General features: G+C 36.0%; 7 protein-coding genes and 1 non-coding gene across 10 annotated transcripts in view; 3 read left to right on the top strand and 5 right to left on the bottom strand.

The window, feature by feature from the left end:
* Positions 1–19,222: 19,222 nt before the first annotated feature.
* LOC146145427 (baculoviral IAP repeat-containing protein 7-like) lies at positions 19,223–30,126 on the bottom strand. Its single transcript, XM_083390563.1, has 8 exons — positions 29,455–30,126; positions 28,594–28,822; positions 27,904–27,977; positions 25,204–25,321; positions 24,136–24,270; positions 21,997–22,054; positions 21,391–21,480; positions 19,223–20,798 (listed from the first exon to the last, which is right to left on the bottom strand). Exons 1-8 carry the CDS (start codon positions 30,101–30,103, stop codon positions 20,658–20,660), a joined length of 1,494 nt encoding a protein of 497 aa, XP_083246689.1. The 5' UTR covers positions 30,104–30,126; the 3' UTR covers positions 19,223–20,657.
* Positions 30,127–30,260: 134 nt separating this feature from the next.
* On the bottom strand, positions 30,261–32,496 carry LOC146145428 (uncharacterized). Of its 2 annotated transcripts, XM_083389587.1 has the most exons (5): positions 31,434–32,496; positions 31,105–31,220; positions 30,840–31,026; positions 30,548–30,623; positions 30,261–30,481 (listed from the first exon to the last, which is right to left on the bottom strand). In XM_083389587.1, the coding sequence occupies exons 1-5, from the start codon at positions 31,949–31,951 to the stop codon at positions 30,383–30,385; spliced, it is 996 nt and encodes a 331-aa protein (XP_083245713.1). In that variant the 5' UTR covers positions 31,952–32,496; the 3' UTR covers positions 30,261–30,382. The 2 variants fall into 2 exon arrangements, with proteins under 2 accessions (XP_083245713.1, XP_083245714.1); XM_083389588.1 differs by lacking the exon at positions 31,434–32,496 and having other exon boundaries at positions 31,105–31,365.
* A 3,616-nt stretch (positions 32,497–36,112) lies between these two features.
* On the top strand, positions 36,113–43,341 carry LOC146145429 (uncharacterized). The gene is made up of 6 exons (XM_083390564.1): positions 36,113–36,197; positions 36,812–36,869; positions 41,346–41,458; positions 41,880–41,999; positions 42,676–42,741; positions 43,151–43,341. The coding sequence occupies exons 1-6, from the start codon at positions 36,113–36,115 to the stop codon at positions 43,339–43,341; spliced, it is 633 nt and encodes a 210-aa protein (XP_083246690.1).
* Positions 43,342–45,130: 1,789 nt separating this feature from the next.
* LOC146145430 (death-associated inhibitor of apoptosis 2-like) lies at positions 45,131–50,329 on the bottom strand. The gene is made up of 10 exons (XM_083389586.1): positions 50,129–50,329; positions 49,821–49,912; positions 49,220–49,682; positions 48,942–49,143; positions 48,579–48,804; positions 46,983–47,083; positions 46,794–46,905; positions 46,308–46,527; positions 45,875–45,916; positions 45,131–45,812 (listed from the first exon to the last, which is right to left on the bottom strand). The coding sequence occupies exons 1-10, from the start codon at positions 50,165–50,167 to the stop codon at positions 45,651–45,653; spliced, it is 1,659 nt and encodes a 552-aa protein (XP_083245712.1). The 5' UTR covers positions 50,168–50,329; the 3' UTR covers positions 45,131–45,650.
* Positions 50,330–54,701: 4,372 nt separating this feature from the next.
* LOC146145431 (baculoviral IAP repeat-containing protein 3-like) lies at positions 54,702–75,085 on the bottom strand. Its single transcript, XM_083390565.1, has 14 exons — positions 74,472–75,085; positions 74,282–74,305; positions 73,789–73,981; positions 72,306–72,399; positions 69,821–69,942; positions 66,841–67,285; positions 64,532–64,736; positions 63,434–63,659; positions 62,281–62,405; positions 60,618–60,732; positions 59,699–60,035; positions 56,759–56,944; positions 55,515–55,640; positions 54,702–54,963 (listed from the first exon to the last, which is right to left on the bottom strand). The coding sequence occupies exons 1-14, from the start codon at positions 75,013–75,015 to the stop codon at positions 54,823–54,825; spliced, it is 2,883 nt and encodes a 960-aa protein (XP_083246691.1). The 5' UTR covers positions 75,016–75,085; the 3' UTR covers positions 54,702–54,822.
* Positions 75,086–81,505: 6,420 nt separating this feature from the next.
* On the bottom strand, positions 81,506–92,914 carry LOC146145432 (baculoviral IAP repeat-containing protein 3-like). 2 transcript variants are annotated; one of them, XM_083389584.1, is made up of 16 exons: positions 90,241–92,914; positions 89,671–89,721; positions 89,293–89,491; positions 89,048–89,120; positions 88,835–88,971; positions 88,290–88,606; positions 87,768–87,934; positions 87,506–87,701; positions 87,213–87,435; positions 86,522–86,628; positions 85,689–85,803; positions 85,143–85,350; positions 84,648–84,716; positions 84,086–84,190; positions 83,448–83,543; positions 81,506–82,598 (listed from the first exon to the last, which is right to left on the bottom strand). In XM_083389584.1, exons 1-16 carry the CDS (start codon positions 91,238–91,240, stop codon positions 82,455–82,457), a joined length of 3,207 nt encoding a protein of 1,068 aa, XP_083245710.1. In that variant the 5' UTR covers positions 91,241–92,914; the 3' UTR covers positions 81,506–82,454. The 2 variants fall into 2 exon arrangements, with proteins under 2 accessions (XP_083245710.1, XP_083245711.1); XM_083389585.1 differs by lacking the exons at positions 81,506–82,598; positions 83,448–83,543; positions 84,086–84,190 and having other exon boundaries at positions 84,691–84,818.
* On the top strand, positions 83,724–83,797 carry Trnat-ggu (transfer RNA threonine (anticodon GGU)). The gene has a single exon. It is a non-coding gene; the product is annotated as a tRNA-Thr (tRNA).
* A 45,554-nt stretch (positions 92,915–138,468) lies between the features above and the next one.
* The window catches only part of LOC146145434 (uncharacterized), an 8,195-nt gene continuing 2,484 nt past the window's right edge, over positions 138,469–144,179 (top strand). Inside the window, exons 1-2 of the mRNA XM_083389826.1 lie at positions 138,469–138,744; positions 143,516–143,855. Of these exons, the coding sequence (XP_083245952.1) occupies positions 138,693–138,744; positions 143,516–143,855 (392 nt within the window). The 5' untranslated portion in view covers positions 138,469–138,692. The remainder of the gene's footprint in view (positions 138,745–143,515; positions 143,856–144,179) is intronic.

The following is a 144,179-nucleotide window of genomic DNA, read 5'->3' on the forward strand; positions in this document are numbered from 1 at the left end:
CTGCGTGCATTAAGAAAATCTAAAATTGAGGTTGCTAATACATATTTTATGCGTATTTTTGATTGTCATATATAGTTTTGATGAATCCAATAGTTTGTAATTATATTACGAGGGAAATACTTATATTGATAAACGATACAACAAAACAAACTATACAGTACTAATAAATTCTTGACCATAACATAATCGTGGTAAAGAGACTGGGTAAAAACGTAATAATACTAAACATAAGACAGCCTTGATAACGACAATTATAATTATAAAATTTTCACGCTTTTTTTTAAATCTAGGCTTTAGTAGTTCCAAGGTGAATCTTTAGTCAACGTTAAAACTTGCCTGTACTCATCAAGTCGACCTTTCTTTACAACAATTAAAAACCGTGCAGTTTGATTCACAACGTCTCCATTCCAAAAGAGACGCACCTTTTGACAGTAACGGATGCTGTTAACTTTTGACAGTAATGACAGTAAACGGATGCTGTTTATACCAATGTCACGCGTTTATTTCAATCTAATTGGTGTTAATAATGTTTATTTAACTTAACTTTTTTATAAAGTTGTATCTGGGTATAAAATAGAGGTGACATTTAAAAGTATGGTTTCGTTCGTCAAACATGTCTTTATAATAAACTTTTTAATAATATGTTAAAATTCCCACCTTGCTTTTCCGAGCAGCGCGGTTTACACTTGGCAATGGCAAGGCATGGAAATGTTGGTTCTCTCGCAAAAAATCTCGAGTCTCAGAAATGCGTTTAGCATTGACTTTGTTCCCCATTGCTTCCTTAAAATCCACTTTATTGATGTACCAAACCTAAATAAATGTCCCAAAATAAATACTTAACAAAAATCAAATAAATCGTCTGATTATTCAATATTATTTAGTGTGCTAGACTAATAGTATTTTAATTTCCTAGAAGTAGGTCTAATCTAATTATGTTTTGTTAAAGTATAATATTTGTTCCCAAGGGAACACCATATACGATTATGCTGACTATACAGCTTTTTAAATTTGAGACAATTATATTGTAGAATCAATTAAATAAATCCAAAGACTTTTTTTCTTAAATGCAAAGTTTTATAATCTTTTAATTTATGATGTCTGCTTTAGTGATGATATAAGGTAGACCTACATGTGTTTATAATAAAAAAACTAGGTAATATTATTGTAAGACAATTACCATTCCCGGGTCCTTGCAAATACAAGTGACTGGACGAACCGTTCCGTTATATACATCTGTGTCGCCAGTCGGTTTGCGCAGCGTTACATTGTACTCGGTCGATTTGTATTGTTCCATGTTTGACGAAGGTTCATTTTTAGTCTTTACGTATTTGCCAGATAAGGGTACGTAGACTACATCGCCTGGTTGTCCTTCTGCAAGCAACTTCTCCCCTTTTTAGAAACAACAATTTAACACGCAAACATTTGCCGACGACTTGTAGCATTGGAATTTTGGATAATAGTATGGCCTATATATGAGACTAACCCAAAAGTTCTTTGGCGGTCGGGTTTTAGTAACTTGTAGAAGAAATAAGTATTTTTGTATTCGACTGACTCAGAAAATAGTTACAATAGAACGCAAAAAACTTTTAAATTTTCCGGAGTTTTGAATAACCAATTATACAATATTTTCCCTGTAACAGATGTCAAGCTTAATGTTTTTTAATAAGCTGTGGGGGGTCGAGACAAGCTTAACCGCAGCCTCAAAACAAAATCTGTGCACGTTATTATCCAATTTATTTATGCAGCTGAAATAAGCCTTTATTTCTGAAGACAGCCAGTGAAATACTGCTTGCACAGAGTGACAAAACATAAAACTAATTAATATTCACGTCATAAGTGATGCTATACGTATCGTGACTTCATTAATCAACAAAACGGCAATAATATTGTTGCCATAACTTGCAAACAAAATAGCTTGCTTTGCAGGGGTTTTATTTAAGCAATTTTACAAAATATCTTTATAATATCTACGCCTTTAACCTTAAGAAAAATAAAACACTTTCATGGATATATGCTAAAAGACCTTTGTTGGCAAATAAAATATTCGTTTATCACGCGCATTTTTTACCAGGTACAAATAACTTTATAAGTTATTAACAAACATGTATTGCCGCAACAATTAGGGCACTTTTGTTGTGTTTTACCTTCCCTGAAGCGATGCGGTCTCATTTTCTTTGCGATGTCATAACCTTGCTTCCAAGTAAATTCGCAGCTACTTTTGAGCAAGGCTACTATGAGTATGACAAGGACTTCATTCGTCATTTCGGAATATTCTTCCGGTTTCCTAATATTTAAAGTAGATTTATTTTCGTTTGCATGTTTTAAAATTCTGATAATGATTTGTTTAAATGCTTCTGGTTATTGTCGGGTGGAACAGTCATGTCATCAGCCAAAATAGCATTATTTGCTTTTAATTACAAGCATGTATAGTCGAAGAAGAAAGTTCAACTCAAAATTTATTCGGATACTCTTTAAAAAGTTGTTGCAATACGACAAGAACAAAAGTCCTTCAAACGTAAACGCATTCACTCCACAATTTAATTGAAAAACCAAAACGTGCAAATCGTTACTTTGCAAGAATAATTTATAATACTTACATCACAACGGACGAATTCTTGTCCAACACTAGATTCAGTAGATTTTCGAACCATCTTCTATATTTTTCAGCATCCTTCAGCATCTGAGCATTTTTGGTTTCCCATTGACATTTCACAAAGTCATACATTGAATCCTTCATTTGAAGATCCTCGAATACAGAATTTAAACTAGATCGCAAGGCATCCATATCCAAGTCGCGTGTTTCTAGCTGAACAAGAAAAAATATCGTATTACTAGAATCTTCCGCAGATAGATACTTTATAAGTTGAACTTCAGAATATCTATCACCTAAATCGTGCACATTTTACAACATAATCAACACATCGATTTTGTTTGTAAGTTATTTTTGAATTGGTATTTAAATAAAAGATTTGTTTAGTAGATAATTTAGTCTAGTTTTATATGACATATCCTACCTCTAAATCCTTATCGTTGATTTTCTTTCGAAATTTCTCCAGCAACGCGAAAAAAGAAGGAAGTGCCACTGGAAACGATTTCGCCTTTTCATCAGCACTTATTGATGAACTAACCCTGACCAATCCAAGACCCTTGAGAATATCTTTTTGTTCATCGATTGTCAAATCTGGCTTGTATTTTTGTAACGCACTAAACATTGCATCCATATCGAAATTTTCAATGTTGAACCAATGCTGAAGGTAGCTGTCATCGGTCGCGATGCTTGAATTTTGGGAGCAGACCGAATGACTTTTACCGTCCCAAATGGTTGTCACGTTTTTCTCATTCTTTGCACTAAAATTTAGAAGGTTCTGTTAAAACACTATATACTATAGATTATCAGCAAACTAATCTAGCAAAGCTAGCAATTCAGGTCAGACACATTAACACATTAATTTGTTTATTCAGATATACTGACGATGCCTTAGTTGGCGAAATATATATATATCTTTTTAAGATCTGGTTAATGTGTCTGACCTGAATTGCTAGCTTTGCTAGATTATTTTGCTGTTACTGATCAGGAATTAAGGTCGACATTTATCTTGCAAGGGTCAAGGTGATTTCTATTATTCACATATTCAGTGCAACATACTATAGATTATTTCAATTTTATTCTTATAGCAAGTGTGTGTTCGAGCGAAACATTTAAAAGAGCTCAAGTCACATTAGTCAACAATAGCAAAACCAAGCTTTTACTGTAGAATATATGAAGTTCAATTTCTAATTTTGGTAAAAAAATTTAGAAGTTTGAGTTTAAGTGTGCAAGAATCAAGGTTATTTAACGACAATTAGAAACCATTCCTGCGTAGTTTTGTTCTTAATCTAAATAATTAGTTTTAGTACTTTCCCGGGTTTGTAATGATTTGGACAAAAAAAATGTTTATAGGTTGATCAAAGTTTGAATTACAATTTTTGCTAGCATAAACTGACTAGAAGAAATACTCGGCCAAGGCTAAATAAAGTATTCACCGATTTAATTCGATCTGGTACGGCGATGTATATCAATGACAACTGCAAGCGCGATAAAGAATCCTAATCACTATTGAATTTTACGTTTTATTGTCCATAAAATTTATCCTTGTGTTAAAGCCTATGATTATTTAAATACACGTAACGATTGTAATATTACCAAATAGTAATGTTAGAGATATCGTAACATCTCACAGGTCTAAATATAGAAAAAATAGTTATTTTAAATTCAAATGGAATAAAATATTTACATTTTCTTAAAGGAGTATGTGGTGTTTACCAATGTTAATCAAAGCCTTGAAGCTGTGGCCTCCTAATTACTACCATCCTTGTGTAAATTTGCTGAAGCCGGATGTCGTGTGTTGTTTCGAAAATGTAAAGACTATAAATACTCGGTTATACCCCTGAAAACTTGGCTCAGCATCACATCTTTTACGTAGCGAAATCCCGGGGCATTTGTCGATCGGAAAAATCGGAAAACCGTATATAGCAACAGTTGTTTGACTTGCGTAAAATGTTTGACCGACGTTTTTTAAAACGTTTGGCCAGCTTGACCTAGATTGTTATACTTTTCGGGTTAAGCGCAAATTCATATACCGTCTTTAATAAATAACTTAAACCAAATAAACGCATTTTTTCGTGATTGGCCTTCGATTCCCTGCGGCAACTTACTCTGATGGTTTTTATTTGCAAATTGCATACGAAATGGAATAGGCGCAGCAGCGATTTTCGTTATTATTTTAATAGCGGTATCACCTTAATTTGCATGAAAACGACGTCCCTTGATCATCATTTGGCTGTAGTTTGTTTTCAGCTCTGTAAATAAATCGACCTATAGTTCACACTTTGATCGAAACAAGGTAATTACATATTTTACCATGAAAGCGACACCAGAAAATCAAACAATATGAGCATTATAATGACATTACCTGATCATGTTTGCCGCTGATACCGGTAATATGTTTTCTGCTTGAGATTCCCCCTTTGTTTTGCAGAAGGACCTACAGGCGACACACGTATATGTGAAAGGGTGCGGTAAAACTTTTAGACTATTTTTTGAAGACATACCGGTATTACAAACAGTGTTAACAAACTACAACTGATGCACATGACTCAAGTTAAGTTACTGAAATTATAATAAATTTACGTTTCTTCTTCTGCGGGGGAAAGGAGAGCTGTTTTCTTTCTCTTTTCTACCAAAAATAAAAAATGTTACATTATATATTTTGACTTAACATTCACCCGGTCATGTAAACCTACGAGCGCCGCATTAGTAAGTTGAAAGTATAGTTGTGCGGACAATCGGCTTTTACCTCTTTTTGGTACACTATCTGATTTATTGGGTGGTCAAAGGTTGCGGGAAATAAAGTTTTCTACTAAGAAAGATTTAAAATGTCGCTCTACCAACTGAGCTATGCAGGCTCACAAGGGAACGAGTCGAGAAACAACCATACGCCAATGCTTGCTCAATCTGCTCGCAGATTGATCGACAGATTCGGTGTAGAGTCTGCAATGGCTTTCGGTATACTAATGATATGTAAGCCGTAATCGTTGGTCAAAAAGCAGATTCAGAAGGGCTAGATTTCAGTTGTAAACACACATGTGTGTTCATGTTTCATTACAAAAGACATATAAGTTTATGGCTATCAGAATATTAATTCTTATGATGGTAATTTGTTTAATCACAGATACACACGCAATTACACATATGTGTTCAACAAATGCGATCTAGCCCTTCTGATGCTGGTTTTGTTTTATGCGATTACTAACTTTTCAATTATTTAACTACATAGGTAAACTTGTCACAAAACAATCTGGAGAACCTAAAACAATTGCTAATACTCTCCTAACACAGGTAGGTCACCTAGTATCGGAAATGCAAAACTAGATTTTGAAATAAGGCTTGATTTCACCAAACCTTAAAATGTTTACTTAGTTTGCGCAAGTCTTGTGAGTTGCAACGGAAGTAGCATCAAGTGAATTACGCTATACAACAGCATGCAAACCACTAGTTTGTTTACCGTCAATATAATTACCCTTTTTATCCAAATCTTTAATTTTTTCCAAAGAAACCTGATGCTTTGCGCTGTATGGAAACGGTTTAAATTTGTAGCTCTTTATTACTTTTTCAATTTCTCTGCTGGTTTCTGCAGCATTTTGTATCTTTTGCAGATCTTCCAGTTCCTTAACAACTGTGGTAAAGCAGAAAATACAAGCGTGACATTCACAGTGCTAATAAGGAGAAAAATTGGTTCTCACATCAATCCGGATACCGCCTATGTTACATCATTCTTTGTCGCATTGGAAAATATTTTTTTCCTTTTGTCAAAGTTTGATCGGTATTAGAAATTTCAAAGCGTAAACAACGTTTTCACCTTGTTCACTTGAGCAACACTTTCCAGGAACTTTTCCAAATCCGGTAATCATGAGATCTTTCAACGCATCAGCAATTATGCGATTCTCGTCCCCGAAAGACAGCTTCCACACAATATTTTGGACCTCTTTAATTTTAGGGCCAATTACCTCATTCATGCTGACAGGCTTCCGTGTGAACATCTCACAGATTACCCAGGATAACCTAAAACAAAATACGTTATCTAACCCAAACTATTTGAAGTTTCGTTAAAATATAAACTAAACTTACTGACGGACTTAAAAAAAACTAAATGATCATTCTAATACTATACAAAAATCTGAGGTTGTCTTACTTAAGTATATCGTGTGCCGGTGATCTTGTGATGGTTTTACACGGACAGCTGTTCTCTCCTTCATTGAACCTGTGGCAAACGCCAAAGTATGCCAACTTTGGCCACAAACTACTGGTGAGCAAGATGCTGTCGCTGTCCAAGCCTCCATAGCTACATGCCTTTTCTTTATTGTAGTTATGCAGATAACTTAGCGCTTTAGCAACACCATGTAGGATGTAGACAAGCACAATATAAGGAATTTCCTTGACATCTTTGCTCTGCAAGAGTTGCCCTAAGGTGCCACCATCCACGTACTCGAGAAGAACACCCCCGTAGCCCGGCCAGTTGACGAAGCCAAGTATTGAAACTATGTTGGGGTGATAGACTTTGGCTAAATTCGATATCTCGCGCACGACGCTAGGAGAAAATTGGATTTTGTAAATGCTAATTAACACTAAAGCAACTGCGACTGATTACTAAGTGAATTTCAGGTGTTTTTGTCTACCCAGGAGTCTAGAAGCCTCTAAACAACACAATTAAGTAATTAAAAGAACAGTGACGCAAGCAGAAGAGGTAAATATACACATTCCGAAGTTGTTAGATCACGTTAAATCAGTTTCAATTTGTGTTCAGTTTTAGTTTTAAAGTTGGATTTTATACAAGGAGTTGGGCGATGCGGGTCGTAATATTCGACTCAAAACTTTGTTCACCAAAATACGCATACTTTGAATACTGTCGAAGAAATCGCTCATATTGCCAAAAACTAGTTTCACATAAATTTGACGTTGTCAATTTGTCTATGGATGTAGGCCAGGTTGATCTTTTTCCCCTTTTATTTTTGTGATACGTAATCGGAATGTTTTTATTAATATCATAATAAAACAAAAATAACTCACTCTTCTTTTCTGGATTCAGGTAAGAGAAACACTTTTGAAACAATTTTCTTTTGGAAATTCTTATTGGAACATATGTACAGCGCACTGAATTTTCCTTTGGCGATGCGATGGTTTTTGCGCGGTGTTTTGATATCCTTCGCCAAATACTTTCGAATAGTATCTAAAAAAATTCCACAAAACGTTTTCAGAGGCGTTTCTATTTTTGGAAACACAGTATTGGCAATCGGGCGACTAAGGGTCAAAACAAAAATTAAGTCAACCTGAGGCGCGGATCTACGATTTTTGTTTGGGACATGAGAATTTCTAAGACGTAAAGTCACAGAGTTACGTCATGACGTGAAGTCACGAGGTGCCTACCCCTAAACATCCCCTGCTCAATATCATATATTTCATTAATTATATTCAAGAAAGTAGTTTTTAAATATGTGAAACCTCTGACAGCCATGTTATAGGTCGTCTTAGGTCAATAATTAAAATGTTACCTGTATGCAGCGGTGTTAGTCGGTTTTGAGTAGTTTTCTGAATGTCTCCCTTTATATCTTGCCTTGCCGGTAAACCTGTAATGTCATATGTTCGTATGACCCTTATATTATATATAATAAGTATTTTAGCGTACCATTTATAAAGTATAAGATTTATAATTCAAAGTATATTTTTACGGTTTTTATGTCGTTCTGTTTGTTAAAAAAATATGGAAGTAAAAGCACGCACCACATCAACAATGGATTATAAACACGCGATTAGGATTTCTTAATTAAAAAATCAGCTTTATTCCCGATCGCAAACTTTTCTGGAAACCGCTCAGCTACAACGTTCAAAAGTTAAAGCCAAGTAACTCGGGTATGTTTAACGAACTAAAATCAGCTTCTCTCTTGAAACTATCTTCAGTAGCGAAGGCCACAAATAATTGTAAGTGGAACTTACATGAGTTTTGTTTTAAGATTATTTAATAAAAGTGTTGAGTTTTTTTGTTTTTTTGTTAAAATATTGATGTGCCACTATAATTTATTTAAAACAGAGGCTATAGCATTTAGCTTCATGAAACTTCCCCTGAGCAACGTAAAATTACATTGCTCGGAACGACCTATGAAAATGTTAACTCCAGTTCTTAGTTTAATGATACCAAAAAATGTATACTTGTGATGTTTAAAAATGATTACACACCGCATTCGTTACCGCCATCTGCTTCAACCACGTTTTGCCCGTTGATAGTGACTTCGGATTGTACAATGAGCTGGATATTATCGCCATTGATATTAAAGGTGTTCCTTTCATGCGTCTGCTCCTCATTGGCCTGGTTTGTTCGCACGTTTTCAGAACAAGAAAAATATAGGCTCGTTATATATAAAATATGTTGTTGTATTTTCACCGAAAAATCATTTACTTAAAATTAAGCACATAACCGCTAAAAGTGTAAAAATATTATTGAAAACGCATCTTACCAAATCTCTTTGTTGGCCATTCTGAGCCACTTCTTCTACTTCTTCAATTTCATTAACGTCAGCCATTTTGTTTCAATAATTTCTTGAAGTAAAAATTGATAATTGTATCGTGATATGTAAGGGTAAAATAAAGCATTGTTATCAATTAGAGTTGGTTGCAGTTTCGTAATGACTCAAGACAATGAGTTAACTTAAGTTACTGTTTTAAAATGACTTGACTTGAGCCTTTTGGCAAAATGATTTGAATTAACTTCAGTCTTTCGGACAAACGACTTGATTGACTTAAAACAAACAAATGGTGAAATAAAGTATTTTCTTCAGGCATTTTTTTAAACAAATTGTTTACTTATCCTATATTAAATGTTAAACAGTTTTCTTGTTGTACATTGCGTTTTTGGTATTTTTGGTAGAAGTATGCTCATAATCAGACAGACACGTATGTTTTTTATCACAAGGACTTGACTTGGAATTGCCTTGCGCTAATTATGACTTGACTAGTTATTTATTTAAAATGCCTTTTCTTGAGCTTGTTATTTTACAAATGACTTCAAATGGACTTAAGCCATTTCAAAATGACTTGTTTACAACACTGGTCGGCCCAACTTTAATGCGTGGCAATTCTAGCCTTGTAGCTCAAATAAGATCAAAAAGAAAATTTATTTTACCTAAACCAAAATGAATGGATTTTAACATTGACACGTTTAAGGTTAATCCATTTAATGTACTCACCAGTGGTTCCCAATGTTTGTTTTGCGACACCCTCGGAAAAGTTTTGTTGACTTGCGACGCACCCATGAAAGTATTTGGGGATGACGACACAAATTTAGGTTATAACCTGCTGACGTCATAATACAAGCATTGGCGAAACAACGTCACGAAACTGATCCAAAACCATAGCCTAATAGTTTTAGATTATTACAGCTTTTGCATTTGAATTGTCAAAATATCCATTAAGGACCATGGTCTTTTAAAATAACAAATTACACGCATTTCCCAACGATGCAAAACGTCAGGTCGTTTTTGTAAAATCAAGTTATGCTTTTCTTAAAATAATATATAACTGTTTGTTCGAGAAACTTTGTTCGTGTGTCTATATCTAGTTGATGTTTAAACCACTTGTTTTTATTTTGAACAATTCATTAAAACGTTTACCATAATCTATGGTCCCTTATCCGAGGTTTGTTTGGTTTGGTTATCTAAAATCGTTGAAGTGTCATTGTGGACTGAGCCATCAAGAATGTGGCGCAATGTATGTGAAAACACGCCTTCCGTGTTCAGCAATTATGTTTAAATTTAACTTTAAATAATGTTTTGCCTTTGGTAAGTTCTAAAACCAAACTCATGAAGATTTGAATATCATTAAATTATTTTAATTAACTCTACATTTAAAAGCAAAACAAAAAGGTAATTACAAAAGCTATAGCCTATAGCCACTCATTAACTTGAATAAAAAAACAAATATAAGCTGCTTAACAATATGTTGACTGTTTGGTAAAACATGTTATTTATATAAAGATGCTTTTTATAATCACTTCAATTTTTAAAAGCAACTTAGCTTACCTTAATTTCATTGCTAGACATTGCTTCTATACTCAACTCTGCGTCGTCATCCTACAAAGTGTCTCGGTAGATTCCGTTCTACCAGCTTTTGTTATATGGATGTTAATCATTAATTTTAACAAAAAAAATACAGAATATTGATTTTGTAATTAGTATTTTTTTACTTGCGCTTTGATTACGGACCGTTTAAATGTGTGATTTGAAAATCGTACATATTATATGCAAATCAAGGAAAGTATAGTCTCTTCCAATGAAAAACGTCTATATAGCTTCTAACTTGAAGTAAGAATAAGTTTTTTCTCTTAAAATTGCGCTTATTAGCCTAAAGGTGACAAAAATGGGAATATAACATAAATATGATCACAAATTATTCGGTACTAAAGAGCATTGCGATTGATATCTGGCAATTGGTCACCCATATTTATTTTTAGGGTGAAATGTAGCAATTGGTCACCCATAATTGTTTATGGGGTGATATCTAGCAATTGGTCGCCCATAATTGTTTTTAGGGTTATATCTAGCAATTGGTCACCCATGTTTGTTTTGTCAATTAGTGTTGTCTAGAAACTGCAGCTCAAAGAAACTCAAGTAAAAACTCTCCACTTTGGAACGATAGTCTTAAAGCTCCGGGACATTCTAATCGAGCAACGCAAACTGAAAAAAAGAAGCACAATGAACTACGAAGGCATTTTGCAATAATGGTAAATAATAGCGTTATTTACTTTATTTCAATAACGTTTTACTTCTTGCTCTTACACTAAAATTTATATTGATTAAGAGCCAAGAAATGTTGCTTTACTTCTTTTTGACAATTGATGCTAATTGATACATTTACATTTTTTAGATTTAAGAGCTGACTTGTCTTCGGCGGCTTTAGAGAAATCAGTATGTATACAGAGAAGATGGAATCGCCGAAACCATATTCATCGTACGAGATGACGGTATGTGTTTAATTATTTATTTAAATTTAGTTTTTTTTTTAGATAAAATAATTTGGCAGATTAAAAACAATAAAATGCCCAAGTTGTAATTAAATTAAGATTTAAATACATACTTCTGGTTGCTCTTATCATACAAGTGAAGTATCTTGATTATTTCATTAACATATAAACAAACGTTCCTAGCTTTTTTTGACCTTGCATGACTTAAACAGAAAATTACCAAATTTATACATTTTAGCAATCCCAAGAGAAGCAGCAGCAGACAACGACGACCAACAATTGGGAATAAACAATTGTGATGTCCGTAGTTATGGCGTCACACAACTGCTTTATACCTACTACATATACGTAACGAGTCCGCCCCGGAAAATGGAAGTTGTTGGCCGGCCGGATCCTAGTTACGCTTACCAAAAATGACCAGCTTCACGCAAAACAAGGTTAGTTAGTATTCCACTTATAACAAAACATAAAAAAACATATGCGTATAGGTGAGTTTTTTTATGCATTAACCCTAATTTCATTCTTGCACAGAAACGAATATCAAACAAAGAAACAAAAAACGTTTATAAGAAGCAAATTCGAAAGCGAATGCATTCAGTGACATAAGGTGGTGCATATTAAAGGCCTTTTTTATTAGTGCGCTTTTTGTTGGGACTTTTAAAAGCGCTTGTAATTTCGTTTTATCTCCAGAAACAGCAAACGCATTTTTTTGTTCTCAGATTTGCGTGCTGGCTTACCGCCTCCTGTTTGCCTTTAGTTAAAAAAATTGTTTTTACGCTTTTGGGTTCACGTCTGTATGTGAAGGATGGTGTCCACGATTTTAGTTAGGTCCTTTTGCGCGTGACAGGCGCCGTCGTTAAACGTCGTTGTAGCTTCTTGTTTCCCCAAATATTGTGAGCTCTAGGGTTTTTGTTCGACTCTTTTTGAACGCTATATGACTGGTCCCCGTAGACACTGGTTTTTAAGTTAGTATGTCAGGAAAATGTGCTGTGCAGGTTTCGCTTTGTTTTTGCCTAAAAGGCAAGATTTAAGGTCTTTTTCCTGGCATTTTCATTCTCACTTTCTCACCTCCCCGCCCCACTAGATCCAGAAAATGCCAGAAAAAGAGGATTCGCTTGGAAACCAGTTCGATCCGGTCGCGTTAAATCACAATGTGTAAAACTGCGCCTTCGTACAATTTTTAAAAACAAATTTACGGTGGAATCACCGAAGAGGCTTTACTCCGCTTTTTTTCACTGGCGAATTGCTTAGACTGTTGTTTGTAGCAGGTATTATTGTGCAAATTTACCCCACAGTCATCGCTCGCCTTGCTGTATTGCTTGTATCCAACTTCCCACGTATAACGCTAGAACGCTTTTCATGCTAACCAGCCCTCTTGTAATGCCCGTCAGCTCTAAACAGACAAGTTTTCAAGCAATCGGTAAGATTGCGCGGCCTACCTTCACCTTCTTATTTTTGCACCATTTTTGTGTTTTGATTTCTGTCGCTTAGCAGCGGTCAGTTGCGGTCTAGGGCGGTGAGTTTTTTCACCTAACTGCATGCACCCGTCTTTGGTTGATTCTACCGCTCTGGATCGCTAGATAGCGTCGGCGGCGACGAAAAAATTCGGCGTCCATTTTTTTGTCCAAAGTCGAACTTGCTTCTTTGCGTGAACCTGAACTTTGCGAATAACACGAAACGCCGGAAATTGCGTTTTCGAGTTTTTCGTGAAGTAAAGTTTTCGCTCAAAAACGAAATACCGAAACGGTCCCCCAAATTTTTCCAGCGGTTTCCCAAATTTTGGACTTGCAACTTTTTGGTATTTAAATGAAATACTTGCGGTCTCTTAAAACTACTTATCGGTCACCCAAACCAAACCTAAAATAAACCTGCCCTGGGGTATTATTTATAATGCTCCAAGGTGCCGTTATTGGTAAATATGTAAAAATATGATTTTTGCTTAATTAAAAAAGAAAACCTTTTACAACTTTACACGAAGTACAATAAATCAGATTAAATTTTCCTACATTCGGTAGAGTGTATCGTTTCAGTTCCGTTTATTTTGAAACTAATAATAACAACGAAAAGTCTAGTAAGCGGTGTCGCAGTCTGGTGCTGGTTGGGAACACAAGTGTTTCTTGGGAATTTAAGTGTGCTTACAGCAGGGTTAACTATGTTTTTCGTAAAGTATTTTTTTGGTTGCGTTAAGTTTCAACATAAAGTGTTTAGAGATGGCATCATAAAACAATAAACGTCATAAACCTGCGTTTTTCGGTCAAACCATTGTTAAAAGGATTGAAAAGAACCTTATGCTCCACGTATTGTTTCGAAGGGAATTTTGAATAAAGGTATTTTTACAGATTTTAGTAAAGTTTTTTTACAGACAGGATTCAAGGCCACCCTGCCAATGGAACGCAATACGGAGTGACGAGGAAAGCAATTTCCGTTGGCGAGATTTTTACTCAAGCAAAGTAAGCTTCTAAATTTTCTCTCTGATGTATTTTTAACCAAAAACCCATCAAAATAGGTAAATTAAAGGAAACTTACGATCACTGGTTCAACCATTTGTAGGGAAATAGCATTTACGTTCTACTTTTATTAACGATAGTTGGTTGTTTTATGGTTTCATAATACAGCAGATAAATTAAATCATACAGTTTCGAATTTTTTGTGAAAGTAAAGGTAATTATGGAATTGTTATCCCTCGTGTTGCTGTAGTATATAGCATATTTTATTTGTATTTTATCTATATTATACAGCATACAATACCATTTCAAGAATTCATCCAATGCACGAAGATTTTCCCGACTTTGGAATCAACAAGCAAACTGGGAATTACCGACTTTATTAATCCTACAACACAAAGTCTCATTGGATTGTATTTTTAAATTGGCCATTTTACATGCGATGCTGCTTAACAAATAAATTCATCTTTTATTGCCTCTCTGGTTGCAATTTGCTTGTGCGTGCCCAATAAAGTCGGATATAAAATATATTTTTTTTAAGCTTCCCATGCGCAGTTCGTTGTAGTAGCTTAGTTTTTTGTTTCTATGCAATTTTTTCGAAATATTACTGATTGGAGAACGTACTTTTTATTATTATAAAGCAATAGTTGTCCGAAGTTTGTTCATTTTTGAAATTTTCTTTTTGTGCTTTACAATGTTCAGCTTTTCATTGCTGTTAGTTATTCGATCCTTTTTTTTCGATATTTGCTTTCATTTTAAGCCAACCCTGTTTAACAAAACCCGACCTGTCATCTCTTCTCTAAAACCCCTTGTTGTAGAATAGAATAAAATGGAATAGCATAGGCTATCGTATTAACTTTTTTCTGTATGAAATGTTTATACGTATATGTGAAATGTTTTGCCGAATTGACCGCCATATCTACTTACGATTTGTTGTTTTAGTACTTACTTTCTTATTGCATTTATTCCTTTATTTCGTTCGCTAGCCCTAAAAAATATTTATACATTTTTATTCTAGGTCTACCCTTACACCGAAGGTATATTTTATTAATTATAGATTTGTAAACCTCCGTCAAGATAAATTTTAGGAACCAATAATTGGTATTTAAGAAAAATTAAAACCGATATTAAAATAAATAAAAGTGATTATCGCTTCAGGATTTTGATCTATTCTGAATACATTAATTTAAAGCAAAGCTTTGTTGAATACAGTACTGAATTAATGACTTCGCGTCGCTTTTCACTTGATTTTTTAATGTTTTACTGATTGGTGGAAAGTAAATATAAGTTTTTTTTCGAGTTTATGCAAAACTCGCGATTATATTTTAGGCATATCATAAAGATAACTACAGTAAAGCCTTTGGTAAAAAAACGCTGCCTATTTTAAAGGAATATTTGAATAAACAGTTTTATTGAAATAGGGAAATGGCATAATCGTAAATAACCACCGAAAAAAATACACAACAAATGTTGTTCAATTCTATTACCATAATCCGAGATACACAGCCATGTGAAGCAAAAGCGAAGCTCTAGCTAAACTTCATGCGATAATCTAGGTCAGGAGCCGGGAAACGATGGCTCGCGAGCCATTTATTGCTCTTTTGATAATGTAATCTTGCTCGCAAATAAATCTAAGTTATTATTTCTTATCATGACTTGAATACGTTCCACGCGACCATTAGCCCCTTCCAAACTATATTTGTTTATAAAGTATGATAGCAAAATTTTCGGCAGTTGCGAACTTAGCACAGTAATTTTTTGCGCTTACTCTAGAATTAGATGTGGAAAATATAATATGGCTCTCGTGGCAATATAACTAAAACTAATTGGCTTTTGGCTCCCTTAGTTGAAAAGGTTCTAGACCCCTGATCTAGGCGTAGCTGCGTGGGTAAATCTACCGGCTCGCGTACACCATGTAGGTTGCTCTAATTAAGATATTAAGCCGGAAATTTTCTTAAAACTAAACTTTGATCGTTTTTTACCTGACTGACAATTTAAAAATCTCTGGCTAAGCTGGCCGAGGCTTTTAAGTTAACATTTCTGACTTATACTGCAAACGTTCTGAATTAGACTACAAACATGCAAGCTTTTATTGTTAGGGTCACAAACAAGACCTCTACTTGAAAAAATATACAAATTACGTGTTAATTCCATGTAAAACTTTTCTACAAATACTATTATCCTTGGTTGGTAATTAATAAGCTTATTGAGACGATCCAATTTCAGTTTCAAAAATCAGGATTTCAATTAAAGTTAACATAGTCACGGCTAATCTTATTGTAGTTTTAATTTGTTTTCGACACATTTATTGTTTTTTAAATATTTTATTATATTTAGTTATTTTTAGATTAACAGGTGGCTCGCCAAGAATCTGAAATGGGTCTCTTTGTGGGTCAGTGGTTCGCGAATCCTGCTATAGTTTATAATTGCAATATTAGGTTCTTAAAAATTGCGGGTCACATTGGAGATTGTTTACTGAATCTAAACTATTTTGCATAGTCTTCTGCCATGTGTGGTATGGCCTAATGGTAGGTTTCCAACATGATGTTCCCTTGGTCTGGGGTTCGATTCCCTTCAATTTCTCATTCATTGCCTGGTAAATCTATCATAGTGTACTGCTATAGATGTTACATTCCCGCGTTCGATAGATGGTTAACTTACAAACTTGATTGTATAATTAGTGATAATTCACATCGCAAATACAACCTTCACTACACCAAATTGGTCTGCAACACTATAGGTCATCTGCTGTAACTTCGTCGCCAATACATGTAAATCACGTTAACCTACCTTAATCCTTCAAAAGACAATAATAAACCTTAACCACACCCAATTTAACTGTAACTCCATAGCTCACCTGCTGTAACTTCGTCGTCATTACGTTAACTCACCTTAACCGTTCAAAAGACGATAGTATAACCTTAATCACAGCAAACTTAACTGTAACTCCTTAGCTCACCTGTTGTACCTTCGTCACCCTCAAGTGTTAATCACGGTAACCCCCCTTCCACCGTTGTTGTACCTTCGTCACCCCCTTCCACCGTTGTTGTACCTTCGTCACCACCCTCAAGTGTTAATCACGGTAACCCCCCTTCCACCGTTCGTTCATTGCGTGTTAAAACCTTCGAGCTTAACAGTGAAACCTTACCACATAGCCCTAAATAATAAACTGTGTAACATTTTTATTTCAAAAATAAAATGCAAAAAAAGTCGCTGCCTATACTCCTCGTGCGCTGCTTCGGGCTGGTTCCCTATTGTGTGGCTCTGAGCCACGCCCTCTGAGGGCCTAAGTTTTTCGAACACTGTTGCCAGCCCGAAGCAGCGACTTCTTGCCTGACTAAGCTGACCTAGGAAACCTTGCGGCTACCTAACCAGTGTTCTGACCTGTGTGCATCGGGGATTTAACGTGACATACAAGAAACTTTACCGGGCTAACCGAATCCCGCTACAGGCTGGGACAGGATTCAGCGACTCCTTGTTCATTGTGAGGTTATTTATGGTTAATTCTATCATTAAACGAGATTGAGAAATTACAGTTAAGTTATCAGGTTCGAACCCATAGAATTCTATCGGCTACCGGGGAAAGATTTTACCTTTAACCGGGTTCGAACTCGGGCATAGCGGTTTCTAACCAGAGTGCGTTTCCGCTACGCCACAACAAGGAGCTGAAGAACTGAGTTTAAGATGTTTAGATAAAAGCAATTTAAATCCCCTAAAATTTTTTTTGTTTACCTTGGCACATAACCTTCAAAAAGATTTTAATAGCCTATGAAAGGTTTAGTTCGGGGTTACCGTGATTTACAATTAAAGGCGATGGAGTAACAACGGATGAGGTATAGACTTAAGTTAGCTTAGGTTTAGATCAGTATAAGGAACTTTTACGTGAGGTACAATGTAGCGCATATACTGTCACGCTGCGGTTAAGTACATCAGGTTTGATTATCCAGGCATTGGATTGGTGCTTGAAGGGAATCGAACCATAGACCGAGGATACATCATGTTGGAAACCTACCATTAGGCCATACCACACACGGTAGACGGCAGTGGAAAATATGTTAGAAAGAGTAAACAATCTCTAATAAAATGCGCAAATTTTCAACTTAAAAATGAACTTATAAGGTGTTTGTGGGGGCTACAACCACTGATAAAAGTACGGCTACCGTAAGTGACCAAGGGTAAAATCTAGGAAGTTAATAGTTTTTTTCAAACATGGTGGATTGGCCATTCCAAACGCAAATTATAAAAACAATCTTGACAATAGATGTACAATTGTACATAAATGGTCATTAAACTACAATATACTGTCATATTGGATTACCTTTCTTTTATTTTAACGTCCATAAAGCTCGGATGCCTATTTCAATATCGCACAGTTGAAACTTTAAAGTTTTGAATTATAATTCACTTGTGGCATTTTGTTACCAAGGAAACTCTGACACAAAAAGTCAGCCTAGGATTGTCACTTTGCGGAAACGCATTTGGTTAAAAATCGCTACGCCCGAGTTGGAATCTGGTTAAAGGTAGCCGAACTTTTTCCCCGGTAGCCGATAGCATTCCATCGGTTCGAACCTGATAAATTTTTAAATTCTTAATACCGTAGCCTATTTGCTAGAATGAGAATGTTCCAAATAAAATAATAATAAGCTTAGGATTAGGCTATTAAGAGGCGCTGAATCCAGTCACAGCTGTTATTCAAATCCTTTAGTGTGTTTTAATTAGATGTGAGTCTTTTTTTCCATTTTTGATTGACATAACATCGGCCTATGGTATAATGATAGGTTCGGCTGTAAATTTTCAATCAAATGGTAGAGTTGGGGATTAGGCTGGCAAGATCTTGTCAGCCCTCCGATGACAAGCATTTTCGGCACAAATTATTCGTTTTTTTTGCATTAAATATAAGTGAAAACTGTTTTTATTTCCTAGGTTTGTGTGTACGGCCGGCTGGCGTACTCAAAAAAACTTGTGCAGCTCTTAGTAAGAATTAAGTAAAAACCTGCTATAGACATTGTGGAACATAATTTAAAATTTTGCAACTACGCAATTATTAGGCAGTAAGATTTTTTTGCTTCATAATGTCTTTAAATACCTCCTTTAGTAATGTTTTGTCACGTATGTTATTTATACGTGAACGACTAAATGTTCAAAGCCACTGTTTTAAATCAGATCAAATTTTATAATTCCGATAAAAATCTGCGATAGGTGTTAGATGATTTTAAATTAAGACCTACTCGATTTGCGGTCAACAATTATATCGCGATAAACACGAAGACTACCGTTTTATTATTCGTTTTTACCAAGAGAAAAATTGCACGATGAACATATATACGAAGCAAAGTGACCAAATTATTCTTTGGCGTAATTTATCATTGCGGCAATACGTACGATATGGTGCTCTGAAAAAAAGAAAAAAACAAAGAAAAAAACAAACAAATAACGTTACACTTTTCGAAATGCGCTTGAATATAGCAGACTAGACAACTAAAAAAACATTTTAGGACAGGATGTCAAAAATGGTAAATTTAAAGAAGCGTTGCATCACAGTACGATTTCGAACTAATTCGACAAAATTTTAAGGCAGTCACTTGTTTTCAGCCGGATTTGGGCCCAATTTTCGATTCAAAATAGTAATGGCCACCGGTTTTTTATGTTTTGCCCTCTGCACTAAGGGAAAGGCGACGAATAAAAGTTTTTGTATTCTTTTGGTTTCATCGTAAAACTTTATTTTAATTCATTAATGGGGCGGTGATGTAAAAGTGATCGCATTTAAAAGACCTCAAGAATCTACCTATTTCACCAGCCCAAACAAGTTCACTAAGACGCAAAAAATAGAATGGGCTGCAGACTTGGTTGGCAAACCATAAAACTAACAAGACTCTCCGATCTTTTAAAGCTCTGCTTTTAGTAGGGAGATCTAGAGTCTGGAGAAGCATGATTTAATGGGATTTGTTCAGCTTGGTAGGGTCGATTTTTACATTATGCTAACTGCACAAAATCACATTTGCGATATAGCTTTCTCTGTGCGGCTATGCAAACACAGATTTGGGAATGAAGCTCGACAAGTTAACACGTCGACCGCTATTTCTTTTTTTTTTCGAAACTGAAATGCTTTTGGAGCATAATGGTTGGAGGTTGTAGTAAGACGTAATAAGAATATCAAAGCCCATACAGAAGTAGGTAACATTTTGAACGTTTCGAATAAGTCTTTATTCATTTTTAACATAGAGAGAAGCCACTGATAGTAAGTGTATATATACCGGTGAGGCAGACGTCTGAAGGAAGGAAACGAGTGATACACTATCTTAACCGGGTTGAGCGGCGATTAGAAGGTAGGTCGTCAATAGCAGATAAGGCCATCCACGTGATTCAGATGTTAAAAAGAAAGAGAGGTATGGAAGCTTGGTCTGCATTAATTTCCGGGTTGTGCCGTTTTATTTCTACGGTTTCCTTTATCAAAAGACGACGCCAACACCGACTTGTCGCAAGAATCTTGGGTTTTTTAAAATCTTCAAATGCTTTTAATGTTTCTTTGCTTTTACTTTTCGAGGTGGAGAACACTACAGGACAAACGTGTTGTTTTAACAGGAAAATCCGAAAGCCGTTTTCATTGCTTTTGACGACTCCGCTGCTAATCTTCGCTTGAAATACAATAAGCCCCGCGTAAGCACTACTGCGTGTAGGTGCGGACCGCTTTTTCGATCTTGATCCTACACACAGGACATTGCCTCAACGCCCGCGTGCATTCCATACAACAGCAGATGTGGCCGCAAGGTATGAAGACAACGTCCGCCTGACGATCCAGGCACACCTGTAAGACAAAATGTTTTTATTTTTTATTCAATTAGGCATTTCACCGATGTTTTTGTTGTAAAATAAACAGACAATAAAAACTAATGAAAATAATAAGAAGGCCAGTTTTACGATCATCTTTAGGTGCTTAGTCCATACTACACCAACGGGCCGTAGTTTTCAAAAACAAAAGATTTTTTAAAAAGCTTAGTTTACTTTTGAACAATAAAGTCTCGTTGGAAACCAAACTAGTGCAGACAACAAAATTCTAATTTTTGTATCGTGACAAAGATATGCTTGTATACTTTGCTATCGGAATTTGTCCGATGCTAGGGTTTTATGGCCACTTTATCACTGAATTTCGTGTAATATAATTTCAATAATTGGCATGTTAACGCAGTATTTTGCCTGAAAATAGTAAATCCAGCTCTGATGATTTTTCACCTGGTTAAAGCAAAATATGACCCATTAACATAGCATAGATAAGTTCCACCAATTTCGTCTATTGTGTATGGCCGTACTTTTGTCCCCCCAAAAATATAGATAATACAATATATACGAACTTCGGAAATCTATGTTTGATATCAACAATAGCTCAGAATCGGCTGTACCTTACAAAGACGCGAGTCGTTAAGTTCTTCCAGCGTTCTTTTGATTTCTTCGGCTGTGATTTCGGGTTCTGCAACCTTCATTGTGCTAGGCTACAAAAAAGTTAAGAACATGTTAGATTTGCGTCACATGTATTATAGGGAAACACACAATAAGACTTATATAAAGCGACAATTTGCAATTAGTATCATAGCATTGAGACCAACGACACAAAGAAGACAAATACACAGTAATATTCATGTCAGAATAAGGTCTAAATTCGTCGAATACGACACAAACCTAAGTGCTTAAAAGAGTATAAATCCATCGGAATACGGCCTAAATAAACAAAACTTATAAGAAAAATCTATAATACCATAGTACTACGACCAACGAAATAAAAATCTGCAATAGCAGTAACACGCACGGCGGAATAAGATCTAAATCGTTTGAATAAGACATAAACCCGCCGGAATAAGTCCTAAATTTATCGGAATGAGGCCCAAATGGCCAAAATAACGTCTGAAACTGCAGGGAGGGAGTTGTGTCGATCGGCCATCGGCCTGGCGTAGGCTTTTTTGGTACTACGTTTAGGCGCCCAAGTTTAAACGGCGCCGTTGGGGCGCCACCGATTTGGCATCGGATTGTTTGGTCATGCTTGGGGTTAGTGGTGGATAATGGGATGATCTAAAAATGGTTTAGGATTGAAATTTTTCAAAGAGTTAGTGATGTACCACGGCAGGGATGTTCAACCTGCGGCCCGCCTGATGTTTACGTACGGCCCACCACTTATTCTCACTTTCAGTAACAATTGTTTTCACTATCATCAAAACGTGTAGAACTCGCAGTGTTTGATGTAGGCCTGATCTTATATATTTTAAGACTATAAACGAGTCTAATGTCGCATTTCAACATCCGTCGAACACTTTTGTGCACCATTATTGCTAAGCAAAATTGGTGTTTTTCTGAATGTGTGTTTTTGCGGACCTTTTTAAGGAAAGATATCAGCCCAAAGGTGTTGTACCATGACTAGGGATGTTCAAAGTAGAATCCCAAGGTATTCTAGAACAATAGGTTTCGAATCTAGAATAACGAATCCAGAATAGCGAATCCTAGTATATTTTTATTAAATTATCTAACCTTGGTTTTGTTTGAGGAAGGGATTCATCTTAATCTACCTCACAGGGCCTACAATCACAGCAATAAATCGCCCGAACAATTTGCTAACATGTGTACATTATAATAAAAAAATCTCTCATATGTTTAACATTCTTAACAACTGTCATTTGAAGCAGTTCTGTAAACTGTATTATGCCAACTGTCCAGGTTGTTGCCAAAACTTATATTTTTGCCAATAGTAAGTACAATGAAACACTGCACACAGAAGTCTTAAGCAATTTGGTCCTGTTTAAAGCATTGTTGGGTTTTAGTGCTTCTTTTTTGACTAACATGATCTGTTATGCAGTCAAATAATGTACTGCAAAGAATACAAAGTTACTATTGACATAACGAATTCTTGACAATTTCGCTGTGCATAACTGCATAAGCTCGCGGAATATTGGCCTAAAGTTGACCTTAAGTAACCCTATAGCACATTTTGTAGACGGCCAGCACGTTTTACAACGTGATATTACTTTTGCAAATTAACGCATTTAGGGCAATTGCGAACTCCACACCAGACATTGCACGTTAGTCGCTCGCCCAATAATGCTTGATTGACACTTATTATTAGACGAACGTTATCGCGAGACGCGGTAATTGGTCTCCCGAAAAAACGCTGACACTGCACTACGAGGCTACGTTTAAAGCAAGCACTATAAATTGGTCACCGCAGCGACAGGCCAACTTACCACACGCGTTTGTACAATTAGGCGCAACAATCGGCGGTAAAACATTAAATTATATCGGTTCCAATTACCCGAAATAAACGGCAGAATTGGATTCGAATCCCATCTGGATTCGAATCCAAGTATTCGATATTCTACTTTGAACATCCCTAACCATGACATGATACGGCATGGCGATATTCGCTTGCATATTTACGCATGGGTTCACTCTAAAAGAGCGGGTGTTTATAAGTTAAGTTGTTTTATGACGTCAATATATGACGTCACCCATTTAATTTAATAGGTTTTGCCGCCTATCGAAATTTTTAAAGTGGCAATGCGACCCATTCGGCTAAAAGATTGGACATCCCTGTCCTAAGGGGTCGGGGTAAGGGTTAGGGAAAATGTTATATAGGCCTAATTGTGGCCATTTAGGTGTTATACCGACGAATTTAGGACTTCCGATTTATACGTTATTACGACTACTACGTATTAGTCCTATTTTGGTCTTATCTTGAACTGTGTTATATTCCGACGTCGATGTTGTTTTTATTTCGATTTTATGGCTGGAGCCCTTATCGCCTCGACCAGGGTTACAAAACTGTTTTAACTTTTTTGCGACCTTTTGACTATGGCAGGAGCATTTTTCTGTGTCTGGTTTTAAACGCATTTTCGCAGTAATTTACAAATTAGAATTGGGTTTTATGCTTTGTAATAGTTTTAACATTTGAATTTCGAAGGTCAGACAAAGTTAACTTCAATAAATAAAACACTAAGTGTAAAATTAATGATAACCTACTCGCGAAAAAACACTCATCACTCGAGGTTAAATTTTGCCATCTCCGGAATTTACATCTAGCTCTACAGACAGCAGTTGCTAATTGACGCGTCAAATAACAAAACAGTTGTTTTGACCTTTATTTATTATGAATCCAGCCTTACCTGAATAGCGGCCATAGAAGTGCCTGGTAAAGAAATATTGACATTTCCGTCGACTTTTTACTTTGACTAGGCGACGAGCTCAGGAATTGTGTAAGAGAGACATCTTCCGGTTTCGGTTCCGTTTCCATGTTGTTTCTATAAAATAAAATCGAACGTTTTTGTTGAAATAAAATTAACCGTTCTTTTGTTTCGTATTTTTGATTTTTTGTTTGTTTGTTTGTTTTTGTTTACAAAGTAAAACGTAAACGCTCGGAATAGTTTGGCAACACAAACTTTAGACAAAATATTACAGTGTCGTTGTCACCATAGAATCTATTCAGAGAATAACTATATCACGAGAGTACCCGAGACAGTTTAAAAATGTGTCACAATACCGCGATTGAAAAAAAAACGATATAGAAATTGAATTGTTTTAACTATATATCCGTTTGAAATAGTTTTGTTACTACTTTATACATTTAACATTAATTTGCAAAAAAATTTGGTTGACTGCTTGTACTTGATGTTAAGAGAATTAAAGGACAACACATTTAACCAGACGGTAATTAAATGGCGAGCATTTAAATGAGGCTTTTCAAGCAATGGGCCGCGACGCGAAATTGACCCGAAGTAAATGCCGACTTAATTTTGCTTAGTGTGTCTTAGTGTGTTTCCTTTAAGATTATAATAATATTAGGGAAAAAGGATCACGACACCAAAGCATATACATCATACTTAGTACTTATAATCGCCACTAAAAAAGGGTATAAAGTACCAATTAAACCAATGTTTCTCAAACTATGAGACGCACCCGAAATTGGATCGCCGCCAACTGGAGTTCAGATAGTGAGATTTATTACGATTAAATCTGAGCTATATTGCCCCAAAATCCAAGAACAGCGGGAGAAATACCAAAAACAGTACCAGTAGTAATTAACCTTAAATTTATATAGGCTTTTCACTCAGAATTTTGGTCGCCGTAAAAAGAAAGGTTAAGAAATACCGAATTAAACGAACTTAGCCTCGCAAAACCACGAACTAACAAGTGGCGAGTGTTTCTTGAGACACTTTAAATCGAGCGAAGCCTACCGTTTTTCCATTGCCGCAACAGCATCCAAAAGCTCGCTGGCTGATTCGTATGGCTTTCCATTATCTCTGATCCTTTCTTGTTGCACGAACCGTACCAAGTGCTCTTCGTAGCCGATACCTGAAGGCATTCAAGTTAAATTTGGTGGCGTAGTTCGTTTTCTTAGAGATTCGTTTTTTTTTAGAGATTAGCGAATGCCGTGATAAAGAGGTATAAGTTGCATGGCTTTAAACAACACAGTTTGGAGCGCCTAGCAAATTAACTTTGATATGTGTTACATATTCAGAACTTCTTGCAATTTTTTCTGTTGTTAGTTAGCGATCTAAACGTTAATACACTTATTCGAGTTCGAGTGACTATAACGATCAAATAAACAAAAAATAATTTTAAAACATATTTATTTTTAGTCCAGTGGATGATTTAACTCAGAGGTCACTAAACTACGGTCCGCGGGCCAAATCCAGCCCACCAGTTTAAGTAATTATTCGGGGCACATTTTCTCAGTGAACTCAAAGTACGGTTATACAACGAAAAACTCAGTCGATTGCAAGTTCATGCTAAATTTTTTATGAAAATCTTGATAAAACATCAGTTTTATAAATCTTATTATGTATTTCAGTACAAAAAAAATTTTAGTTACCTTCTTTAAATAAAATGCAATTCAGGTTAGTTCAAAACTAAATTTTATATCTGCCACAAGTCGTTACAGTTATCCGTTCCTTCATGAAAAGAACGATTGGTGACTCTGATTTAACGCCTTAAATATATAAGACGAAAAACATTTGAAGTCGTATATTCCAAGATTATGCGTTTTAAATATGTAAATTGCATATTATTTTTCCCCTATTAGAGACATTCTTAAGATAGTATAAATAAGCACGTGGTCCGTATACTACGTCACGCTACAACCTTCAAAGTGATCAAAAAATTGTACTTATATGGCCAAAAAATTAAGTAACAAAATTCGCGCCATTTACGTTTGGCTTTGAAAATTACACAATAGTGATGTAAAAGTTCGGCCTAATGCCCCAATCTAGTGGCTCCCAAAAAAAAAAAAAAAATCCTAATTATTTCGCGTCAAACTTTTAACAGAACAACGATAAAGTAATTTTACAATTGCCCTGAACACACGACAAACTAGATGTAAATGTCTCAAAATTACTAATTTGCAATTATAGTGCGTGTTTAAGTCTAAATTTCTTGCGTGTATGCCTATTGGTAATACAAAAACTCTCTTTTCCGAAATTACAAAAAGGTTCGCGGCACACAGTTTGGGAATAACTGCCCTAATCGATCAAGTTAATTTTTGTTACGTTAAAGATATGCAAGAACCTGAGTGTATTTACAAATTAGAAGTAGCCAATTTTTTAGCCTATAGGATAGGGATGTTCAAAGTAGAATATCGAATCCTTAGATTCGAATCCAGATGGGATTTATTTCGGGTAATTGGAACCGATATAATTTAATGTTTTACCGCCGATTGTCGCGCCTAATTGCACAAACGCGTGTGGTAAGTTGGCCTCTCGCTGCGGCGACCAATTTACAGTGCTTGCTTTAAATGTAACCTGGTAGTGCAATGTCAGCGTTTTTTCGGGCGACCAATTACCGCGTCTCGCGATAACGTTTGTGTAATAATTAAGTGTCAATCAAGCGTTATTGGGCGAGCGATCAACGAGTAATGTCTGGTGTGGAGTTCGCAATTGCCCTAAATGCGTTAAGTTGCAAAAGTAACATTACGTTGTAAAACGTGCTCGCCGTCCACAAAATGCGCTATAGGGTTACTTACGGTCAACTTTAGGCCAATATTCAGCGAGGTTATGCAGTTATGCGCAGTTTAATTGTCAAAAATTCGTTAAGTCAATAGTAACTTTGTATTCTTTGCAGTGCATTATTTGACTGCATAACAGATCACGTTAGTAAAAAATAAGCCCCAAGACCCAACAATGCTTGAAAAAACAGGACCGAATTGCTTAAGACTTCTGTGTGCAGTGTTGCATTGTACTCACTATTGGCAAAAATATAAGTTTAGGCAACAACCTGGACAGTTGACATATTTACAGTTTACACAACTGCTTCAAATGACAGAACTTAGTTAAGAATGTTGAACATATGGGAGATTTTTTTTATTATAATGTACACATGTTAGAAAATTGTTTGGGCGATTTATTGCTGTGATTGTGGGTCCTGTAGGGTAGATTAAGATTAATCCCTACCCCAAACAAAATCGAGGTTAAATAATTTAATAAAAATATACTAGGATTCGCTATTCTGGATTCGTTATTCTAGATTCGAAACCTATTATTCTAGAATACCTTGGGATTCTACTTTGAGCATCCCTACTATAGGATATTTATGACGTCATTATGATGTGTTAATACGTTATTTTTTAGGGAAATTTCTTTGAGGAGTTTCTGACACCGTCCCGTGATAAATCAACTTCAGTAAGTGTTTTGTTGGCTGTAAGCTAATTGAGCAGACAGAGTGAGATTAGAGGGGGATTACCCTACGGGTTCTTTCCCCGGTGTTTTTGTAAGGGAAAAGGTAGCTGAAATTGCGCCATATTGCATGACACATCCGGACTTTCCACTGACGTTGAATAAAATGTTATTTTCCTTATTTAACATACTGAATGGCGCAACAGAGAATCAATTGCCCCGGAAGTTGGTGCAATAGCGGTATTTTGTTTATTTGTGGTGACTTACCTATTACTGCTTGTGTGGTTTCACATCGCATTGCGCGGTCAATCGCTGATTCCTGCGGCTGAGGAACTTGCATGCTAAAACAAACAAATTTAATAAATATATATTCTATATCAGAGCCACGATTTTAAATTAAGTAAATAGTGTAAATAATGCGAGGTGAATAGTGAAAAAGACATATACTAGGACCTTAAATAAAATATATAGTTTAATGCAGCAATAAAAATATGTCAAACCAAAAGTTAAATAATTAATGTATCCTTAAAATCCAAATGTTACACTGTTGATAACATTAAACTCATTACATACAGCACAACACCCCCAAAAAACCTTACACAAAACAGGTTAACTGTTTAGATGTACAAAGTTAGGTAAAATAAACCACCTTATTAAAATCTATTCAATAAAAAGTGTTAAGGCTTTTGCCCAAATTACTCAAGTCCAACCTCATTGGTTCAAATGGTTGCGGTCATGTCAAGTCATTTTGTACCAAACACTTACCAAGCCAAGTTATTTATAATGCTGAATTGAATACACCTATGTTTAGTGATGAAGACGTTAACTTAAATTATTCAAACACCGCTGTGACCATTAGCTTGGCAGGGTAAACTTATTTTCACCAAACATGTACCCAACCTTTTCGGAAAAAAAAAGTTGTAAAAAACAAGCTAAAGTTATAATTAAGAAAGCAATTACCTTGCTTGAGAAGTAGGAGCAACATCCAAGCCTCGCGCCGGTAAAACAGGTCTATTTAAGTCGGGAAACTGTGCCACGATGGAATGAACGAAAGCGGGGCCTTTCTGTTGTAGGACATACTCGCATGTCGGATACCATTTGGCATGCTCTACCATTGGAAGATCATTTCCTTGGAAATTTTGGAGCCCACCTCCACAGTAAAAGCACTTTACTCTGTCACGCACTCCTAAAAGAGGTACATCGGAAAAAACGTTAACACCTTGTTGCCATTGCAGCAAGAATGATCTGATTTATTTTTTTTTAATCATTTTTGTAGGCAAAATTTAATCATTTTAATTAGGGATTCTTAACCTGGGGTTCATTAGCCCATGTTGAGTTTATGGACTTGGGACTAGTTATTGAGGATCAATGAATATCTAAATAAAATCATAGTCTGTAATTTTTGAACACTAATTTTTTTAATAACTTTACCTATGACACAATCTCTAAAATTTATGCCGACTATGATTCATCCTAACCAACATATTTTGTTGGGGTTAACTTAAAAAAGTTTATACATGGAAGATACTTGAGTAATGTACTGACTTAACTATGATTTATGGAAATATTTAGTACTTTTACTGTTTATAGACAAGAGAAGTAACATGAAGAAATCCTATTTTATAGGCAAATAACTGAGAAATAGTGCTAAACCTTATTTTGTTTTGCAAATTTAATTCAATTTTATGAACAAGTACCCTACATCACATTTATAGTATTTTAGTATCGGGCAATATATGAAATTCTTATTACAATTGAGGGTTAGGGACAAGCCAATTAATATTTTCATTAGCCATAAAAAGTGATAAAATGCCTTACCAAGAGAAAACAATCCTGCTTCAGCAAACATCTGCGGCGTCGCTCTAGTGTAGAGCCATGCACTGAAAGTTGAAATTCGAACTTCGGCCCTACTCATATTAGGAGTGGCGGGATACTCACATGGAAACATAATCCTAAGGTCACGTTTCTCCTCATCTGTAATGGTTGTTACTAAATTTTGAGATCTCCTTGGTGCGTTAGAAGCTGGAACGTTCATCGTCTCCCTTCCCTGCACCATTGGACAGTGCGCAAAATGGCTCAAATGTTCCATACGCGGATTATCCGATCTTCGCCAATTACGGAGGACTCCACCACAGCTGAAACATTGTGTACGGTCGAGGTTTCCTAAGTAAAACCACCCGGACGCTGCCATTTCTGTCGGGTCCGGAGCATTTGCCGTTGGCCAGTTGGCAAACGTTTGAAGCCGCTCCTGTTCACGGCAAAGGTCGAGACTGCGCACCAAAGTTTCGTGAGCAGGATTTATGATGTTGGCAAGCAGCCGCGTTAGCGGATAATCGTAAATAGGAGGAGGTGGCACGCTGGGTGCTGAAGTTCTTGATCCAGAAGTTACTGTGTTGTACAGAGGTGGGGCTACCGAAGGGTATGTTGGATTTGGGAGTGACAAATTCGCAGACTGTGATGAAATCATTTCCGCACTTGAAATGCTAAAGATTAAAAACTATATATATATAATATATTCTTTAAAGAGGCTTGTGTAGATCCACAGTTTTATAAACAGCATTACAAACAACAAACCTTAAAAAACTTTAACAATAATTGATGAAAAAAAAACAGGCTGTTGAAAAACATACAAGATATATATGTTGAAAAACATACAAAATATATCTGATAAAATCAACTGTTAAACTCATATTGAATGTGGTGTTAAAAAAATATACCGGTATGCATGAATGACTATTAAACGATTTTACCTGGGGGAAGAGTTTCTAAAACCAAAACTTTCAGAGTTTGAAGAACTGACTTCAGATGAAGAATAAGGCATTTGACTCTGACTAGGTCTTGCAATCTAAACAGAATGTTTTTATATTGACTAACAAGTAAAACGTATTTGAAATATTGTTCACAAACTTACATTCAGTGCATTGCTGGATGTTTCAAATCTAATGTTTCCACAAGAGTCTGTGTTACGTGCAAACTTGCAGGTGGTCCTGCAATAAATAAGTAAAGAATTTACAACCAATAGCAAAGACAGAAAAATAATTTTAAATTGATTACTTTATTTTAATAGTAAAAACCTGAATGTAGATTCTGCCACTAAATAATTTATGCCAACAGCTTTTCTTCCACTTTAGTTTATGTTAAAAAATATTTCTATGTAAACTAGGTCGATAAGGAAAAACACACAAACTAAAAATGCTAGTTACCTATGCATGCTCAAATTGAATGGGTCCATTTCAGGAGTAAGGTGTCTCACTACATTTGAACATGCAAAGCATTCTACTACATCATCTTGGCCAGTGTAATAAAAGCCAGCTGACGCATAATTGCTGGCATTTATATGAACTCGCTGTGAAAGATTTCGAAAAGTTGAGATTCTATAGAGTTCCCGTTCTGAGTCATGAAAAAAAGTTTTAGTTTTACACAATAGCAATGAATGTAAATCTCACAAATTATCTCTAGAGTGCTTACTAGTTTCAGGGCTTTCGTTCTTTTCTTCATCAGGTTCTCCCTCTATAAGAGCAGTTAATGTAAATGAAGAAGTGCTATCTGTTTTTGTTTCTTTTGTTGATAAACTTGTTTCTGACCTGCCAAGTATTTCAAAAAGTGTTCTTTTCGTACTGTTAAACCTTGATTTTTCAACAATTTTAAATATTTTTCATTGAATGCATAAAAACAAAAAGCTGTGCAGTAATTAAAAAATGGATGTAAAATGGCATTACTAGACAAACTCTTTCTAAATTTTTAGAGTAACATTTTTACATTTTTTAACTTGTCAATATGTAAAATGAAATAATTACCTAAGTTTCTGACTGGTTGTATCATCATTGTCGTGAACAGTTATTGGTAAGTGTTTTACATAGAGAAGGCATACTGCAAAACACATTACTGGCTTCATAGTGATCAACAGAATAAACTTTTTCAAGTGATTAATGCTGCCACCATGGGTGTTTTCATCATAAAGCACAACTATTACCAAAGATTGGTGGAAAGAAGTGCATGAAGAGTAAATGCCAAAGTTGGATATAAACCCAGTTCCATGTCCAGAAAATTGTACCCCTTTGAATAGATTGTAATAAAGTCTATACAACAGCTTAGTTGCAATAAACGCTACCACAGCATATATAGTAATCAATAAACACAAGAATAATGTCTTCTTAATTGCATGGGCTATGTTTATGTTGTTTCTGCACTGATTTGGTGAAGCACAGCACATACTGACAGCCAAAATCCAACAATAAACACTTTGTCTAAGGTGCAATAAATCGCTGCAACAAAAAATAAAATATTTAAAACCCGATGCATTAAACAAAAACATTATGAACTGTGCATATGTTTTTCTTATTCAAAGCTCCATTATACATAAATTATTAGAATGTCTCCTTTAAAAAATCAATGGAAGAGCATACTACCTAAATCATTTGTTCTTTAAATTATAATCGATTGGGAATATTTAGTGTTAGCCTCCCTGCATAACAACTAGTGGTTCAAGGTTGCTACTTTTACTAATCTGTAAACATTATGTATTTATACTTTGCAGTTCTATTGCATTGACCAACAGATTGAAAAAATACATTTAAAACTTAAACTAGTTAAAAAAATCAAACAAATCAGTTCAATTTTATGCAGAGTTTTAGCAAAACCAGTAGCCCAAACAACTGAATAAAACCAAACAATGTTAATTTATTAAAAATGAACCTAAATCCCTAAAGAGTTAAAGACATCAAAAAAACATCATTTTTGGCGGAACTTATCTAACTAGGCTGACTTTTCAGATTTTTATATATGTCACTGAAGTTTTATTAGGGTTTTTAACTATTGGCACATTAGAGTTAGTTTTTTATCTGCATTTTTCCTTGCAGCTTATCGTCGGCACTCTTTAATATTTGCAATGAAACTAACGACAATAGTGAGTTATTTATTAATGGTATAGGCCCATAGACCCGAGGGGATTTACCTTATGGTAAAACTATAGTGGTGATTCATCAAGTGATTCACCAGCGTAAAATGACGAGCTATTAGCCAAACCTGTAAACAAGCATTTGGTAAGTGTCTATATATTTTTTGAAACATGAGTAGAGGTTTGACTTTGACACTACAGATGTGAGACCGCATCCAGATAAATTTTTGGGGCAAAGTAAAATTACCGTAAATTTAGGTGTCACCGAACTACACCAAAAGCTAGTCAGCAAATAATTTCTGGCAGATTATTTCAACGTCAAAATAAACTTAATTACGTATATTTTTTTCGAAAAAAAATTTTACCACCGTCTTGAGAATGGACTATGTTTCTTAGATTTTGAAAAAAAAAATTAATATTCGAAAAAATATTAATATTTAATATTAATATTCGCCATAAAAAATAAATTAAAAATTTCATCCCAGGTTGAAACTCATTTTTTTTAAGTAGCGCAGGAGTAAACCTTTCCAATGATGCCTCGCTTGCTATAAATTTGTTGGGGTGTAAGGGTTTAATTCGGCAAAAACCGATATTAATATTCATGACATATCGCGATAATTTTTGAAAGTCTCTAGTACCCTTATTAAAAATCACAATCGAACGAAACTTTCACACGTTCATTTTTAGAGGCGTAGTTTGCCAAAGAACAAAAAAATTTAAAAAATTTCAAAGTTTTAAAAATTTCATATTAATCTATTAATAGTCCCGATATCGCGATTTTTCACCCAAAAAACATCCGACCACAATAGGCACAAATAATTTTCATCCCACCATAAAATCAAACACATTGCATAGACATTGATCTCACCTTTCCAATGATGCCTCGCTTGCTATAAATTTGTTGGGGAGTAAGGGTTTAATTCGGCAAAAACCGATATTAATATTCATGACATATCGCGATAATTTTTGAAAGTCTCTAGTACCCTTATTGAAAATCACAATCGAACGAAACTTTCACACGTTCATTTTCAAAGGCGTAGTTTGCCAAAGAACAAAAAAATTTAAAAAATTTCAAAGTTTTAAAAATTTCATATTAATCTATTAATAGTCCCGATATCGCGATTTTTTAGTTCGAGAGTTCAGAGACAATATAAGGCTGGCGCAAAAGTCCAAACGTAAAAGAGCAGTCGTCCAGCCACAGGAAGAGGAAAGCTGGGCTAAGAAGCCAAGAACCACAGGGCCAGATAGGACTATTGGGAAGTATCTTCAAGCTCCTTCAAAGGGTTTGAGAAGCTCTAGTCCGAACAAACGCGGAAAATCGACAATCAAAAACACGAATAAGGGCCACGATTGTAATTCCAATTTGCCTGTTAGTTCCTGGGGACGCCGTTGTTGTGGTGTAAAATATCAAACCAGTTTTAGAATCAAAGTGATCACCTTGAATTATTGTCAAAAGACACATGGCTAAGCGATAAGCATATTGATTCGGTAATGTATATAATGGCAACACAATTTCCTCAAATTGGAGGGTTACAAAGCATTCATGCTTATGAAACACCGTTTCATTTTCCTTCAGTAAATTGTTCTGTCGGAAAATTTGTTCAAATTATAAATGTTCATTCAAACCATTGGGTAACGGCGTCCAACATTTTTTCAACGGAGAGTAATTCCATACAATTATACGACAGTTATTATAGCGAATATAACTCGGACGATCTATTCAAGTTGTCCAAACTTGTCTACTTAAAAAATTTTAAAAACATTAAATTCGAATTTCCCAAGGTATGCCAACAGAAGGGAAGCTCCAATTGTGGTCCTTTTGCAATAGCTTTTGCAGTTGCAATGCTATCCGGCATCAAACCAGAGCAGGTAATATTTAAAGAGGCAACATTGCGCAGCGACATTCAGAAAATAGTTTTAAATCGTTCTGTTGCTCCATTTTTTACGCGTAGGAATTAGACCAGGTTTATCAAGAAAACCTTTAGCTATACACACTAGCATTTACTGTAATTGTAGATTAGCCGATAACAAAGCGCTTTTCTTAATAGAATGCAGCAGTTGTAAGGAATGGTTCCACAGGGGATGTGTTCAAACACACGTTCCTCAAGGGGCAATTGATAACAACGACGAACCCTGGTTTTGCAAACAATGTTAAAAAAACAACAACACATGATGAACAAATATTTGGTAAGAATATTTTTTGTAAACTTTTAAATTGGTAAAAAATGAACAACAAAAAATAACCCAAATTTAAAAGTATGTTTGCTTATTTCTGTTGTTGCGTGGAAATAAGTGTAATATATCTTTTATATTTGTGGAAACTATCTTCAATAAGTAGCATTTGTTCTTTGACAAACTACCCCTTTTGGGGTAAAAAATCGCGATATCGCGACTATCACCGGTAATAGATTAATATGAAATTTTTAAAACTTTAAAATTTTTTAAATTTTTTTGTTCTTTGGCAAACTACGCCTCTAAAAATGAACGGGTGAAAGTTTCGTTCGATTGTGATTTTCAATAAGGGTACTAGAGACTTTCAAAAATTATCGCGATATGTCATGAATATTAATATCGGTTTTTGCCGAATTAAACCCTTACTCCCCAACAAATTTATAGCAAGCGAGGCATCATTGGAAAGGTGAGATCAATGTCTATGCAATGTGTTTGGTTTTATGGTGGGATGAAAGTTATTTGTGCCTATTGTGGTCGGATGTTTTTTGGGTGAAAAATCGCGATATCGGGACTATTAATAGATTAATATGAAATTTTTAAAACTTTGAAATTTTTTAAATTTTTTTGTTCTTTGGCAAACTACGCCTCTAAAAATGAACGTGTGAAAGTTTCGTTCGATTGTGATTTTTAATAAGGGTACTAGAGACTTTCAAAAATTATCGCGATATGTCATGAATATTAATATCGGTTTTTGCCGAATTAAACCCTTACTCCCCAACAAATTTATAGCAAGCGAGGCATCATTGCAAAGGTTTACTCCTGCGCTACTTAAAAAAATGAGTTTCAACCTGGGATGAAATTTTTAATTTATTTTTATGGCGAATATTAATATTGAATATTAATATTTTTTCGAATATTAATTTTTTTTTTCAAAATCTAAGAAACATAGTCCATTCTCAAGACGGTGGTAAAATTTTTTTTCGAAAAAAATATACGTAATTAAGTTTATTTTGACGTTGAAATAATCTGCCAGAAATTATTTGCTGACTAGCTTTTGGTCCGAACTACGGCTCGCAAGCTGGATCGAGCCCGTCTGTTTAATTATTTCGGCCCGCAGCAAATTTCCCAAAATTATCCTACAGACGGGTTAATCATACTACTTCATTAACCGAAATGTTTGTACATTTATTTTAAGGAGGTACTCCATATAAGAAAAACTTGAGAACCACTTGATAATGGTATTTATCTTAGGTAACTGTATCGCTATCATAGCTTTTCAAGTACAACAAACCTATTTATGACGTCAAAAAGTAGTCTTGTTTCAATGCTAAACAAGCTACATACACTTACAAAGCACACTGCTTTAAGCTATAGCTCCTAAACAATTAATACATTTTACGATAAAGCATGTTTGAAAGAGCTAGAAGAGATTCTTTGGCTGTCAGTGTTGATTACGAATACGAAGCCACATTTATTATTATAAAGTATGGAGGTAAGGTAGTGTTGTAAATTTGTAAAGTGTCCTAACATCATTACCCTCTGTAGTTAAAAATGATTTCTAAAAATGCCAATTGGCTTGACTTTAGTCTTTCGTCAAATTACTTTTTGGAAAACAATTTAAAACAATTAACTTTCAATACGTTTCGTCACAAGTTACGTCATAATAGAAATAATCTTACGAAACGTGCTGGTTCTCGAAATAACTGGTAATATGCAATTAGGCAACTGAATCTGAGTTAAAGCGAGAGACGCGAAGAAAATTGGGCTTAAGATGGTAAAACGTTCTCCTTACTTTTTCTGTCGCGCGACCCAATTTTCTATTTTCAAACACCTATAGGCGACCCTTTAATTTTGTTTTATTACACATAAACCAAATGATAATGACAATCACGTACGATTTGGAAAAATGTTCCAGGCAGATTGTAAAGTTACCCTTTAAGTTTTATTTGCGTATTTGTGACTTTTTTAGCTAAAAGAAAAAAGTAACAATTTAGAAAATTTAAAATTTATCAAAAACTAATTGCCATTAATCGAAAAAAACGTGACATTTACCAATCTTTTAAGATGGTCACGTTACTATACGTACTAACACTTTAATATGTTTAGACAAAGAAGTTCTTGTCAACACAGACTGTTCCATTCGACATTTGATGCTTCACATTCGGTAACGTTTTCCATATAATAACTAATTTATAAGTATGGTCATATTAAGTTTACGCATTTATAGACACGAACACCAATGCATTTTCTAAAAGCTTCATTTTATACTTCAAATGTGGTTGTAAACGAAATAATTTAAATTTATTTTTTTAAATGCTAATCTTGATATATCAATTTCCACCAGAAAAGACAGCGAGTGGTCAGATTCATTTAAATCAGTGGTCGGCAAACTTTTTTTGATGCAGCCCAAAGTTTTTTTTTTCAGAGCCAATAAAGGCCCACTACGAAAACAGTGGTGGATTTAGGATATCTGTGTATAAGGTGAAGTATTGTACGGCGCCTCGATGGCCCAAACAGTGTCATGCCGTAATGTAATTGTAAAACATAGTATGAAACGAAATCATACATGCGCGAAGCGCGAAAAATGTTGCGTTTACATCTAGTTAAAGTTGCAAAAATATAGTTCGACAGGTGAAGGCTGCTCAGGACCACATTTGGCACGATTGGTCCTGAACTACGCTGAGACAATATAAAAGTTCTAGGGCGGTCATGTGGATCTTTTCAGCGTTTTGTGCGGATCTTCTAATGTAGTCTTGAAAAAATAAACTTTCTACAGTGTTTTTATGTGAATACCAATTGTCAGTGTTAATGAATTTTTGTAAAAAATCAAGCATAGAACGAGACTCCCAAATGCTAATCCTTGTGAGCGTTTGAGGATATCAGTCATCGACAGAAAGCCCTAATTCGATGCTATTGTAAGACCTAAAGTCAAAAACAGGGGTCGGCAACCTACGGCCCGCGGGCCGGATGCGCCCCGCCAATGTAATTCATTCGGCCCGCCGCCTCTTTGACAAACTAGATACGAGTCCATTTTAAATACTTTTCGACTATTTTAACTACGTAAGCGCGAAAAATTTTCCTGCTTCGCGAGAATCATCTTTCTACGTCCGACTTTTTTGATGCGGTCTTTTGAACTAGATCAGCGCTTCGTTACTGTTAATGGTAAACTTATTCAAAAATGTTGGAGATATATTTTTTAACATTTTGTATTGTCGGCAATGTAATAAAAACTTGCAAGAAATTTAAAAGAACTGCCGGTATACCTAAAAAATCGCGCTCGCTTCGCTCGCCACGTCCGCCCTCACTTAGAAAGGTTAACAAACACTGATTAACTATTAAAATTATCGCGTTACATAAATAAAGCACCATACAAAATAAAAGCGTGTCCAGTATGTTTACTATTCGTATTTGGGGATCATCATTTTGTCAGGTTTGGCCATGATGGATCATGGCAGAAATCATTTGAACACCCCTGTTCTAGGGCATCTAGGCCATATGTACTTTTAAAACAAATAAAATGCAAATGAATCTACGGCTAAGTGCAATGAATGTACAGCTATCACACGGCCCACAACTCCATGATAACACTAAAATATTCAAAAGTAACTCGCGGCCCACTAAAAAAGGTTCTGCGGCCCATATTTGGGCCGCGGCATACAGTTTGCCGACCACTGATTTAGATAGACGCTATTCGTGTCTTGCTGGGTAAAAGTTACTAAAACAAAGAAAAAAAACTAAAAAAAAACAGGAATCTATGCGGAAATGTTTGGACTTTTTGCAAACCACAATTCGGAAAAGCCATTTAGTCATTGTCGTTTAGTTGGAATTTCGTAACGTCTACATGCTGGGATTTTATTTTCAAATCAGCTTAAAATGGTATTAGATAATTGAAGTCCTGATGCTATTTAAACCAGACAATAAAGCACTTCACTACAATTAATATTTGCGTGTTATACCAAAATTCTGAATGGTGAAATGATTAGTAATGTGTTTTATTTGCGTTAAGGTAAATAATATCAGTAGCTGTTAGCGCATTTGCTAGTTGAGTATGAATAGGCAATAAAAAGGTGTGTATTATGCAATGTAATTTTTGCCATGATAGTGTAGATCAGGGAGGTCCAACCTTTCAGCAGAATAGGCCGCATTGCCACTTTCAAAATGTCGATGGGCCGCAAAACCTATCAAATTAAAAGGGTGACGTCTTAAGTTACGCCATATCGTGACGTCATAAAACAACTTAACTTACGAACACCTGCTCTTCGAGAGTTAACTTGCGCGCAAACATGCAAGTAAATGAAATAAGCTATTGCTGCCAGGCATAATATATAACGGAGTGTTGCTCTTCCAGCAGTATATAAAATAGATCGACGTTTCGACGTTCTGTATAGCACGTCGAAACGTCGATCTATTATATATACTGCTGGTGCTGGAAGAGCAACACTCGTTATATGCAAGTAAATCTCGGCCTTATATATGCAAGCAGCCTAAATCTTGGCCTTATATGCAAGTAGCCTATTCTTGGCCCTATATTTTTTTGGCGAAGGGCGAAAAATTAAGTGTACATCCCGTATCATGCCATGGTACGCACCTTTGGGCTGATATATTTCCTTGAAACGCTCCGCAAAAACAAAAATTAGGAAAAACACACATCTTGCTAATGATGGGTGCACAAGTGCTCGATGGATGTTGAAATGCGACATTAGATTCGATTATAGTTTCAGAAAAAGCAGAAAAAAAGAAGATTAGGCCTACATTAAATACTGAGGGTTCTACACGTTTTGATGATAGTTGAAACAAATATTTTAAAATAAGGCTACTGAAACTAAGAATAGGTGGTGGGCCGCACGTTAACATCAGATGGGCCGCAATGCGGCCCGCGGGCCACAGGTCGGATATCCCTGGTGTAGATCTACCGAAAACCTTATATTGCTGTTCGTAAATCTTATTCGTGTTAACAGGGAATCAGTAAAGCAAAAAAGAAATATTCCTTGGACAAAAAGTTCACACTAGCGCCTGTGTTTGATTAACAAACGTAGAATTTTTTGAAGACACGCTATGACGCGATGCAGAATAAAATAAATGATTCTGTGCAAGATTTCAAATGTTTGTTGTAAACATAAAAAAAGAAAAGTACATTCACCGCAAACGTAAATGCTGTATCGTTGCGTTTTTTGACGAGACGCTATGACCAGGGGCGCCCGCAGAAAATTTCCCAGGGGGGGGCAATCAGGGGCGTAACCAGAAAATCAAAAAGAGTGGGGGTCCTGAATTTTCAACTTAGGGAATTCTCCTATTTTTCGTCTGACGTTATTGAATAATGACGCCATAAAACAGTGACAGTATGACATCAAAGAATGGTGATTGCAAGACGTGAGAAAAAAACTAATCAGAAACAGCCAAATACGTCCAGCAAAAGCGACCACGTGCGTCATCGACAATCCTGTCAGGTGCCAGCTGCGAAATCGCAGCGTGCAATCGTTAACTTCAGGCAAAAAACAAACCAAGACCGTGAAATATGTGTGATTAATTGTGGTAGAATCACACATAATTCGACTATCAGCAGCACAGTTTTCAAGTTCCATGAACGAAACGAGCGCTAAATTACAATCACGTCTTTCACCACCTGCAATACTAAACCAAGATCGTTTTTTCCGGGTGTTATTATGCCACGATTAGCGCAACATCTGCGCCGAGCTGTTTGCCAAGTCAGCTAAATTACATGCTGCCGTTGAGGGGAAATAAGTTGTGTCCATTGCACACTTAGCACGTGGTCTTAGAGTATGCTTAAAGAGCATAATTTTGCGTTAACCATCATTACTTAAAAATGAAGACTTTAAAACGCGCACGACAGTCACCATTATACCTCCTTTTAAGAATCTGCTTCAGTTAAGCAAATGTCGATTGTACACCAACATCGGATATTAGCGCAGAAACCGAATAGCGAGGAACATACTGCGTATAACTCGACGTTTTTTAGCGACAAAAAAATAAGGTTTGACTTAGCGTTGTCAATTGTCGAATACACACTTGCTAATCAGTCAACCTAAACAAATAACGAAAGAGAAAAACTTCCAGCGTTTACGGTCGACCAAACAAAAGACGAAAAACGGCGTTTTGCGCTCGATTTTGGTTTCGCATTAGATTAAAACGCGTGACCAAATTACTTAAAAAGCACGCCCCTTCGAACAGTTTGTTACGATGACAACTAACAAAAAATGATAATATCACTCACAAAAAGGGGGTAAGAACTCCCGCCTCCCTGGATACGCCACTGGGGGCAATAATGTATAACATTTTTAAACTTCATAAGTAATACATATTACACTTATAAATAATACTAATAATCGCATTTTGAAATTCCAGGGGGGGGGGGGGCAAGTGCCCCCCTTGCCCCCCCCCCCGTGCGGGCGCCATGGCTATCCTATAAAACACGATACTAAACGACGGAGTTCGAAAATTGTGCTAAAGTGATACAGAATAAAATGAATGATTCGCCGCAATCGTATAAATGCTTGTGGTAAACAGAAAACTTTCACGTCGGCTTGGCAGAAAAAGTGTATTCACCGCATACGGCAAACGTAACTGATCGAATTATATGTAGCCATCAGCGTTTTTTAATCCAAGCGAGTTTTCATTTAAGGGAAAGATATATCGCGGATGGATACAAACTGGACGACGATGTTTTAGTCATTGCTCCACCTGCTCCGAAGTCGACAACTAAAGAGGACAAACTTGCCAAGCCCATTTTTACCAGTAGGGATAGGCTTCAGCTGTGTATAAAGCTAATTTGTTTGTTGTTATTTTTTTCAAAAAAAACAAAACAAATAAAATCCAGCTTTGGTTGCCTTTTCCTTTCGCTTTCTCCTGTACATCACAGTGTATAATTCTTACTCTTACGCTAAACACGAAAGTACTGTACAGCAAACGTCTTGCTTCAATAATGACCCCGACGTGATCGATATGTCTCGCTTTTATGTGTCTTTTTATTAAGCCTATAAATTGTTACAAGTATAATTATCTTTGTCACAACACAAGAATTTAATGGTTCACTCGCCTACGAAGTGCTTCACGATCAGCAATTATTTAGGCATTAGGGTACGACTTTTGCCAAAAAATAGCACTTGTCAGAGGTCACAGTGCATATAATCAACACTTCTACTGAATGTTTTCGAAGAAAGCTTGGACCTCTTGGACGACGGAGCGGTGCCAGTTGAATTTTGCAACAAGGATCCAGACTGGAAGGTCCGCGACTACGTGCAAAACAAAGGACTGTACATTCTTTGCGCTGTGAAAAGTACGTATCTCGCGCTGTGGCAACCTTATAGGGAAAGTTTTTTAGAAGTTCGCTGCTGGCGATATTTAGTTTTTTGTACTCTACATTAAAGGCGGTTGTATATGGCGGCGATGGTAATTCTCTCCCTATGTTATACAAGGCTAACATATTGGCCTTTCGGGCATTTTTTTGTATATTTTGTGCCGTGTAACTGTATTGTTGTGCGGGTTTTAAAACATGCCGTCGGGCCGGAAAGTTAAAAACAAACGTTTCACCACTGTATTACTGTCACAGTGTACTGTAGACTACATACAGTTTACGGTGGCGATCGAGTTAGTCTTTAACGTAGTGGATTCAGAAACTGAAGTAAACCTATCAGAATCGTGATCTGCTTGGTTAAGCGTTTAACATGAAAAATTAAACGTTTTTCCTGTGTCATTTAATTATTCGCGTTGATTTATATCCAATATGTGCAACCTAATTTACAAAATTGCTGTTTTCAGCCATTGATTTACTTACGTGCAGGCGCAAACATAGGAGTTTTATTTTATTATTTTTTTTTTTTGGGGGGGGGCGTCACTTAAGTCATAACGTAACGTTACAACGTTGCGTCAGCAAAAAATACCGTTTTGAGGGGATGCTCCCCTTCCTTCGGATCGGCCCTGCTTACGTGGCTTATGTTTGGGTTTTCTTACAGGAACAAACTTCGGGATTATCAGGGAAGCGAACCCCCTCATCTGCTCGCCTTCTTCTGAATTCAAAAGTTTGTGTTTTATAGATTTTTATTACTCTGATATAATTCTAAAGAACATGAGTTTTACAAGTTAGCAATAGCATAGGTCAAAATATTATAAAATAGTATAGGTCAAAATATTATAAACGTCCAAAGTGCAATGCTATTGGTTGAAACCCTGTACCAAATTAAGTCATGACAAGCGACCCAAAATCAACAAATTATACTTGGAAAATAATTTTAATAAAAAATTGACCTGATTTAACAAATTTATCATAATAAAATCAATTACTGCCAACATAAACGATTGTCATAATATTTTAACGTATATAGGCCCATAGGCTACATTCAACTATAGTTCTTTACTATGTTTTATTTCGCATATTACAATTGCTGTGTCTCCGCACAATGATATACCCATCTAAATCGCTTCCAACAGAACGCATTCTCACCATGCTGCGCACCATCGAAAAAATGAAGCGCCGTGGCGGGCTTCGAACCCCCGAACGCATCAACCCTGGGAAAGTGCCTTCCGATCACCGCAAGAAAGAAGTTCCCAACCGAAAACTGAGCAACCGGTCGCCGAGTCCCAGCCGCGTGTTTGCTGGAGTTGCAAAGCCGTTGCGATGAAGAGTTTTTTTTCGGACATAACTGCAAAGCGCAGCGCTATCGCGTCCGAGCCTTAACGACAATTTTTTTTAGTCGTTTTATGTCTTGTTTTAGAATTAATCGCAACTCCTTTGTTGTTTCCGTGTGTTTCGGTTTGAGTTCAGCAGTCATTCGTTTGTTTTGGTTAAAATGACTCTTCCAGGACAGTGTTTCGTTTCCTAGGAGTGTTTCTCATACTGACTTTTCCAAGTAGTGTTTTTCACACTGTGCGCCGCGGCATATCACCTATGCGTATTACCACCAAGCGTGTAGGTATGTGTGGCTTAATACACAGTATCCTCCATTAATAATATGGTATTCACCTATTGTCTTGACTTGTTTTTTACTTTCAGGCAGTGTGTTGCAAAATACTCATTTCTTTGTCAATTTGCAACAAGATGAGAATTTTGAGAACCACTAATTTATACATGATATGTCAAAAGTAACACACCACTTAGAACTTGGATGAACACCTTTTAGCTGGGCGGTCTTCCCGAATCATAATTATGTATAATATAATATGAGTCCATGCTTCACCTGTTTTAACTGTAGCAATACAAACTTAATTGTATTGCGCAACACGGAAACTTTTTAAATACCTCCGGATTAGGGGCGTATCCAGGGTTGGGACTTTTTGCTTTTTTAAACTCCTACAAATATTTTACTATTTTTATATCAACATAACATTAACTGTTTATAAGGCCGAATTAAAAAACACTATTTTTAATTAGACTATTCGAAGAATAAAAGTTGTCACGTCCTGTAAATTCTGCTAAATTAATCTATTTGTTGCATTTTTTGGCGTTTCCGTAATATCTAATATGGAGGTGGAAAATTTTAACAAATAAAAGACAGGGTCTTAAAATTTTGGAAAGCCCCAATGCACGATGTGAACCTCATTTTGTTTTTAGAGGATGTATTTTTATAATCATTTTGGTCCAATGGATGTAAGATATCCGTTTTTATGGACGGTTTCACCAACAATTGCATCACGATAATTATTCACCACAACAGAAAACGCATAGTTTCTGTACCAGCTTTATTGTATTTGAAAAAGTTAAAACCGTTTTTATTGAAAAAAAAAACTTGATAAAATCCGCTTTGTGTAATGTTTAAACAGACACTAAAGTATTGAAGATTAAGAAAGATAGTAAAGCAGCGTCACAGCAGTAAACCTTGTTACAGTATAGCGTTTCTAGATATTAGCTTGAATACTGAAAACAGCATTTTGTAATGGAATAGAATTTTTCCAAGTAAAACAATGTATTGTAATTCAGACAAACAAGATGCAATGACGTAACGTTTTCAGGACAGTTTGACCACATTTGGAATAGTGATGGATCCAGGGGGTACGAGGCTATACTCTCACCACAGTAGCCTAACCATTTGTTATTATTGTCAGAGGGCCACACAAGAATAAGAAAATGCATTAGAGGGCCTGGTCTTAAACAGGATCTATAATCCATATAATATGAAAAGTGCTTAAAAAAAATAATATGAAAAGTGCTTAAAAAAAATGTAAGCATTGTTTACTGGTAAGGAGTAGGAAAAGCTAGGTTGCCTTTCAAGTTTAATTTATTGAATAAAAATATAAATTTTAACAGAATAAATCAAGTTAAAAAAGTAGAAGGGAATTTTTTAGCTCAAAAAGTTTTATGGAAAAATAGCCGCGGGTCGTATTTTGCCAAAGTCTGACTGCGAGGGGGGAAGCTTTAGCCCAAATCGATATCGTGCGTACCGTGGTCTCAGTGTAACACATACTGGGGTCCGCAAAATATACTTTAAATATATCGTTTCACAGTTCATAAATATTGTACCATGATTTTTTTACTTGTTTTAAAATTATCAAGGTTCGCCAGAATTCGAAAGAAGCAAAATGATTCCACAAGGCAAAAAAATTAAGAAAAAAACACTTTTCTAAAGTTGTACTTACTTCATTTACGTAAACACTTTGGCAGGAATGTTTCGTCATCGGAATTACAACATGGCATTGAGAGTGTCATATTCATACTTAACCAGATTATCGACAATCTATCTAAATTAGAAGTTTTGCTAATTCAAACCAAAAAATCTGTACTCGGGTCATCCATGCAAAAAATCTTTTTACAGGTAAGTCGTTTTATGACGTAACGTTATGGCGAAAATTTGGGACGTCATTTTTGAAAATTGCCAGGCTTCAGTAACACAAACCCTGGATTTTTGCCCTCGAAAAATAAGACGGAAATTTTTCGCGCGAAGAGCATTTTACAAAACATCTTTTTCAGGGTGTTTTTTTCCCGTGTCCTCTGATTTCACCTCTGTTTGCAGCAACTATTCGGATCACGAGTCTGAATCTTTTTGTCGATTTTAGCCTTGCACATCAGACAGAGTTTTAAAGCACTTGAGCATGACAAGCAACAGCACATGTGACCACAGGGTATGAACACTATATCGGCTTCATGTGTCCGGCAGATCTAAAGACAAACAAATTAAAATACATGTAGTGCCACGAATACAAGTTATGCCACGACTTTACCTTGCACATGCGATCATGACGCAATTGATCCAGTAGTTCGCGCTGAAACATAGTAACAAAGTTTAATTCAAACCAATGTTATATATCATGTGGTGGTATCGCTGCAACATAGAAAAGTACAGGTTGGCGTACTGACTCACTGCTATTACTACACGAGGGCAATTGTTTCAGTACAGTATCCGCACAATTTCATTGAGATTCATATTATCAGTATGAATAATAGTAAAGGACAGGACAGTATTTAAATTATAAACATAATATAAAAATTTCACTTGAAACTGAGATACAAATGTGCATATCATTTAACTGGGATAATCCATTTTGAAAGTCGAACTGATAAACGGTAGTGTATCATAGAATCTGTTGTGCAATATATAAAAGATTTATTTTAAACGTACGTTAAGTAGTTGTTTAAGTATAACTTTACAGCTACCTGTGACGGCAGTGTTTGCAACGAAGATCTACTAGCGTTGTTATTGGTCTCAAGTTCAGTTTCCGACGAAATTCCAGAAATTTCTTCCAACTGATTACCCATGTTATGAGGGGGGTCTATCGCCGTCACGAAAACGGACGCGGTGACCGTCATTTGGCCAGATGTACCTAATTCAGATTGAGAATTTTCTTCTGGATCATCATCAACAATCGTGGCAGAGCTATATGAGATAAAACCACAACAACATTAAAAATACGTCTGGATCACAAAATCTCCCAATTATTAGGGCTAGCTTTAACATTAAACGTTGGATTAATTATTTTTAACATATATTTGATAAGTTAATGCTTATAATTTTAGATAAAAATAGTAAATAAATATATTTTGTAACATACTTAATACCCTACAAAAAATTGATACTGATAACAATAAACGGACATGTTAAGCATAAATAAGTAGTCAACTTGAAACCAGATTTGCACTTACTCTGCCTCTTGTACTGCATAAAGTAGTTCAGTAGCACTTTGGAATGTTCTTCTGTTGTTTTGCATATTAGCATCCATTACTTCACGAACAAGTTGAAAGCCAAAGCCAAGGCCTGCGTAGGACATTGTTAGTTAGCAAAAGGTACAAGCCAACTATTGTAAATTTAATGCAATTGTAAAAGTCTTTTACCGATTACAGTTTGTGCGATTTCAGACTGCATAGCATCGTTGAGGTTTTGTATATGATTGGAAAGCGAAGGTGATGGTGGCTGCGTGGATGATGGAAAGGCACTGTAAAGGTGGAATTATTCAAGAAACAAATAGAAAGGTCTGATGCAACATTTAAACAAAGCTTGATTAGAGAGTAGATGTTTTTCAAATAAAGTAAAGATCATATACTTGGATAGTTTTATTTATACAAATATAATCACTGGTTCGGTTGGAGTGTGGTTGTATTGATTTTTTTAAAAAGATGGTTTAACATTTTAAATCAGCCCTGCCCAATGTTTTCTCTTAACAGACATTGACTAATTATAGAAGACTTTTTTTTCTAAATATCTCAATTGGCCACTACTGATTAATGGCCAGTTAATAGTGTTTCACAATAATGTTATTATCCAGTAAAATTATAATAGTCCAGCTCAATTATACTTTAGAAATTAGGTTTATTGTGCTGTAATTAATATATTTTCTGTTCATGGCGTTCAGTCTAAAATTTATTGTATAAAGCGATTTTCAATATAATAAACTGACTGTGACTTGTTGCACTGAATATGTGATAATAGAAATCACATTGAACCTTGCAAGATAAATATTTACTTTAATTCCTAATCAGTAACAACAGAATACTCTAGCAAAGTTAGCCATTTAAGACAGACACAGTTAAAAGTTATATTTTACCAACAAAGGCATCTTCAGTATAGAAAAAAGATATGCCTTTGTTGGCGAAATATATATATATATATATCTATTAAGATATTTTAATAGTGTCGGACCTGTACTGCTATCGTTGCCAAAACATCCGACTGTGACTTGCAAACTAATGCTAAAATGAATAGCATACAAGTTTAAAACCTGTTTCCCCTATTTATTTGCTGTTTTCTCTTTGAAGTTTAATAAAAGAACTTGTTGGACTCTGGTTGAAAAGTTTAACAGGGAGCACTAACTTTTTTTCATTAAGGGCAGATAACTGTAAGGATCTTGCTGATAACCAGCCAGATAAATTAAATTAATAAGAATCATGGGCGGGATAAAAAAATATGTATTGACCTTATTTGATTTGATTATTATTTGAAGTTGGCTAAAAAAAATAATTTTTACCATGAATACTAGCTTAACAAATTGAGTACACCGAAAGCCATCCCAGATGCCCCACATCTGTTGATCAATGATGCAAGCAGGGCAGGCTAGAAAAACAAGTAGCCTGCAGTGAGGTTCGAACTCACGACCTCCGGTCAAGCCGGGACCGTCGCTCTACCAACTGAGCTACACAGGCTCAGAAAGGAGCGATTCAACAAACAACCATACACCAATGCATGCTACATGCCGTTAGTACAAGCAACTTAATATTGAAAGGGATCTACAGTACCATATCATTAAATAACTTTAAAAATTTGATTTAAAATTTCATAAAAAAATTTAGTTAAATTTGCATTTTTAACCTTTCTTTGGGAAATAACTTGTGGAAAAAAAGAATTAAACCGGCTGGCAGGATTTGATCTGTGGGTCATACTTTGGTGACCCCTGTCTTACACAAAAGATAGTAACAACGCCATCTATTCTCTACCTTGCAGTAACTTCAACCGGTCTAGATGATTCCATCTGTCTCAAAATAGGACGATCGATGTGTGGGAGACAAGCCACAATGCCATGGATGAACTCTGGACCTTTTTGCTGCAGGAGGAACTCGCAGGTGGGATACCACTTGGCATGCTCCTCCCAAGGATCATCGTTCCTTCTCCAGTTCTGGAGTCCTCCGTTGCAGTAAAAGCACTTGACGCGGTCATGATCACCTAAATGGCAATATTGTTATGATACAGAACCTTCAAACCGATATATCGCTGTCAGCAAGTTGTAAACAGTTTAATGTAAGGACAGTAATGCTCACCCAAGAAAAAGAAACCCGCCTCTGCCAACCCCTAATGCTCACCCAAGAAAAAGAAACCCGCTTCTGCCAACACCTCTGGTCTTGGCTTTGTTCTAGACGCGGTCCAATTCGAAAAAGTTGCAATTCGACTTTCAAATGATTGAAAGCTTGGCTGGGATGGATTGGCACAGGGGTAGGTGGCAAAGTCTTGCCATTCTTGGTCCCTCTGACTTGCTTCTCTATTAACTCTGTGCGTCGCGCTTACCTAAACCAGTAAAGACAAATGTGCAAACTTTGTAAGTGATACAGTAAAATTATATACCGGTTATGAAAACATTTACCTGATTTTGAGGTCTATTGGAAGTGTTAAGGTTATTTCTAGGCCTGTGTAGCACATTGTCTTGACTTCTTGACCGCCTCTCACCCTCTGCATTTGCAACATTTAATAATTGGTTAGTTTGCCTTCCAGGTAAGACATCAACGACCAAGGGAGAAGTTGGCGATGCAACATCCGAAACAGGTCCCATTACTAACTGAACATTGTCATTAAAATTTTGAGGGACAGTTTGTGAGACAGAAGGATCTGCAGGTGCAGAATAATTTATGATTTCGGATTGATTTGCTAAATGCTGATGAATGTTATTTTCCGATGTGCTTGAAAGTGTAGATGCATTGGAAGCTGAAACCTCGATTTGTCGCCTGTCTACACCAGTTTCCATATTCCGATTTGTCACAGATTCCCTATTTTGTACATATGGGTGATATCTGTGCTCATTTCGCAGAGCATTAGCTGTTGATGTGTTCCTAAAAAAAAAAAAAATTTTTGCAGATACTTTCAGTACAATATTTTTAAGATATATACCTGAGCTGAGCCATAATATTACTACTTATTAACTATTTTACAATATAAATTTTCTATGCAACTTTCGAAAAAATATATACCTTGTAGGTGTTAGGGGCAAGGATGTATTAGTTGCAAGATTTCTTTGTGGATCTGCAGCAACATCATTTGAAGAAGCCTGATTAATGTTAACCTACAACCATAATTAAATATTGTAGGTACCCTGTTTGAAAACAGGAATTTATCTAGTTTTTTTATTCTTAATATTTGTATATAGTTAGGGGTAGGTAAAAACAAAATTATGTGTTTGCCATTAAAGGAAGTAAAATAAAATATTAGTATAGTTATAAGCTATATATTAATGGCAAAAATTTCGGTATATCCGTTAGGTCAATGTGAGTGCAATTACCTGGCAAAAGGAACCTGCTTGAAAGTTCAGAGTGGTCATATTTCACAAAGGCGAATAGTGACGCTACAAAGAAGTCGATGTCAAATTGATGGCCCACACCAGGATGAATTCCATGTGTGGTCAGACAAACAGGAATTGACTTAACCTACATTTAGTGTTAAATCATGTTTTCTATTGGCACCTGTCCAGAATCAATGTGCAACATTCAATCTAAACAGCAAACAAATTACATTTATGTTAATTTTACAACAACACGCTTTGGAACGTTTATCTTCGTCATATTAATAAAAATAGTAAATCCATTCAAGTCGCAACCGCAATATTTTTCTGACTAATTTTTATTAATTTTTAGATTAGAACTAGAATTAATAGCCCACAAGTCTAATTGGGTGTAATTCGTTGAATTAGAAAACAAGAATTATCTAGTTCAGTGCTTCTTAAACTTTTTCAGTTTCATTCACCCCTAGCATCTATCTCCAGATTTCATTCACCCTTGTCCCATGATACGATAAAACTATTTTGTCTATATATAACAGCACAAAATGACTTAGATTATTTCGATTTTTGTTAAGATCAGCTCAAGATAAGTTTTACCATTGCAAATGTTCAATTTCTTGAGTCCAGAAATATAATGCAACAAAAGTACAAAACAAAGTCACCAAATTGTTGTACTTATACTAGGGCTACCATATTTTTAGCACCCAAAAAGAGGACAATTTTTGCCTGCATGTAAAACAAAAATTGAATTGTTACGTTTGAGAAATACGTGCCATATCCACAACTTTTTTTAGCAGCGGCACCCTTTGAAATTTCCTATGACTTGCACCCCTACAAACAGCAATTCGAAATTTTTAATTAAATATCACAGAGACTACTTGAAAATAGTGAAGTTTGTTGTCGTTCGCGCGAGCGTAAAAAAAATAGGATTAAATTGGTTGAATTGACGCTAAACTGTAAAATCAGGAGTCTTTTCGCAAAACATTTCATCCCCCTGTGGCTAGCCTGTTATCCAATTATATCAAATATGGATAAAAAATAGTTCAAACGGTGGATGACTTTTATCATTTATCTATAAGTTAGCAAAATGTTAATTAAATAGGGCCGTTATACCTTCGATGATATGAAAACATGCAATGGCCCTCAAAGAGAATTTGTGCTCAAAAAAGTAAACAAAATTAGATAACAGAAGATTCGCAAATTTTTCAATGGAAGTTGGCAAAAACAGAGTTTGTACAGCGCTGTAGGAGTGGTGTACAACCAAAACGAAAACGATACCGTTAGAATCATAGCAAAAAATTTAAATATTAACTTAGAGCTCGCCTAACCCCCTACGAATTGTTTGGAGCCCCCCTAGAAACCCATTTCCCCCTAGAATTTTTTTTCTCCCCTAGAAACCTTAAACCAGCAATTCAGCATCTTTCATGGCTTAAGTATTTTTTGAAATAAATATCTCGCCTAAAAGTCTTGTTAAAAGTATAAGCAACAAACTCGAAATGCGAAATAAAAGGGCATTTGGACATTTTTGAGCCTAACTTATACACTCAGTGCAAACCAACTTAAGTATTACAATAAGCAAAAAAACACCAAAAAACAACAGTTTAGGAGTTGATTTACAGAAAGTTGTTTACTAGTGACTATAGGATGCTCCTGAACTTTCGTTCACACTTGTTCACCCCTTTCGGTTGGTTCACCCCTGCAAAAACTTTATTCACCCTGGGGTGAACCATTCACCATTTTAAGAAACACTGGTCTAGTTGTCCAAGACTCCTGGCAATCCCTAGCTTGGCAATCGCAATGCCTCGGAAAGAAACAGTCGCGAAAAATTCCCACAGAAAATCACCTGGGAAATCACCTAACGGTACAACTATTGTGAAAATACATCCTTTGCAATTACACTCATTTGATAACAGAATAAAAAAACTACCAGTGTTATAATGACGTGACTTGTGACTTGACTTAAGTGCTCTTAAAACACTTTTTTTAAATGACTTGACTTAAGCTTAAATTTTTTTCAAATTTCTTGCCTTCACCAACGACATATAAAGAGTTGTTTCCATGTCGTTGACTTGCCTTAGGTCTTTTGGACACTGTCTTGAGTTGAAATACAGTGCGTTTCATTATAAAATTGAGTTATTCATCTTATGTTTTGTACATAGAACAATTTGCTTGCTAGTCTATATGTTGCGTTTTGTGTTATTTCTTATTTAAGATACTTCTCATCTAATTAATCGGACTAGTTCACAAACGTTTAATTTTTATAACAAGGACTTGAATTGACATTGACTTGCTCCACCTATGACTTGGACTTGAGTTTGTACATTTATTATGCAATAGACTGCCAAGCTAGAAGTTAGTTCGAGCAAAACAACTTAGTAACAAAATACTATATAATAGTCCCAGTGTGTAAAAGTCTATGGATAAGCGTCGCAAATTCTTTTGGAACAAAACCAATCCATGTTAGTTCTATCATCGCACAAAGCGCCAAAAGTTTACCAGCTACATTTTATGATTTGGCAAAAAATAGTTTAGGGGGATAACATGGCCTGTTGCCTATAATCCTGGTGCGCAACTTAGATATAAAAAATGTTTGTAATATACCGTACAACCCTTTAATTTCGGTTGGCGCCCTATTGTTGCATGTGTTCGGAAGAGTAAAAGTTATGGTTTAAGACTGTTTCTACCAGGCAAAGAAAACCATACAGCGCACAGGTTGATCATTTTCTCTGTTGTAGCGAATCAAATTGTAATACCGGGGGATCGAGGGACACCAGGTGATGGCTTTCCCAGCATTTTATCTTATTGCCAACTTTTCTTAGTTAATATAAAATATATCGTGCTTTTAAAGATTTTTTTTAATTTTCAGTAGTTTTTTGCCGTGTTTTTTTTTTCAATTTGATTCGCTACTACTATGTTACGTCTACAAAATGCACTTTATGTCAAGTAATATGGTCATTTGGCTATCTTGAGCAATATGCGAATATGTTTATGAGCCAAATATGTAATGTCCCCCCCAAAAAGTTGGCCTATTTATTCCAACTAAATGCATTATTTTAGCGATTAGTGAGATTATAGATTTCTGAGTTGCAAATTTTTGCATGGAATTAACCGAGAACAGTAGGCTTCTTACCTATTTTACGTCGTCGCTTAAAATTGTCATTTATGCAATTAACGCCAGATACAGAATTAGTCACAATATTTTCCAAATTTGTTTGAGCACTCTATGGCCAAATAAAAAGACAAGGTCTTTTGAAGCCTTTCGGTTACATAAAGATAGGCCCTCGTATAAAAACGCATATATTTGCAAAGCATACACTTTATCTTTCATCCAAATTTCTCGAAAAATACGTTGCTAAAATACGATAAACACTCACATACCCCCGCACAATATAATTAAATCCCCGACCATCAATATCAGCTATTGCGCAAAGCAGGGTTGACAATACCAATTTATATGTTATACTGTTTGAATAATCATGTTCTTGCAGGCAAAATAAAACTAACACCAACGATTTTGTGTGTGCCACTCATATAAGCGCAAACAACCCGCCAACGTTCTTTTGTATTTTTAGGGAAGATACAAAGTGACGTGTTCAGGTTTAAGTAAGAATTACAATGACTGTACAGTAGGGTTGTTCAAAATAACACTTTTTTGTCAAATTTCAGTGTGGACCCCCTGGAATTGTTAGGTTGCGTCTAAAAACCCCACAAACCGAATCTGAGCACGTTTGGTTCAGTATTGACCGTGCTACGTCAATTTGAGAATTCCGATTTGGGCTAAAATTTTGAAAAAATTAGCCATAAATAAACCTGTTTGGCAGTAAAAAAGTGAGTAGTTATGGTACAAATGTCACATTTCAACAATATTTGTTAGGCTGTTACGTATGAAAAATGGCTTAAAATTTGAAAATAAAGTAGATGCAGCAAACATGACATCAAATTAATATAATAGTGCATTTAGTAATTCACACAATCATATCAATTACTTATCTAAAGTTCCATTTTTCATACATAACAGCTTAACAAATGTTGTTGAAATGTGACATTTGTACCATGACTACTCACTTTTTTACTGCAAAACAGGTTAATTTATGGCTAATTTTTTCAAAATTTTAGCCCAAATCGGAATTTTCAAATTGACGTAGCACGGTCAATACTGAACCAAACGTGCTCAGATTTGTTTTGTGGGTTATTTCGACGCAACCTAACAATTCCAGGGGGTCCCCACTGAAATTTGACAAAAAAGTGTTTTTTTGAACAACCCTACTGCACAGTGTACAGCTTTACAGCTTGTAAACGAAAACACGGGACTCATTTTACAAATGCCACATACTTAATTATGATTACATTGGTATATAATATTATTTGACGCTGTTAATAGGCCCACAGCGCTACAAAGTTACTACGCCATGGTCACAAATACAGAAAATATGGGTATATATTGGTATCTAAACTTAAAAGGTATACCTAAACATAAAGGTATATGGTAATGGACAACAGAGATAGTAGAATAAAAAAAATATGTTATTTATACTTGAAAATCAGCTAGTTACATGATAACTAAGAATTACACGTAACTGATGTAAGCAAAATCAATGTTTAACTACAAACCAAAAAATATATTACATATAGAAAAATTCAAGAACACACTTCTAAAATTAAAGAAAAATAAACAAATCTAAATATAAGTTTATTCCTTATTGCGTATAGGTTCGCACAGCCTTGTCGATTTTCACCCGACACACAGGACAGTGCCGCAAGGCAGCCGTGCATTCCAGACAACAGCAGATGTGGCCGCAAGGTATGAAGACCACGTCCGCCTGACGATCCAAGCACACCTGTACAGCAACAAGGTTTACTGTGGCTACCCAGGGCTGCCGAGTCAGACTCGGGATTAGGGCCTCGACGGAGTCGGTTTGTTTTGCCGGAGTCGGCCTCGAGTTAGACCACGGAAAACTACCCGAGTCCCGAGTCCAACGTGCCAAATGGTGGATATTTTAAAACTATGTATTGCGTGGGTGGACCAAATATGAAAGCCATATGCGTGGATTGCTGAATATCTATACCTTAATTTAGTTATGTAAACGGGTGAAATACAGGCTGTAGAGTCTGTGCCGGATTTGGGACTCGGCGAAATCGCACATTGGGCCGGAGACGGACACGGGTTATTTTCAAATGACTCTATAGCCCTGGTGCTAGCATTAAGGTCCAAAATAGGGTTGAAGGAGCCAGCTAAGAACCCCTTGCCGATCTTCAGACAATAATGAAATTTTAATCTTGCATAATACTTTGAAAGACAAATATAATTTTATGGAAATAACAGAACGGTTTGGACAACTTCCTTAATCCGCTGGAAAATGGATACACTATTCATCCCAAGTTCGCTTACTTTGCAGCGTCTCTCGTCTCTTAGCTCTTCCAGCTGACGTTTCAAATCTTCCTTGGCCATGGGTTGAAGAGCGGAAGAATGTCTTCCGATTCCCGAGGAAGACTCTTCGAGTTGCTCCTGCATTCTCTTTAAGAAGCAAGTTACAAAAAAACAAGCTTATACATCGACCATTCAGTACAAGTAAAAATATAAATGTGAATATTGGGACAATTTGGAGTTTTCGAAAAGGGACGTTTTACACCCTAATTATAAAATGTTCGGTCTATAGGAGGGGTTCCTAACCTCTTTTACAACGTAGCCCCCTTTCAAAATTTTAAAGAAATTAATAGCCCGCTATTTTAAAATCTAAATTAATAAATCTAAAAAGTAAAACAAAAAAAGTAAACTCAAGATCAAGAAGTAGCTTATTGCTGCAAGTATTTTTTCCTAAATTTTAATCTATGTAACAGCGTTAAAATTAGAAAAGCAGACATTTGCGCCCCAAGTCCCCGCTGTACTTCAGCATATCCCATATGTATTTCTTTGTCACAAAAAATTTTGCGCCTACGGCGAAACTTTTGGCTAATTCAATTACTTGTTAATAGTCTTGTTTATCGCCTAAACATAGCAAGGTTGATACATTCCTTAAACGAACATATTATTTAAGTTTAGGGGCTCGACCAAAAAACCGAAGAATTTAGCCAAAAAATGCTCGTCACCAGAAGGCTGGCAAGATTCTGCCAGCCTGGTTATATGCAACACAGGGCATTGTTTTCTTTAGGATAAACATTTTCATGATGAAAGACAGAAAACTTACCATACACCCAATAAAGCAGTGTTCCAACCTATGTGTCGCGACCCCACGTGGTGTCGCCTAGACCTTTTATGAGGTCGCTGACACTCACCAATTCCTGCAGTTTTAGTGATTTCATTGCGCTCGTGGGTTTAAACGAGTGTAATAAAATGTTAAAACAAATAAAAAAAAATCTGGACTTGCGTATAATCATAATTCAAGCACAAAAATAATCGCTTGTGTTATTTAGTAGAAACATTAGTTATCTGAAAACAAACTGGGGTCGCAGGTAAATGCTGATTTTAATTCAATTAAATTTGGATCATGTAAAAAAAAAAAGTTTGAGACCATTGCAGTAAAGAATACTTGACGAAAAATAGACGTAACCTATTCGCGACACCTGAAACTTGTTTCGCGATTCTAATTGGAAAGCTCTGGTCTAACCGTCTGACTGATACAAAGCTTTACTTACATTGTTCTGCTCGGCCAAGAATCGTCCCGAATTTCCACTGCCGCCAGTGGGCGTGGCGGAGCGTTGGTTCGAAGAAGGTGGGGTCTTCGGCTGGTAAGGGGGCGGAGGGTGAGGTGGGTAAGCCGGTTGGGAAGAGTGGGGCACTAGGACCTCGCTAAAGCCAGACGGGAAGAACATGGAGCTTGGCTGTAAACAAAGCGTTACATTTATGCTAAAACAAACTTAAAATTAATGATTGGGCGTGGAATGATTAGGAAAACTCATTAGTAAAAAATCGAGTAAAATATAGGATGAGATGTTTCAGCTCTAATTTTATGCCTAACCCTTCTCAAAATATTGACAATCGCCCCTAACAAAAAGACAAAATCACAAAATAAGTCTGCTACACACTTACATTCATTCTACCGTGGCACACAGAATGAGAATCACTGGTTTAAAACGAAAGGGTAACTCAATGGTAGATGTCGAGTGGTTCGGAACGTTTCAACAGAATATTAACTGTAATCTAAATTTTATAAACCAGGGATGTCCAACCTTTTAGCAGAATGGGCCGCATTGCCACTTTAAAAATTTCGATAGGCGACAAAACTATTAAACTAAATGGGTGTCGTCATAAGTTACGTCATATCTTGACGTCATAAACAATCTAACTTATAAACACCCGCTCTTTGAGAGTAAACCTGTGCGTAAATATGCAAGTAAATATCGCTATGCCCTATCATGTCATGGTACGACACCTTTGGGCTGATGTATTTCCTTAAAAATGTCGGCAATAAAACACACATTTAGAAAAACACCAATCTTGCTTAGCAATAATGGTGCACAAAAGTGTTCGACGGATGTTGAAATGCTACATTAAACTCGATAAGATTAGGTCTACATCAAACACTGCGAGTTCTACACATTTTTAAGAAAACAATTGTTTTTAATAAAGGCTACTGAAAGTGAGAATAAGTGGTTGGCCGCACGTAAACATCAGGTGGAATGTTGATACAACTAGTTGAATCACGAGACACAGGCTAATACATAAATGGAATGCTTTACATCAGGGATATCATCCGGCCCGCCATTTCTCATTTATTTTGGCTATTTCAACTAAGTAAATGTGAAAATTTTGACAATTTCGCTAACTCATTGTATCTGAACGCATAATTTTCAGTTAAATTGTATTAGGCCTACGGCCCGCAAAGACCTTAATGAGGTTAGTTTTGCTCGCGACGAGAAAAAGGTTGCCCACCTCTGCTTTATATAATTTGTGAACGAACACGGAATTACAAAACGTGGTTACACTTTGCTCAACAATATGCTCGACGCATGTTGTATATGTAGGGCTGTAGACTAAACCTAGAAAAAACACAGATGTCAGCGTTCCCACCAAAAATGGCTGTATACGACATGATAACATTGACGTAGACTGAATAAACATATTATTGGAGTCACAATTTACGTGCATTGAAACCGTACGATACCATTGTATGCTTTTACATCTATTTTGATCCGTGATCGATTTACGTCGTAACCTTGGTAAATACGTTGGTATAAAATCAATAGTCTATAAAAGGATTTCAATTCGGTTTGGAAAGTAATCGTATCGCTTATTGCGAAAAACAGGTTGATTTTTCGGTTCATCACTAGAAAATTTTTTAGAATACAGTATTCGTGTTGTATTAGGTTGGTACTTCTTTAATGGCGCTGTTTTTAATTAAACTACTCTGTTTGCATAAACCTCCAAGTTTAAGGACAACATTTTAGCGCAAATGAGTCGGCAGTATGTCTGAGTACATTACTTCATGGACCTTGTTGTTGTTGTTGTAACCATGGCGCAACCAGGGGAATTACCACTCAAGTTTATCGTATGTTGAACTGACTCAGACTGATAAATAGTACCACAGTGCCACCAATGTTAAGAGCTCGAAACGAAAACGACAGTACTTATTGGAAAATAACTTTCACTTTGAAGTATTTTGGTCGTGTTTTTATAGAGGATGTTTTTTCGTATTCGAAAATGCCAAATACCCAGTTTGATAATCAAATGTTATTTAAACAAACATTTCGAGGAACTACGTTCTGCGACCTTAATGGTGTTTGAGTAAAGTCCAAAGCACCAGGTTATCAGGTTTACTTACTGTCGCAATATTGAATAACGTTAAGCTGAAGGGCAAACATTCCTATTCGTTATATGAGTTTGCGACTTGTTGTTTGCGATCCTTTTAAGAGCAGTTTGCCTAGCTACGGCAAATTCCAATAGAATTCTCACAGCAACCTTAACTGAATGAGTTCTCGTTTGCAAAACAACCATTTGCGTCGTATGCTGTCCGTTTGAGAAAAATCGTAAAATAAAAAATCGTGACCCGAATCTTTAGTTGGTCGACGAAACACGATTTTCTTTGATTTGTTTCCAAATAAGACTGCACTATTATTAAGGATATTCGATAAAACGGGTCCGAGCCGATACACAGCGCCAAGTGTTTCGTAAAATCGTTCTGTACTAATGTTGTAATGTATAGAAACTGGTCCGATGAGAAATTTATGTAGGAATTTTGCAAGCTTTTGTAATAAAAGAATAATTTTAAATGTTATGTAAAGTCAGAAACGAAATCAATCTTAGTTTTTGCCACTTGTTCTTGAGTTGTATCACTTGCTGTATAGTTGACAAATTTTTTTTTTGGTGTATTAAGCATTTTTTACATTTGGATGCTGGATTCTACAACAGCGATTTCTACTTTAAATGATAAATTTATCAAAAACTGGTAAGTTAACTTCCAAAATAACTAAACGTTTTAACCCTAAAAACTACCCCAGCATGTTTATTGTTTATTTTTTGATCGTTTGGCCATAGTAATGGCAACCTGCAATACTGTTATCGAAAATATCGGGTACCGGTATCAAAATTAAAAATATTGGACACACTAAACACTAGGTGTCCTTCGTATAACTTACCTCGGTGGCTGAGGGCGACATCGGCTCTTCCAAGTCGACCAGTGACCGAGTTGGAACGCTGGGTTGAAGTCCGCTGTGGGAAGGCTCGTGGCTGGCGTAAATATCTTCGTCGTTCTCCTCTGTTTCGTCCAAGCCCCTTGCCAGAAATCGCGGCTGCTGGTTCTGCTGGTGGTGATGGTTCTGCTCGTTGTGTTGGTTAAGGTGGTGGTGTTGCTGGCTTTGGTGCTGCTGGTGATGTTGGCTTTGGTATTGCTGTTCTTGTTGTTCGGGCTGTTGTCGTTGTTGAAAAAATGGTAGCTGGGGAACAGTCTCGTCCATTGGTGAGGTGGGCGGCGACCTTTGTAGAAAGGATCAAGCGTTAGATTGTTGACTATATGATCCATTCCGCGGGCCAGATCCGGCCCGCCGGGTCAATTAATTTCGCCCGCGGCATGTTTCCTAAAATACGATAAAGTACAGTTATAAACTTGAAATGTTGTCCAATGAAATTTAAAACTAAATTTTGATGGAATTTTAATGTGAACGACAATTTATTAAGTCTCACTACAGTTTTTACTGAAGAGTTACTTAGATTTCCTTCGTATAAAAAAATGTATTCGGCCTGCGATGGTCAGCACTGACTTCAGCTATCCGACGTTCGACCCTTTATGAAAAAAAGTTGGGTGACCCCTGGCCTAGAGGCTCTTGGCAAATACTTTGCGAAGAAAATGGGAAAAAGCATATTGTTACCCACCAATGTCCAATTTTTTATACTTTTTTACCCGAATTAAACTAAAAGCCGACATAAAATTATATTAGGGGTCGCTTTGACTGGCCGTTGTTAAAATACGCCCAAATTATCGTATTTTTGCATCGAAATAAAACGCGTATAAGACGATTTAAAAAACACTTAGCTGCTAATGTAAATTATAAGTTTTACTCTTGGTGTTGAAGAACAGCGTCGAGAAGAGCCGATGCGCTCAGAAAAGCGACTCCGTTTAAATCGATGTTCCTCTGTATCACTCTTTGCACAATCTCACGTTCGAAGCCCATGCCTGTCAAAATCGCAAATAAAAGGTAATACAATAATAATGGAAAAGTGGTTGGTCCTTACTACTTATTAGTCTGGGAATTTATACCTAATAACTGCCACATCGGGCACACAAAAAGTGAAATTAAATTGGTATTTTTCTATAGCTGACCGAAAACAGCAGCTTTCTAAATACTATTTGTCTAGTGACGTAAATTTGTGACGTCATCTCTTAAAATTTCTTGCCTACACTGGTCCATGCGAAGCAAAACATTTTTTAAGGGGTCCGCGGTAAAAAAAGTTTAAAAACCCCCGATTTGAAGCAAACAGCACTCTTATAAAACCGTATGAACATCGAGTAAATAGTGTGCAACATTTTAAAAGATGTTGTGTAATCGTAAAGTTTTATTCTCGAATAGGCAAAATTTCCGTGTTTTTTTGAGGAAGTGAATTTTTTACTAACTACAATCGTTGTGGTTAAACTTGTTGTTTTTCGCTTTTAAAGAAAATCTAAGTCGATATTAGAAGAACCTCGGAAGCTTGTCAAAACCCCCCAAGCATATACAGAATGGGGCGCAACTTCGATAGGTAAAAAATATGTTTTATATTTTGCCTTCCCACGCCATACACAACTGTGTCGGAGATACAACAGCCTATACGCTAATGCGCTCAAAACGACCTCTGTTGCAATATAAGCCATTGTAAAACCGCGCGCGCATTTCCTGTTATGCAATCATGCAGTTGCAGATCAGTGCAGGCCCGGGATTTCCCTTGGCAATATTTACCAGTGTGTCGTGCACTCAAATTAGATGATAATGCTCTATAATTATCTCACTGGCCTTACAATAGCCCGTACAACTTAAAACTCGTGGGTGTGATATACGCACGTCTATTGTGGTTTACGTTGGCCGTTGCTACATTGCAAAATATGTGCGGAACTAAAACGGAGCCTCTATTGAAATTCCAGTGACACATTGCGACGATATTTTTTAATGTAACATACGACATTTCGTCAAAATCAATAAGTCACATGACGCGTGACTATTATATCAAAATTTAGAACAGCAAACGACGTTGAAGCTAATGTTCCTAATAAAATAGCTTATTTATAAGGGTGACAAAAGTGTTTAACGCATTTGTATTTATTTTCTCAACTTCCCGTCTTTTCCACCGAGAATTCAAAAACTAATCTACACTAATCTACAAAACTCGAACTTATTTGTCGAAATAGACTAGTCTCGGAAAATAAAATGTCCTTTAAAATGCTGTTTACTGCCCAAATTACGTCCCCACAGTGCATTCAGGGCTACCACAAACGTATTTGAAAAAAATCATAAACACATTATCATGACTTTAAACAGGAAAAAAGTGTCGGTGACCCAACCCATGGTTTTAAAAGATAAATCTTTTAAAGATTAAAAAACTCTGTACATTTCTTAGAAATAATTTACAAAAATCTGCACACTTTTTGATATAATTACTTTATTTTTATCGACGACATTCTTAACCGTAACCTGTATAACAGCATGGCAAAATTTGGAATACAACGTACAAAAATAAAGAATCTTCTTACCGATAACGGTCGTGGCCACCTCCGAGTCCATCGCCTCCTCCAGAACGCTTCGAGTCTCCTCGACGCTGATTGGCTGATTCTTCGTCGGTGGAGGAGTTGGAAGTCTTTCCGGACCGCTTTGGACGCTAAAGAAAAAAAAACATCATTTTCGCGCCGCATTTTAAAGCAAAACCTATCGCTATGACGAACGCATAATTCCAGCGAACGTGGATCAAGTGTGTCGGTAATTGTAACAGTTTTATCACATTAAACTGCATAAAGCTGAAGTTCGTGGAGTTTGTTTTAGTCAGCAAGTATTCTTTTAGAAAGATAATAATTGCTTTCGCAAACAAAATAAAACATAAATAGTGGGCTAATTTTGTGGGTAACTAAGTTAAAAGCCCGGCTTGGTCTTCGACTGGTTTGCCACCCGCTGCTTTACCGCAGGGTTTGTTAAATGGGGAATAGTTCAACGCATGGTGAATAAAATATTTGCAAGAATGAAGCAACAGAAATCTGTAATTTAGGATTAAATGATTTAATCTTTCTTACCAAAGGTAGTACGCATTATTGCAGAAAACGCAGAAAAAAGCAGAAAAGTTTTGCAAGACTTCCGCAACAACAATGCTAAGCCCACAAAAAACTTGTGCCTATAGCAACCGCGTATAGTCGTAAATAGTAATAATTACGGCCATATGGGTTTGCATTTGAGTGGCATTACGGTCATATAGGTTTTGCATATTACGGTTATTTATTTTGTTATTACGGCCATATGGGTTTTGCATATTACGGTTTTATATGTTGTTAATACGGTCGTGTAGGTCATGGCGAACCATTGTCCCACCACAGATTTTTAATGACCCATTTGTCTCTTTAGAGAAATACCAAAATGTTATCAATCATTTTCATGAAAGGATAAATGTAAAAAAACAACTCTTCGTTAGATAGCATTATACTGTTTAAAACAGGACTGTCCATCTGTGGGTTGTGCAAAAGTGTTTTAGAGGTGACGATTAGGCCTAAATTAACTGCACTTCAACAAATGCGTGCAAAAAAGCAGACAACTAAAAGTATTTTTGTTATATCATTTTTTTAATTCGGTCATATAGGTAACATTCTGTAGATTGGGTGAATCATACTTAACAAGCTTAAGAAGCCCTAATCTGCAACATACCTCGGCAGCGATGGTGGAGGCACGTCACGTCCTCCTTGTCTCATGATGGGACGCTCGAGGTCCGGAAACCTGGCAACGATGCGGTGGATGAATTCCGGACCTTTTTGCTGCAGGAGGAACTCGCAGGTGGGATACCACTTGGCGTGCTCCTCCCAAGGATCATCGTTCCTCCTCCAATTCTGTAGTCCTCCGTTGCAGTAGAAGCACTTGACGCGGTCCCGGACCCCTGTTATGAGGAGGAGGAAGATTTTTGAAGAAAAGTGAGGAATCCGGGGTTTTCCAACCCTTTAGGGTTGGGTTTGTTTCAACCCTTTAGGGTTTGTTTCAACACTTTAAGGATTGTTTCAACCCTTTTTGGGACCTTTTCCAAACATATTACCCCTATGGAGATATTCGTAATGGTGTAATGACTTTTAAAGTCAATGACATGAACTATAGTTAATTTTCTGTTTCGCTAAAAATTTTATCAAAAAAACGGCCTAAAATATAAACGTAATAATAATAACTTCCTAAAACTGCTAATCAACACAAATAACTAGCACAGAAATAATCAGTGTTGTAATATCTTAAGTCAATGATTTTGACTTAAGTGCACTTAAGTCACTGTTTTCAAATGACTTAACTTGACTTACGTCGTTTTGGTAAAATGACTTGTCAAATTACTTGGTTTGAAATAAAGTGCTTCAATTTTCCTGTTTGGGCTGTTTATCTCAAGTTTTGCACGTGAAACGATTAGATTGCAACATGTTGCTTGTTTTTATTTTGTAGTTGGATTACTGCTTATAGTAATCGTACGAGTTTACCAATTTTAATGGTTCACCGTTTTATTATTATACCAGTGACTTGACTTGGAGATAAATTGCTCTAAAGATGACTTGACTGGAACTTGACTTGGGCAACTGATGACTTGGACTGTGTCTTTATCAACTTTTTTTAAAAGCCTTGATTTGGACTTAGGTTATTTCACAAATGTCATAAGTTGGACTTCAGTCACTTTAAAATGCCTTGTTTACAACATTAGATATTCGACAATAGAAAAATCACTGATGTCAATTGTTCAATTGTTTTTAACAGTGTACATGTAAAAAGTGACTTTACCGAGCGAAAAGAGTCCGGCCTCGGCGAGCATTCGCGGCGTCGCACGCGTGTAAATCCATTGAGCGGCGTAGGTTGCCAGACGAGCGGTGAATTGGCTCATGTGCGGTGTCACCGGGTGAAAGCAGGGGAACATAACGCGAAGGTCGTGCAGCTCCTGGTCTGTAAGGGTCGGCGGACTTCTGGGCACGCTACTGGATGAAGAGGCCTTCGGTAGAAGGTTACTGGTTAGTGAATTCATGTATCGGGGCGCAAAAGGACAGTTTAAGCCAGGGTAAGCTAGGTGCATTTCCCAGGGTTGTCCGATACTACGTACATTGTTAAAAATATTGGGTACTTCATTCAGAAAGTTTTGGGTAGTGCAACATTTTACCCCGAAACAGGGCCAAAAAAATTGGGTACCCTTAAAACCTACCCAAGTAGAATCGGGTAGCGTGTATTTCATAAGAAATTTCCCTTTTTTGTTGAGTAAAAAAACATGCTACCCAATTGAAGAAAAATATTTTTTTGGGTAATAAGATTTCATACCCAAATTGTTCATGGAACGTTTCTACCCAAAACAGGAAAATTGGGTACAAATTACAAGTACCCAATTCCAATTCTGAATTATAAGATCCCCCAAAAAATATGTCTGAGTTCCAAAATGCGATATTTTGAGAAAAAAGTTCAGCTGTCCGATCCTATACGGTATAACGTCATTACTATGAATACATACAAAATCGAAAATATCTAAACGTAATTAATGCATTTTTTGTCAAAATTGTATTGGAAAGCTTATACCTTACTTAACTATTCTCTCAGAAACTTAACTTCCCAACTTGAAAACCCTGCGTTGGATCAAAACTGGTGAAAAGTATTGATTCAATCAACTAATTATCGGGTATCGGCTTCGATCAGATATTATCGGGCGTCCCCAGCCTTTCTCTAGGCATATTAATTTTGGTTTTGGATACGATTAAGTTTGAAAATTTTAATTTTCGGTTTACACACATTTTAATCATTAAAATACCCCAAATGTTGGTTCAGACCAGCAAGGCTAGTAAACAATAATTACAAAAATAAAAGTTCGATATTTCATAGTGGCATACATTCTCAGATGGGCGAGTGCGCTGTAATTTTTTATCGTTTTGTATTAGGCTCAGAGCCTAAAGTTTAGACTTTGAGCGATATTTTAGGGTGGAATTTTAGCTTAGGGTGGAACATTTTTGGGCTTCGTGTAATAGTCGCTAACTTGGGTACGGCCAACATGACCTGACAAGCAAATAAATAGGCTTTGCTGATGCCTGGTCAAGTTTAAAAAGTGTAAAGAATGTGTAAGAATTAACTAGAGTTGTGCGTTTTTTTATCTTACAAACTGTGAGTTTCGACATCTTTCTGGTTGATTTAGGAATGTGACCGGAGGTGTGTCAGTTATAAACGCCACTAAAGCATTTAGAACCATAATAAAAATAACAAATGGAATCCAGGAATCTATAAACATTGGGAATATTCAAATTGCCTGTGTTACGAGTGTAAATGTGCTTCATATTTACATGACAAAACATTTGAACTCATTTGGAATGACAAGTCGTTATCGCGTCATTTGCACTGAATGACGTTTCGGTTCCCTCTTTTATAGGAAGTGACTTGATTTGTAACCAAACCTATAGTGTTGTTGTCCCACAAAACAAGGCACGTTCAACTTAAGTCAGTTTGTATAGTTGATATTGCGTCTACTTATATGGCTATTAATTCGTTCTATAGTAAACTTTAAGTCAACTTTTTTTCGTCCTTTTTCAGGCATAATATGACATATCAGATCATCCAGTATCACAATATATCTACAATATAAAAAATTGTGGGGAAGCTAAAACATCACGTAATAATTAACTATCAAATTAAATCGATAATAATAATTAATGTAACAATTTGAACTAATGAAGCGGATTGACTAATAACTTCATTGTATATTAGTTCACCTGTGCATTTTTGTTGAAAAAATACCTTATAATAGACAGTAAAAGGCAAACGATAATATATCTAACCATGTGGATTACTGCAGTCGACGACCAACACAATTCAACGGAGACTCACCTTCGAGTTGCGACCAAAGGTTTGAGAAAAACTTTTAGTATTCCTTGGAGCATAATGGTTGGAGGTTGTAGTCATAAATGATATACCTACTTCTGTATGAGCTTTGATATTCTTATTACGTTTTCGTATTATATTTCGCAAAACACCGGGGCAAAACGATCGACCATTACAGTATGACGAGTCCTTTAGAGAGAACATCAAAAAGCGGTCAAACCAAGTTATCAAATACCACAAATCACCTGATTGGGGTCGGGTACGTTTCGCGTTTCGCGTCCTTGCACCATCAAACAGCTGGGAAAGTGGCTCATGTGCTCGGTGCGGGGGTTATCGGTGAATCTCCAGTTCCGCAGCACTCCACCACAGCTGAAGCACTGCGTGCGGTCGAGGTTGCCCAGGTAGAACCAGCCGTTCCTGGCCATCTCACTGGCCGGGGGAGCGTTGGAGGTTGGCCAGTTGGCGAAAGTCCGGAGGCGCTCGTCTTCCTGATGAAGATTGCTGCTCTGGAGCAGTCTGGCGTGCTCCGCGACGATAACGTTGGCTAGTTGGCGCTGAAACGGGATGTCGTAGACTGGGACGGGGACTGGGGCTTGTAGAGAAGTGTACGAAGGCGGTGCTTGTTGTGGATGTGGCTGGGATGGTCTGGACGAGTGGCGAGACACATTGCGTGGTCGGGCGACTTCATTTCTTAAGCGGAGAGAAGCGTTGAGCGGAAGGAATCGGGTGATTTACGAAGCGCTTTTTTAGCCGGCTTTTAGACGTTTTTAACTATGGATATCTAGTTCAGTGCTGCTTAACTTTTTTGCTTTGTGGCCCACTTTCACATAGCTTTTTATCTACCACCACATTTTTACTCAGAAGTTATTTCAGTGAACATTAAACAACGTGGATTTTTAACACTGTGCAGAAATAAGCGAGAAATTTGATTCATAATCACATAAAATATTAAAAGATGTATGTCCGAACAAAGTATAGCTTCTATATATGTACCAAACTAAATTAAAATAGCTCAGTAAAACATACACGGCTATAAATAAAAAATCTTTTGCCAAAAGCACCAAAACTGAAAACTGTGCTTAATTCCACCCACCCCTATCCTACAAAAAAAAACTATTAAATAAATAAAAAATAATTGAAATATCATTTTTGATAATGACACGAAATTCTAATGTTGCCGCTTTTTAAAACAATAGCAAGAATAGCTCTTTTCCCAAAGCATTTAATTTCAAACGGAAGTTTGCAACTTCTCACAGCGATTTAGGCACTTGTACTGGTAGGCTAAGTCTACCGTCGTGAGATGGTCAAGAGTGCCATAAAAACTAACCTTATTGCACCCTATAACCAAACAACTGTATAATTGTTTAGAGTGTGCGCTCTAATAAAGTGATAGCGAAAGTAATATAGACCGTTGCTGGGGGTGCTTGGTAACAGGCTTACCGAAGTACCTTGTTCCTTTTAGAACCCGTAATATCGGTTAACAGTTAATTTGAAACAAAATAAAATTATGCAACTTGTGTGGGAGCCTTAGAATGTTGATAAAGCACTGTTATCGAATGACTCCTAATAATAAAAAGCAGTCGCTACTGAGCCTTTTTATAATTTCTCTGAACAGCAGTTGCTTCATTGTTAAACGATTCTTAAATAAGGTCGTGACAGAAAACAATAGTTGTTTTTCTTTTTAGGGAACCACTGGTGGTTTGATTCGTTAACGGAAAGGCTGGTAACATGACCTATGGCTTGTAATTTAAATGAAAGAAGCCATTAAAAACATCAACAACTTAAAACGCACCATCAATGAAACCTAGCCATTACGCAGTGGTTTCAAACTTTTGTCTTGCGACGCATCTGGTGAGAGAAATTTTACTGATTTGTATTAAAAAAATAATTGTTTTATAAAGCATTGTTAGATGCTATAATTCTTCTTAACGATAATTTTGAATGGAGTTAAGTATACTTGCCAGTATTTTATTATGGCAATGAGTTTAGACACGAAACGGAATCAATGTGCGACGACGGGGAAAGGTAAACATTCTATTTCGTGTTTCAATCTAAACAGGAAAATTTTCGACCTTCTACAGTCTGTATGACGAGTTCAGGAATTACCCTCTTCTCTTTCTTTACCTCACATAGCGTAATCGCATAGTAAACTACCAAAGCACCGTTGAAGAAATTTCGATTTCGGTCTTAACATATCGATGGGTAATTGCAATACAGTAGACTGAACTTTGTGTCTCGGTAAAAAGTCCACAAAGCCAAAAATACCACATGATGATGTCCGTCTTCGAACACAATAAGCGAGCGCGAAATTTTGTAACAAGATATAATTGAAAAGGGTTTATACAATATTGCACAATACGACATCATATTCTTCGAGAAAATGCGCAGGCGACTGTCGCAAATATTCATATCACTTTTGTATTGCATACGTTGCTCTTAATTTAGACTTGTCTAACACCTTATTAAATGTATAGTTACGAGCTTGTACACGTTAGATCCATGTTCGAACAGCGTCAAACAAGTAAAGCGTTTAAACCAGTTGCGAAAAGCAAACCCGTTATGTGGAAAGCTCAAGAGAGAAAAAATTATTTATTTCAAAAGGATTGATCCATTAGAATTTTTTATCGGAAGCCTTCAAAGGGTCTAACCAAAACCAAATATTATTTAAAGCTCGTCATGCAAGCAAGGCTAAGCTATGGAACAAAAACTTTCGTGAATTGACAGGGATGACGATCCCGGTGTGGCCGAATAGTAGGTTCAAACCTCACCCCGGGTTAGTTTCTCTAGGTTAGCAAGTTGTTAAACATATCCCCATCAACTAAAGATATATCGGTTTGCCGATCAGATCGGCCTATATTTGGCTTCTACTAATATATCATATCGGTAAATGTAGGCCGATACTTTGGTCGATATTTTAGTACGATAAATATGATAAAATATTTCCTGTACAACAAACATCTTACCCGTTTTCGATCAAATAAATTTGGATTTAAGCATCACGCCAAGTGTTTATGCAAAATAATAAATTAATAAAGGTATATAAACTAAAACGTAAATCGGATTTTATTTTCAATTATTACAAGTGTTGAACATTAATCAGGTATATATAAAAAAATCGGTATCGGCTGACAAAATTATAAAAAATCGGGTATCGATCCAAAAAGTGATATCGGTCGATCTCTACCATCAACACAACAAAGAAAATTACATATGAAAAAAGCAAACCTGCTTCTTGCAATGTTGATGTTTGTGACAGAAACCGGGTTGCGCGATTCGAAGGATACGTTCGTTGACGTTCTTCCTCCCAAGAGAAGCTCTCCAGCCGATCTTTGTACGGAATTTGGTGCCTGAAAAAAGCAAAGTCAGCGATCCCAACCAATACTACTTACGTCTGTGCGTTTACTTGAAAGGATCAGCGATGAACCAGCGTTATCGGCACGCTCGTTACTTTGGTCGTATTGGTGCCGATGTAGTACCCATTTAATGAGATCCTTTTGGCCAATGGTAATTAAAGCGACGTTTGGGTATTTAATTGTATCTATTTTGTTAACTTGAAAACTTGGTATATCTGATGTGATTAACCGACCGTAATTACTGCCAAAAATATCGTACAGAGGAGATTTGTTAAAATGTATGTTTATTATAATAAATGGATCGCCAAATAGAACACCTTTTTAAAGATTTTAAACAAATGTTATAAACAAGTCAAATAATAAAAGTTTTAAATATATAGCCACAGATGCTATGTTTGGCCACATATAGTTAATGTTTTTTTTAATACAATAATCTTTTGGGTACACTATGCACGGATCTGTAATGTAGCTTAATAATAAATTTCAAAGCCCGAATCCAGTGTATGAGAACCAAAAGATTGTTGCTTAATAATAAATTTCAAAGCCAAAAAGGTCGAGTAGATCGACAGCATCTTGATTAAGACGTTTCGATACGAACTTGTATCATCTTCAGTTAGTGAAGATGCTGTCGATCTACTCGACCTTTTTGGCTTTGAAATTTATTATTAAGCAACAATCTTTTGGTTCTCATACACTGGATTCGGGCACAGAAAGTGAAAAAATAATCTCTTTCCAAACCCCTAGTTATCAGTAGCATAATTTATTGCACTTTTAAAACGCACAAACATCGATGCTACGTGAAGTTTAGCAGATTTAGCTCCTTGTTTATAACAATATATATAGGCAACAATGGAAAGGCAAATAATTATCAATAAATGATTTCGTACTAACCTCATCAGTAAAGCCATGTTGGCTGGCGCACATAGTAGTTTGCGAGATGCTACCTTACAGTTACAACAACCATTCGGCTAATCCTGTCTACCACGCAAGTGGTTAGCGACAGTTGCTACGTGTATTTGTGTATACCGATCGGGAAAACCACAATAGGTAAAGCACCCATGTACAACAAAAAGTTACTAACGCCTATTTCACCAGTTATAACCAATAGCGATGCATAGACGTATAAAAGTGCAAAAGTCGACTTGCTTGCTTCTGGTCACACAAGCATGTAGATCATATTACAACTTTATAAAGGATGACCATTTCCGCGTGATAGTGAAATAGCATGACAAAGGCTGTCAACAAGGATATCTTTTAAAAGCTTTCGCCAAGCGTCGAAACATACCCTTGTTGCCATAAAAGCTACAATATATCCTCCACAGAATAAATATACGATCAACAATATTTTTTTAAGACGAAGTGTTACAGAGGCTTTAGGATAATTCGGTCATCCTGAGCCCCAAAATGCCTTTATAGATTATAATAGGCTCAAGTTTTTAAGGTATTTAACATTGAAATTATTTTTTATATTGTCGTCTTTTTTACGTGCAAAAAAGATTAAAATGGTACAATTTTTAACTCCCAAGAGTTTGACGTCAAAAAACCGGGGTATTATATCACGCTGAATGTCATAAAAGCAAATTAAAATCCTTGGGGAACAGTAGTCGGCAGGTATTTTTTGTAAAAGCGTCGTGGAAGCATTGTTAATCAGGAACTGCGACGCAATTAAATCATACTAACCCATAAAAGCAGGAAATATGTCACAATGCCCACTTTGATCAGCAGTAACTTTTGTCGCAAATTTTCCATTGTTTATTCATTATTACGTATTTAAATAATTCTTATGAAAGATTTTCTCTTCATAAACCGGGTCTTTTTGAAGATCAATAGTTTGGATTTTAGGAATAGCCTATACTGACATTCTGTAATACAAAAATACTTCAGCAAGCTGTTCTGTAGTGATTTCTTTAAAGCCGCGTAAAGGGGGGTTACATTACTTCTTCCCTGTTTAATTTTATGTTTATTAGAAAGTATTATGCAGATAACCGAGGCAAAGTGCCCTTTCCACAAAAACGCACTAACACAAGCTACCTAAATCTATTGCCAAAAACACGATGCACTTTTTACAATCCTTAAAACACTGTGACTTTTCGACAAAATATTACGTTTGGGTCTGAAATCAACAAAATATTATGTTTGAGTAACTGGTATCAATTCAAGGAAGAACTGTGGCCTCTACAAATAAACAATTTCGTTAGGTCAAAATGTCAAAATTTGATAAAAATGAAGTAAAAAAAATTTTTTTTTAGGTCAAAATAAAAATGGCCCTGATAATATATATATTTTTTCTAATATTGAGATAAACAAAGATGCGTATTTGTGTAGATTGACTTTCGGATCACGGAAAGTTTACTCACTTCAAGTAAAGATGGACCACTGCTGGGCGTTGGTTGTCCACTGACGGAAATATTGCCGCAGTCATGTGTGTTTCTGGCAAATCGGCACGAAGGCCTGAAAAACAACAAGATGAAAAAAAAGGCATTCGACCACAAAACATTCTTTGTGTGCAAGCAGCAGAAGTGCAATATACGCGCAAGTACTGACGCAGAAATTTAGCTTTTCTAACGTCTGGCATCCTTTTGTCGGCGCGCATTTGTCTATAAATGACCTTGGAAACTTTTCCGAACTTTTAGGTATAGTAAAAATGTCAGGCTTGATAAATGTCCAGGATGTTAGGGATTAATTCTGTAAAAAACAGAGAAGGGAAGAGGTTTCTACCGCAGCCTTAATTTTTCCGCAAAAAAATTTGCCAACCTGTAGCAACTTGTTGGTAGGCCTACACGAAAAAACTACACAAAACATCATAGAGAATGCTTAATCGTTTTAAGCTTATGAGAGCTTACGCTGATATACGCTGCTTTGCAGGAGTATTATTTTGACTTGAATCGTAATTTGAAAATAGATCTCGTTAATATGTGGCAGTGCGATTGAAATACGTCAAGCACAGCGGAAAAGAGCGTCATAATGCCAGTTCAGGCGCACATCCTTTCTCGGTATTCAACATTTTACAGCAAAACGTCAAGCTATTATTCGTTGAAGGTCAACATGACTCCATAATGTGTCTTGACCAGCGGAGTTCACCCGTTACTTCGAATTTCAATATGATGTAATGTACACAAATTACGGTGCTTTTACCAAACGTTTAACAAACTAAGGGCAGGCATTGTGGCATTATTGCAATGTATGATGGAAAGCATCAAGTAGTAACCCCAATTTGAAAATGGGATCTTGGCCGTTTTAATAAATTTGTTTCTTACGTATCTGCGGGGTACACTGATCTTCAGGTTTAAACCTAATGCCACGCTTTCAGACGGGGATGCCCGATAATAGCGGATCGCAGTAAGATGTGATACCAAGTAGTAGCCTCGGGACTCGTTCAGCGTTCAACTTTTCCAGTTTCTTTTCTTCGGCCAATCGCTTAGATTCTATGATGCTACCAGAGCTGATTCAATACAAAAACTAATTTTTCCCCCTTAGTCATGGTTTGCGATACAACGTAGGGATTCTACCTAATAACGTATTTAACCTGAAATAGTTAATTAACAATCAAAGATAAATTTTCAAAAAGCTCCATAACGCTAAAGCAAATGTTGTAGTAATGATCAGAAAAACCTTTGCACTTTTTAATTTTGCTTAGTAGGTATGAGATCGATAGGTAAACTGAATTCTAAAATATTGGGTATCAGTGTCAAAGCAAAATGCCAAGTTTGGAAAATGCCCAAGTGTAGGTTGTTAAAATATCACACCTATATAGGTCAGACATAGAATTTGTTTAATGTACTTAGAATTAAACCCAAAATACCAGGTGAGGCGAGTAAAAAGTGAATGCGAGTCACATACTCATGGTTACGAAGAAGAAAGGGATCCATGTGGGCCGAGGGGTTGGTAATGATGTGGGAACAGGCAAAGCACTGCACCTCGGTGCCGCGGCCCGTGTGGTAGAAACCGGCAGCGGCAAACTGGCTGTAGTTGATCTGAACTGAAGTTGGCATTTCGGCGAAGGTACAAAGGCGGTAGCTTTCACGGCGAATATCTGGACAAGGTTTTTTTTTTTTTTTTAGTTTTGTTCAACTTTAAATGGCGGTTGCCAAAAAAGTAATGATTACAAGGTCGTCCTAAAACAATCAGATTGGGTGAATAAAAATTAAAACAGTAAATAGAAATTAAAATACAACTATTCTTTTCAACAGTGTCACAAGGTTTACTTTAAAAAGCTTTAAAGTGCGTAAATAAAAAAACAGCTGTTATTAATTGTAAAGTAGATTTATAAAAAAGTTTTTTTCGCATTTTAGGTTTTTTTTTCAAGTAACAAGGATATTCTCCACAGACCTACCTTCTCTCGATCCAGGATCAGATTCTACAAGCAAAATAAATGATTATAAGTTTAATACTACAACCTGAGTTATTGCTTTAGGAAAAACTCTAATCAAAATAATTGCTTAAGGCAACACATGAACTGATTTATTAATTTCAGTCTATACATCTATCTTGCACACACAAATAAACTTTTATCGCAAACTCACCTGTAACATTTTGTTGCAAATGTAATCTTTCTTTTTTAAGCAAAAGGGGTGGCGCATCATTTTTTTCACTTTGGCTATCTTCAGAAAACAATCTATTAGTTGTTCTTTGTGTGTCGTTTGTCAAATGGTACCCCCGACGAGCAAGGTGTCTGGTTTTGTTAATAACCCAGGGCAAACCTGGCAATACTACCTTCAATATGCTGAACAGAAAGAAAGTAATTTCTTGATAAATGACTCCAAATTTAAACAACACCTGCTTAATAGATCTTCTTCCCTCACTTGTATGGCTGATTCTATGTTCTGTTACAGGTGAAGAATTCAATTGAGATTTTTCTGGGACACTGCTTGATTCTGATATGATGCTTGTAATGGGTAAAGAAGCAGCAGAAGGCTTGCGGAAATGCTTCATTACCTCATCAAGTGGTTTGTCTTCAACATGTTCGTGACCTGGATAACTATGAACACATTTTGCTGAAGCTAAATTATTATTGCAATCCATATAGTTTAAAGGTATTTTATTTTTTAAATCCACCGTACAGTACATGTCGTATTCCCTTTCATCAAGGTGTGTTTTAATTGCTAATGGCAAGTAGGGTTCTTCTAAAATTGGTGATTGAAGCAAAGTTTCTGTGAAGTGCATTAAAGGAAGTGATTTCAAAGTTATTTCTTTTCTGAAGTGTGCTGTATGAAACATTTCATCAAAATAATAATGAAAGGATCTTTTCATTTTCAATTTCAAACTACAGTTTAAGTTATTAGCAAAACTGATTTCAATTTTATTTGATTTCCATTCAGATCTGCCCTGAATTGCTAGTAACAAGTTTTCGGGATTCTTATTTAAACAGAGTAGTATGATTCTTCTCGCTAACACATAGTCATTCAACTTAAAGTGAAACAATTTATCTGAATGTCTTAACAGAGAAGTGGATACACAGAAAGCATTTTCTTTTTTTAATTCAAGCAGCTTTTTCACAAAACAATACAACATTTTGCAATGGGAAGTTTGATCTTCCTCAATTTTTCTCTTGTAAAAACTAAATGACTCCATTTGTATTCTGTTTGACTGAATAACTTGAAGAAAGAGTTGTTGCTCCAACATTTTGCCTTTTAAAGACAAAGTTTTGACTAAATAATTTTTCTTAATTTATAACATTGCCTCATTAGCTATACAGAAAGGCTAAATATAAAAAATGGAATAATAACATGATTGAAAAAAGGCGAAAGCTCTTACACCACAATTAATAAGTTAACAGTTTGGAAACTCGTAAAAAGCATACAAAATTGGTAAATTAATTTGACAATAAATTTAGTAATACAAACTAAACAAAAAAAATTCAGGGGTTTAGCTAAAATAAGTTGTATACCTAAAATATTGTGAATTTTAAATGAAAAATGCTTACCTTCCAATTTGAACAAAAAATTTAAACAGATGGATACACTATAAAAGAAATTAACTCTAAATTTTAGAGAAACCTCATAAAACAGGGAATCCAATACCGGTACCTAAATACCAATTTATTTTTAAATAACAGCAATTTAAAACAAAAAAATATGCAAGATTTAAAATATTTAATAAAAAATTGATTAAATTAATTTAGCCTTAAGGCATCATAACAAACTTATAAAAGGGTAGTTAATATGACTTATTTATCTTATACAACAGTTAAAAGGCTTAAATTGGCTAAAATGAACAATTTATATATTGTGATGCATCCCTTTTGCCCAATTGTTGGCACTTGGAAGTTAACTTACTTAACCCAAACAACTAAAATGTGGTGTGTTTTTAAACAAATTGTCAACAGGATTACAGATTGTTTGTATATGCAAATCACGATAAACGATGTTGTTATTCTACTTTCGGTATTATTGCTCGATTCACGGTTAACGCTATTTGCCCTTTCGATTGGCCCAGCAAGGACTTGCACTTTGCATTTTTTGCAGCTTTGTTTGTTGTCAAATTAGCTCATTCATCCATGTAACAGAACGTCAGCAAAAAGCCACTGATGCGTTGCAGAATCCTTGAGCATGACAAAACTCTTCTTTGTAGATAGTTTCCTTAGAAACGTACTGATAAAATCGCTTTTACTGTCAACACTTTTTAATACTTAAATTTTAGGCCTACCAACCGTTTTAATATAATAGAACTTTTTGCGTATTTTCGGGTTAAACTATTAAACAGAACGTTCCCCAGGACAACGACACAGAAACTTTATATGGCGTTGTTCAGAGTCTGCTGGCCGCTTCTGCACACTTTTATGTAATGTACAAGTCACTTTGCAATTCGGATTGTATTTAAATAATTTTGAAAATGTGGAAAGATACAATAGGCTGCATATAAATTCAACACTTTGTGTGAAATTGATGAAGGCACCCTCTGGCGAGTCACGACTTGTAAAACTTGTCGCATGATGACCAGAAGCCCTACTTTATAACACGTTTTGCAACATAATCAATTGTAGGACGAAATATATACTTTAGTTGGAAGTGTGGTGTTGGATCATTAAGCCCCAATGATTGGGCTTTTGAACATACACGTAATTATTCGTGCGAACGTGCGAAATATGCTAGATTTTAGTTTTTTGCATAATGTTTGATAAAGGAAAAACGATCAACATAAAAATGATACAGTTTCACGGAAACGTGTTTTTTATGTCGTTGAGCTGGGTTGTGTTATTTTAATTCATAACTAAGTAGGAAAGTCCTACTGGTACTTTCTATTTTTCGAAGCCGATACCAAACGATCAAAAAAGCAAAACAAATGAAATTCAAACGTGGGCCAGGCCAAATTTTACTTTGTTGTCAGTTGTATTACTCTTCTACCGTACGGGTCCATACCGTGCGTAGGCTATGCATAATAGCATTTAACTTAAGTATGGTCTAATTTTTTTTTTTTATATGAAGAAAGAACTCGTAGGGCCTACCATAACACCCGTACATTAAAATTACACAAAATGCCTTCGGAAAGGCTACCCGAAATCACTAAGCTTGAACAGGATTATAGTGCAAGGCAAAGCTAGAAAAACAACTATAGCCTGCGGTGAGTTTCGAACTCACGACCTCCAGTCAGGGCTGGGGATTCGGTTAAAAATAATCCGATTCCGAATCCTGAGTCCGACTCCGACCAAAAAAATAAACCCGAGTCCGATTCCCGAATCCGACTTCGGTCAAATGTGCGATTTCGTCAAGTTCCAAGTTTGGCCCTGACTCTACAGCCTGTATTCCGCCAATTTACGTAACTAAAATACGTGGATATTCAGCAATCCACTCATATGGGTGTCGTATAATTCATTCACTCACAATACATGGTTAGAAAATATTCCACTGATATGCTATTCAACCTTTAAAATTTCCAGTTGGCAGCCATATAACTTCGAAATTTTGGTACTGCACATGCGCATGTCGGACTCGGGACTCGGGTAGTTTTACGTGGTCTTACTCGAGTCCCCAGTCCGATTCCGACAAAACAAACCGACTCCTCGAGTCCCGAGTTCGACTCCGGGTCCGCATCCCTGTCTCCAGTCATACCAGAACCGTCTTAATGGAAGCGCGTCGAGAAAAAACACAACACCATTGTCTGCTGCACGCTCTGTTCATACATACAACCTCACCGAAAAAAAAACAGTAAGATCAATAGCCCGGAATGGGATCAACAGCCCGGATTTTCAGGAACTGAAGCGTACATACACAATGTGTATTCTGTGATCAAGCTCTTCTGGAGTCGTACTGACCAAGAATAACGGCACTTGTTATATCGTAATACTACACAATCCCGGTTGAAAAGTAAGGCCTGGGTGGGGGGTTTATGCAGTTTCCCGCTCGGCCGCGGTCAAAGCCGCACATTTCATGTAAAATCAACACAAATTGCAGTCCTCCGCGAAAAATCGCTCAAACGTGCAAAAGATTCGTTGAGGTAAAGGTTTTCTGTATAGTACTCCATTTTCGGTCCTGCAAATTTTACAAATAGCGTTATTACAGCTGCGCAACTTTGGGATAAAACGTTATAACAGCCGCGCAATTTCAAGCTGCAAAATTATCTCCCCCACGCAAAATCCAAAGTTTCCAATCTGGCACAATATGCCTTCGGCTTACCGAAATCAGTCAGCCTGACCAGTCAGTACGACTCCAGATGGGCTTGATCACCGAATACACATTGCGTATATATGTACGTTTCAGTTACGGTAAAAGTAAACATACTTTCTAAGCCAGCCTTTTCTAAACCAGCGTAAATTTACCCCAAATGATTAATTTCTTCGTTTTAGGGGGTCAATCCAAGGATAGGTATTCAAGCTCTGAATATTCTGGCTCCGTTTTCTTTAACTTGCCTACTTGCCCATGCGAATGCAGCTTCTCTGCATTGCTTACTATCAAATCTAAAGCTAGAAACCGAATTCATGTTGAATCTGATATTCGCTGTGTATTATCTACTACTTTACCAGACATTGAACAACTCGTTGCCAAAAAGCAAGGGCAGCCGTCGCTTGAATATAACTAGTTATTTTCGTTTTTTAATAAATGATCACCATTTTATATATTGGGGGTAAATCCGATATTCATCTTTGTTAAAAGGGTAAAACATACAAAAAAGGTTAAGAATCCCTGTTGTAAAATGTATCCTTTTTGACTATAACAAGGTTTTAAACTTAAATTTGTTAACTATATGCTTCCGCTTTGCAATTTAATGCACTGTTGTGTACTTGTTACACCTAACTATTTGGCATATCGAGCTAAACTTCATAAACCTGAAAATAGGTTGGTTAGCTTTCGAACTTTCAAAGTGTCGGCAACAAAAAGTTTCTTGTGCACAAAGGCCAACTTTGTTTGTATTTACAGAAGGTAATCCGTTTTGTTTGCTTGAGGCAAACATATAAAGGCAATAAAGCATTTTGCCCGCTACGACAAACACATTGAGCTGTACAATAATGCTGCAAAAGTACAACCCTGCAAATAGGTCGGAATACGAGTGTAGCAATAAAACAGGAACTACTGTCATTCCACCCTTTGTGTAGGTTTCGAATGGTTCAATGAAATCTTATAAACCCCATTGTTAAATCAGTCGACCTTTGTCTACAACTATCAGTTCCTTTGTCGTAGGCTAGGTAGCGCGCAATCGGATTTATTTAATTTAAAAAGTGATATTATTTTATTGCAACAGTTCCGAATTTTTATAGCGGAGGCTACTTTGTTTTTTTATGAATTTGGTGTAAAGGCAATGTTTAAAGTTGAAAACAAAATCGCTCTTACGTATCAATAGTACACCCAAACCTATCGCAGACTAACCGATTCTGTCGGTCAACGATGCAAGCAAAGCAGGCTATAGAAAACAACTATAACCTGCAGTGAGGATCAAAATCACGACCTCCAGCCATACCGGGACCGTCGCTCTGCCAAATAAGCTACACCTACACAGGAACAGAGTAAAGCGAGTCGAGAAACAAACTTCACGCCAATGCTTGCTATACATTCTGTTTAGGATTTATATTGAAGGTAATGGCAGGGGCGAATCTTCGTTTACTGAGTAAACGCAAAACATTTTCTAATGATGTTGGTAGAATGTCTTAGCTCACTTTTAAAAACATTATTATTAACCCAAAGGCGTTGTACGTCTATCGCAACATCGAAAATAAAACTTTGAGTCTAAATTAAACGTTATAAAGGCGTTTTCTGTTTTGAACTATGTTGTATTTCTAATGTTATACTATTTTAAGACGTCACGTTATGACGTAACTTTGCAACGTCATCTATAAAAAAAATTAGCGCTGCCAAACAAAATACCTAGATCCGCGCCTGATCTACAGTGCCATATCATTAAATGAAAGATAGACAGTGATAGACTTACATAGGTGACACACCGATAATAGCAAGTCCTGTCGCCATGATTGTTCTCGACTCGCTCCCCTCTGAGCCTGTGTGACTGAGTTGGTAGAGCGAGGTCCCGGTAATACCGGTGGTCGCGAGTTCGAACCTCACAGCAGGCTAGTTGTTTTCTAGCCTACCTTGCTTGCATAATTAATCGACAGATTCGGTTAGTATGCGATGACTTTCGATGTACGTCATGTGAAAACAGCAACTTTATTACGTACAATCATGTGGTTACAACACTGCCAGTCTGTTAATCACCATCATTGCGTAACGCATATTGACCGGGTGACCAGTGTAAAAACTTGACCCTTTTTGCAACTAATATCCGTTTTCAATGTATTATGTTGTTTAGTATTTCCGTAAGTTAAGTTGACAACACCATATTTAAAATTATGTTTGTGTGGCAAGCGCATGTAAGGAATGACGGAACGGCAAAACCTGACCCGCTATAAAAGTTATCCATCAAACAAAACATGGTTTTGATGTAATACATTTATTGCACATATTATTGTGTGTATATCCAATGTATAATGCATGGTTATTTGTGTAGCTATAACTTGTTATGTTTTGTTTATTAGGCGAAAACCTACAAACAATAAGAGACAGTTAACGACTTAAAGGAGGGGGCCTTAATATGGCGTTGAATGTGGTAGGAGATTTGTTTTATTTTATTTAAGAACTTCGCTTGATTAGCTATGTAGCATAAACAAATTCCCTACATAATTTAAGATATTCTTAATACCCTATATAAATTATTTGTAATGTAGTCTAAGCACAATTTATTTGCGGGATTAAAGAAAAAAAATCAGTTGATTTGATTAGTTAAACTCGTTATACTTTGGGCGCATCCAAACATGTAACACATATCTATTTTGTAGTTTTTAATTAAACAAATTATTGTTTGCTGACTCCTAACGTTCTGCAGAAAAGGCCGTCTTATTGCAGTAATGTCTTTGTTGAAGGCAACTTTGTGAATTATAGTTGGTCAGTACTCAGTAGGACTTCAGTTGGGCTAGATCAAAGAATATATATAAATTAGTTTAAACACATCGTTCGAAAAGTTGTAGGCTAAACCCAACCTGCCTATACGAGGAAACCTTGGTTAGCGTATTATTTATCCTGAAAAGGACAGCAGCCAAACATCATAGTAACGCTTTCAAGAAAAATAATTGATTTTAGATCTAGTTTATTCACAAAGCACTCTGACTACGGCTTTAAAGAACGAAGAAAACCAAGCAAAACAAGGCAGGTGAAACAACATAACCGATAAAAAAAATAAAATACCGTAAAGCCCTTAAAATACAATCACAGTAGCAAGTTGATTTATCGTAAAAAGCGAGTGACAACTGAACGCAAGAACGATTGCAAAGCAGTTTATTGAGAAATAAGCAAGAAAGCAACCTTGAACGAAGCAGAACTTTTAAAAAGAATCACATTTAAAGTAGATCATCAATCACAAATAATATCAGGTATCCATCAGGTACATTTCACATTTGCTGAAAGTTGTTTAAATCGTCCCTTTGGGATATTATTTCAGCAATTGCAGTTTCCAGTTCAGTGTCATTATTGGAATCTTTCGTCTTCATCTCTAGTTGGTTAGTTGTACTTTGATATGTGAAAGAAAACAAAAACAGCATCTTTGTTTTGCCAGCGGCACTTTTGAAGAGAAGATTGTGCGAGTGCTTTGGAAACTCTTTAATCTAAAAAAGTTCTCCAGCATTCTTACAACACCGTTTTTTCTTTATGTCCATTTACTGATTCTCAACAGAAACATTACAACATTTTGACACATAACAAAAAAGTCGGCACTGATTCTTCCTTATATCCATGTTTATTTGAATGTTGCGACCGATTTCATGCAAAATATTGCCCTGAAGAAGATTGCCCGAATAGGTGGTCGAAACGTTGGTACTTGAATAACATTCTTGCAAAGGTATGTTCATTGATTTTATTTCCTCGTTTTCCTTCGTCGACCTTTGTTTTCAACCTGGATCCTGTTTCCATCATTGGTTCTTCTTTTTTGGTTGGTTTCACGCATTCAGATTTCCATTTTTCCAACTTCGTTGTCTAGCCCTTGTGCTGTTTCCACTGCGCTTTATCCGCAGAAACCTACCATTATTACCATCACTTGCGAGAGTAAGTACGCACAGCCTTCTGAATCTTAACCCTGCAGACTGGACACTGTCTGAGCGCTCTCGTGCAATCCAAACAACAGCAGATGTGACCGCAAGGAATGAAAAGAACGTCGGCCTGGCGATCCAAACAAACCTGAGACAGAAGAAACAAACACACAAACATAAATATTCGAGATGCGATTGTTTTTTGTTTTATGTAAAATGATTTTTCTGTTACTTGGCATCCTTAATCAGTACGAAACGAATTACATATTTTACAAAAAGATGTTTCAAACCTATTGTCAAGTGTAAGACAACATCCAAAAAAGGCGTTAAAAGACTTCATAACAAGTCAAGTAACTGCGCCGAACTAAGCGTACCAATATAAAATTGAAATTTACCATATAAAATTGAAATTTCCCATTGAAATTTACTGTAGCGCATTTAATACAATTCCTTCCTTAATTAGACAAATTCAATTAGAATTTTCTTTCGATTAACAGAATCTGCCTGAATCCAAATAGTTAAAAACAAACGATTTTGGTGTGCACATCAATGATAAAGATTAAAAGTACAGAACTTAGGAATCTATTCTATTTGAATAAAATGTTGATGAAGCTTTTAGCAGCAAAATATATTTATCATATCATATCACATCCTAACAAACTAATTTTCGGTTAACTAAGTTCAGTAATTAGTTTAATCTTTATTAAAAAAAATTTGAATAAAATGATAAGATCAGAAAATAAAATGGTTGAAAAATTAGTTCTTGAAAGATCTATGAAAGGGTTAATGGTTCGAAAAATATTAACAAAGGTAGGGAACGGCACAGCGTATATTTCAGTTTATTTAACCACGTGTACAGGGAATGTTATGTGAAAGCCAATCTATTTAGAGGTACGAAAAACGTGTCATCCTGTTTCGGAATGAAGTATCAGTGTGTTTAAATTCACGTCCTGTAAAAACACATTTGCACCGAAGGGCGTAGAGTTAATGAACGCACCTTGCAGGTCCTCTCGCGTTTCAATTCTTGCAGACGTTCGGCCAAATTGGCCGGCGAATCAGCGCCATTGCTTTCGGGTACGTTGACTGGCGAATCCTGATAAAAACACGATTTTAATTGGTCTGTTCAAAGTCAAGGGCACACCGTTTGTGCGTTCGTATTTTGGACTTGGTAAGAATATTAAAGCCCGTACAGAAGTAGGTAGCATTTGGAACGTTATGTCTTCATTCATTTTCAACATTACATCGATGGTGGTTCTCGACTCCTCCTTTCTGAGCCTGTGTGGCTCAGTTGGTAGAGCGATGGTCCCGGTATGCCGGAGGTCGTGAGTTCGAACCTTACTGCAGGCTAGTGGTTTTCTAGCACGCACTGCTTGTGCCATTGATCGACAGATTTGATTAACCCGCGATGACTTTAGGTGTACTACTTGTACGGGCTTTAACTTACTACGTCTTAAATTAATACAACCATCATCCTTTATACTTCAAAATTATTTGGGACTCTTTACAAAAAGGGGAGGGAAGGCGACGGTTTTACAGGACGAAACTTTTGAACATGCGGATATTATTTGTTAAGCGAAGAGTGAATATAAAAATGAGATGGAAATCACAAAATCCGATAACTATTTTGAAGTTTACCCTCGGTGTGAACGAACGGTGACTGGGAACTTCCGTAGCAGAAGTCGAAGACGTTTCCATCTCCGAAAAACTCGCCGGTGCTTCGGGTGTCAGTAATCCATTTGCCTTGATCAGAAACGAAATCTTTATTCGTATGTTTATGGAAGAGTTTTTCTGCCTACAAGAGTGTATGACCACACCTGCATCGCGTTTTTAAATAATAAGAAATTTAAAAAAAGTTAACACTTAACTTTTAACAGTAAACACCCAAAAGTTTCATTTGGATTGAATCGTAGTTTTTGAATATGAGTTACAACGTATACCACATAAACATAGAAATCATGTTTTTTAAATTTAAAAGTGTAATAAAATACTTAATACGAGGAAGCCAAAGGTTATTTCTGTATTTTGTATATACCATTATTTACAACAAGTACAACAAAAACAATTGTAATGTGTTGCACTATTGGAAAATTATTTTATATTTCACGATCACGATTTAAAAAAACGCAAGAAATGTGTGTTTTTAACTTAGATTAATAGTTACGATTAGGAAACCTGGCGACATTTCGGAATATGTTACCTCTTGGTTTGAAGGCATTCCGTTGTCGGCAACGTCAATCGCTTGCATGGAAGTATCAATGATATTCCTCTGAAAGTTAAACGGTTTTCATGAATCTACCAACTATTCAGGGTTCAGTTTAGAGAGCGACTGTGCTGCTTGTAGTAAAGGTTTTAAAAAATGATGTTACAGCTGTATGTAAACAATAGTGATGCTTAGGCTTAGATAGAAATGTCAGTACTTTTACAATAGAATATAAACGTTGTTTTAAATACAGTCAATAGAAAAGCTTTATATATTTTTAAAAAATCGGTGAAATAAAAAGGGTAGTTAAACTATATTTAATATAAATTAAGTTAAAGTAAAATACAAAGACTTACGTCAAAAAGAAAAGCAAATAAAAATACTCATCATTAAAGTGCTTAAATGATGGATGATCGTGCATTTTTTAAATTCTGGTCACTTAAAATAAAAACAATAACTAACAATTTAAAAGCATATGTACAATGTACATACTTGTGTTGATAGCATTACATTATCTATAATGCTGGTATGTCCCGAAGGCGTAAGAGGCCTGTGAACATCAGACGATTCTTCAGAATCCATGATCATGCTCCCGTAAATGTCTTCTTCTGCACTCTCGATGTCGGCGGGCGTGTTGAACAATGATGTGTACGTGGGAGGAGAAGGAAGTGATGGATTCACAGTTGTTTCTTCTTCATCGCTGCACAATTAGTTTTCGACTTTGAATTTAGGACATCACAATATGTTGTTTAACTTTTGCGAACAACACAGGGTAAGGTTTATACTAAAAAATACAAAAAAAAATACTGCTTTCATGAGAGCAATGGAAATGGTCTTTAAACATATTTTGCATTTCTATTTGTCATGTTACAAGAAACATTCACAATAGTGCATACGTGGATGTGTGCTGTACCCGTAGTGTTAATGACCTAGTAGGGCACTGTACAAAATCTTAAAAGTAATAAATATTTTTATCACCCCGTTAAAGAGGTTATTCAAACACTGAGAACAATGTTAAATACAGAGTTCCTTGTTTACTTTGTACTTTCCAAAACAGCATCTAAAAGTTCTGCAGCAGTTTCATAGACAGAACCTCGCTCGTTTATTCTTGTTTGAATGACTTCTTTTACTTGACTAAAATCAAATCCCATTTCTGTGTAAAATACAACGTGTGTTAATAAGATGATTATTTCTGTGATGAAGTAGATGAATGGTTTATCGGCGTGATTTTATGCCTTTAAATGTGCAAATACAGACAACCTGCAAAAGCAGTAACCAGCTGTTTTAACAACAAATTAATATAAATAGCTTGGTTAAAATAACTTAGTCACTTACACCTACTAAGCAAGCAAATTTAAGTTTAATTCAAGCAAATTTGGGTTTAAAAAGTATGTTTTCTTCTGAACAGTAATATGTAACTGTGAATCTGTAGCATACTGTTTACAAAAAACGAATCCTATGGTAAATCTGGTATAAGAAAGGAACTCTTTTAGGCACATTGACTTGGAAATAAATCCTATTCATGTTATGCCAAAATCAGCCATTCATATTTGTAAAGAAGTGGAATGTTACAAAGGTCACATTTCAGTTCCTCTTTTCATGGCATGGTGCAATAATAAACTGGTTCCTCTTTGTCATGAGTTAAACCTGATAGTGTTCAAGTCGTATAGGCAGTAAGCAACCACAGCTTGAAGTGTGAAAAACATGAATAGGTTGCACTTAAAATTACATGGTAAACTACCTAACAAAAACTTTGAAAAAAAACAAAGACTTTTCAATGTAAGTCATTTAAAGATTGAAAGATGTGGCAAACCAGAAATACAAAAAACAAAATTTAGGAAGGTATATCAAAATGTTTTAAAATATGTTACCTATAACAGTTTTGACAATGACTGATTCCATGGTTTGCTCAATCAAAGACTTTGTCTTGGATTTGGGTGCAACAATTTCGACTGGAGTCCTTGAAGTTGATTGGTGACTATGATATCAGACAAAAAGTTGGTTAATATTTTACTACAGGGGGGTGTGCCAGCTTTTATATGGATGGGGTCGATGGGCCAAGAATCTGTTTGCAGATTAGACGGCAGGCCAAATATGTTTAACCAGATAAGCCCCGGGCCAAGTGCATTTCCCATCAACTAGATATAGTTTAACTAAAGTTAATTTTACCTCCTAAAGTCCATTTTACAAATCTTCATTAGTCAGTTCTGATCGATGGAGGATTGCTCAAACATAGTTTGATAAAAGACTTACCCAGGTCAGGTAAATAAATGCCACTTTTACAGACTCTTTTGTTGCAAGGTCACATACATTTAAACAATAAAAACACATTAAACTGGAGAAGTGTTTTGATTTTTGGTAAATTTGCCGGTAAAAAAGCTTAAAAAACACAATTTGGGATTTCAATGTCTCATTTAAATTAATAGAAAACTGCTAGTTTAAGTATAAGTGTAGCAGGTCCACAACAAAAACTTGTCTTGGACACATAATTTAGCTCTGCATGCCACAGGTTGCACATCCCTACATTAGTTTGTATATTAGTTTAAAATAGACTTTAAAAACCTTGCTTGCGGTGGGGCAACATCTAGACCTCTTTGTCTTAAAACTGGTCTATTAAGATCGGGAAATTGTGCCACAATTGCATGGATAAATGCAGGCCCTTTTTGCTGGAGCACAAATTCGCAGGTGGGATACCATTTTGCATGCTCTTCAATTGGGTCATCATTTCTTCTGAAGTTTTGAAGACCGCCGCCACAATAATGACACTTAACTCGGTCCCTGACGCCTAAGATGAAGAACAGTTCTATACAGGGTACACTTTCTTTTCATAAAATAAATTTTGATTGGTTTCATACCAAGTGAAAACAACCCGGCTTCTGCAAACATTTTCGGTGTTGCTCTTGTATATGGCCAGACATCAAAGGTAGACAGTCTCTGGTGCATCTGTGTCATTTCCGGACTGGCAGGGTATTTGCACGGAAACATTTCCTTTAGGTCGTGCTTCTCACTTTCAGTAAGTTGAGGTTCGGGAACCTGTTGTGGCTCAGAGGCCTGAATGTATTTTTTAGTAAAAGAACATCGGACAAAAAGATTAAAAAACCTTTTAAAACAACTTACATTCGACAAGATGGGGATGTTCCTAGCCTCTGTTCCTTGAACCATTGAGCAGTTTGGAAAATGGCTCATGTGCTCTGTTTGTGGGTTATCCGATCTTCTCCAGTTGCGCAGGACTCCACCACAGCTGAAACACTGGGTACGATCCAGGTTACCAAGATAAAACCAACCTTTGGAACACAATACACAGATTCATTTAGCAGTTTCAATAAAAACATTAAAGCCATTATATTCAATAAAATCGACATTTCACAGTTTACAGACGTTTCAGCAATACCTCAAGCCATCATCAGTGTAAAAAAAAAAACAAGTGTAGATAAAAGCGATAAAACATAAAAAGAAAGGAAATAGACTCCTTTTTTCTGCAGTTTTTTTTTTTTTTTTTTTTATGTTTTATCGCTTTTATCTTCACTTGTTTTTTTTTACACTGATGATGGCATAAGGTATTGCCAAAACGTCTGTAAACTGTGAAATGTCGATTTTAACGAATACAATGGCTTCAATATTTTTATTGAAAAAACCAACCTGATTTTGCCATTTGCCCCATGATGGGGGCATTGGTTTTGGGCCAGTTGATAAAGGTTTGTAAGCGCTCGGTCTCACGACAGAGATCCAGGCTTCGCAAGAATCGCTCATGGTTTGGATCTATGACATTGGCCAGCTGCCGCATCAAAGGAGTGTCATATACTTGAGGAACAACAGATGGTGGCGCGATCGATGAAGAAGCAAGTGATGGGCGAATGAGTGAAGGAGGAGTGTGTGATGATGATGATGTCCCACCAAAACTTGAACGGGAGTTTGAGGTGGACTGATGACCGTTGCTGCCAGCATTGATGTTCAAACTGAAATTAACATATATAATTGTTTGAATTTTTTGTTTTAAAGTATTTTTGATTTCACAGTAGTTTTGTTGGTATGATTATTCTGTAACCATCAGCACTAAAACTGGCAGTAAATTATTATTTAATGGTATATGTTATTTCTAGTCAAGAAAGTTTTTGGTTTTTCTGTTTTAAAGATCAAGTTAAAATAATCTGAGTTTATTTTCAATCAAGGGAAGTAAAACCTACTTGGCTGCATTGTAAAACAAGGGCTGTTGTGAGTTGCTTAAGTTAAAAGCACTTGGTGCCATGACGCTGGCTGATTGATATGTTGGCTGGCGTCTCATTAAAAGTTCACCGGCAGGTCTCGGACGAATTGATGCACTCTGTGTGCGATAGAGAAGGTTGAAAACAGTTATGCCAGTTACACAGTTTAGATTCATACAATAAACATGATTATACCGTGGAACTTGTCGAACTGTGTATAGGTATATTGTCAACATCATCAGGATTTCTGGTAAAAGCACAATTGGATCTGAAGTAAAACAAATAGTTTAATTGGTTAATACATAGATATAGATTGATATAAACTAGGTCGTTTATATTATGACTGGCTAGCTATATGAAACGTAAAAATGAACAAATCACATAACAAAGCAAAATTCTAAAAACTGAGACTTCTAAGTTATCTGTTGAAAATTTCTTACCTGTGGTATTTCAATAAATATGGGTCAATGTCAACAGTCAGATCTTTTATCAGATTTTCACAACAAAAACATTTCAGGATATCTGAGACCCCAGTATAAAGAAAGCCAGCATTGGCATACTTTGAAAATGAATAAATGGGCACAAACTCGGGAAAGTTTTCAAATGTTGAAAGCCTGTAGACTTCCTTTTTTGGGTCCCCTGTACAAATTTTGGTAGTGATCACATTTAGCAGCTGAATTTGATTGTTCTACTTAGCAATTTAGTTAAGCCTAAACCAAATAACTGATTTTAAATTAAAGTATCATTATAGTTATGTCTATACAAACTTTGGTAAAACAGAAATGCATATATGTTCATATGTTGATCTGTGAAATTACCTGGTAAAATGTCAACTCTGTACGAGGCTAGATGTGGAGAGGGGTCGCTTCCTATAAAAAACACATTTAGCAAGTTTAATCATTTATTTACAAAAATGGGTTAAATAATGTAAAACCTAAAATAACCAATCAGAAAATGGGGTTTTGAGTAGGGCTGTGGAGTCTGAGTCAGACTCAACGAAGTCGGTTTGTTTTGCTATAGTCAAACTTGAGACTCGAATAAGACCATATAAAACTACCAGAGTCCAAGTTTGACATGCGCATGAACAGTACCAAATTTTGAAACTGATATGACCGCCAACTGTAAAAAAGGTGGAATAGCAAACAATGGATATTTCCTGACTACATTTTGTGAGTGGATGAATTATATGGCACCCCTATAAATGGATTGCTTAATATCTAATGTATTTAGTTCCGTAAATTGGTGGGATACAGGCTGTAGAGTAGGAGTCGGACTCTGGTTTATTTTTTGGAGGAGTAGGACTCCAGTTATTTAGAACTGACTCTGCAGCGCTGGTTTTTAATTCTTGCAATATACTAAAAGAGAAAACACAAGTTAATGTTGCTTACTTGTTGAGCTGCTTTGACCAGTAGGGCTACCACCACCATTGGACTTTTCCACACTTTCCTCCAGTTGGCCCAGTACTTCTGCGCGCGTTAAACCACTGCTCTTTTTACACAGAAATTTGACAACCAGCCAAGTAAAAGTGGTGTAAAAGTTACCAATAAAGGATAACGGCCAAAATGAGATTGCTTGTGATTTGGCGACAGATTGCTTTAGAGTGAAATTAGATTGAAGCAAAGGGTTTTTGACATCAGAATTAACAAAACTGCTGGTTTTGTCCGATTTTTTTTCTTCTAAACATGGAGTTGGTTGTGGAAAACAGGTTGGTTTTCCGTTTTTAGGCTGAAACGATTCACCTTTGCATCGAGCCTGAAAATGCTGGGTGGCTAAACAAATAGTTTGAGTCGAGCATGTATTGCTTTCTTTAAAACCAAAGATGTTTTGAGAATGATTTACAATTTGCAGACCAGGCTTACCAGTTTCCTGTACTGGAAACGGATGACAAGAAAATATGTCTTGTTTTGCAGCATTTTCTTGAAGGGTAGTTTGAAACAGCTTAGAATTATTTTTTAAGTCAGCTGATAATCGGTTAACAGAAACTTCCCAATTTGGGATTTCAGGTACTTCTTTAATTTTCGTGAAAATACATTGTTCCTCCTTTGCAAACTTGGATGTACGTCTTTGTAGTTGCTTCTTTTTAATTTTGCAGGATTTTTTAAAGGAGGTATGATCTACTGAAAAGGCATCATGGATTTGTTTCCTCCAGGTTACAATGAGTGAAAAGAAATGGTCTGCTGCTGTTTTGAAAGGAAATTTGACAAGGGATGGCAACAAAAATAGATAGTTACATCCAAGGAACAGCTTGAGAAAGCCAAAAGAAGAAAGATCCTCATCATAAAAATATGATGTGAGCAAAATGACGTTGATATAAAGGATTGCAATGAACAGCAAAATAAATTGCAGCCCGAATTGAGGATTTTTTACAACCGGACTTGAATTTCTCATTGTTGACGTTATTTGGATTATCTTTTTAGAAGTTGAATTTTTTAAATTTTGAAAAACAGCACTTGAATAGGCTGATTAGAGAAGTTAAAACAATGCAATTAACAAAATCCACGATGCCTAAAACATTTAGATACAGTTTTAACATTGTTATGACAATGATACTGAATGGTGCAAAGCATGTAGCAATACACAAAAAATGCGGCTTCAGGCAAAATGATTAGCATAAATGTGTTTTGTCCTACGTTATTAGATTTTAAAAACACTGCTCAAAATAGTTTCTTATTGCAAACATTTATGTTCAGATGGTATGCCTATCATGGGGGGTCTGCTAGATAAAAAGGGTCTGGGAATATTTCTACGGGAAATTCCCAGGATTTTGCGAATTAACAATCCCGAATCCCGAGATTTTTTTTATAATCCCGGGTATTCGGCAACATAACAAAACTTAAAAAAAATGTCGTTTTTGAGTAATAGAAAGAAAAAAATAGTACCAACAATATTAAAGTTGTTTGAAGAATTGCTTTATTTACGCTTAACATCGGAACAACTTAATTAAATTTATTCTACCAATAAAAATGCATGTGTTTTTTTTAAATAAAAACACATAAGGGTCCTGACTTTAATACTAGAAGGTCTTTGTAAGATTGCAGAAGCAATACAGAACATGAATGGGCGCTTCTTCAGTTATGAACATATAAATTAATAAAAAAAAGGTCCTCAAATACCGCATACCACAAGGCGTATTATTTGGGTTAGGGTGCGGGTTGGTCAAGTGTTATTATTAATAATAAACATAATAATACTTGACCAACCCTCGCCCAAACAATAAGAGTTGCGGTATGCAGTATTTTTTAGTTTCATTTTTTGCATAACTTTCCACGTACATTAGTGAAAGAACGCCCATAAATGAGCTTAATTAAATGTTTGGAGCTAAAATAAAAAAAATTCAAACGAAATAGTGACATAATTTTATGTATAATATTTTTGTCGGGATCCTGGGATTCCCGGGAAGTTTCATTTTTAATAAAAAATCCGGGAAAAAGAGGAATCCTAGTGTATACCTCACAAGGCAGAAAACGCTTAAAAAGCAACATAAGGATTTGGTGCTGTTTTATAATCCTATCACATTTCATCTGCGGGTTTAACTTGCTCCCAATATTTGGCTTAGGGTGAGAGTTAGCATTTGGGTTTATGTTGGTCAAGTATTATTATTATATTTGTTCTTACATATTCATGCCTTCCTTGCAATTTAAACTTTGACAATTCGTTTCGTCGATTGATTTTATAACTGTAAAGTGATAGGTTTTTAGATCAGCGCCACGGGTTCTAAAAACACACGAAAGGGTGAGAACTAATGCCCAGCGCTCTTAAGTCAGTCAGTTGCGAAAAAATTTAACCCATTGTTAGTGAATAACATGGATCCTACGACTATTTAAGCCTTGTGCACGTTCATGGCAAATTACCTTAACAATATTCGTAACTTGGTTCAGAGAAAATAAGCGTGGCATTTATATAAAAGACATTAATCATTGACAAAACGATTTCACTGTTTGCTTTAAAACTTTCTAACTTTCAAAGAGGAAAATACTTTTACCAAGTGTTGAGTGCCATTTGGGAAAATTACATTCTACATTGCTTTATTCTAAATTTTGATGTTTAGATTAATATATAAAATATATTACCATTGTCATTTCGGCGAAATAATTTTTTTGTAATTTTTAGGATTATTTTAAAAAAAATTCCGCTGTTTACCACATAGCAAAAATATTAGGACTTGAAAGATAAAACAAAATCTAAGTAAATTGTTAGCTAAAATAGGACTGGCAATTTATTACCTTAAAGTATACACACTGCTAAACAATAAAATACAAACTTAATGATGTGAACAACAGTGCATATTCACCTAATTGAATTGTTTAAGCCTAATATATTTTAAAGAATTATTGGATAATCAAGATCGAGTTTTGAAAACTATCCGAACTGAGGAAGTTTATAAAAATTGTTATGTAGCTACTATGGAACATACTAAATAAAATAAGATTGGTCTCTCACTCATCTGATTAAGAAATTTACAGCGAAATGACTTTTTCGAAGTAATATTCGTCAAAAAATGTTGACATTTTACGCGTATAGAGAAGAAATCAAGGGCGATTTTGAAAACTATTCGAACTGAGGAAGTTTATAAAAATCGCTATGTAGCTACTATGGAACATACTAAATAAAATAGGATTGGTCTCTCACTCATCTGATTAAGAAATTTCTAGCGAAATTACTTTTTCGAAGCCTGATATTCGTCAAAAAATGTTGACATTTTACGCGTATAGAGAAGAAATCAAGGGCGATTTTGAAAACTATCCGAACTGAGCAAGTTTATAAAAATCGCTATGTAGCTACTATGGAACATACTAAATAAAATAGGATTGGTCTCTCACTCATCTGATTAAGAAATTTCCAGCGAAATGACTTTTTCGAAGCCTGATATTCGTCAAAAAATGTTGACATTTTACGCGTATAGAGAAGAAATCAAGGGCGATTTTGAAAACTATCCGAACTGAGCAAGTTTATAAAAATCGCTATGTAGCTACTATGGAACATACTAAATAAAATAGGATTGGTCTGTCACTCATCTGATTAAGAAATTTCCAGCGAAATGACTTTTTCGAAGCCTAATATTCGTCAAAAAATGTTGACATTTTACGCGTATAGAGAAGAAATCAAGGGCGATTTTGAAAACTATCCGAACTGAGGAAGTTTATAAAAATCGCTATGTAGCTACTATGGAACATACTAAATAAAATAGGATTGGTCTCTCACTCATCTGATTAAGAAATTTACAGCGAAATGACTTTTTCGAAGTAATATTCGTCAAAAAATGTTGACATTTTACGCGTATAGAGAAGAAATCAAGGGCGATTTTGAAAACTATCCGAACTGAGCAAGTTTATAAAAATCGTTATGTAGCTACTATGGAACATACTAAATAAAATAGGATTGGTCTGTCACTCATCTGATTAAGAAATTTCCAGCGAAATGACTTTTTCGAAGCATAATATTCGTCAAAAAATGTTGACATTTTACGCGTATAGAGAAGAAATCAAGGGCGATTTTGAAAACTATCCGAACTGAGGAAGTTTATAAAAATTGCTATGCAGCTACTATGGAACATACTAAATGAAATAAGATTGGTCTCTCACTCATCTGATTAAGAAATTTCCAGCGAAATGACTTTTTCGAAGCCTAATATTCGTCATAAAATGTTGACATTTTACGTGTATAGAGAAGAAATCAAGGGCGATTTTGAAAACTATCCGAACTGAGGAAGTTTATAAAAATCGCTATGTAGCTACTATGGAACATACTAAATAAAATAGAATTGGTCTCTTACTCATCTGATTAAGAAATTTCCAGCGAAATGACTTTTTCGAAGCCTAATATTCGTCAAAAAATGTTGACATTTTACGCGTATAGAGAAGAAATCAAGGGCGATTTTGAAAACTATCCGAACTGAGGAAGTTTATAAAAATCGCTATGTAGCTACTATGGAACATACTAAATAAAATAGGATTGGTCTCTCACTCATCTGATTAAGAAATTTACAGCGAAATGACTTTTTCGAAGTAATATTCGTCAAAAAATGTTGATATTTTACGCGTATAGAGAAGAAATCAAGGGCGATTTTGAAAACTATCCGAACTGAGCAAGTTTATAAAAATCGCTATGTAGCTACTATGGAACATACTAAATAAAATAGGATTGGTCTCTCACTCATCTGATTAAGAAATTTACAGCGAAATGACTTTTTCGAAGTAATATTCGTCAAAAAATGTTGATATTTTACGCGTATAGAGAAGAAATCAAGGGCGATTTTGAAAACTATCCGAACTGAGCAAGTTTATAAAAATCGTTATGTAGCTACTATGGAACATACTAAATAAAATAAGATTGGTCTCTCACTCATCTGATTAAGAAATTTCCAGCGAAATGACTTTTTCGAAGTAATATTCGTCAAAAAATGTTGACATTTTACGCGTATAGAGAAGAAATCAAAGGCGATTTTGAAAACTATCCGAACTGAGGAAGTTTATAAAAATCGCTACGTAGCTACTATGGAACATACTAAATAAAATAGGATTGGTCTGTCACTCATCTGATTAAGAAATTTCCAGCGAAATGACTTTTTCGAAGCATAATATTCGTCAAAAAATGTTGACATTTTACGCGTATAGAGAAGAAATCAAGGGCGATTTTGAAAACTATCCGAACTGAGGAAGTTTATAAAAATTGCTATGCAGCTACTATGGAACATACTAAATAAAATAAGATTGGTCTCTCACTCATCTGATAAAGTAATTTCCAGCGAAATGACTTTTTCGAAGTAATATTCGTCAAAAAATGTTGACATTTACGTGTATAGAGAAGAAATCAAGGGCGATTTTGAAAACTATCCGAACTGAGCAAGTTTATGAAAATCGCTATGTAGCTACTATGGAACATACTAAATAAAATAGGATTGGTCTCTCACTCATCTGATTAAGAAATTTCCAGCGAAATGACTTTTTCGAAGCCTGATATTCGTCAAAAAATGTTGACATTTTACGCGTATAGAGAAGAAATCAAGGGCGATTTTGAAAACTATCCGAACTGAGCAAGTTTATAAAAATCGCTATGTAGCTACTATGGAACATACTAAATAAAATAGGATTGGTCTCTCACTCATCTGATTAACAAATTTACAGCGAAATGACTTTTTCGAAGTAATATTCGTCAAAAAATGTTGACATTTTACGCGTATAGAGAAGAAATCAAGGGCGATTTTGAAAACTATCCGAACTGAGGAAGTTTATAAAAATCGCTACGTAGCTACTATGGAACATACTAAATAAAATAAGAATGGTCTCTCACTCATCTGATTAAGAAATTTACAGCGAAATGACTTTTTCAAAGCATAATATTCGTCAAAAAATGTTGACATTTTACGCGTATAGAGAAGAAATCAAGGGCGATTTTGAAAACTATCCGAACTGAGCAAGTTTATAAAAATCGTTATGTAGCTACTATGGAACATACTAAATAAAATAGGATTGGTCTGTCACTCATCTGATTAAGAAATTTCCAGCGAAATGACTTTTTCGAATCCTAATATTCGTCAAAAAATGTTGACAGTTTACGTGTATAGAGAAGAAATCAAGGGCGATTTTGAAAACTATCCGAACTGAGGAAGTTTATAAAAATCGCTATGTAGCTACTATGGAACATACTAAATAAAATAGAATTGGTCTCTCACTCATCTGATTAAGAAATTTCCAGCGAAATGACTTTTTCGAAGCCTAATATTCGTCAAAAAATGTTGACATTTTACGCGTATAGAGAAGAAATCAAGGGCGATTTTGAAAACTATCCGAACTGAGGAAGTTTATAAAAATCGCTATGTAGCTACTATGGAACATACTAAATAAAATAGGATTGGTCTCTCACTCATCTGATTAAGAAATTTACAGCGAAATGACTTTTTCGAAGTAATATTCGTCAAAAAATGTTGACATTTTACGCGTATAGAGAAGAAATCAAGGGCGATTTTGAAAACTATCCGAACTGAGCAAGTTTATAAAAATCGTTATGTAGCTACTATGGAACATACTAAATAAAATAGGATTGGTCTGCCACTCATCTGATTAAGAAATTTCCAGCGAAATGACTTTTTCGAAGCATAATATTCGTCAAAAAATGTTGACATTTTACGCGTATAGAGAAGAAATCAAGGGCGATTTTGAAAACTATCCGAACTGAGGAAGTTTATAAAAATCGCTATGTAGCTACTATGGAACATACTAAATAAAATAGAATTGGTCTCTCACTCATCTGATTAAGAAATTTCCAGCGAAATGACTTTTTCGAAGCCTAATATTCGTCAAAAAATGTTGACATTTACGTGTATAGAGAAGAAATCAAGGGCGATTTTGAAAACTATCCGAACTGAGCAAGTTTATGAAAATCGCTATGTAGCTACTATGGAACATACTAAATAAAATAGGATTGGTCTCTCACTCATCTGATTAAGAAATTTCCAGCGAAATGACTTTTTCGAAGCCTGATATTCGTCAAAAAATGTTGACATTTTACGCGTATAGAGAAGAAATCAAGGGCGATTTTGAAAACTATCCGAACTGAGCAAGTTTATAAAAATCGTTATGTAGCTACTATGGAACATACTAAATAAAATAGGATTGGTCTGTCACTCATCTGATTAAGAAATTTCCAGCGAAATGACTTTTTCGAAGCATAATATTCGTCAAAAAATGTTGACATTTTACGCGTATAGAGAAGAAATCAAGGGCGATTTTGAAAACTATCCGAACTGAGGAAGTTTATAAAAATCGCTATGTAGCTACTATGGAACATACTAAATAAAATAGAATTGGTCTCTCACTCATCTGATTAAGAAATTTCCAGCGAAATGACTTTTTCGAAGCCTAATATTCGTCAAAAAATGTTGACATTTACGTGTATAGAGAAGAAATCAAGGGCGATTTTGAAAACTATCCGAACTGAGCAAGTTTATGAAAATCGCTATGTAGCTACTATGGAACATACTAAATAAAATAGGATTGGTCTCTCACTCATCTGATTAAGAAATTTCCAGCGAAATGACTTTTTCGAAGCCTGATATTCGTCAAAAAATGTTGACATTTTACGCGTATAGAGAAGAAATCAAGGGCGATTTTGAAAACTATCCGAACTGAGCAAGTTTATAAAAATCGTTATGTAGCTACTATGGAACATACTAAAAAAAATAGGATTGGTCTGTCACTCATCTCATTAAGAAATTTCCAGCGAAATGACTTTTTCGAAGCATAATATTCGTCAAAAAATGTTGACATTTTACGCGTATAGAGAAGAAATCAAGGGCGATTTTGAAAACTATCCGAACTGAGGAAGTTTATAAAAATTGCTATGCAGCTACTATGGAACATACTAAATGAAATAAGATTGGTCTCTCACTCATCTGATTAAGAAATTTCCAGCGAAATGACTTTTTCGAAGCCTAATATTCGTCAAAAAATGTTGACATTTTACGTGTATAGAGAAGAAATCAAGGGCGATTTTGAAAACTATCCGAACTGAGGAAGTTTATAAAAATCGCTATGTAGCTACTATGGAACATACTAAATAAAATAGAATTGGTCTCTCACTCATCTGATTAAGAAATTTCCAGCGAAATGACTTTTTCGAAGCCTGATATTCGTCAAAAAATGTTGACATTTTACGCGTATAGAGAAGAAATCAAGGGCGATTTTGAAAACTATCCGAACTGAGCAAGTTTATAAAAATCGTTATGTAGCTACTATGGAACATACTAAATAAAATAGGATTGGTCTGTTACTCATCTGATTAAGAAATTTCCAGCGAAATGACTTTTTCGAAGCATAATATTCGTCAAAAAATGTTGACATTTTACGTGTATAGAGAAGAAATCAAGGGCGATTTTGAAAACTATCCGAACTGAGGAAGTTTATAAAAATCGCTATGTAGCTACTATGGAACATACTAAATAAAATAGAATTGGTCTCTCACTCATCTGAATAAGAAATTTCCAGCGAAATGACTTTTTCGAAGCCTAATATTCGTCAAAAAATGTTGACATTTTACGCGTATAGAGAAGAAATCAAGGGCGATTTTGAAAACTATCCGAACTGAGGAAGTTTATAAAAATCGCTATGTAGCTACTATGGAACATACTAAATAAAATAGGATTGGTCTCTCACTCATCTGATTAAGAAATTTACAGCGAAATGACTTTTTCGAAGTAATATTCGTCAAAAAATGTTGATATTTTACGCGTATAGAGAAGAAATCAAGGGCGATTTTGAAAACTATCCGAACTGAGGAAGTTTATAAAAATTGCTATGCAGCTACTAAGGAACATACTAAATAAAATAAGATTGGTCTCTCACTCATCTGATTAAGTAATTTCCAGCGAAATGACTTTTTCGAAGCCTAATATTCGTCAAAAAATGTTGACATTTACGTGTATAGAGAAGAAATCAAGGGCGATTTTGAAAACTATCCGAACTGAGCAAGTTTATGAAAATCGCTATGTAGCTACTATGGAACATACTAAATAAAATAGGATTGGTCTCTCACTCATCTGATTAAGAAATTTCCAGCGAAATGACTTTTTCGAAGCCTGATATTCGTCAAAAAATGTTGACATTTTACGCGTATAGAGAAGAAATCAAGGGCGATTTTGGAAACTATCCGAACTGAGCAAGTTTATAAAAATCGTTATGTAGCTACTATGGAACATACTAAATAAAATAGGATTGGTCTGTCACTCATCTGATTAAGAAATTTCCAGCGAAATGACTTTTTCGAAGCCTGATATTCGTCAAAAAATGTTGACATTTTACGCGTATAGAGAAGAAATCAAGGGCGATTTTGAAAACTATCCGAACTGAGGAAGTTTATAAAAATCCCTATGTAGCTACTATGGAACATACTAAATAAAATAAGTTTGGTCTCTCACTCATCTGATTAACAAATTTACAGCGAAATGACTTTTTCGAAGCCTAATATTCGTCAAAATATGGCAGTATTTTTACTCGTATAGTAAAGAAATCAAGGGCGATTTTGAAAATATCCCAAATACTTTTTCGAAGCCTAATATTCGTTCTGCATATTACTTAAAAGAAAACACTATTCGGTTCATCTTCGATTCTGCAGTTTCGCAATAATATTTAATTGTCTCCAAGTTTTTAATGCCTTTTCTGCTTTGATATTTAGATGCTAGCCAATATATTTTTCTTAGTTTGGTGAATTGAATATGTTGTTATTTTGATAGTAAGTTTCAATTTTATATTTTTATTGCAATAAAATTTTTGTGTTTTGTGATTCTTCGTATTTAAAAAACGCATAATTAGGTTTTTGATTACGCGACAATGGTCATTGTGTTGTAGAAAACATGCTGGATTCAAATTTATCATTTTTTCTTATTTTGTTTCTTGTCGCTTAACCGTTGCATTAGTTAACCGTGGTAAAATGGCAGTGTTTACGCTTAGCAGTTTTATCATAGTTAATCTGACTTAATCAAAATGCAGCAAAACACAAGAAGCTGTTTAATAAGTTAAATATTACAGATTTAGAAATTAGTTTCACGTCCTCAAACTAAATTAACACAGCTACATGTTACCGTAAATTTGTTATATGTTGATGTCAATTGAAGCATTTTTGGCAGGGTACTTAAAGTTCGGTAAATTTTTGTATCCAACATTAAATGCCCTATGTGAATGTAAAAAAATGTAGGAAAGGTTTAGTGTTATTACTGCAAGTTTAGGCATTATCCAAACACACTTTTTATATGGTAGACATAAAACATTAAACTATAGCGTTTGGCCTAATTTGATCAAAGCTGTTTAAAATGCTTTTCATTGAATAAGGTTGATTGAAGTTGACTAATACTGATAAAAAAATTACCACTGCAGGATACTGTTTAAAACGTTTAAACAGATCTTGTTAAGATGTGTGTGACTTGCAAATGCAATTCGCCTAGTACACATATACAGTACCATGTGTCGTACCGGTATAAAAAATATACGTGCCTGTTAACATATTCGAATGGTTGATGTATTACCATCCTTGAGTTTAGCTTTTTTTAAATCACTTTTTCGATGTTTAGAATAATGTTTTTTGCTTTCAGCTTAAGATTTTTAATCTGCTTATTTCCAACTGCGACTTACTGAAAAGCAAAAGTGTGATTATTGGCAAGGGTTGATTGCATCGACTTACATTTTATTGACCTATACAGGTTTAAAACACAGCTTAAGTTTTCATACCTGATTCAGGGAGTGTGGGCTTGTGACTGGCATTTTACTTGTTTATTGCTTGTTTATAAACGAGTTGACGAAAGTTTTTAAGTAAGTTTTACAGAGAGGAAATAGATGTTTCGACGCAAGGAGAGGGTTCGAGGGTATCGGACGAGGACGAAGAAGTACACTCTCGGTGTGAGCGGGAAGCAGACGGCCTACCTTCGCCCAGAGCCGTCCAGACTGCCTTCGGTGCTTCTGGTGACGGACAGCAATGGCCGGAACATCGTTTATCCGCAGGTAAAATAAACTTAGAAAAGGTTTGTTTTAGACAATTGCATTAATAGGCGAGTTATTAGATCCAAAACACTTTTGATAATCGCAGTGATATAGAGAGATTAAAAACTTTCGCTCTATACATGTTTTTGGCTAGTATTAAGATGTCTTGGCAAATTAATAACTTCTTCGGAAAGTTTAATCATTGTAAAATTTTCAATAAAGGTTTCCCGGCATTACTAGTAAGCATCATAAGCAGTTATAAAATAGGCTAAATTATTGTTGCATTTGAACAAATTGTACAGTTTAACAAGCGTATTTAAAGTTTCGCAACTTTATTAGGCTATCTACATTGAATTTGGATCCGAACCATCACTTACAAGTAACCCTTTAAAATATTAATTAAACACATACAAACGTTTTTGTTCAATGCTTAGCTATGACAAAACAGACCAGAATATACTAATTATAATACCGTGTGGATTTCAAAGGCATAAAAACCTCTTCACGTAGAAAAGGCGAAATTCTACTTAATGTAAAAAATTCCAACATCTGCCTAGAATGATAAATAAGCCAATTTATATATATGTATTCGTTTGGTCAGGTATAATGTACTTTTGCTTCCTTTATTGGCATTAATGTACTTTGTTTACTTTACTGGCTTATGTTAATTTGCAAGCTTAATTTTAATTGCGCATTTTCAAATGTCCTAATATTAATAATAATGTATAAACACTGTTTTTCAAAAAGGACTTTTACACACAGACCATATAAACGATATTTTTTTACAACTCATGAACAATGAAAACATGTAACTTTCATCTTAATGTATTTCAAGGTGGTGAAGTGCGCGAGCGAGGTGTTCTCTCTGTCTGCGATTTCGATCCCAGGCGGGGAGATCGACCATGGTGCGATCGAGCTGGCTGATGGGACGCGGTTCGAGAACGTGAGCTACATCGTTCTTGCACTTGGCACCAACGACTTCAGGAGGTGGTGGGACAACGACATCGGTGCCAAGTGTAAGAACATCATCGATGTATGTCGGGAGTGGTATCCAGGTTCCGAGGTAGCCAGCTTAGAGTCAACCGTAATAGTCCATTTTAGTCGTTTTTATAATCATTCTAAATAACAAAATTTATAAAAATGATATCATACAGCAACTCATCTTTTATAAGTTCAAAACAGTAAAAGAATATTAGTTACAGCGTAATAGTCGCCAGCAATACACTCACGTTGGTTGCATTTGATATTTGTGTAACGAGAATAAAAAAAAATAATTTTACTGCTCTCCACCGTCAAACATCAATTATTGTCGTTAATATACAGATGCTTAACCTTAATTCTTTGTTGTTTTATTTTGTTTATTAGTTTTATTTCAATTGGCGCAACAATATTTAAACCTATGAAAATATTTATTTTTAGATCGTGCTCGCCGAGATCCTCCCGCAGACCGGTCCCCATGCTGCGCACGTCGATGAGGCCAACAGCGTTCTTTGGAACGTTGCTCGTCGTGAGAAACTTTCGTTTCTTCACTTCGACATCGGCGAGGAGAGGGAGATGTGGAGTGATGATGTGCATCTCTCTGATGCTGGTCTACGGAGGTACATGACCAGCATCGAGGACCACATGGGCGCCCTCATCCAGGCTCGTGTGGTCCAGGAGAGAGAAGAAGTTCGTCACACGAGCGATGGTGTGTAGGCCATTTATAATGAATAGTTTAAACCGTTAACTACAAAGCAAAACAAAGAATGTTATTTTGTACTAAAATTTTATGTTGTATATAGTCTGTTGTTTATGTTTCCTACAGGACAGGGCTTTTTGTTTTGGATTAGATAAGAATATGGGTTAAAAGCGAAATAAGCAAACCGATAAACTCTGGTATGTCGAATTTTAGCAACCGCACATCATTGCAAAATCGCAAGGGTCTACCACGTAATTACGACAAAGTTAGGCCTCGAATAAAAGTTAGCTAATATTTTACCGTGAATTTACATTTTACTTACTTATTCTAATGTTCCTAGATGGTGCTACAACATCGGCTGCTTGCCATCCTTTGCCTGAGCCACCTCGCAGCAGCAAGCGGTCCAAGCGCTCGTATCGCCCACTGTACTCCTTTGGATGCGTGGCGTTGCCTTCTCGAACCGGGCGGGAGAGTGATCGCCACTTGCCTCTTTCTGTCACTCCTTCTTCGGCTAAGGGTCTTGGTGAGGGCCCGAAGCCTCTTTCTGTCCCTCCTTCTTCTTCGGCTAAGGGTCTTGGTGAGGGCCCGAAGCCTCTTTCTGTCTCTCCTTCTTCTTCGGCTAAGGGTCTTGGTGAGGGCCCGAAGCCTCTTTCTGTCTCTTCTTCTTCGGCTAAGGGTCTTGGTAAGGGCCCGAAGCCTCTTTCTGTCCCTCCTCCTTCTTCGGCCAAGGGTCTTGGTGAGGGCCCGAAGCCTTTTTCTGTCCCTCCTCCTTCTTCGGCTAAGGGTCTTGGTGAGGGCCCGAAGCCTCTTTCTGTCTCTTCTTCTTCGGCTAAGGGTCTTGGTAAGGGCCCGAAGCCTCTTTCTGTCCCTCCTCCTTCTTCGGCCAAGGGTCTTGGTGAGGGCCCGAAGCCTTTTTCTGTCCCTCCTCCTTCTTCGGCTAAGGGTCTTGGTGAGGGCCCGAAGCCTCTTTCTGTCCCTTCTTCTTCGGCTAAGGGTCTTGGTGAGTGCCCGAAGCCTCTTTCTGTCCCTTCTTCTACTTCGGCTAAGGGTCTTGGTGAGGGCCCGAAGCCTCTTTCTGTCCCTCCTCCTTCTTCGGCCAAGGGTCTTGGTGAGGGCCCGAAGCCTCTTTCTGTCCCTCCTCCTTCTTCGGCTAAGGGTCTTGGTGAGGGCCCGAAGCCTCTTTCTATCCCTCCTTCTTCGGCCAAGGGTCTTGGTAAGGGCCCGAAGTCTCTTTCTGTTCCATATTTTTGTTATAAAAATAAAAGAAAAATTATAAAAAAGCAGATTCGAGGCTTTAAATTAAGAGTTGGAGGCAGTCCAAATATAAAACTTGAAGACCAAATAGGCTTACTTGCCTCATTCTTACATTCTCAGGGTTCAAAATGTCTCAACAAAGAGTTAGCAAAACATTTTTTGGCCAAAAATTACTGGTTTCGGCACTTATCTTACCAAGCACGACTAAAGCGCATTTTAAGCCTATATGAAAATAATAAAAATACTCTCACTCAACTTATAAACAAAATTGACAGAAAACAAAATTGTAATGACCATCCGGCATCACTACATCGCAAAAAATGTAATTTATCCACAAAAGCTATAATATCTCTTGCAACATTGTTGGACTCCATTCCTGAAAACCTTCCGTACGGAATTGTTGTAAAATATTTAAAAAGTATTTCAATACAACCAAATATGAAAAACACAAAACGAGTAATGCATAAGTGGACATCAGACATAGTATTTCGGCAAAATGTTATCACAAAATATAACTCTTTACATAACACTTGTTTCGGTTTTGAAGATGGTAGGTTTTCTCCATGTGGAAATAAAGGAGTATTATATTGCATTTGTAAAAAACCCTGGAAAAAGCATGATCTAATGGTAGAATGCTCCACTTGTAAAGACTGGTTTCACCCTCCCTGTATTTTTAAAAATTCCTCACCAAGCCAATATTCCGAATCTAAATGGCATACCTTGGAGCTTGTCTGTCACGACAAGATGTTAAATTATAAAAATCAGGATAATGTTCTTTCACATCCAACAACAGCAGTTGACCCTGGTTTAAGCAATTCTGACCGTGTACATGAAATGTTGAGTGATGGTAACTCAGTAGATAGGGAATTTTGTGAAGGTAATGATTACGCACCATATGTGAATAAAAATGATGGTTGCAGTGTTGAGTTTCCTACTAAAATTATTGAATGTGTTGATGAATTAGTTGATTTTTCTGAGGATGTAATTGAGATTTGCAATAATGATGGTATATTTGAAAATGATGATTTATTGTATTGTTTATGCCAAAAGCCTTATAAAGAGGGTGACCTCCTGGTTGAATGCTCAACCTGTGAGAACTGGTTTCATCCACCATGTATTTTTAAACACTCTTCACCAGGTAGTTATCCTGAGTCAAAGTGGCAATATTTAGATTTGGTGTGCGAGGGAAAAGTTTCTAATGATGCAACTCCAGGTAGAGTTTATTATCACCCACCTATTCATGGTTTTCAGACCCCAAATGATACTTTGACATTTTTAAATGGGCATGACAAAGTAAACAATGTGGAGGTAACAGAAATTTGTGATCCTGACAAACAAGTTCCAGTAAGTGCTAATCAGGTATTATCCATGAGCCCCAAACAAATTGATAATGAATCCATTTTATCTTTTGATATTACATCCACCTCTTCCACTGGTTCCATTAATAATGACAATATTACATCACCATCTTGGATAAATGATGAAACATTATGTGACTTGGCTCAAATTCCTCAAGCGACCTTAAAATCATTTAAACTTACTAAAAAAGTAAACATAACAGATCAGTTTATTATAACACTTGATGAGTGGAAGAGGATGATTAAAAATAGATCAGAACATAATTTTGGCAGCGATTACTATAGAGAAGTTGTTTTAAAAAGGTTAAGGGAAATTTACTCGTGCTGTGTACCAAACATTTCAAGCCATTATTTAGTCGGGAGGGATGGAGTGGCACATATAAAAAACTCTGACCAGTTTTATAAGGAGGGTAGCATAAAGTTGTACTGTGGGCATAAAAATTGTTGTGATTGTTTGATAAGTATTTTAATTACATTTCATTCTTATATTGACCAGGTTGTTGCAAAAGTTAGCATTACAGGAAAACGTAATCATGAAATTGGATGCATAAAGCGTAGGCGAGTTACAGGGATATTCCGAACTAAACTAGAAAATTCTCTACAGGCTCAAACAGCGGTACAGCAACGCAGGGATTTATTTGAAAAACTCACACCGGAGGAGCGTTTGTCGGGATCACACACTTATTTACCATCACAATCTGTCCTTAATAACATTAAAAGTAAATCAAATTTAAAGCACAGGATAAGTAAACTCTGGTATTTCAACCTGGATAGGTTATGTAAAAATTGGCGTCCTTTTGTTAGGCAAATTCGACTAACGCCACCAATGGTTGTTTTGTACTCAAATCCCCAGCTTAAAATTTATTTCGAAATTTGCCAAAAAGATATTGTTTATTTAGATGCAACTGGCAGTGTTTTGCGTAGGACAGATTGTTTTAGTGACTTTCAAGTGTATACTTTGTTAATTAGAAATCCATTGAAAGGAGGTGTCCCACTGCCGGTTGCTACTTTTGTCAGCACATGTCATGATTCAATTACAATAAGTCACTTTTTAGAAAGTTTTTTGTTTTCTGTTTTGCGAGAATGTCACGAGGCTAAAAAACCATCTCTCATTATTGTTGATGGCTCCATGGCCATGTGGAATGGTGTCCTAAAGGCTATGTGCCAAGAGACAAGGTTGCAATTTTATGAACGTTGTTTTAGAATTGTATGTGGCACTCCCAATAAAACAGATATGCAAAAAACTGTGATTCATAACTGTTATAGCCATACTATGAGAGCGGCTAAATCGTTTTGTATCAAACATGTAACAAATAAAACCAACTATTGCACATTTCTCTATATTTTAAATGTAATGTTTTCTTGCCAAAGTTTTTCAAAGTTATGTTCAAACATACTTCAGTTGATGTTGAGAGGCATTTTTCCAAATTAGCTCCACCCCGATTTTCAACAGGAGACACAGAAAATACAGACCATGATTTTGACAATGTTTTTGCTGATGACAACTTAGATCTCATGTTTTGTAGTAAGGCATTGGACGAAACTGTAGAAGGAATATCCCCTTTTTTTAGCTGCTTTAAAAAGCAGCTTAATAAATTTCTTCATTCAGATATTTATCATTTCCACTCTGCAGAAAACATTGAATCTCCAAGTAATATATATTTTGATCAAGGGTTTTGCGCAAAAGTTGTTCGCCATATACTTAGTCGTATATGCTCCACCTCTAAATTGATGCTTGGGGATTTGTCACGGCACATAGTTGAAGGGAAATCAACTCCTGAGCAATTTAATTGGTATATGACCTTTAAAACAAAGTGTAACATTTTAAAACAAACCTCTTTTCAAACTATCCTACAGAACAATTTAACACAGGGTGTAATTGAAGGGCACTTTAGAGACATGAAAACAAATTATTTAAAAAACAAACGAATGGCTAGGATTGACGATTTTGTTGTAAATTATCATGCCGCAATCAAGGTACAAGAAAAAATGTTTGCAGATTCCATTTTATTAGGCTCAAATAAACCCAAAAGTCGAAAAATATCAAAAATTTTTGATGAGACTATTCATTCAACTCCAGTGGTTCAATCTAAATTTAAAAAAAGAAAATGTAATAGCAAAGGTTATTATTCTTCAGATAAGTGTGCCAAAAAAATTCGTTATGAAAACCCAGACAACTTTGAAGCAGGGCACCCCAAGCAAATGCTTTCACCAACTCAAGTAATACAGCATTTTAATTTTATCCCGGGAGAAAATGAGATCAAAAATGTCATACAACCTTTATGTAGTTTTATTTGGCATCAGTGCAATTTAAAGAATTGCATTAACGATATAGCACTTGTCACTGGCAATAATGAATCATTATCATGGTTTGATTTGTGTTCTCTTTGTACAAACCCTGTTGGTAAAACTTATCGTGCAATGCTTTCAGCTATTGGTGGTCAAATTTTTAAAATAGGCTGGCTTACAGATAAAGTTGTTGACTGCTACATCTCAAGAACTGTAAATTTGTGCAACTCACTCTTAAAAACACAAGAATTTGGTTGTTTGGATAGTATAGTGGTTGGTCAAATCCTAAAAGGAAAAACATACAAAAACTTAATTACAGCTCTAAAACCAATTTTAAATAAAAGTAACAAAATTCGCAATAATGTTTTTCTACCCTTGTTGAGAAATAATCATTTTTTGGTCATTTGGTTTAATAAAAGTAAAGTTACCTTAACATTGTTTGACTCCGGTGATTTTGATTCTCAGGCTTTGGTTTTTGATATAAAAAAATATTTGTTTCCAGTAATTGAACAATTCTTAGGAAGGCCAGTTTTATTATGCAATGGTAAGAAGGTCGATCAAACGGATGATTTGAGTTGTGGAGTTTGTGTTTGTTTTGTTGTTGATTCAATATGTTGTGACGTTATTGGACATAGTCAAACTAATTTTAATCAAACTTGCTTTCGAATGTGGGTATTATATTCTTTTATACAGGATTCAATAAGGTGCGACCCCAATATTTCCCATTATTTAGAATCGTCAAAATCTGTTGCAATTGGCCTCCCAAATTTTGCCAATAATTGCTGGTTAAATAGTTTTTTGCAGGCTGTTAAAAGTGTTGTCCCATCTGATCATGTTTACGAGGTTACCGATAACACAAGTGATAAAATTGCTTCAGTCATTTGTCTTTTGTTGAGTGATAAAATTGAAATTCAAAAGTTTAAGGAAATGTACTATGCAGTTAGTGCAGATTTACATCTAAAATATTGTGAACAATTTGATATAAGTGAATTTATGTTGCTGTGTAATTTTTCAACCATTTTGGACAAGTGTGGTTTAAAGAGTTTGTTTAAGATACAAACATCTAGAACATGTGAAGTTTGCCAAAACATAAACACTGTGACTAGCTCAAATCAGCCATTTTACACAATCCCTATGTTTCCTGATGAAAACGAAAATTCAAATTTGACTTCCTACTTGGATCGAGCGTTTAAAGATGTTAATTTGTCCTGTTTTGTTTGTAACGAGCATTATGATATTGGTACTAAAGGAAGTATGGTAGGCTGTCACGACATAATTTGTCTAGTTCTTGGGCGAAATGGATTTGGTTCGAAAAATGTTAAGAAAGTTGTCCCTGATAAAAGTATCAAAGTTAATGACAATTCGGAAAATGTTTACAATTTATCTAGTATCATTGTTCATTTAGGCACAAGTGTTTCTGTTGGTCATTATGTTACCTTTAGTTTTGATGGTGATAAGATTATTGAATTTAATGATGAAAGTGTTAAAGTAGTTGCTTGGGCTGAAATTGAAGAAACTGTATTAAAAAATTCTTATGTGTTTTTTTATAAAAGGGAAGTCAACTTGACAAATCTTTGTAAAGATTTACCTAAACAGAATTTGTCGCATGATTTAGAAAATTGTCAAACCTCTGTTGAAAATATACCCTCAAAAAGATGTAACAGTGATTATGAAAAATCTTCAGATAAGCAAACTGTCATTAAACGAAAGCGGCGAAATATTCCAGATATGAGTAGATTAACGTCAAAAAAAATTCAGTTTTGTGAAAGCATTAAATTTTCCATAGAAGAAAAACATGCAGAGCACTTTTCATTTATTGAATTAGATAAATTAAAAAATATTTTTTTTGATATATGCAATCGGATCCGAACAATAATTGAAACACCACACTCAATCGCAGAAAACATTACAAGTTGTTGTCGGCATTTGCTTTTTGTAAATAGGAAACAATCATGTTTGTTTAAGTTTAATTTGACAGTTCATTTAGACCGTGGTAGTTTAAACTATGACCAGCGAAATGTTTTGTATAGCTACATTGAAAGTGAATTTTGTAACTATAAATATCGAGCAACCAAATTATTTGATGGTTTTTTGTATCAAAAAACTTTTTCAGGAATGGAATTTAAAGTAAATGATTCAAAAAGTCAAAATTATTGTAAATCTATGGAAGACCTAAATAAATTAGATGTTAAGGGATATTTTAGGATGGTTGCAAGCCATGAGGCTTTTATATTTTATGAAATGTTGTTAAATAAAATAACCTATCATGATGCATCGTCTAAGTTAGGGTACAAAACAACAACCTACAAAATCATAGCTGACAATGGATACGTGGTAGAAAATGACATTGTATAAAGTTTTTGTTAAGGATACTCATATTTTGAATTAACCTACACTTCAAATTACCTTACTTTATATAACAGTAAAAAATTTTTTTTTAATTTTGTTGTATTCTTTTTTTTTCCCTAGGTAATGTTTTTGTATGATTTCAAATTTTATTTATGAAATGTATTGTTTTTTATTTTAGATTAGAAAAGCACACCATAAGTACTCTGAGACACAATTCATCGTGGTAAAGTCAAGAACACTGTTATAGTTGCAAGGGCTTTCAAATGTGAGTATATTGTAGCCAATGGATTGTAGTTCCAGTGATTAATTCAATAGGAAACCTTAACTTAAGTAGATATTCAAAAATATTTTTGTTGTGGATAAAATAATGCACCTTTTCCTAATAATGTTAATGTAAATAAACTGTTTTCAAATGCAAAATATTACATTTCCTTTTTTTACATTATTTATTTTTATGCATTTCAAGGTGAAGAAGGCAGAAAGAAGACATTACCAAATTCCAACCAAGAAAGCTTTGTCAACCTTCATTTGATAACACTGTCATTTCCGTTTATCACATTTTATAGTACCAAATGTAATCAAAACTGCATGATATAAAGCAGGGGTGGGCAAACTGCGGCTCGCAAGCCGTATGCGGCTCACTGGCACGTTTTTTGTGGTAGTCGAATCATAGTACTGTTTATGAGCATTTCTCTGTTTTTCTTCTCTTAGTTTATTTTTTCATTTATGGCGTTAACTTCAAAATGAAAATGAATTAAATACAAACAAAAGACTGATATTTATAAATATTTTGCCGAAGTATTTTGTTATTTACCGTTATTATTATTATTATTGTGTTAACTATTTGTTAACGTTTTGTTATGTTACAATTATGTTGTTATTGTTGAACTTGCTTTATTATTTACTGTTTTTGTATTGAAATAATTTTGAGGCTCTCTGGTACTTTTTCTGGTACTATCCAATATATTTAATATGCAAACAAATAAAATAAGCTATACAAAAAAAAAAGAGTCCAGCTGAGATACAAATTGTGTTGAACATATATATAAAAGTTCTTCATGTGTATAAAAAATTACTGATTTGAAATTACAATGCTGGAGTAATTTTACCCAGCATTTTGAAAAAACCTAAACCAACCAGATCAGAAACATCAAAGAAGTTAGAAAGACCAGGTATCAAAAACTAAATTATAAAACAAATGTGTATTCTCAAATTAAGTTTAGGCAAAACACTGCAATTTGGACGAATGACCTATGCCAGGGATGGGGAACCACTGACATGCGGGTCACAAGTCACCCACCACAGATATTTAATTACCGACTTGTTTCTTTAGATTAGAAATACGGAAGTGTTATTCATCATTTTCAGGAGTAGATAAATGTAGAAAAAAAAATTGTTTGTTTGATAGCACTATATATACTGTTTAAATCAGGGCTGGCCAATCTTTGGGTCATGGAAAAGTGTTTAAGGGGTGGCGAGTAGGCCTACATTAACTGCTTTTGCATGAAGAAATGCATTTTGTTAATTTCTGTAAAACGAAACGGGTGGTGATCCTTTAAGAAAAATTAAAAGCTTACAGACTTAAAGTTTTGAAAACCCTATTTCAATCATCCTGAAAAGCTTTCTGCATAAATCTTATAATCCCATTCTAAGATTTAAGCAGAAAAGTATTTCGGTTCCTAACATTCTTGGGAATCCGAATTAGGAAATTGTCCAAAAACCTTGAATTACCAACTCAGACAATAACACTTAAATCGATCAGCAAAACAGTTTTGTCATAAATTTAGCATATAATTAAATACATGACTCACTTGCAATTCTATTGTTACATTGAGGTTAATAGAGTTCATTTAAAAGGCCTTTGTGATGCAATAACTAATCAAAAACACCAGGGGAAGTCCCAAACTATCGCTTGGGTTTCAATCTCTTCTAGCTACGAAATTATGCTTGGAAAAAGTCATTTCGCTGTAAATTTCTTAATCAGATGAGTGAGAGACCAATCCTATTTTATTTAGTATGTTCTATAGTAGCCTCATAGCAATTTTTATAAACTTGCTCAGTTCGGATAGTTTTCAAAATCGCCCTTGATTTCTTCTCTATACGCGTAAAATGTCAACATTTTTTGACGAATATTATGCTTCGAAAAAGCCATTTCGCTGGAAATTTCTTAATCAGATGAGTGAGAGACCAATCCTATTTTATTTAGTATGTTCCATAGTAGCTACATAGCGATTTTTATAAACTTGCTCAGTTCGGAAAGTTTTCAAAATCGCCCTTGATTTCTTCTCTATACGCGTAAAATGTCAACATTTTTTGACGAATATTACATCGAAAAAGTCATTTCGCTGTAAATTTCTTAATCAGATGAGAGAGAGAGACCAATCTTATTTTATTCAGTATGTTCCATAGTAGCTACATAACAATTTTTATAAACTTGCTCAGTTCGGATAGTTTTCAAAATCGCCCTTGATTTCTTCTCTATACGCGTAAAATGTCAACATTTTTTGACGAATATTATGCTTCGAAAAAGTCATTTCGCTGTAAATTTGTTAATCAGATGAGTGAGAGACCATTCTTATTTTATTTAGTATGTTCCATAGTAGCTACGTAGCGATTTTTATAAACTTCCTCAGTTCGGATAGTTTTCAAAATCGCCCTTGATTTCTTCTCTATACGCGTAAAATGTCAACATTTTTTGACGAATATTACTTCGAAAAAGTCATTTCGCTGTAAATTTGTTAATCAGATGAGTGAGAGACCAATCCTATTTATTTAGTATGTTCCATAGTAGCTACATAACGATTTTTATAAACTTGCTCAGTTCGGATAGTTTTCAAAATCGCCCTTGATTTCTTCTCTATACGCGTAAAATGTCAACATTTTTTGACGAATATTACTTCGAAAAAGTCATTTCGCTGTAAATTTGTTAATCAGATGAGTGAGAGACCAATCCTATTTATTTAGTATGTTCCATAGTAGCTACATAGCGATTTTTATAAACTTCCTCAGTTCGGATAGTTTTCAAAATCGCCCTTGAGTTCTTCTCTATACGCGTAAAATGTCAACATTTTTTGACGAATATTATGCTTCGAAAAAGTCATTTCGCTGTAAATTTCTTAATCAGATGAGTGAGAGACCAATCTTATTTTATTTAGTATGTTCCATAGTAGCTACATAACGATTTTTATAAACTTGCTCAGTTCGGATAGTTTTCAAAATCGCCCTTGATTTCTTCTCTATACGCGTAAAATGTCAACATTTTTTGACGAATATTACTTCGAAAAAGTCATTTCGCTGTAAATTTCTTAATCAAATGAGTGAGAGACCAATCCTATTTTATTTAGTATGTTCCATAGTAGCTACATAGCGATTTTTATAAACTTCCTCAGTTCGGATAGTTTTCAAAATCGCCCTTGATTTCTTCTCTATACGCGTAAAATGTCAACATTTTTTGACGAATATTAGGCTTCGAAAAAGTCATTTCGCTGGAAATTTCTTAATCAGATGAGTGAGAGACCAATCCTATTTTATTTAGTATGTTCCATAGTAGCTATATAGCAATTTTTATAAACTTGCTCAGTTCGGATAGTTTTCAAAATCGCCCTTGATTTCTTCTCTATACGCGTAAAATGTCAACATTTTTTGACGAATATTATGCTTCGAAAAAGTCATTTCGCTGTAAATTTCTTAATCAGATGAGTGAGAGACCATTCTTATTTTATTTAGTATGTTCCATAGTAGCTACATAGCGATTTTTATAAACTTGCTCAGTTCGGATAGTTTTCAAAATCGCCCTTGATTTCTTCTCTATACGCGTAAAATGTCAACATTTTTTGACGAATATTATGCTTCGAAAAAGTCATTTCGCTGTAAATTTCTTAATCAGATGAGTGACAGACCAATCCTATTTTATTTAGTATGTTCCATAGTAGCTACATAGCGATTTTTATAAACTTCCTCAGTTCGGATAGTTTTCAAAATCGCCCTTGATTTCTTCTCTATACGCGTAAAATGTCAACATTTTTTGACGAATATTAGGCTTCGAAAAAGTCATTTCGCTGGAAATTTCTTAATCAGATGAGTGACAGACCAATCCTATTTTATTTAGTATGTTCCATAGTATCGACATAGCGATTTTTATAAACTTGCTCAGTTCGGATAGTTTTCAAAATCGCCCTTGATTTCTTCTCTATACGCGTAAAATGTCAACATTTTTTGACGAATATTATGCTTCGAAAAAGTCATTTCGCTGTAAATTTCTTAATCAGATGAGTGACAGACCATTCTTATTTTATTTAGTATGTTCCATAGTAGCTACATAGCGATTTTTATAAACTTGCTCAGTTCGGATAGTTTTCAAAATCGCCCTTGATTTCTTCTCTATACGCGTAAAATGTCAACATTTTTTGACGAATATTATGCTTCGAAAAAGTCATTTCGCTGTAAATTTCTTAATCAGATGAGTGAGAGACCATTCTTATTTTATTTAGTATGTTCCATAGTAGCTACATAGCGATTTTTATAAACTTGCTCAGTTCGGATAGTTTTCAAAATTGGCCTTGATTTCTTCTCTATACGCGTAAAATGTCAACATTTTTTGACGAATATCAGGCTTTGAAAAAGTCATTTCGCTGTAAATTTCTTAATCAGATGAGTGAGAGACCAATCTTATTTTATTGGGTATGTTCCATAGTAGCTACATAACAATTTTTATAAACTTCCTCAGTTCGGATAGTTTTCAAAACTCGATCTTGATTATCCAATAATTCTTTAAAATATATTAGGCTTAAACAATTCAATTAGGTGAATATGCACTGTTGTTCACATCATTAAGTTTGTATTTTATTGTTTAGCAGTGTGTATACTTTAAGGTAATAAATTGCCAGTCCTATTTTAGCTAACAATTTACTTAGATTTTGTTTTATCTTTCAATTCCTAATATATTTACTATGTGGTAAACAGCGGAAATTTTTTTTAAAAAAATCCTAAAAATTATAAAAAAATTATTTCGCCGAAATGACAATGGTAATATATTGCATAATCTAAATTGGTGACCGAATTCAATATCGAGGAATGTAGCGTATCCTTTTATTGTTTACGTTACGCGACATGCTACACGCGACACCCCTATTCTATCGTGCTTAGGGTTCCTCTTTTTCCCGGATTTTTTCATTCCCGGTAAACGTGATAGAAAAATAAAAAATTCCCAGGAATTTCAAATTTATACCTAATTATGTCATTATAATTTTTTAAATGATTTTATATTAGCTCCAAAGATTTAATTAAGCTAATTTATGTTCTGTAGAATTGCTTCTGCAATCTTACAATACCTTGTCGTGTTAAAAGCTGCACCTTTATTTTTTATTTAAAAAAAAGCGTAGGCAGAGCGCATTTTTATTGGTGGAATAAGTTAAATTAGGTTTTTTGGCTGGTAAGTGCAAATAAAGCACCTCAGGAAACGACTTTAATAGGTTTGGTAACATTTTTTTATATATACTAGTTAAAAACGGCTAGTTTTTTATAAAGTTTTGGTATGTTGTGGAAAAGGGATTATAAAAAAATTCCCTGGATTATAAAAAAATTCCCGGGATTCGGTATCGTTAATGCGCTGGAAATCCCGGGAATTTCCCGTCAAAACATTCCCGGAGCGGAACCCAATCGTGCTAGAAAATACAAATACAAGCGGACGTGTGCACTTCTCTGGACTCCTACAGGAACTTAATAATATTTTCTTTTGTTGTTGATATTATCGTATTTTTTATGAACTGGGTACCAAATAGGCAGTGTCGATAATGTAGTTGGAGTTCTAAGGTTTGTCGGGCCAAACATAATTTTATAAAAAACAACGTAGGCCTATTTAGTTTAGTCATTACAAGAGTGATGAATATTTTTTGAACACACTTTGAAAATTTGTACTACTTATAAGAATCCCTTAAATCACTCCCATTACCAACAACCGTGGTAACAAAGACTATAAGGTAAATTTGTTATATCCTTGAAGTGACTCTGTTGGTCCGTTTATATCCGCAGACTCATTTCTGCTGTGTCGTATCAATCGCCTTTTTCTTGTATCTGCTTATATGCTCTGTGTCTACTCTCTTTACGAGAGACTGCTCTGGATCTCGTCAGAGACTGCCCTGTCTCTCGCCTGAGATCACACCTAACTTTATCTGGACTCCCGTATGGCTTCCCCTCAACTCGACCTTCTGTGATAGAATAAGCAATAGTCCTACAAGCTAACAGAACACTCGTAGTCGGCTATCTCACAAGTATGATATTCCCTACTACCAGTTGTGCGGTTACTTTGGTTCGTTTATTCTATACAGAAGGTGGCAGAATATAGAGGGGAGCAAGGAGACCCGGGGTTCTGACCTCGGCGATAGATTAAGGCGGTCTTTCCTGAAGGAAGGAACAGCTACAAATGATATTAGCAGAAACGAGAATAAGGCAATTAATAGAACACAGCAGAAATAAGATCGCTACCGTTATAAAAAGACCTAGTACAGAGTCCCTATTATGGGCTACGTCCTTCTTATGATTTTGCCAGTCAACAGTTGGAATATTCGTGCTCTATATTCGCCTTAGTTTATTTAATAGCAAAAAGAAACACGCTGCGAACCATCCCGAACAGGACCTTTGTTAATCAGTTTTGTGCTCCTTGATTTCGAACTTCAACCAAACGCGAACCGTTTTTGTGAATTTTTAAGCACCGTAGGTCCGTAGCCGACCCAGAACTAAACGGAATACGGTATGTTGAAAGAACCTTGACCGAAAGGTTAGTATTGAGCCGATCCTAAACCGGAACTAAACCGGATTCTAAAGTAGATGTTAACAAACGTGTTGAGAAAGCTTAGGTTGTACCGATTTTGTAATAAAAGTCGTTAGGGCGTTGTTAAAATTTTATTTTAAATTAGCCGCATTGTTACAATGTGGTATCAGGTTAACCCAGTGGTCCAAGTGGCTCCCTTTGGGGGGAATTTCAAATTTTGGGAAGGAAATTTGTTCCAGGGAGGAATTTTGGAGGAAATGTGGATGAAAATGGCTCATTTTTTATTTGATGTTCAAAGCATATAACTAACTGCACCATGTTTAATTGGGAACGTTGCTTACTATACTTAGAGTAGCCTATATACGTGAAGACAATGATGGTGCTTTAACTGTGTTAACTTACGTCATAATAGACTCTGTTTGGTTTACAATATATATTGTTTCATCACAGTAAGTAAGTTTTCACTAGCACGAGGTGTCTGTTTTATCCTGTTTGTTTGTTTTGGCATTGTTGTAAATACGTGAAAGTAAAGAAAGGGTTAAAAAACATAAGGTTATCCAGGTATATATATTCCGGTATATATTTTAAATTCTGCAAAATGCCAAAGCAAATGCTCAAAAGCGACTTTTACCAATTTATTCATTCATTTAAAAACAGCTAAAGTGGTTGGATCCACAATTTTGAGCTAAGTATGACAAATTAACGGTTGCAGAGCAAACACTTCTTCCATTTCCGACTACATATTTAGTTGAATGTAGTTTTAGTGCCATTACAGATATTTTAACCAAAAACAGCAACACTTGACATTTGCAAACGCGGTGCATTCAATTTTCATTGTTTTGTTTAAACATGAAGCTCATAGTTCACAATAACAATTACTAACGCTTTGTTAATACCTTATGTATTTTCGCAGTGTTGCTATGACTTAAGTCAATGAAAGTGCACTTAAGTCACTGTTATTAAATGACTTGACTTGACTTAAGCCATTTGGGCAAAATGACTTGACTTGACTTAAGTCTTTCGGACAAATGACTTGACTTGACTTAAGTCTTTTGAACAAATGACTTGGCTTGAAATAAAGCATTTCTTTAAGTATTTCTTTTAATAAAATTGAGCTATTTGTCCAAATTTTTGCACAAAAAACAAATTGCTTGCTCTATGTTCCCTTTTCCTTATTTTTAGTTCAGGTATTCATAATCATACGAGTTAAAATTCTACTGGGTTTAACGTTTTATTTTTATGACAAGGACATGACTTGAAGTTGACTTGCTCTAATTATGACTTGACTGGGACTTGACTTGCGCAACTGATGACTTGGACTGGGACTTGACTTGTTATTTATTCGAAAAGACTTGACTTGGACTTAAGTTATTTTGCAAATAACTTGACTGGGACTTAAGTCTTTTTAAAATGACTTATTTACAACACTGATATTTCGTTCAGTAAAATTGCTCTTTGCATTTTTGAATTGTTTTTTTAATTATACCCTACTTTTGTAATGTTCACTGTCATCTCTGTGATAAATCATAAAAACGCTCCTTGCACATAATATCCAGTTTTGGCAATATCCCTTTTGTAGATTTTTTGGGGTAGGAATTAATATTGTTCGAGTCTTTAAGGGAGGAATACAAAAAAAACTTGAGAACCACTGGGTTAACCGAATAAAAAACCTCTCTCGTCTGTCATGTTTTCCTTGTGTAACAAGGATACCAATCCATTTCTGCTAATTGGATGGTCAGTGGGCGTCCAATAACAAATGACACACCCCCAATAAAATAAAATAAATTGCATTTTGGAAAGTTATGTTCACGCGGCTATGAATTAAAAAATACCAAAAGCGATGACTTTTATAATTTATTAAATCTAGTTATCCAGTAGCCTATACCACTATAACCACTTTTTAATGCCGTTAATATCTTCAACAACTTTTTCCCCATATTTATGGAGAAAACTACCGTATAACCAGTTAACATTACGTAACAAGCTTCAAAAAAAAGAAAATAAACGGATAAAATATTGCTTCCGAGTAGTTTTTATAAGAAGCTAATTATCCGCAATTCATCATGCACCACTTAAAGCAGAGGTGGGCAAACTACGGCCCGTGTATATTTCAACAGGGAAGACGTGACCACCGTGCTATCTGACTCCACTAAATCGAAACTAAAACAAACTGCCATTGTAATTTAAAGAGCATACTGTCAGGTCGCTTATAGATTTATTGTACATTCACATAATTTAGCATAGCTCGCTTTCAATAAAAGAGCTTACAGCGCAGTAAAAACGGGTCTCGCAAGTAAGGCATGCATCAGTTGACTGTAGTTTTTAATACAACAGCAGCGTGACACTATATAGCACAAGAGCGACTGCGATGGGGATTAATTGAGTTGAAATGCCGGCTGGATTTGCCAGAACGGCCACGAAAGGAAATGAGTATCTAGGTGAAATATTTAACACTTTACCAGGCGAACACGCTATAATTACAAGCACAAACAGACATGCGTCGTTTCTCTACACCCGTGACAATTTTTTGTGCGGTCCGCGGAAGCCTGAAGCAATAACATAAAAAATAATAATAAAATTGCTTAAATAGTTTGAGTACATTCATTGCAGCCCTGTCGGCTTCCCGGTTAAGTTGCTAAACAGCCTATTACGTCACAATGGAAATTTATGAATTCGGCCTGTCGCATTACAAGTGTTACAGCAGCTATGTGTTAGCAAATTGTTAATTTAAGAGTGATCTACTTAGTTTAAAACTGTTTTGTGTGTTTGCTGTGTGGATTCGTTCACTATTTGTGAGGTTAGGTAAAACTCACCCATAATGAGCTGCTTACACAATATAAAAAGAGAAAAGTTAACGATTAATGTCGTGGATTCAACAAAGAATATACAGAAAAATATTTCTTTACGTTGGAGGTAAAGTAGGCCTACCAGATGTCCTCTTTTAGGAGGATTTGTCCCCTTTTCTGAAGAAAAGTGGATGGTCCTCCGAGGACGCTCAAAAATGCCCAAATGTCCTCTTTTTCGCATTTCGAGTTAGTTGCTTATATTTTCAACAAGACTTTTAGGTGAGACGTTGTATTTATTTTGCCATAAACTACTGTAGCGATGGAACATGCTGATCGACGATAATTGCTGGTTTAAAAAAGGTTTTCCAACAAATTGCCCGACCAACAGGCGCGGATCTAGGATTTCAGCCCGACCAACAGGCGCGGATCTAGGATTATATGACGTCACAATTTTTTCAGATATAACGTCACAAAAGTATACCATTGCGTGACGTCATAATTCAGGTAAAAATAACATCGGCTGGCCGAATAAACTAACTCCTGCAAATATACGCGAAAAATAGACCATTTGAAAGGACGAAAAAGTAATAAGGGCAGCCTTTACAGTGGGCCGGTTTCCTAGTTTGACCCGGTATGAAGAATATCGCTGAAAGACGCTACCATGTCTATTGTCTACACATCTTGCTTTTTCCCAAAAAGGCGAGACCAACCGCACATGCCACCAAAAAAGTGCCGAGGCCACGTCGTAATAAAACCACAGCGTTGTCTGCTGTGGTCAGCTGTGGTTCTTCCATGACACTTCTCTCAATTTTTAAGTTACTGTAGTTGGTTTTTGCCAAATAAAGTTGCTGAAATGAGCAAAACTCTATGCAGAGTTAATCCTAACTTTGGATAAGTTATTCAAATCCGTACACAAGGGTCGGCAACCTTTGTGTAGTAGTCGCGGGCCAAAACCAAACTCAGAAAGGTCCCTGTTATTACAACTTTATAACAATTGTGAATCAGGTGGGCCTCGGATTTTATTGCACTTTGAAAACGTGTTTATAATTACTTTTAAGGAGGCAGTAAAGTCTTGGCGCAAATTCGCTGAAAAAAGCGTATACTTGGTTTAAAATTTGAGTCCACACGTCGTCCCCCCCTACTACTATTAAAAAGTGTAAGAAAACAACTTTGAGAAAAACGCGATAAATTTGATAGTTAATTTATTTGAGTGTTTGTTAACCATTTGGGGCACACCTGGCAAGCGAAGCGAGCGCGATTTTTTTAGTATACCGGAATTTCTTGTTTTTGTTACATTTAAAAAAAATGGTTAAAAAATATTTGTCGAATATGTTTGAATACGTTTTCCGTTTTTCCGCGACGCACTTGGCAGCTTTCCACGGCGGAACAGTAAAGAAGCGCTGATCTAATTCAAAAAGAGCATCAAAACGTAAACACACTAGATGCATAAAGATCATTATCGCGAAGCGCAAAAATTTTTCGCATTTACACACATAAAATAGTCAAAACGTATTTAAAATGGACTCGTGTCTAATTTGTCACAGAGGCGGCGGGCCGGATGAAGTATATTGGCAGTCTGGTTGTGATACAGATGTGCATTAACAACAAAAAAGCTTTTAATTGTACTTGGATTTAAGTTAGTTATTATATAGTCGAGGTCAGCGTACGGTCACTTAAGCCGTCTCTGCAAATCTAAAAAACGCCGCTTTGCGCGAGTGCGCGAAACGAATTTTAGCATTTTTTTGAAATATTCATTATATGGCGCTATAAGCTCGTACACCACTACAAAGCTTAAAAATATGTCTTATTTTGGCTAAAATAGGCCATACTACCTAGGGAACCCCGAAAATAAGCTGCATATTAAGTAAAAAAAATGTACCCCCCAAGATCCACGCCCCCCCCTAGATCCGCCCCTGCCGACCAACCCTAACTTTTTGATTGTTATTGCAAACACTGTGCAAGAAAAATTGCAACAGAACATGTAAAATGGCCCATTAATTAAGTAAAGGTGTGAGTTTTGTAGGTTCGGCTCACTCGCTCGGGAGTTCCCCAACAGTAACTAACGCGCGTTAGCTAACACGCTCAGTCGCTGATGTAGAGAGGCGTGTAACATTTCAACAAAGCAACAAATACGTAACAATTATATGTGTTGTGTCGCATTAACTATTTCAGTTCGTATACGCCAGTAGTAAAGATGCAGGTTTTACCTAAATGTTAATCATTTTCTCATTAATTTGTTTGTTTTATTCGTTTGGTCATAATCTCATTGTGGTTCGCACAATAAAACTTGCATTAAAAGTGGGTCGCGAAACTGAAAAAGTTTGGGAAGCACTGGTCTATATAGCATGCAGGTAGTTATCAGCAGATGTTTTAATTTGTCTTTATTATTTCTTAAATTTAGATTTTAGACTATCATAAAGCAAAATAAGCTATAAATCATAGTGCCGAAGAAATGTCCTCTTTTTGGGTGCTGAAAATATGGTAGCCCTAAGGTAAAGCAATATGTTTGATTTGTCATGAAAGCGTTGCTGTATTTAAAGATTAAAATTTGAAACGTCATTTTGAAACCAAGCATCCTAATTTTGGCACAATTTGTCAAATCATGAGTAGAAAAATGAAGCAACTGAATTAAAAAAATGTTTGAGACAATAGCAAATGATTGTTGCCAAAAGTTCGTCTTTACAAAGGAACAAGGCAAGTTTTATATTAGCCAACAAAATTTCAAAACACAGCATAAGCCATTTGCAGAGGCGGAATTTATTAAAGCTTGTATGGTTGATGCGGTCAGCGTTGTGTGTCCTAAAGTTAAATCGAAAATAGAAACAAACCAGCTACCGACGGCAACTGATTTTCAGTGGTTTTACTATTTTAGATTTCATGCTTTGGCTTATAATCTCACTGATAATACGGTGCAGCCCTCGAACAAATTCAGATTCTGAATGCGGCTCTCGAGCCAAAAAGTTTGCCCATCCCTGACTTAAAGTATAGGCCAAGCATTACGGCATAGTGTCCAATAAGAAAAAAAGTGGCCCACCAATAAAAGCGTATCAGTAGCCTATATAAAAGCACAAAAATTTCACACAAACGAAAGTAACAGATTTAAATGGTAACAATAGTAATTGAATTAGAAAACATGTTAATATATTTGCTTGAACTAAGATGTATTTTACTTCTTGTTGAGTGCAACGATCCAAGATTGTTGTATTAAGCAAAACAAGTGGGCCTCACGTTTTACAATATTAGTATGGTTAGAGTAAAGACATTAGAAGGTTATTGTTGCTGGCCTTTCAATCACCAGGCCAAAAATTTAACAAGATAAGACGACGAAAAGCGTATAAACGAGAGAAAAGTATGGTCGAAAATGTTTTGATTTGATGAAAAAACTAAACAAAAAAATAACCTCCGTGTAAACAGCCGGCGAAAAATTCTACCGAAAGGTGAGGAGGTTTGAATTCTGAACTACGTTAAATCGTACAACATCGCTACCCGATAAACTTAAATGAACTCTGTTGTTGTCCAAAATTTAATCACAAAGTATATTCTTTATTTTAACCTTATTTAAGGTTATATTGTTTCTATACGTTTTTTTCCAAACATGTCACAAATTAGAGCGTAAAATTTGCATCATGGTATTTATCTGGTCTGGCCCAATACATTTCAATAAAACAAGATATAGGCTATATGTGTATACAATGTCATAAATGTGTCCGAGAGTTTTAAAAATGGTAGGCCTAATCGCAATTTGGGCCAAGTTAGACAAACCACTTATGGATTATGTTGCCAGATTTATTTCCCTAAACGAGAATGTATGTTGTGGGCTACTATTTATTTAGGAATTATCGGGGATTAAAAAGTTGTCAGTGGATCTGCTCTTGGATAATGTTAAAATTGACAAACGTTAAACTTTATTACTGTCCGTTTGCATGTTATTTGTTGATATTTCCATAAAGCTAGAGATGTGGTTCTTCGGAGTTCCTATAATTCAACCGGCAGGATACAAAACACGGAGGTAAAAATATAAGATTTTGGACTTTTTTCCGACAGGTATATTGCATTAATATTCGTGCTCTATATACCTTAAATACCAAGCATTACCACAATAAAACAACCCCTTGGTGACGTTGCCTACTAGTTTTGCTAACGTACTCTAACGTAAAATCGGAAATTGGCCACTGAAAGCCGCGTAATGTAATTCCGGCACACATTTGTGCTTTTGGGGTCCGTTACAGTTGTATATGTTTATGTTTACGTAACCCTATGTGTTACTGATGTTTAACCATCGTGATCATTTGTAGCCGACTTTTTCAGCATTGCTTAGACATTTGTCGACGAAAAGAGTTTCTAATTAAAGTTGTCTAAGTTTATATTTCTGTATATCGGTATTTCCCTGTTGCCTTACCATTCGGGTTATAAATTGTTGTTTTGTAGAAAGTTTGCCGCGCATATATTTGATTTTTGTTAAGCTAACAAGTTTAAAAAATTACTGTGGTAAACTAAAAAACGAAAGGTCACCCTTTAATAGAAAATATAGTATTTTCCTTTTGCCAAACTGTTTTTTTTAAACTTCATTATTTCATTGAATGTCCTATAGTGATATTATAAAGCCTTCAAATATCCACCAGCACAGTATTCTGCGTGCACTGAACTTAATTTATAGCAAAATTTGGCACGTAGCAGCGAAACGCCTTTATGTACAATATAGGACTTTTGTACTTAGTCCAATAACCAAATGACGATCTAACAAATCTTATGGATGATCCAAAACACGACTTAGAAAGGGTAAACATTTAAATGTTCAAAATTGTTTAAAACATTTGAAAATTGTTCACAGCCCTTTCTTTCTGTGCTATGTTACGAACCCGAGGTTTTCTTTACGATGCTCTACCTTTTGCATTTCACTGAAGGACCCCTGCGTGAGTTTATTAAATTTAGGGGTGGAAGTAGAACAATTTTGTAACCGAAACGAATAAAAATTGTTACCGTAACGCATGAAAATTTCAGAGACGTCACGATGTTACGTAATAACTCGACATCGAAAACAAGAAACCTAAGGAAACCTAAAGTTATTGTTTGATATGACAATTTTTTTTTAATAAATTAATGTGGATAGCGGGATGGTACGGTAAACAAGGACATCGGATGGTTAACAAAAAACATTATTTTATCGATAAAGCGAACCTGCGAAAATGATTATTCAGGAATGCCAGTACGGACCGTACCGGCTTACTTTCACCAATGATTAAATTTAATATATAAGTCAGTTGAACCAAGGCGATAATATCGGTCCAGATTTGTGTATTCAGTAACATTGCATCATTTTTAGTGCATTAATTTAGTGTGTTGGTTAAAGCGCTTTTTATTGGTGCATATAGTCTTGAAAAAAATCCAAAATGCAAAACTTTAAATTACTTTGAAAAAACGTTAAAATCTGAATAAATGGATCGGTAAACGTATCTGTCGCTCACGTTATCCATTGTTGCACTAGTATACCTAAATAAAAACAAGAAAATATTATCAGCAAAAATTTTGATATGCTTCATAAATAAATGCATCAGTAAACTAGTAAAGAAATCAAGTTAGTGCATAATCAGCCGATCCTTTGTTGAAGGTTCCCAGGCAATTTTGTTTAGTTAGAATAATATGTCGTATACGTCTCCATTTTTGATAAAAACCCTTCTGAATTATGTTTAAACCTTTTCATTGAATAAAACATACTTAATCAAAAGTTGTTCAAGTTATTTTTAAGGCAACCTCTTATTCGTAGATTTACCTTAGTTTTACTGCAATTTGTTTTTGCGAAAGTGGTATTCTATGGCCAACTAAGTATACAGTATTAACAAAATTGAATTAGAATTTTACAGACTTTCTCTTTTTTTTTTAGTGATGGGAATAAGCGCCGTAAGAGCCGTCCTTTTCGTTATTATCCCAATCGTGATTATTAAGACGTTCTTAAGTGCGGTTCGATTGTGCCACGCCGTGAAAAGTATGACGGAGTTCGACGAACAATTGCGCAACTAATGCCTATAAAAAGTGCCGGACTTCAGCAACAAGACCGAATTTAGAATAACATCATCGTCGTATTAAACACAGGAGAACAAAACGGGACTAATACCTTTATGATAGTCAGAATAAGGCCTAAATGTTCAGAGTAAGATCTAAGCAATATTTTATACAACCCAAACATCAAGTGAAGCCTTATGACTAATTCCCTTAATAATCACAACCTTAACCCGAATTGTAGTATCACCCATTATTACTCACCCCCCAAAGAAGTGAAACATTTAAAACAGCGGCGCTAAAATTTTGTTGCCAGAACAGCCGATACCATAACGGTGACTCCTAAGCGTCTGTCTTTGTTTATACGTTGTTTAAGATTAGATCCGTCGTATATTACTGTGTAGCCTATTTGGTTTTATTCTATTGTTGGATATACTATATTACATACAAATCCGCTTTAGATGTGTATCCTTCTTGGTTTTAATGTGTATTACCACAGCGCCGTCGTAAAGTCATTTTTGTCTGTGTTGTGATGTAGTCAATAAACGATATTAATGCTAACACTTTTTTGAAAGTTTCTACAATGAGGTTTAACATTTTAAACTGTTGAGCGTTAAATATCGCAGTGTATACATATTATGGTGGTCATGTTATACCCGCGAAAAAAGGATTTTGCTGTTTATTATACCGGAATCAATGCACTTTTTTATGTTTCGGCAAATTCTGTTGAAGTTACTACTGTACAGTGGAAACCAAGACCTCTAGACCACTTTTAAATTAAAAGTTTTGACAACCTAAACCAGATAAGCAATATAATGTAGGAAGTGGGACTTGTTATCTTGGTCTTTAACGACGTCAAATGTTTTTAGCAATTAGGAAATGTCCAAGTTGAAAAGACCCTAAAATAGAGTTACTGAAAATTTATGTATTTCAAACTGGGGTAATACTTTACTTTGTTTTTAATCCAATTTTTTGTAATTATGAAACTGTTTTTCATGCTGCAATTGAACATATGATAAAACAGTGTCAATTAAGTCATAGCGTCAAGTGAACTGGACTTAAGCCATTTGTAAAAATGACTTACGGTGAAATGAAGAGTTTTCATTGAGAAATATTTTATATAAATGAATTATACAATTTGAGTAACGCATTACAATTTTTTATGCAAGAAAACTTTTGTTTGCGTGTTTTAGAAAGACTGAAACTGATATATTTTGTAAAGCGTGTGCACGCTAATAAATTGCGTCGAACTGTTTGTTTGGTAAATTTGTAAAACAACCTATTCGATATTCATATTTTAAACATGCCTGTGAGACATGCGCAACATTATTTTATCTGACAAATAGGCTAGTTAGGGATATTTCGTTTACGGATACGTAGGCCCTACCCATATATTGCCTTGCCATATTAAAGGTGATTTGGAAGAACTTGCTTTGTAGAAATTGTTGTGACGCGATTTTTTCCGGTAAAAACGTTTGACAACCTCTAATAGGTTTATCGAAAGCAATCATCTTGTACAGCTATTAAACCGCGCACTTTACACTCAAATAGAGCGTTAAAGATAATCTAACACCATGGCGCGGGGCATTAACGTTTTAGGCAAAGATTGTTAGTTTATCTCGTGAGTGGTGCAACACTGTAATTTAATTTAATCAGGATCGGTTGATATTCAAGCAAGCACAAGCAAAAAGGAAAAACAAAAAGCCCAGGCGTCACCACTATACTCTGGGCACGCCTTTTTTCTTTGACACAGTGCATGGCATGGTGTTAGGGGTACCCTCGCCGCAAATAACCGCCAAAAACTCCTGGTTTAAAAATAGCCGTTTGCTGCCGAAAGGTTGCGAAGCGGATAATTAAGACGATGCTTATCGTCTCGTGCCAAACCACGTAAGAAATCATTTAGGATTTTACCCAAACGCGTTTGAACCGCGGTATTTCTGACGTTTTGGGTTTCACAAAGGGTAACTGCTTTCACCTCTAGGTTGCAGAAGGGTGCGTGGCATCACACGACACCCAAGTGACGTATCTAAAGAAATATGCTATAAAATCAATCGTATAAACAAGCCCCGGTCGTTTACAGGATACGAAACCTTTGGTGAGCTAAATAAAGGCATTCTCGCAATTGCGTCTAACCTTTTTAAACAGTTTGTAAATTCAGCTCGTTAAAAATAAGTTATACACGATGAAAATTTACCAACTGGTCTCAACAAATGTCATTTTAAAATAGTTTACTAAAGATAGAAACTTTACCGGCGGAAATAAGCAGTGCTGTCTCAAATCGATAACAGAGGGTATAGTTCTATAAATATGTATTTATATGGTCAGGAGAAGAATAAATTAAGAGATGCTAACATTCAGCGCACGAATACAGTTGGGTGAACCGCGTTTTCTGCTTTGGGTGGTTTCTGATGATCATCGCGGGATTTTAACTGAAAGTTTACCAAGACAATTAACACTACGACGCAAATCGTGGCACAAAAATTCGGCTTAAAATGCTAATCGCTTGCATGGATCTGTCGATGTCATTTTGCCCCAAAGTATCTTCGTTGCGAAGGCCAAGAAAGTGGTTTTAATCTGGCGACTTACCAGAAGAGTTTCGGTCCATTCTGGGAAAAAGCGGCTACCTGACATGCCCGGCTTAGGTCACGACTGCTTTTATTGACAGGTGTATAGAGGCCAGCGAACAAAAGGTTTGGAAGCTAATTGGAAGCGTGCGTTGGTGCGTGACGGACAGCGGCACGAGATTTTCCCACGATGAGAACACGCAGAAAACCGATTTCTGAATTATTGCTTACTCATATGGTTAGAAACTAGTTTAAAGTAGATTATGACGAAGTTAAATGATAAGAGAGAAATTATAAGTTAAACTTCAATGCAAGTTATGTCCAAGATTGGCACCCATTCCACTTGTAATTTATAGTAAACTGTTAAACACGGTAGGTTTATCTGACCCATTTTTTGATGGTCAACCAACAAAAACGAATGGTACAACGGGTAAACTGTTTTCGGTGCAAAAATCGATTCCAAGTAAGTCATTTGTCCAAAATACTTAAGTCATGTCAAGTGATTAGAGCACAGTGACCAATATGCACTGAAGCAGGAGTCGGTAAATTTTTTATCTGATGGTAGACGTAAATACCAAATATTTCTGATTTTATTTCCATGAGAACCATATAATATTTGTTAACATCTAGTTTAGGTTGGCAAAAATAATAATATGAGTATGGCCGTTGGTTTTGTTCTTATTTACAAAACACAATACATTAAAGACAACAAACCAAGTACCTTGCTACGTTAGGGCCGTTTGGAAAAAAATCCTTCAAACAGGCTAACAGCCACGAGAATTGATATTATACGTGTTTTAAATAAGTAAAAATACTAATTGGAAAGGGTTCATGGCCGCGTGAAAGTTTAATTGAAATCATGCTGGGCAATTAAAGCTTATAATTATCAGCGAGCGAGGTTCCTTCATTAAAACAGCTTCATGGCGTCTTTAAAAGATCTATAGGTTCCGCATTAAGTATTACATCACTGCATAATACGGTGTAAAGCAAAAGTGCTGCACCATCTTGTCATGCGAATGAACAACTTTAACTTTTATTGCACAAGACACTGAAAGTCAAATAGAAAGGGCTAAATACCTCATTGATTTCGATTTTTAAAGGATTTCGATTAGAAAAGAGAGAATCAGCGATTTTCCTTATAAGGCTATATCGACACCAAATAACGCCTACCGAATCGCGTGTGTCACTCTTTTAAGGTTACGGCGAACACGCACGTACAATCCAATAACGGCAGGCGTGTAAGGTTAAGCGAATTACTTGCATAAAAACCCATTCAGCATGCAATTTGGACAAACGTTTTCGTTTTAACCTTTTGGAAAGAAGTATTAGGAAAAGATAGACGTCACACTGAAAGTAATAAAATTACGAACTTATTCGAATTAAGATGCTGATGAAACTTCAAAGTGCGACAAAACTATTTGTCATACTTAGACCCTTTTAAAACGATAAAGAATTGACCTTTTCTAAAAAAAAGATTATGGTACCCAAATTATTAGGTTTCCAGGACAGTCTTCCTTGAATATGCAAACCTTTCTTTGAATACCGAAGCCCTATATCCGTAACATTTATCACCATTCATCTTCCTGGGTTGTATCAGGTTAATCGAATCGGCACACGCTATAACATTTGTTTGTGACGATTGGCCAACCCCTAAAGCTTTCTTTCTTAGGTTAATAAATCTGTTTAAACTTTTTATGAACCTCGACTGAGTCGACGGGTTATAACCGGTTAATTGAATCGTAACACGTCATAACATTTGTTTGTGACGAATGGAAATTACCACTGCCCTTTTTATTTTTTCGATTAATAAAATGGGTGTAAATTGAATGCTAAAAAAATTTAACTTTCTGGCTGCCTGACATGGGTCGCTTGACCGGGTTGATTGGGTCAAATTACGGCTAATATCAGAAAAGTAAAATCTGGACTCACAGATAAATGGGGAAAATGGTAGTAGCAGGGTTTAATTGGGCTATAACCTCCCCAAAGTGGCGGAATTTACGATAACTTAAATGTCAATGGTTTATTCGAATGATGTTTCGTTGCTCTTTTAGGATTTTTAATTATTGCCACTATTTAAATATCAAAGAAACTTTTCTTTGGTAAAAACTTTGCTCACGAGTTTTGCAAGCGAAACGGATAAGCGAACCGAGCAAAACGGTCGCGAAATTACCATGAACTTTTGCATTAAGAAAACTCCCTATTGGCTCTTTCGTGATTGCGTGTGCATCGTTAGCATTCGACGAAACGAAATCCTGACGTTGTGACGCATTTTTCGTGGAATTAAACCTCGTGTGGAGCGATAAACGACTGAATATTTGGCCGCAGCCTTGCAAAAGCCGGTTCGGGCTGCAGAATTTACATTTACGTCTCGCCAAAAAAAAAAACTTAAAATGAAAATCCATGCGAATTTTAGGAGCGCGATTATGGGCAAGGACATTTACGATCCAGAAACGCATCGCATATATAGCGAATGCTTTCCGGCACTCCCTCATTGGACGGTAATTAGCCACTTTCGTCCGACACCCGACCGCTTCAACGCGTTTAAGCTCGTTGAGTGCACGAGCGTTTGATATACACCGCGATTTGTAATTTTAAAGAGGGACAAATCGAGTACGAGCAAATCTCGTTGTTAAAACAAGTGTTTTGCTTAAATTAACCGGGGCTGCTTCATACTTTTGCGTTTCTTTCGGGTAAAAAATACTTAATAGTTGAAATAATGCACATTGCTAACTTATTCCAATTAGGGATGAGCAAGGCCAGTGCAGTTACTTGGTCGAAGCTTCACCATAGTCATTGCTTAAGCATAACTTTTTTTGTTTCAACCTAAACATAAATTGCTGTAAATTATTTTATACAACAATTAGTGTTTAAAAAATTTTTTTTATCCGAAACGCGGACTTAAAGACCGATAAATAATTTGTTTGTAACGACAGGTTGAAGAAAAACAGAAAATAATCGAAACGATTTCTAGAAAAGAGTTATCCTTTTATACCAGTTATTGACATGAGCTGAGATATTTAACAACCCGAAAACTATACTGCGAAACCACGGTCCAGTTTCAGGCAATATATGCGAACTTTTGGTGTGCTTTACAAACCTGAGTTTTACGTTTGCTTGAAATTCAAGAGCATCTCAAAATGTAGCATCCACAACAACGGCACACGTGATCATCCACGCGAATTACACTTTAAAAACTCCCAAATCACGAAAAATTTCACAGCCGAGGTTATTTTGGTCCACGGGTGAACCTGGAGCAGACATTGGGGTAGCCTTGCATCGGTAACGACGACTATTACGTGACAATGCTCGTCGAGCGTCTGCTCACGAAACCTTGTTTTTTGTCGAGACGTGTAACCTGCATCGATCGCTCATCGCGAACGATAGTGATCAACAAACAAGCTTGTTCCGTTTGACATGATGTGTCAGGGCCGTTTTTTGCCGAACAGAAACGTGTTTCTAAGTTGTTTTTAATCGCGCCGCTTTCCGGGCGAAATGCGGATGGAACGTTTCGCGTTCGAGTCTGCAAGCAAAGGCATCGCGCCTGTAATTTAAAAATACTGCATTGCAAGGCACGTCCTAAGGCTAATAAATGTCACAACGAAAGGAGTTGCAACATTGACATTTAATACCATACCTATTTTGGGAAAGTGCCCTTAACGCCTTTGGAGAGCGGCCAGGTTTGTCAATCAATTCCCAGTTACGCAAGTATTTTTACAAGACTCCGAACTTTGAAGTTAGATGTTTTAGTATTGTGTGCATAACTCAGACTTACGAAACTTATCCAATAATTACTCTTTATAAGATTAAAGAGACATTTAGGTATATTGTTTTCCAGTTATTCCCGCCTCATACGCAACAAGCCTGGAAAGGATATTAAGAAAAACGAAACCTTTAAGCACTTCTGAAAGTCGAGTGATGACTTGACGGCTAAAAATAATTTGGGATTTAATTGGAGTTGAATGTGTATAAACGTTAAATCGTCCAGCAAAACGCGAAAATAAGTGCATATACCGAAAACAGTCTCTTGGAAGTAATCCCTGTCAGCAGACACACCTTTCATTGGTTTTTTATCTGACGAACGTTTTTTTGCAACAGAACTTGACGGTGCCGTGCATTTTGCCTCGAGTATAAGCGTCTTATTGTATAGAGTTTCTGATAATATCGGGTCGGGTTCGATATTAGAACTCTCCGGATACGATAGGGTGTTGTAGGTAATCCGAAATCAAATTAGCATTTTATCCACTGTTTACAAAACCTAACCAAGTGTTTTCCAAATTATTAGCAGAACTGATGATTCTTTTTTGCGTAACTATATAGTATTCTGCTTTTGTTAAATAAAGTTGTTTTAGATCTTTTTTCAACCTTTGTGGTTTTGTTCGAATCATATGATATAGAAAAAAGATCAACAACTATGTAGGAGCAGGCTTAGATCCCGATATTAACAAAATAATAATAATAATATTATTATTGTTTCATTACCAAGTGTTTTCCACATTTAAAGGTAAATTTTGAGGAAATAAAAAAACATGAACTCAAAGGAAAATAAGTTGGTTAGCGCTTAAGTAAATATTGGCCTAATAACCTTGAAAACATTACGTTTACAATTTTTGAATGTATATACATGAACATAATATTTATTAAGGGCGACGTTTTCTATTGGATCAGACGGTCGTCATTTTTGCCCGAAATAAGGGAATCGCAATAAAACATTCTCATAGCGGTCGTTTACACATTTAGAACCAGTGTATGACAAAGTTAGGCGGATAAAGATCTCATAGTTATATTCGAACCGCAACGATTTGATTTTACTCGGACCTTGCGCCTCACGCGTTGCACGATTGGAATTTTGTGACGCAAGCGGCATTCGATCAACGGCGAACAAAACAAAAAAACAGAACCAAGTATGGTGGCGGCCCGTGCGCACGATGGCGAAAATTATTGCAATTACTGGTTGAACCGAGACTTGACCATAATTGCCACGCGCACATCGCACTTTCATTCCCAAGGGCCGCGAGTGCCAAGTCGTGTAGTGCGTCTTTGTGAATTGACGATTTATTAAATAAATATTTTTTTAATATCGACCAAACGGTCAAAGGGCAACCTAATTTAAAAAAACTGTATGTTAATATAAGAGAACTATTTTAAACATACATGCAATTAGTATTTTAAGCGTATCTAACTTAAATCACATCTGTATAAAGCCTTTAGAACTGCTTTCCAAACTCATTCAAACTTCTCGACTACAGAAGGGCCAGATTTCATTTTTAATCAGCGTGCCTGCCAATATTGATGTACATCAGTTTCAACCGTATTGAAACCACATACTTTCATTTCAGGCAAGACAACGTTTTGATAAAGCTTAGTGGAAACAGGAAGCGGAAAAGTTTCGCATTACACCAGACAGAAAAGCGACGAGATTAAAAACAGTCGTGCGACTTTTTCGACAAACACGCCAGCATTTGAAAAAGCGTGGCGCGATTTGCTATTCTCATTTCAAACCACGTGGAACCCAAGCCCAAAAGCGCTCAACAGCAAAATGAGCAACATAATTGATGGCGTGGCGCTTATTTCACTTGACTCGACGGTCATTGTCAGAAACTGAACAAATTGAAATAAATCACATATAAGCGCTACTGCAAACACAGTAGCTATAAGTGAAGATATAGAACCACCATAAGCCCTCTTTTAAACAGGATTTGTCATTTTCTTAGATCGAGAAAAATACTGTTTCTTTGAGGACACATAAAAATTCCAAATCTCCTCTTTTTTGGCATTTTGTGAAATACAATTTTATGTGACTTCCTCAAGAGACCTAAGTGGGGTCAAATGACCTTTCGTTGACAGAGTACGTTCTGCCATTTTATTATCACTGTTACCTATAGAAAAATTCAACGCATACATTAAATAATTATGGTGTAAATCAGTAAACTACTTCATCCCATTTTTGCGTCTTTTTTAATAAATATTGGTATTACTATCCGATAAAAGGTATACAGTCTTTAAACGTAAAAAAACCCCAATTGCATTTTTGCACGCTTTGTCCTTATTTTTGATCGGTGCTAACATTCTAGGTCTACTGGTAATGGCGTTTAGCTTACTTTACTTCACGTCGCGACCGAGCCCAATGCCAAAAAACGGCAAACCAAAACCCAAATCAGACGCAGCCATGGCAGCAGCGCCTTATCCTCCACCGCATCCAGCGACAGCTATGATTCATCGCGTGCGCGGAGAAAGCGAAGACGTGACGCGAGTAGGGGCGGAGCCTGCGTGAGCGGCGTGAGCGGCCGACGTTTTGCTCGCGTCTATATTCGCACGCGCGGCTGCAAATCCGACATTCGCTCGGCGGCGGCGCCTATGGCCTGAAGCCGTGCTCATGTTTAAGACGGATTTGCGGGCGACAGAAAATGAAACGGAACGGCTTTGAGAAGACCGTCTCACGCCGTGGGATTTTGGCTGTGCTTTTTTAGTCGATACTATAGTTTGTGCTTGTTGTTGTTGTTGCCTTTTAGAAGTACACGCGTAAGAGCGTAATAGCTAGAAGTAGAATTGTAGACAATGTTGTCAGAGGGCTCAAAATGAAAACATCGGCCGCAAAAACGCACAGATTTATATATATATAGATGCATTTTGTCCGTTGAAGCAATGGCACCATTTAGAAAGTTGCTAAATTAAAGAAAATGCAAATTAACGAAAAAACATATGCAATTAAAAAAAAACGAATAAATTAAAAAAATAATTATAGAAGGATATGACAATATGACGCTTAAGACCAGTAACAGCCGCGCTCGCATATTTTTTACGAGTCGAAAATACTCCCGTTGATGTTTTGAATCACGCCCTTTGTACAACGCGTAGGCGGCGCAGGTGCTGACGCGCGGACACACGAAGTTCTGGATTCGCAACGCGGTTGCGCGGCATATTAAATGCTAAATTAGTAGGTGATTCGCTTTTATAGCAGTTGATGCTCAGGCCACGCTGTGCATAAATAATCAGAGTATACAAGTAACGAATTACATTGCACCTCAGGGTAGGCGGCATTTAGGCGTGCCTCTCTTCAGCCGCTCATATTAGCCCGTCCTGCGCATGGTTTCAAAGGTAGGTGGTTGATCTTGGCCATAGCTTATGGTAAGGATAACCACGTTGCTGCGATTGGTTATTCATTTTAAACATTACGACGGCGATGGTGCTTTTTTTAGTCGAATTGAGCAGGTTCTTTATAAACAAAAAGGCCGAGCACATTAAGTGTGGCGGATTTCTTTCAACTAACCTAGATATTCTTTTGAAAACTTTCTTGTTCTTCCGCAGCTATTTTTTATCGAAACATTAAAAACTATTGAAAGGTCATTGAAGTTGTTTTTGTTGCAATTTTATTCAGGAGCGAGGCCCGAGATATAAAACCGATCATTTTCGCAAAGGCGTAAATAAGGAAATTTTGGTTTCACCGCTCAAACAGCTTTCGCCTTAAAAGAAGCACAATACGCACAAGGCCGAAGATAATCGCACGAAACGCGTTTTGCAGGCGTGAGTCATAACGCTCTGCGTGCACGGCATTTATGGTCAAAGGAAGGGCTAAAATATAAGGAGTGTTGCGAAAACTACGACATGAAAAAACAGCGTTGTTTTGCACGAAAATGCTTGTTTACGATGTAAAAGCGCATGCGAATGGTTTACCTACATGGATTAGGTTTGGGAATTGGGAATATACAGTCGTGCACTATCGTTACTTATATCTCTGCAAATTACGGGTGCAATGTTGTGTCGGCGACCTTTTGGTTTCGCCCATCCTTTCAATATGAACACGCGCACTGGAACGAACCAATTATCTTACATTCAACACCTGCACCGAGTGTAGAGTGTATATAGGTGTTATCCCGTAATCAGAAGCCAGATTCTGTCTGCTAGGTGCTCGGGAAACACCAATCCGCAACTAATGGAGGCTTCTGACGCGCAGATAGCTGTGTGTTTACCTATATGCGATCAGATATAATAGGCGCGACATTTATAAATGATATACATGATGGACGAGTATATAACTTTCGTCTGTTTAAATCGTGACGCACGTGGTCGACTGACAGTTTTTCTGGCAAGCTGTTAGGGATATTTTTCTCATTTCTCAAGCAGGTTTAAAGTATTTTTTAAAAGGTAGTATGCTGTTTCTTAATTGTTTTCTGATATTTTCTATGTCGTTTAACTTGGCAAAATTGCCACGTACCAGAGCGTATATAGGACGCCGTCGGTTTATTAAGTTGCCTTTTAAACTGGATAATTTATGGCCTGCATAAAGTCATATACTGAAGGCGATCTTTTAAATGCCGTTGCTTTTAATTTATTGCTACAGCCTTGGCCGTCCGTGAGTGGTACACTGGTTTGATAAAATCTTTCATCTGTGATAAAGTACAATGAACAAAACTGAGCGATAAACCGATAACGTCTAAACTACCCCAAGAAGGCGGAAGATTATAGCAACTCCGCTACAAGTGTAGAAAAGTGACATTCTGATCGAGCATTTTTGCCCACAAAAATATAAAAAGTAAACAAAAACTACGATCCTAAGTGTAAAATCATCAAAGGGTAACAAAATGACTTCAGTCATTTAGACTTTTTAAAAATCGCAATGAGTCAGCGGTAGTACCACGACGGGCAGCGGATGTTAAAATAAAGAAAGACATAAAAGTTCAGATCAAGCAGATAGCGAAATGTCGCAGCAGTAACGCAGCAAAATAAAATAAAATAAAATTGCAATTTATCAACCGCTTTCTTTACTAAATTGCACCGCAATAGCTGGCAATTTAAGTTTTAAGTTTCGCAATTTCCTGAAGATGGTCGCAGTGGGGGGTATAGGGCGTAAACCCAAGCGAGCAGAGCTTGTACTTTTTTGTGAAAGACAATTTAACGCGGAAACCGCTGTTTTATATAAGTAAGACCTTTCCAGGTGCCCTCTTAAATTCTTTTATTGGTTGCTTTAAGTTGGTCTACAGAAGGTTTTGAGCTAGGCACTCATAAAATAACAGTATAATAGTGAAGGAAAATTCTAATTGACCTTTTCGGCTTTACAATCCATTATCAAGCTACATTACAGGTTCGTGCATAGGGCACTCAAGTATATTGGTATCCATTACGGTAGAGCATTTAAGCTTCAATCACGAAATACATTAACTGAAGATAATAGAAGCTCGTGTGGAAAAGTCTTAATAATCAAGATGATGTCGATCTACTCGACCTTTTTGGCTTTGCAATTCATTATAAAGGAAAATAAAGCTTGTATTTTAAGGTGGATGTGATTTCCTTTAAAAAACCACCCAAAATAGGCTTTTGAAAAATAGAGTAACAATGATTGACCGCCGAAAAGTTCAACGACACTCCTATAAAAGTAAATTCCCCCCGCCCATAAGTAAATTGGCGAAATTGACAGCAGGATGCGCCATTCAGGGTAGGAAGTTATAATTTTCACGTGCGGACGCGCAAATTGTCGCCCGAGCTCAAAAGAAAAGTTTGGGCGTTTCGAGGTGATCATTTGGATTAGGCTAAGCGGGTCAATTTAGTGACCGCACAATCCGGCTTATAGTTGGTTGCTACAGGTTGGTTGGTAAAATAAATCTGTGTCCAATCAGTGGACGTAAGGCTTGGAATGGCGAAAGAAGTACTCCAAGTTGTAAACAGAGATAACATCACAATAAATAGGACATTTTTCTTTTCGGATGAGTTTAGGTTAATTTTTCATGTTAAAAATGCGTTTTGAGAAAATATTTCTTTTCGGATGACTTTTGAGTAATTTCCTGATTGAAACTGCGTTTTTTCCTGAAATCATTTTTTTGATTAATGTTATTTTTTGTTTTATGATTGTTGGTCGTATCGGTTTTAGGGCCAAAAACGTAACGATGAATACTAGAAGTAAAAAAATTATTAAATTGAACGCCGGACAGATTATAAGTGGAATATTTAATATGATAAGGCACTTGCGATAAATTAACAGGATTTGTAAGAAAACGACATTTTATGTTAGAAGCGGTGCAAATCATTTCAGTTAGGTATGTTTTTTCCGTTTGGAGAAATTATTGATGCACAGATATAATAACTCTTTTAATATACCGTATTTAATAGTAAGAGAATTATTGGTATTGATTGATTAACGCTATTTTTAATTCGAAATATCGAATATCGTTGTCGAATAAGAATGCGAAGTATCGTAAGTTCGTTCCTCAATTGTGAAGTTCTAAGTTACGATCTCGCTTCAAAAATTACGTTGAAAATACTTTCTTCTTTACAGACTGTAAGGTTTATTATATTGATTAAAAGGACGTACATCGTATACGCTTCCACGAAGAAAGGATGCTGCGAATGATTGTGCTCTTTTTCGCCTGCCTTGCTCTTTCACAAGCCGGTGAGTTACGCAACGGCTATAGCTTTTATTTTGAGAAAACCGCTTCCACAAAAAAGCGAAAGGCCGTCTGCCATATACTTTGTTTACATCAGAGGTTCTTAAACTTTTTTTACCGCGTACCCCTAAAAATGTTTTGCCTCACGTGGACCACAGTAGGAAAAAAAGAAAAATGACGTCATAAATTTACGCCACAATACAAATCGACTTGATAAATCTGAGTCTTGATACATTCAGTGCAAAACCGTTCTATTTCAAATTAAACTGTTTTTGTTGATATGTTGATTAGTTCTTAATTATACACTAATATTTTAAGTATAGGCCTTCATGGACCCCCTTAAAACTATTTCACGGAACCCCAAGGGATCCATGGACCACAATTTAAGAACCCCTGGTTTGAACACACCTTTACATCGAAAACCGAAAACCAGGCGATTTGTGATCTTCGTGCCTGATGCCTTTCCCAGTTTTTTCCTTATCTCGGATTCAACGCCCAAGGCATCGACGCCTAACACACGACGTGTCTTTCGCAAAGTTCAGATGTAGATTATGCTGCAATGCTGAAAAGCTGTTGGTGTTATGTGCGCTGAATGATCGTCCTGGCAAATTCTAGTTGGACGACGCGTTTCATGAAATAGCCCGCATTCCACGAGAAACGGGCGTAAACTGTTGTCGATTCCCAATCATTGGCGCTTAACTGTGATTGTGGGCGTGCGAAAACGAGTTTAGCAACTATATGCATGTTTCATAGCACAGTCCAAATAGCTCTACAATTTGGCGTAAGTTGTATTAAATTCCCGATCTATTGCTGTCGGGCACCAGTACAAGGATTAATATGCGTTACTGCAATCAACATAATCGGATTATAGCTCCTCGGCGTTCAACCTACTCATTTCCAAACACGCTGCATTCTCTGGGCTGTTTATGTAACAGGCCGATTTTAGCCCGGTTCGTAAAACGTCTCGCCACGCACGGGCGCAAATAACAAAAGAAAACGTGCTGGAATTCGATTCCTGTATAGTATTGCACCAAAATAAAAAAACTTAACGAGACGCCACACAAACCGACTTTAAAGTGGCAACTGTTTTTTATGTAAACGCTAAGTTAGAATATTCCCTTGTTTACCTACAAATGTGTATAGTTTACTTAACTTAGTTTGCCATAAAAATTCAACGACAAAAAACGCCTTTGGTGGATGGGTAGTTTTTTTTAAAAGATTCCGGTATAAATAAAAACTTTAATTCGACTAAAAGCATAATAATCTACGGTCGAGCGTGGAATGAATATCAAGGCCAATACCAAAAAGTATTAGCTACATCATTTTGAAAAAGTTATAAAAATGCTATATGATTCTGCATGGGCCTTGATCTTGATTGTTCATTCTACACCTAACTACAACCCCAAGCCGGTATGCCAAAACTTTACGAGAAAACCTTAAGCAGAAACGTGATAGGGAATATCATGTTTGCTAAACTACAGAAACCGATTGGGGAAGCCGATAAAATCGCTCGACATTGCAGGTTTAACCATGAGTTAAACTTGTTTTAACCACAGCTTCTTATACTGTTGTAGTACAGAGAATTGCGTAACGTTATAGGCTATACTGCGTGCTTGCTGTTAAAAGCAAAAGGCCCTCTTTAATAAGGTTATGTCATTCCATTTGTGAATTGGCCTCTTCGTTCAAGTGTTATGCTTCAAATGTAGTGCAACTTTAAATAGCTTTAACTAAAATAAGTGGATTTAAAATCTGAATCACGACCTTTAAACGCAACACATATTTTCGTGTATTAAAGCGAGATCGCCGAACTCCTCGAAGGTAAAAAGGCTGATACACTATGCTTGCCGAAATGGAACAACATCACGCAAATGCAATTACAGCGAAGACTGGTGTGGCTTAAAATTAACACTTCAAATCGTCAATTTTCTCGAAATTATGTTCAAATAAGCTTGTTCCAGATGTCCCGACATTTCAAAGCGAATTTTTGTTTTAATTTACAACGTATTATAATGATAAGCTCCAATTAAATGTTAGTTGTAAGCGCGCGCGATAACAAAGTAGATCAACATTATAAAATCATTATTATTTTGGTCCGTTTTGATGAAAGTTAGAAAAAATTAAGCGGTTTAAATCGTACGAATAAGAAAACAATTAAAATGTTGTGATTAGGTTGGTTAAGGCGCTTACTCGCGAAAAACATACACAACAACTCTGTTTCAACGGCGATGTCCGTACGTTACTCTTGTCAATGTAACTCGAACGAAAAAAATACCTGAGCCTCAAGGCAGATGGTGAAAAATAAGCACCACATTTGAAGACCGGGAATTAAAAGATGGACCCAAGCGACCTTAAATATATTGCTAGCCACATGCGACCTGTCAAAACAATGCCCGTGGTTGTTCTATTTTTGTCATAAAACTTTAAACAGACTTTTATACGCCAAACACTTAACGCTCGAGTCAGGTTAAAGACACAAATAACAGTTAGGTGCAAGGGATCAGGCCATACCTTGACCCTATTAGACCGGCAATATTGGCGCGAGCTTTTTTCCGACGCTTAAATGTTCATTTAAGTTCAACCGTAAACCTGTTTCAAATCAAGTTAACGAGCGTACGACGTCATTCACCGTAACAAATCGCCGTCGCCAAGAGGTCACCGTCGTGATCAGCTTTAGAGGTCGACCGGGGTTCGACTTGTCCATAAGCGATCAACTTGTCACCTAAACAAGCCACATATATAGCAAGCGAGATTTGAACTCTCACTACACTAATGAAAAGCATTATTTGAATGGAAAGATTTTCGGAAATAAAAAATTAACTCTATGGAAATAAAAATTACCGAATCGGAAAAATTATTCGGGTGGTTTATTTTGAAACACATTATTCACAAGTTTGCGATGATAGTTTTTGTCTCGTTTTTTTATCGTTTGAGTTCGAACAACAGCCAACAATTAAGAATAAATGTCGCTACATATCATCGAATTGAATTTCCGTATTTTTAGTGTATTCTCATTGAAAATGAACAACTTTGAATTAAAGGCCATTTGTCCAAGTCAACTTAAGATTTGGCCGGTTTTACCTGAAATGTTTTTTAAGCGTTTTTTCCAACAAAGAGCCGCTATCTGAAGTTGATTGGGTTTACAAAACGACGCCATTCGTTAAAACGTTCAAGGCACAGATGCTTAGCTGTCTGATGCTTTGGGTGTAATAAACAAGGGGAATCCATACACTAAGGGTAAAAAAAAACATGACGCAGTTCAGCGATTACAATCGAAGGCATGACTCTGTGCATCCGTTTACCGGAAACTTTCCCGTGAGCCAAACATGTTTTGTAGACCTTGCGGTGTACATGTCGAAATGACCTTCAGAAATGGCGTCATTATAGATTTTTATCTTGCAAACAGGGTGACTTCACCATTTGCGACGGCAGATACTTGCATCCATATTTGGTTGTATGGAGTCGAAGCCAAACATTATAACGCAAAACTAGCATATAGATCCGTCGCAGGATGCAATGCAGCGTCAGGCAATGCTGCTTTAATGCGGTGAATGACAGGAGACTATACATCTTACCACATCTGGCCTAACGCTTTTCAAGTATAAATGACAGGACTAGTGTCATGCGATTCCAATCCTATTAACCATGTAAAAATGCAATGCTAAACAAGCCAAGTGGCGATGACAGACGCCATCGATTGCAACTTGAAGTGTGATTCACTATAGCCTGTTCCACCAAAGCCTTTAGTTACATCACTGCAATATAAACCGTGTATGCAGATATCTGTATTTGTATCTACAATATCAGTCAATTAAGAAAACGCGCTTGCTGCGGATATCAAATAGAAAGACACGAAATATTCCATGCAAAATAAAACAACGACACAATCAAAGCAGCGAGCGTTTGTTTTGCGGCTAACCGGGTTTCGACAAAATAAGTGTCAATCAAAGTTCTGTGCCCGGTTCAACTCGTTCCATAACTCGGCAAGTGAAATGAGACTCAGGATGACACTCAGGATGATCACGTCATTGATAAAAAAAGAAAAAGCGAGACGCAAATACGTTTATTTATCGTGTGTCAATTGGAAAAAAGACACATAAAATTGCCTGCACTAACGATTTTCGCCCAAACATCAGTAATTTTTAGCAAAATAGGAGCGCCAATGTCGCTTTACCGGTATCGTAACATATACCATAGATTAAAAAACGCCTTAAGCCGACTAAAATACAATAATTACTACAAGATAATAAACTGTAAGTGATGAGTCCACTCTTACATAACACTTTACAGCTTTAAATTGTAAGAAAGTATAGACCAAAGTAGAAATAGACCAATATATCGGTTTACCGATAAAGGCCTATACCTCACTTATACCGATATATCTTAAGTTTACCATGAAAATATGATATAGGTTTTTTCGTTTTCTAAAACAGGTTTTCGATTTGCACAAAACAAATTTTCACATTATTATGACGATTTAAATGTAAAATAAGAGTTTATAAATATAGGTAGATAAACTGAAATAGTATTTGATTTTCTTTTCAGTTAATTTAAATTTTTATAATATTTCAGGTATATAAAAATATAAGTATCGGGAACGTTTGGCAAAAACCTAAAAAATAATTTTCGCGGTATCGGTACCAAAAAGTGATATTGGTCGAACTCGGCACCAAAATATTTTTTTTAAAAAAACAACTTGTTTGTTATAAAAACAAAAACAGCCGTCTGCTGATGCCTTCGTCAAACTTTACAAACAAAAAATATTTTCTCATGACACAGCTACGCAATGCGGCAGGATGACGTGTCGCGGCATCAAGCCCTTTTGCTGCGAAAACGGCAACCGGCCTTTTTGCGTTGTGAGCCGGCGCAGCTGTGTGAAGAAGACCCTCTGTGGACGCGTCCAGTGCCCGGCCGACACGCCACACTGCTGCGGAACCCTGCAGGCAGCCTACTGCACCAAGACACGGGAGCAATGCGAGCCTAAGACCAGTTGTGGAGCCACCACTTGTTCTTTTGCCAGGCCGTACTGCTGCAGTCCCGAAGGCGGAGAGACCTACTGTACCTTCAGCCCGCGAAACTGCCGCTACCGGCGCTATTGTGGCAACCGCTTCTGCTTCAGGTATGTATTTGGACATTGGCAGTATTGTAAAGACGTCATTTTTGGAATGACAATTGAGTTCAAGTCAAGTCATAATACGAACAAGTCAATTCAAACGTCAAGTCCTTGTCATTAATATAAACGTTAAACCGTTAAAATTGGTAAACTCTTTTGATTTATGAGCAATAGCTCAACTAAAAAATAACACAAAACGTAACATATCTGTAGTAAGCTAATCGATTAACACGCACAAATTAAGATAAAGGACTCAATTTTACAAAAACAATGCTTAAAAAAACACTCCAGTTTAACCTTAGTTATTTGTCCAAAAGACTGAAGTCAAGT

Source organism: Ascidiella aspersa, chromosome 5 (assembly GCF_963924565.1).
Source record: "Ascidiella aspersa chromosome 5, kaAscAspe10.2, whole genome shotgun sequence".
Classification (NCBI taxonomy): domain Eukaryota; kingdom Metazoa; phylum Chordata; class Ascidiacea; order Phlebobranchia; family Ascidiidae; genus Ascidiella; species Ascidiella aspersa.

What these genes read in the sequence shown, in the direction of transcription:
- LOC146145430 (XM_083389586.1), bottom strand. Translation starts at nt 50,167, where the DNA reads ATGACCACTCTGAACTTTCAAGCAGGTTCCTTTTGCCAG. An exon ending in TTGCCCCTAACACCTACAAG is followed by an intron (nt 49,683 to 49,820) that starts GTATATATTTTT and finishes TTTTTTTTTTAG; the next exon opens with GAACACATCAACAGCTAATG. An exon ending in TGCAAACACTGCCGTCACAG is followed by an intron (nt 45,917 to 46,307) that starts GTAGCTGTAAAG and finishes ACTATGTTTCAG; the next exon opens with CGCGAACTACTGGATCAATT.
- LOC146145427 (XM_083390563.1), bottom strand. Translation starts at nt 30,103, where the DNA reads ATGATTTCATCACAGTCTGCGAATTTGTCACTCCCAAATCCAACATAC. An exon ending in AGCAGGATTGTTTTCTCTTG is followed by an intron (nt 28,823 to 29,454) that starts GTAAGGCATTTT and finishes TACCTCTTTTAG; the next exon opens with GAGTGCGTGACAGAGTAAAG. An exon ending in ACGACTCGCGTCTTTGTAAG is followed by an intron (nt 20,799 to 21,390) that starts GTACAGCCGATT and finishes TTTGTCTTACAG; the next exon opens with GTGTGCCTGGATCGTCAGGC.
- LOC146145429 (XM_083390564.1), top strand. Translation starts at nt 36,113, where the DNA reads ATGTTTGAAAGAGCTAGAAGAGATTCTTTGGCTGTCAGTGTTGATTAC. An exon ending in TGCCAAGCCCATTTTTACCA is followed by an intron (nt 41,459 to 41,879) that starts GTAGGGATAGGC and finishes ATGTTTTCGAAG; the next exon opens with AAAGCTTGGACCTCTTGGAC. An exon ending in GCCTTCTTCTGAATTCAAAA is followed by an intron (nt 42,742 to 43,150) that starts GTTTGTGTTTTA and finishes CGCTTCCAACAG; the next exon opens with AACGCATTCTCACCATGCTG.
- LOC146145431 (XM_083390565.1), bottom strand. Translation starts at nt 75,015, where the DNA reads ATGTACTGTACGGTGGATTTAAAAAATAAAATACCTTTAAACTATATG. An exon ending in TTTGCAACAAAATGTTACAG is followed by an intron (nt 74,306 to 74,471) that starts GTGAGTTTGCGA and finishes TTTTGCTTGTAG; the next exon opens with AATCTGATCCTGGATCGAGA. An exon ending in GGCCGGACTCTTTTCGCTCG is followed by an intron (nt 63,660 to 64,531) that starts GTAAAGTCACTT and finishes TCCTCATAACAG; the next exon opens with GGGTCCGGGACCGCGTCAAG.
- LOC146145428 (XM_083389587.1), bottom strand. Translation starts at nt 31,951, where the DNA reads ATGTTTTTGTTTAATGCATCGGGTTTTAAATATTTTATTTTTTGTTGC. An exon ending in GAACGAAAGCCCTGAAACTA is followed by an intron (nt 31,027 to 31,104) that starts GTAAGCACTCTA and finishes TTCATGACTCAG; the next exon opens with AACGGGAACTCTATAGAATC. An exon ending in TTCAATTTGAGCATGCATAG is followed by an intron (nt 30,624 to 30,839) that starts GTAACTAGCATT and finishes TATTTATTGCAG; the next exon opens with GACCACCTGCAAGTTTGCAC.
- LOC146145432 (XM_083389584.1), bottom strand. Translation starts at nt 91,240, where the DNA reads ATGAGAAATTCAAGTCCGGTTGTAAAAAATCCTCAATTCGGGCTGCAA. An exon ending in TGGTCAAAGCAGCTCAACAA is followed by an intron (nt 89,722 to 90,240) that starts GTAAGCAACATT and finishes TGTTTTTTATAG; the next exon opens with GAAGCGACCCCTCTCCACAT. An exon ending in GCTGTTTTGGAAAGTACAAA is followed by an intron (nt 85,351 to 85,688) that starts GTAAACAAGGAA and finishes CTAATTGTGCAG; the next exon opens with CGATGAAGAAGAAACAACTG.